Here is a 119406-nt window from a genome sequence, read left to right as displayed (position 1 = left end):
ACTGAGCAAGGGCAGGGACCGAACCCGCAACCTCATGGTTCCTAGTCTGATTCGTTAACCACTGCGCCACGACGGAAACTCCGGCATTGTTTTTCAATTTCAATTTCAGGTTTTTCACTGCTAGTACCTAGACGTGGAATTGATTTTTACATATTGATATTGAATCTTCATACTTTGCTATATCCACTTACTCTTTTTTTTGGTCTTTTTGTCTTTTTAGGGCTACACCCGTGGCATATGGATGTTCCCAGGCTAGGGGTCTAATCTGAGCTACAGCTGTAGGTTTACACCACAGCCACAGCAACGCCAGATCTGAGCTGCATCTGTGACCCACACCACAGCTCATGGCAACACCAGATCCCCAACCCACTGAGCGAGGCCAGGGATCTAACCCGCAACCTCATGGTTCCTAGTAGGATTCGTTTCCACTGTGTCACAACAGGAACTCCTTTATCCACCTATTCTTATAGCTTTTTCTGTAGATTCCAACAGATTTTATACATAGATGATCACATGTAAGAATAAAAACTGTGGAGTTCCCGTCGTGGCGCAGTGATTAACAAAACTGACTAGGAACCATGAGGTTGCGCGTTTGATCCCTGGCCTTGCTCAGTGGGTTAAGGATCCGGCGTTGCTGTGAGCTGTGGTATAGGTTGCAGACGCAGCTCGGATCCTGCATTGCTGTTGCTCTGGCGTAGGTCGGTGGCTACAGCTCCAATTAGACCCCTAGCCTGGGAACCTCTATAGGCCAGGGGAAGCAGCCCTATAAAAAGGCAAAAAAGGAGAAAAAAAAAGAAAAAGGAATAAAAACCACTTTACTTTCTACTCCTGATGCTTTTATTTTTTTCTTGCCTAACTGCATGAGCCAGAACCTCCAGTAACGTGTTGAATAGGACTTTGAGAGCAGCCCTCCCTAACTTGTTCCTGTTCTTATGGGGATGGCCCTACCACACTCATCCTTGCACATGACATCAGCTGTAGGCTTTTTTAGATGCTCTTTGCCACACTGAGGAAGTTCTTTTCTGCTATTTGCTGAGAATTTTTATTGGAAAACGACGTTGGATTTTGACAAATGCGATCATCTGAAGATGATCATCTGTTTTTTTGTTTGTTTATATAGTAATTTCCTCAAGCATGAAGGGATCAGTATTCACCTGAGCACCCGAGTGGTCCCTCTGCACAGCTCTGGGTTCCTGTCTGTGCAGCCCCCTCCTGGGTGGCACTCTGTTCCAAAGCTCTAGCTGCCTGGTCTCTCCCACCTCTCAGCTCTGTTTCCTCAAGTAGGAACCTACTAGGCTATTCTCGGTCCCCTCTCTTCTGCCACAGTCCGGACACTTTCTCAAGGCAGGAACCTGTGGCAATAGTGCAGCTCACATGTTTCCTGTCTCTCAAGATCACTGTTTTTTGTTGCCTGAGTTCCAGGTTCCAGTTTCTTAAATATTGTCACTGCTAATTGTGGTGGTTGTGTGTTTGGAAATTCTGGCACCAGGATCAAATCTGAGCCACAGCAGTGGGCTGAGCCACAGCAGTGACAATGTGGGATCCTTAACCTACAGAGTCCCCAGGAAATTCCCAGAATTTTATATTAGTTAAAAAATAATCTTGTACATAAATTGTAAATTTCAATATATGAATTTTGGGAGAACACACTTAGTCCATAAGACACTTTAAGATTCCCTTCCCTTCCTATTCCTCTTCCCTTCCCTGGCTTTTTAGGGCTGCACTTGCAACATATAGAAGTTCCCAGGCTAGGAGTTGAATTGGAGCTGAAACTGGCAGCCTATGCCACAGCCACAGCAATGCCAGATCTGTGTCTTGGACCGACACCACAGCTCATGGCCATGCCAGAGTCTTAACCTACTGAGCGAGGCCAGGGAATGAACTCGCATCCTCATGGATACTAGTCAGGTTCTTAATCTGCTGAGCCACAATGGGAACTCCAATATTGTCTTTTTTAAACAATGATCTTTTTTATTTTAAAGAATAGTTTTACCTTAAAACAAAAGTTTCAAAAATAACAGAATTTTTATATATTCCTGACTCAGTTTTCCTACTGCTAAAATTCCATTTCACCATGGTATATCTGTTACAACTAAGAAAACAACATTGGCACATTGCTCTTAACTGAACTTGACACTTTACTTGGATTTCACCGCTTTTCCCTCCAATGTCCTTATTCCGATTCAGAATCTAATCCTGGATATCAGTCATCCTGTCTCCTTAGCCTTTCCTGGCTGTGAGGGTTTCTCAGATCTCCCCAGTCCTTGATTAACTTGGTAGTTTGGAGAACTTCCCAGGCTGTTGAATGAATGTTCCACACTTTGGGTTTGTCTGATGGTTTTCTCATGGGGAGGAAGCACAAGTCTTTCTCCTCCCATTGTATCATGAATGAATGCTATATATCATGAATGCTACATATATCATGTTTCATGAATGAATGCTTTTCTCCTCCCGTCGTATCATGAATGAATGCTACATATCATGAATGCTAGGTGTCATATCATACGTATCATGAATGAATGCCTCTCCTTCCATCGTATCATGAATGAATGCTACAACATGACTCACCACTAATGATCCTGACCTTGATTCCCTGGCCAAGATGTTGGCCAGCGTTCCCCACTATAAACTTACCAATCTCCCGGTGCCCTTTTTCATGTTACACTTTCTGGAAGCAGCTTACTGAGTGCATCCCACATTTTGGTGGGGAAGAGGAGAGTACCTACCTAAATTATCTGGAATCCTTCTGTATAGATTTGCCTCATCTCTACCACTTATTTATTGCTCACTCACTTATATAAATATGGACTCAGGGAATATTTTATGCTTTTTGTACGGCTCATGCATTGTACAAAAACCAGTGGTGGGCTAGATCTGAGCTGCCCCAAGTCTAGGAGACACCTCAGGAAGGGCGCATGTAAACAATATTCTCTGAGATATGTTCAGATGAATGTGATAGAGAGGTTGCATTGTCTGGAAATATTCTTTTCCTCCCATTCCTTAAACACAAAAAGACTGCTAGAATTACAATGAATTTGTAGCTGTTTAGATAATACTGACATCTTAACAAGACACTTGTGTGAGTATCATTGTCTTCTGGCATGGTGTTACTTTTGTAAAGTCTGATGATGTCAGTCTGATTTTACTTCTCTATAGAAGATTGGTCATTCTGTCTGATTTTTCCAAAGGGGTTTTTCTTTTTCTTTAAAAACCCAACAATTTTACTAGAATAGGAGTCATTGTTGGCCAGTCTGGGTTGATTTTCCTGTGCAAATGGAGTGAATTTTTATTGTATACTTTTTTTTTGTTTGTTTTTTTTTGTATTTTCGCAGGCTAGGGGTCGAATCAGAGCTGTAGGTGCCAGCACACACCACAGCCACAGCAACGCCAGATCTGAGTCGCGTCTGTGACCTACATCACAGCTCACAGCAATGCAGGATCCTTAACCCACTGAGCAAGGGCAGGGATCAAACCTGCGTTCTCATGGATACTAGTCAGATTCTCTTCCATTGAGCCACAATGGGAACTTCTTTTTTTTTTTTTTTTTTTTTAATTTTTACTCTCTTGCCTACTTCTTTTTTTTTTTTTGTCTTTTGTCTTTTTTGCTGCTGCTGTTGTTGTTGCTATTTCTTGGGCCGCTCCCGCGGCATATGGAGGTTCCCAGGCTAGGGGTTGAATCGGAGCTGTAGCCACCGGCCTACGCCAGAGCCACAGCAACACGGGATCCGAGCCGCGTCTGCAACCTACACCACAGCTCACGGCAACGCCGGATCGTTAACCCACTGAGCAAGGCACAGGGACTGAACCCGCAACCTCATGGTTCCTAGTCGGATTCGTTAACCACTGCGCCACGACGGGAACTCCACAATGGGAACTTCTAGTGTATACTTTTAAAACTTTTACAGAGCAATTTTTTTAATTAGTTTTTTTTCCTATTAGTTTGGTTTTCTTTTTTTGGATATTCCTATTACACTTACACTGAATCTTGTCTTTTTTATCTATCAATTTTTCTCAAATCTTTTTAAGTTTATTTCATAAATTTGGTTTGTCTTCCTCCTTCCCACTTTTCTTTCTTTCGGATTTATTTGCTCTTGTGTTCCACCTAGTTTAATCTTCAGTTTCTCCAAGTTTTCCTTGTTATTTCTAATTCTTTCTTGAGTTACCTGCTTTTCCCCCAATCTTCTTTGCATTATTTCATATTCTATTTTGCTGTTCTGTCATAGCTTCTATAATCTTAATTTCTAAAGCTCATTTTGAAATAGCAGGTACATATTTTGCAAGTATATATTTCTGGTATACTTTATTTACAGCAATGTTCTTTGCACTTAACCCATTAAGCTTTTTTATTCTTTTACTCATTTTATACAGGATTAAACAATGGTCCTCAACTGTTGCTCATACCATGTGAGATGGGGGCAGAATTGCTTTCCTAGCTTTGTGGTTCTAGGGCTTCTTTCTGTGGTTTTTGAAAAACGATGAAAAAAAAAAAATCTCACTTTCTGTTCCTCTCCCAATTTTTTTTTTTTTTTTTTTTTTTTTTGGTCTTTTTGCTATTTCTTGGGCCGCTCCCGCGGCATATGGAGGTTCCCAGGCTAGGGGTCCAATCGGAGCTGTAGCCACCAGCCTACGCCAGAGCCACAGCAACGCGGGATCCAAGCCGCGTCTGCAACCTACACCACAGCTCACGGCAACGCCAGATCGTTAACCCACTGAGCAAGGGCAGGGACCGAACCCGAAACCTTATGGTTCCTAGTCGGATTCGTTAACCACTGCGCCATGACAGGAACTCCCTCTCCCAATTTTTAACTAGACTTCTCTTTTCTTTGCCCTCAATTTCTCCCTCCTTGTCAAACTGAATTCTACTTCCAGCAGCCTCTCCTTAGTGGGAGGCTTCCTTGGAAAGGAGCTTTGGATGGTTGGTTTCAAGCTGATAGAGGCCATACAGTATCAAGTATACCTTTAGGGGAACCAAGACTCTTTCAGGGTGTCTGCCAACTTCAAGCTTTTTCACTATAATACTAAGGTGTTATGTGCATTTCTCACTCTCATGAATATACAATGGAGTTTTACAGGGGTTACAAGGTGTGTGATAGTCTAACAGACTGAATGCAGGAGCAGATATGAGAACCTAGCTGTCTTCTGTAAGTCAGACTTCAAAGAGATTTGCAAAAATTTATTTTACTTTTTAATATTTGAGGGCCACAACCATGGCATGTGGAAGTTACCAGACTAGGGGCTGAATCAGAGCTACAGCTGCTGGCCTATGCCACAACCACAGCAACATCAGATCCTGAGCTGAGTTTGTGACCTATATCACAACTCACGGCAACGCTGTTGCTGGGCCCTTAACCTACTGAGTGAGGCCAGGGATTGAACCCACATCCTCATGGTTCCTAGTCGGGTTCATTAACCACTGAGCCACGAAGGGAACTCCCAAATTTGCAAAAATTTAAAACAATGCCAATCTTTTCACTGGTTTTTTGGATATATAGTCTTTTTTTTTTTTTTTTTGGTCATTTCTTGGGCCACTCGCGTGGCACATGGAGGTTCCCAGGCTAGGGGTCGAATCGGAGGCGTAGCCACCAACCTACGCCACAGCCACAGCAATGCGGGATCCGAGCCGCATCTGCAACCTACACCACAGCTCACGGCAACGCCGGATCGCTAACCCACTGAGCAAGGCCAGAGATCGAACCCGCAACCTCATGGTTCCTAGTCGGATTCGTTAACCACCGAGCCACAACGGGAACTCCCTATAGTCATTTTTTCACTAAGATACTTATGGTAAGAAGTACTGGATGGGTTTAGGTTTCATTTGAAATGAATTATTTTAGAGATTTGTCAATTACATACATCAAAATCATTAAGTATAACAACAACCAAATGCTCTTTGAGGAACTTAATGATTCTTAAGAGAGCAAAGTGGTCCTGAGATAAACCAGTCAGAGCTGCTGCACAGGAGCCAGTGTTTGGTGTGTGTGTTGTGTGTGTGAATGCACAAGTGTGTGCATGCTCCAGTGCTTCTGCAGCTTTGCTTTCTCTCAAGTAGTCTCTCAGTTGCTACGAGTAGGATGCTGAAGGTTCAACCCTAATCGTGAATTTATCTACTTCTCCTTTCAGCTCTATCAGTTTTTGCTTTATATATCTGGAAGCTCTTGGTGTTGGTGTGTACTTATTTAGGATTGTGTGTCTGTGGGAGACCTATCCTTTTATCATTGTACAGTGTTTCAACTAATTTTCTTTGCTCTGAAGTCTACTTTATCTGATAATGTTAACTATTCTGTTTTAAAAAGTATGTGATACAAACTATAAAATTGTACTTTAATACTTCTGGTACACAGGATTTATTAATCATTTCTTTAATCCACTCTGCCAATCTATATTTTATTTTCCTTTGTCTTTTTAGGGCCACACCCGTGGCATATGAGGTTCCCAGGCTAGGGGTCAAATCAGAACTATAGCTGCCGGCCTACACCATAGCCACAGCAACACAGGTTCCGAGCTGCGTCTGTGACCTATACCTGAGCAACACCAGATCCTTAACCCACTGAGCGAGGCCAGGGGTCAAAACTTCATCCTCATGGATACTAGTCAGATTTGTGTCCCCTGAGCCATGACAGGAACTCCCCAATCTGTATTTTAATTGGTACATTTAGTCCATCTGAATTTAGGTAATTGTTAGACCTTAAGTCAACCATTTTATTATTTGTGTTCTAGTTGCTCTGTTTCTCATTCTTTTCTTACTTTCCTGTTATAGTTATTTAAAATTTAAAAATTCCATCTTAATTATAGTTTGTGAGTATGTCATTCTGCATACTTTTCCTAGTGCTTACTTTAGGCATTACATATGTACATGGCACAGTCTAGTGGCAAGGGTGTTTTGCTACTTTGAATGAAGTGGAAAAACATTACTTCCATGATGCGCCACACACTTCACTTCCTTATTTTTAAATATAACTGCCCAGGAGTTCCCATCATGGCATATCAGAAACAAATCCGACTAGTATCCATGAGGACGCAGGTTTGATCCCTGGCCTCGCTCAGTGAGTTATGGATGTGGTGTTGCTGTGAGCTGTGCTGTAGGTTGCAGACGCGGCTCAGATCCCATGTTGTTGTAGCTCTGGTGTAGGCCCGCAGCTACAGCTCTGATTCGACCCCTAGCCTGGGAACTTCCATATACTGCAGGTGTGGCCCTAAAGAGATAATTTTTTTTAAATTTATTTTTTGTTTTTTTGTCTTTTTAGGGCTGCACCCACAGCACATGGAGGTTCCCAGGCTAGGGGTCGAATCGGAGCTATAGCTGTGGGCCACAGCAATGCCAGATCCGAGCCACGTCTGCGACCTACACCACAGCTCACGGCAATGCCGCATCTGTAACCCAGAGAGGCCAGGGATCAAACCTTCGTCCTCATGGTTCCTAGTCGGATTTATTTCTGCTGTGCCATGACAGGAACTCCAAGAGACAATTTTATATATATAGCTCTCATTGATATGAGAGCTCTCCCCTCCCTTCCTCCATCCCCTCTCCTTTCTTTTACCCACATTTTTTGAGTCCTTTCTATATGCCCTGCATTAAAATAGGAGTGGCAGGTCCAAGGATGAAAAGAAAACCAACCAATGCAGCATCCTGTCTCTCCTATGAGAGACAGACATGCATGTGAACAAGCACTTGAGAGAAGAGGAAACACAAATAGCCCTGAACATACAATAACACACTGAAACACAATCTCACACCAGCTGGATTTGGCAAAAATCAAGAACTCAGTACCAAGTGTTGGGAAGGATGTAGGGCCATGGGAACTCTTTCTCAACTACGAGGGGTATAAACCAGTACAATCACTTTTAGAAATGCTTTGTCCCTTGGAGTTCCTGTTGTAGCGCAGTGATTAATGAATCTGACTAGGAACCATGAGGTTGCAGGTTCGATCCCTGGCCTTGCTCAGCGGGTTAAGGATCCGGCGTTGCCGTAAGCTGTGGTGTAGGTTGCAGACTCGGCTTGGATCCTGTGTTGCTGTGGCTCTGGCGTAGGCTGGTGGCTATGGCTCCGATTAGATCCCTAGCCTGGGAATCTCCATATGCTGCGGAAGAGGCCCTAGAAAAGGCAAAAAGACAAAAAAAAAAAAAAAAAAAAAAAAAGAAAGAAAAAAGAAAAAAATGAAAAAGAAATGCTTTGTCCCTGCATAGGAAACTGGACATGTACTTACTTAAAGCCCATTAATTCCACTGGGAGCTACACAGACTAGCGGAATTTGTATATGTGCACCCATGTATTTCTTTATTTTATTTGGTGGGGGGGTCACTCCTGTGGCACACAGAAGTTTCTGGGCCAGAGATCTAACTTGTGCCACAGCAGTGACAACAACAGGCCCCTAACCTGCTGAACAACTAGGAAACTCTGCACCCATGTGTTTATGCATCTGTACAAATATAAACCACCAAGGGTCTGCCGCAAGCCAAGGGAGAAAATGGTGGTGCATCCACACAAAGGACCACCATGCAGCAGCGACTACATAGGAAGTACAGCATTGCACATCGACATGCAAACATGTGAGGAGTATGTTGAGCAAAAAAGGCAAGTCAGAGGGAAATGCATACTGCATTGTTCATTTTACATAAAGTTTAAAAACAGGCAAAACCAAGCAATGTGGTATTTGAAGTAAAATTGTAAACACACACGAGGTATGGTGTAAGCATTGAGGAGCAGCAGAGATTTTTGTCTCCTCCTGTATCCCTCAGCTCTGGTTGCCATAACAAAGTACCACAGGTGGGTGACTTAAACAACACACACATTATCTTCCCACAATTCTGGAGGCCAGGCATCTGAGATTAAGTTTTCAGCAGTGTGGCTTCTCCTGTGGCTTCTCCTTGGCTTGCAGACGACGATCTCTGTGTCCTCGCATCTGTGCACACCTATGCGCCACTCTCTTCTTCTGAGGACAGCAGTCAGATTGGATAAGGGACCACACAGATGGGCCTCCTTTGAACTTAATAGCTTCTTAAAAGGCCCTATCTCCAAATGCAGTCACATTCTGAGGTAGTGGGGGTTAGGACTTCAACATGCATTTTTGGAGGTCATAATTCAGCACATAACAACTCCCCATTTCCTTGGGCCACAAGGTAGTCAGGTAGTTGAATTTAATTACATGTAATAAAAAGTTATTAGCACATATTCTGTCCAAAGGAATCATAGCTGAGTTTCAGAATTAAACACATTCAGGAGTTCTCATCATGGCTCAGTGGTTAACGAACCTGACTAGAATCTATGAGGACATGGGTTCAATCCCTGGCCTTGGTCAGTGCGCTAAGGATCTGGCGTTGCCATGAGCTGTGGTGTGAGTCCCAGACTTGGCTCGGATCCTGTGTTGCGGTGGCTGTGGCACAGGCTGGCAGCTACAGCTCCAGCTGGACTCCTAGCATGGGTACCTCCATATGCTGTGGTTGCGGCCCTAAAAAGACAAAAGACAAAAAAAAAAAAAAAAAAAAAAAATGAGAATTAAACACATTCAGAATTAGAGCGTTGAGAGTTAGTCTTCCAGCACTGTATAGAAAGAATGCAAGTGTGGACCAAAGGGGCAGATAATGTAGAACTCAATTATCTCCAGCTCAGTTATGGAGGAAGAAGGCAGCACAGACAAGTGACCCAGCAGATATGGAAAAGCAGGTAGACTGGCTCTTAAAGGAGGGAGGAATGACTGAATGAACGATTCCTGGGTGTCCCCAGCATCAGCAGAGTGCAAACAGAATAGCACAGTCTTATTGCTAAAAGAGTAAGAGTTTCATATTAGTCTCTTCCACTTGTATTAAAACTCTAATGTGAGCATACAGGATATTCTTAGAGAATAATTGATCATATAAACTTTGCTAAAAATAATTCTTAAAATGTCACGTACTGGTGCTAAGAACATTATTATCTTTCTGCTTTTTTAGGGCCACACCTGAAGCATATGGAGGTTCCTAGGCTAGGGGTCGAAGCAGAGCTGTAGCCACCAGCCTACACCACAGCCACAGCAACACGGGATCTAAGCTGCATCTTCGACCTACACCACAGCTCATGGCAACGCTGGATCCTTAACCCACTGAGTGAGGCCAGGGAGCAAACCTGCAACCTCATGGTTCCTAGTCGGGTTCATTTCCTTTGTGCCACAATGGGAACTGCAAGAACAGTAATTTTTTAAAAAATAGCTACACCTGCAGCAAAGGGAAGTTCCTGGGCCAAGGACTGAATCCTAGCCGCAGCCCAGGATTTTGTGGCGATGCTGGATCCTTTAGCATACTGCGCCAGGCTGGGGATCAAACCTGTACCTCCACAGCAACTCAAGCCACTGCAGTTGGATTCTTAACCCACTGTGCCACAGTTGGAACTCCATGGGAACATTGAATAGTATGAGATAGCCAACACTTGATCATTTTTGACCTGAAGAAATGGCCATTCAATTTGGTTCAACCTAATTTAATGTCTGAGCAGTCTGTTTTATTTTTAAAAGGAGAAAGAAAATGATAATAAAGCAATTCACTAAATCAACACCAAAGAGTGTTTGCAGACTGTAATCAAATGGTCACATAAGAAGGAACCTATTCCAAAAACAACTTCTCTCCCAAAGAGGCAATCTTAAAACATCTTTTCATTTTAATCAAGAAGGCCAGAAGGCAAGGGCCTAACAGTCTTCTGTTGTGATATAAACTGCAGTGGATATATGTGACTTTCATTTCCAGTGCAAAAGGTTTTTATGATATTAAAGTCTTATTGGGACATGATTTTTAGTGACTGGATGTTTTTAACTGATGACTTAAAATGAAGGTTTGCCACAGCTCCACTACTGAATGGCTCTATTGTGATTACTTATAAATCAGATTTATTGTCAGCATTGGGCTAAGAAGAGATCAGCTCATGCTTAAAAACATAACTAAAAAATAATGCACCAATGCATAGCAGGATTTGCTGAATTTTTCTCCTGCCATTTCACCTGCAAATAATTTTCAACCACTTAACACTGAAAAGGGTTCCTTTGGTAAGGTGCTAATCTGATTAGGGCCACATTCATAAAAATTAAAAGCACCAAAGGGAAGGTTGTTCTTGACTTACTTGCACTGAAAATATACCAATGCTTGTGAATTCTGAACAAAACCAAAGCTCCTATGGGTAAGCTGTCACTTTTAAATAACCCAAATTATTTTGGGGCTTTCAGATATCAAAATCTTAGGGTATGTGCTTCTACATATACTATGTCTGGACATTTTTTCACATAGATCTCTAGGAATAGCCCGAAATAGCACCCAAATAAACGAGCAATGTTTATTTAAGAGCTCCTCCATTTAAGAGCTTAATAGAGAAACATTTTCTCTATTGAGGTATGATACAGGGTTATTTTTTATGGAATCCAGACAAAACTGGGAAGCCGGTTGAAGCTATCACAAAGTAGATCCACTGAGTTATGCAGAGACAGCAATATCTAAAGTAGCAGTGCCTCATCTCAAAGAGTATCAACAAGTTCTCTAAAACAGGAGAAACCATAGGTAGCAAGAAATCATGCACTTCCTCAGCACAATGTTAGAGATCATATATATAGTAACAACACTGAGCTTAGCCTTTTTCAGAGGATAAAAAATGTGGGATATTTCCACTGACGTTATGGGTAATGGGTCGCTCTATAACGCCCTCACGGAATCTAGTGAGGGAGACAAGCATGGTTCAAAGTCGGTCACAGGGAACTCTTTCATCAGCTATGTATGAAGACTACTTCCTCTCTCGGTCTGGTAAGAGAAGCAAGATGATGCATATGCTTGGCCAGTGATAGTTAAGTTCCAAATGTGGGACTCTCTACTCCATGAGCTGAATTCTGCAGCCCTGTAACTTCCTCCAGTAGGTAATTTCTCTCCTTTGGGCTCCCCACCAATTCAAACTCCCCACCAGTTCAAACACAGGAAGGCAGGGACCACACATTCCTCTTAGAATGCTCCTACCTGCCCCCACCTCCATCCCCTGGCCACTGTGAGCCAGTGAAGTGGGGACTGACTACAGCCTGGCTAGCTGACTATGCAGCCTACAACTCAGGCTGCTCATCAGGTTACTCTAAACACAAAGTCACATCTTTATCATCAGGACCTCAAGAGCGCCAAGCTAAAGGAGTACAAGACAAGGGTTATGGGTTTTTTTTTTTTTTTCACTTTTATTCAAATAAATACAAAATCTGTAAACACCCTTAGTAATTTCTCCTGCCGCCTCTCTTTTTCAGGCTCGTGCACTTAGGTTTTAGACATGTACTGCTGTGGTTACATCACAGCTGTGCAGGATTTATCCTCTAATTTAAATGATCATTTCAGATGCACAGGCCACTTGTCAAATGAGCCATGGTGGCTCATGAGACTGACAGAAATGAGGATAAACATCTTTTTAGGTAAAAAACATAGTTTTATAATATACTTTTGGATAAGTATAATTGTTTTCTCCTCTTTCCCAGATCAGGCACTTGAAAATAATAAATTCCAGGAATGGGCAACCCAGTTAATTAAATTTCACTGGACTTGACTTCCTAAAAAATTCAAATAGTGTGGCATTTGGTAACTGCCAGTAGAGTTAGTAATACAATGACTAAAAAACATATATTTTTTGGCTGCACCTGTGGCACGCAAAAGTTCTCAGGCCAGGGACTGAACCTGAGCCACAGCAGTAACATGAGCCATAGCAGTGACAGAACCAAGTCCTTAATTGCTAGGCCACAGGGGACTGTAATAATGACATACATATATATATATAAACTATATATATTTCTTGTTTTTTGGGGACTATACCAGTGGCATATGGAGGTTCCCAGGCTAGGCCTCAAATTTGAGCTGTAGCCACTGAGCTACATCACAGCCACAGCAACACAGGATCCAAGCCACATCTACGACCTAGTTGTGAGCTTTGCCTACAGCTCATGGCAACGCCAGATCCTTAGCACAATGAGTGAGGCCAGGGATTGAACCTGCATCCTCAGGGATGTGAGTCAGACTTGTTTCCACTGAGCCACGATGCGAACTGGTACAATATTTTTTAATGTGCTAGAACCTGATTCAGAAATACACAAGCTGGAGAAATTTCATTTGTTGTAAATTAATTCTGCTTTCAGATTAAGCAGTTGCTTCAGTTTGAAATTGGTTTAATATAAGTTTTACTGGGAAAGGTTATTGCCCCTTCTGTGTCTCGCCCTCTTGTGCCCCACACATTCCTCTAAATAATATTCATAACTTCAGCTGCTGATTGATAATTTGGTTTACAAGGAACTATATAGTTTAGGCAATCACTTCCTCATCCAAAGCCAGTAGGGTGAATGCAACCTATGTGCGTTAAATTCATTTAAAAGGCTTAATCTCATAATAGAAAAGCAGCCAAAGACAGAGCCCTGAGGCAACTGCGTCTATGTAATGGCAGATTCAGAAGGTGTGGGCTGGCGCTTACACTATTACAACATCAGTAGGAGCAGAACTGCCTCTGGTGAGTGGCTACGGTGCCTGCCCCTGTCTGACAGTTCTTTCTGCCAGAGTCCTATAGCTTCCCACACTGCCTGCCACTGATCCCACTTTCTCTGTAGAGATGTGATTTGGCTCAGTAAGAGCCCAGGGGAGTGGGAATAAGGCTTGATGTGTTGAGAACTGCTCCTTCCTCCTGTGACAGCAGAGGTCAGTGAGGTCATCTGGAAGGCTGACAAAGAACAAGTCTATTTCCCACAATAAGAAAAAAATCCCAAACACTAAACTGTCAACCTTTTAACGTAAAACTAAATCACTCTGAAAAATAATACACTTTGAGACTTTTTACCACATTTATAAAAAAAAAAGAAAATTCTAATGAATTTAAAAAATCCTTTAAAAATGCTGTATCAATAGCCTTCTTATCAACAAATATAAAACAGTTTAAGACACTTGGTGACTTCCTTAGGTCATGTATCAGGGGATGGATACACAGTGAAGTTTTACTACTAACGTTATCTATTTGGTTAAAACTCTAGGACAAGTTCTGTCAATAAAATAACTGTTTTGGAAAGAAGAGTTACATTTTTTCCCCCAAATGTCAAGATGAATAAGGATGTAAACACCACATACTTAAAATATTAATATTAATATTATTGTAATATTAATTCAGTTAAATAACGAAAGAAGCAGTACCAAGCTTGTGGACATTTTTCAACACAAAAATGTAAATCCAGGACATTTTAAAAGAAATAATTGCTCCAAACAGGAACAAGCATTCTTAGCACAATCCAAGAGCATCTGAAATAAAGTGCTATGAGATGAAGCAGTTTTACACTTCATCTTATTCACTAATGAGCAGAAATGCCATCGAGATCTTCAGGTCTGAACTATTCATAACGGGAAAGTCAGCTGCACTAAATACCAGGTTTAGGGCCATCTTTTGTCATTTTTCTTTTCTCTTCCAACATGTTCTTAAATATTTTCTTCAGGGTGCTGTAAACTATTGGTCCATTTTCAGAATCAAAATTAACCTGGTGACAAAGAAAATTTATATTCAGGATACTATAACAAGAATTTTAACCAGTCTCTACTTTGGGATAAAAGAAAAGGGGTAGAGAAAAAAAAAAAGACTTATAAACATAATTACATATAATTAAAAAGCACCCACAACACATTACACACACTAGTTTTATTAAAAGACTATATTAGGAGTTCCCGTCACGGCACAGTGGTTAACAAATCCGACTAGGAACCATGAGGTTGCGGGTTTGATCCCTGGCCTTGCTGAGTGTTAAGGATCCGGCGTTGCCGTGAGCTGTGGTGTAGGTCGCAGACGTGGCTCGGACCCTGTGTCACAGATGAGGCTCAGATCCTGCGTTGCTATGGCTCTGGCTGGCAGCTACAGCTCCGATTAGACCCCTATCCTGGGAACCTGCACATGCTGCGGGAGCAGCCCAAGAAATGGCAAAAAGACAAAAAAAAAAAAAAAAAAAAAAAAAGGACTATATTAGAACTGCCAATCATGTCAACAGCAAATTTATGAATGAAAACTAAAAAAAATTAAAACTAGTGCTTGGGGAGTTCCCGCCGTGGTGCAGCGGAAATGAATCTGACTAGGAACCATGAGGTTGGGGGTTCCATCCCTGGCCTCACTCAGTGGGTCAAGGATCTGGCATTACCATGAGCTGTGGTGTAGGTCGCAGACGCAGCTCAGATCCTGCATTGCTGTGGCTCTGGCATAGGCCGGCAGCTGTAGCTCTGATTAGACCCCTAGCCTGGGAACCTCAACATGCCACAGGTACAGCTGTTTAAAAAAGGCAAAAAACCCCCAAAAACAAACAAAAACCTAGTGCTTGGATATGTACTATCGAAAGCAAGTCAGACTGTCATGAATTTATTGAGTGTGACAGATAGGAATTTTGACTCCAGAGACTAATTGTGGATGGTGCAAAGGTGTCTTATTAAGACAATGCACATGTTAAACTGAGCTCTTCACCCGTCAGCTACTATAGCCTCAGGTGATATATAATTTTTCTACAAAATGAAGATCACAACATCCATCTTCTCAGGATTTCTATGAGTACTAACACATGCTTTGCACATCTAACAACCCCCACAAAAGTTAATTCCCTTTCTTGTTGGTACACATATCTGGGCAGGGTTAGGAGTGATGTTAAAACAGAGAACTGTACTTTCTATTTCTTCCTATTCAGTCTTGGAAACTTATATCTTTCTAAGAATTCGTCCATATCTTTTAGGTTGTCTATTTTATTGGCATATCATTGCTTGCAGTAGTCTCCTATGTCCCTTTGCATTTCTGTCTGGTCTGCTGTCACTTCTTTTTCATTTCAAATTTTATTGATTTGAGCCCCCCTTTTTTCTTGATGAGTCTGGCTAAAGGTCTATCAGTTTTGTTTATCTTTTCAAAGAACCAGCTTTTAGTTTCATTGATTTTTTCTATTGTTTTCTTCTTCTCTATTTCATTTATTTCTGCTCTGATCTCTCTGATTTCTTCCCTTCTACTAACTTTGGGTTTTGTTTGTCCTTCTTCCTCTAGTTGCTTTAGGTGTAAGGTTAGGTTGTTCATTTGAGATTTTTCTTGTTTCCTGAGGTAAGACTGTATTGCTATAAACTTCCCTCTTAGAACTGCTTTTGCTGAATCCCATAGGTTTTGGATCATTGTGTTTTCATCGTCATTTCTCTCTAGTTTTTTTTTTTTTTTTAATTCTCTTTGATGTCTTCAGTGACCCATTGGTTGTTTAATAACACATTGCTTAGCCTTCATGTGTTTGCGTTTTTTAGTTTTTTCCATATGGTTAATTTCTTTTTTCCCCTTAGGTTTTTTTTTTATTGTTATTTCCGCAACACAATTTTTTCCCCCACTGTACAGTATAGGGACCCAGTTACACATACATGTATACATACTTTTTCCTCCCATTATCATGATCCATCATAAGTAACTAGACATAGTTCTCAGTGCTTCACAGCACAAACTCATTGTTAATCCATTCCAAAAGCAATAGTTTGCACCCATTAACCCCAAGCTCCCAATCCATACCACTCCCTCCACCTCCCCCCAGGCAACCACAAGTCTTTTCTACAAGTCCATGATTTTCTTTTCTGTGGAAAGTTTCTTTTGTGCTGTATATTAGATACCAGATATAAGTGATATCACCATATAGTTAATTTCTAATCTCAGAGCATTGTGGTCAGAAATGATGCATGATTTGATTTTAATTTTCTTAAATATAAGAAAATTTGCTTTGTGGCCCAGGATGTGATCTATCCTGGAGAATGTTTCATGTGCACTTGAGGAGAAAGTGTAGTCTTCTGCTTTTGGATGGAATGTGCTGTAAATATAAATTAAGTCCCCCTGGCTAATGTGTCATTTAAGGCCTGTGTTTCCTTACTGATTTTCTGTCCAGTGATGTAAGTGGGGTGCTAAACTACCCCATTATTATTGTGTTACTGTTGACTTCTCCTTTTATGGCTGTTAGCATTTGCCTTATAAATTGAGTGCTCCTATGCTGGGTGCATATATATATATATTTAGAATTGTTATATTTTCTTCTTGGATTTATCCTGTGAGTGGCATGATATACTTAATGTGATGAAAGGAAAAAAACCTCCAACCAAGATTACTTTACCCAGCCAGGCTCTCACTCAGATTTGAAGGAGAAATCAAAAGCTTCACAGATTAGCAAAAGCTGAGAGAATTCAGCAACACTAAACCAGCCTTACAACAAATACTAAAAAAGAAACTACTCAAGGCAGAAAAGAAAAGACAGCAACAGGAAACAAAATTACCACAAATGACAAGGCTCACCAGTAAAGGTATATTATATATAGCAAAGATACGAAATCATCCATGCACAATTATGCCACCAGAATCAGAAATCATGAGAAGAGGAGGGTACAAATGCAGGACACTGGCGATACACTTGCACTTAAGAGACCAACAAATTAAAACAGTCTCGCATATGTACAGACTCTTACATCAAAACTTCAGAAGAACTGCAAACCAAAAATCTACAATGGATACACAAACAAATAAGAACAATCAACTCAAATACAACACTAAAGATAGTCATCAGAGAGAACAAGAGAAGGAGGGAAGAAAAAAGAGCAACAAAAACAAATCCAAAGCAATTAATAAAATGGCAATAAGAACATACATAGCCATAATTACCTTAAATGTTAATGGACCAAACGCCCCAACCAAAAGACAGAGACTGGCTGAATGGATACAAAAACAAGACCCATATATATATGCTGTCTTCAAGAGACCCACTTCACTTCTAGGGACACATACAAATTGAAAGTGAGAGGATGGAAGAAAATACTCCATGCAAACGGGAGTCAAAAGAAAGCTGGAGTAGCAGTACTCATATCCGACAAAACAGACCTTAAAATGAAGAATATTTTAAGAGACAAGGAAGCTCACTACATAATGATCAATGGATCAATCCAAGAAGAAGATATAACAATTTTAAATATCTACACACCCAACATAGGTTCACCACAATATATAAGGTGACTGCTAACAACCTTAAAAGGACAAATCGACAATAACACAATCATAGTGGGGGACTTTAACACCCCACTTACAGCAATGGACAGATCATCCGGACAGAAAATCAATAAGGAAACACAGGCCCTGAATGATGCATTAGACCAGATGGACTTAATAGATATGTATAGGACATTCCATCCAAAAGCAACAGAATACACATTCTTCTCAAGTGCACACGGAACACTCTCTAAGATTGATCACATCTTGGGCTACAAATCCAGCCTCGCTAACTTTAAGAAAACTGAAATCATATCAAGCATCTTCTCCAACCACAACGCTATACAACTGGACATCAACAACAAGAAAAAAACGGGGAGTTCCCGTGGTGGCACAGTGGTTAACGAATCTGACTGGGAACCATGAGGTTGCAGGTTCGATCCCTGGCCTTGCTCAGTGGGTTAAGGATCCGGCCTTGCTGTAAGCTGTGGTGTAGGTCACAGACACGGCTCGGATCTGGCGTTGCTGTGGCTGTGGTGTAAGCCAGTGGCTATAGCTGTGATTTGACCCCTAGCCTGGGAACCTCCATATGCCACAGGAACGGCCCAAGAAATGGCAAAAAGACAAAAAAAAAAGACAAAAAAAAAAAAAAACAAAAAACGGCCACAAACACATGGAGACTAAACAATGTCCTACCTAACAACCAATGGATCACTGAAGAAATCAAAAAGGAAATTAAAAAATACCTGGAAGCAAATGACAGCAAAGATACAACACTCCAAAACCTATGGGATGCAGCAAAAGCCGTTCTAAGAGGAAAGCTTATAGCAAGACAAGCCCACCTCAGGAAACAAGGAAAAGCTCAAATAAACAACTAACTTTATATCTAAAGCAGCTCAAGAGAGAAGAACAGACAAGACCTAAGGTTAGTAGAAGGAAAGAAATCATAAAGATCAGAGCAGACATCGATGGAATAGAAAAGAAGAAAACCACAGAAAAGATCAATGAAATGAAAAGCTGGTTCTTTGGAAAGATCAACAAAATTGATAAATCCTTAGCCAGACTTATCATGAAAAAAAGAGAGAGGACGCAAATCAATAAAATTAGAAATGAAAAAGGTGAAGTAGCAACAGACATCACAGAAATACAAAGGATCATAAGATGGAAATCCTGTGAAATCAGATTGTTATGATCGTTATACAACTACAGATGTGATAAATTCATTTGAGTAATAAAAAAAGAGTAAAAAAAAAGGATCATAAGAGACTACTATATGCAACTATACACCAATAAAATGGAAAACCTAGAAGAAATGGACAAATTCTTAGAAAAGACAATCTTCCAAGACTAAATCAAGATGAAATAGAAAAAATGAACAGACCAATCACAAGTAATGAAATTGAAACTATGGTTAAAAAGCTTTGAACAAACAAAGGTCCAGGACCAGATGGCTTCACAGGCGAATTCTATCAAACATTTAGAGACGGAGCTAACACCTATCCTTCTGAAACTATTCCAAAAAACTGCGGAACAAAATAATGGCATTTTTAGCAACATGGATGGACCTAGAAATTATCATGCTAAGTGAAGTCAGTCAGACAATGAGACACCAACATCAAATGCTATCACTGACATGAGGAATCTGCAAAAAAGGACAGACTGAACTTCTTTGCAGAACAGATACTGACTCACAGACTTTGCAAAACTTATGGTTTCCAAAGGAGAAAGGGTGGCGGTGGGGGCATGTGCTGGGGGTGTGGGAAGGAAATCCTATAAAACTGGATTATGATGATAATTGTACAACTATAAATGTAATAAATTCATTGAGTAATAAAAAAAGAAATTCATTTGGAATTCCCGATGTAGCTTAGCGGGTTATGAACCCAATTAGTATCCATGAGGATGTGGGTTTGATCCCTGGCCTCACTCTGTGGGTTAAGGATCTGGCGTGCTGTGAGCTGCGGTGTAGATCTCGGGACACAGCTTGGATCCTGCATTGCTATGGCTGTGGCTGGCAGCTGAAGCTCGGATTCGACCCCTAGCTTGGGAACTTCCATATGCTGCAGCTGCAGCCCTACAAGAAAACGAAAAGAAAAAAAAAAAAAAAAAATCATTCAACCAACATTTACTAAGTTCCCACTGTTAGGCCCCAGACCACTAAGGGAACTGCCAGAGTTCAGACTGGCAAACATGCAGGAAGCAGAAATGGGGTAGAAGTTCAAAGCATAGGCTCTGGTGTCAGACCTGAGTTCAAATCTCAGTTCCAAGATATTCGGACAAGTTAATCTCTTTGTGCCTTGGTTTCCTCATCTATCAATACTTGCTTTGAGTATACATGAAAAAAAAAAAAGTAAAACACTTTGCTTAGTGCCTGTGTGTGAGCAGATGTCACCCACCAATACTTCTTTCATGTTTAATTTGTTTTTGTTTATTTGTTTTGCCTTTTCTAGGGCCGCTCTTGCAGCATATGGAGGTTCCCAGGCTAGGGGTCGAATCGGAGCTGTAGCCACCAGCCTACTCCAGAGCCACAGCAATGCGGGATCGAGCCGCGTCTGCAACCTATAGCACAGCTCATGGCAACACCCGATCCTTAACCCACTGAGCAAGGCCAGGGATCGAACCCTCAACCTCATGGTTCCTAGTCGGATTTGTTAACCACTGAGCCATGACGGGAACTCCCCTCATGTTGTTAATTTGGTATAAATGAGTACATATTATTTGTATGGATGTATAAAACAATAAACTTTTTGCAGCCACACACACACAAAAGCAGAGAATCAGAGCAATCACCACACCGCTATCCCACTTCCATGGTCAACGAAATTTCTCCTTAAGAAAGGATCGGGATCCCTTGGTGAGGGATCCCCTCCCTCCTGGAGGGAGAGAAGGAAGGCCACACCCTGATGAAGGGCTGAGAAGGGTCTGAGATTTCACCCTGCTCACACACTTTGTGGATACTGGCAGGAGACACGAGATTGCCAGGCTAGAGACAAACACCTTTATGACTCAAGGCAGCACATGCTCCATAACAACATGGGTTTCCATGCCCACCAAGCCCCACGGGGATGGTGCAGAGGGGCACATGTGGAGGTTGCACAAGCAAGAGTCTGCATTATAGCTGAGGAAATCCATAATTAGGCACTTCCCTATGTTTGATGAGGGAACTGTGGCAAGCCTGCTAATCTTGGGCCTGAAGAAAACATGATCTTTGTTAATTACACTGGAAGCAGATGCTGCACAGATTTCACTGAAGAGCTAGCCTGGAACAAAAACTATCAAGGCCTCTGCTCCTAAGATTGTACACAAGGGGAGAGACCCAAGAAAGATCTAACATTGTTATAGACAGATTTTTGAATAGCCAGTATATTTAACTTTTCATTAGTATTCCCCTAAAAGGCCTACAGAAGTTGTAAAGAATTACTACTGCTTTAAGAGAGATTACTATTAAGAATTGTTTCAGTTAAATTCAGAAATTTAACTTTATCTTTATCATTATTTTGTCAATCCTATCTGCAAAAACTCCTTATTAAGGATCCCGAGTTGCTGTGGCTGTGGTGTAGGCTAGAAGCGGTAGCTCTGATTCAACCTCAAGCCTGAGAACTTCCATATGCCACAGGTGAGGCCCTAAAAAGAAAAAAAAACAACATAAAAAAGTCTGAACTGTACACTTTGTTAAACACCAAATCACAACCCTCCCCACACAGCAGGTAGCCCCTGAAACTATGAAAACATATATTCAGATGTAAAGGATCACGTGATTTGGTTTTGAGGTGCTGACTCTGGAAACTGTCAAGAAGAGACTGAGAGGATGCAGAGTGGTTAGTGTCACAACACTGCAGACGAGGAACAAAGAAGCCTCTAAGAAGGACATCACTTGGAAAGAGTGGATGGGGAAAGACACTGGTGAATGAGTACAAATAATAATTGCTATTACCATTAAGGTGTACCACAGATGCTGTCATCAAAAAAACTGGGTTGTTTAATGACATTTGTATATCATATATGAGAGATAGCAAACAAATCAGCAGAAGGGGTGAAGGGGACCTTTTCTCTTGGCCTGAGCCCCTTTCTTCAGCCAGGAAAGACTGCTGCAGGCCAAAAGGATGTTATGGAAAGAAAACAATTTTTTTACTTTTTGCTTAGGATCTGCCAACCAGAAATGGAACAGAACTGCCAGCACTGGATATTAAATTCTCAGTAGATGGTTTCCTGTTCAGACCCAAGGTAGAACTGATTCAACAAGAAACGATTCTCTGAGTTCTATTATGCACATGATTTAAAAACATTTTCTCAATACCCACTGTTTCTCTCTATAGAAAAGTTCTTTGTTTCAGAGTTTTCCTTCAAAACCCCTTTTCTAATAACACTGCTAGGAAAATGACATTTTTTTAGCCAAAAGTCTGCAACTACTTTCAAGAAATGTCAAACATATTTCTATTAAGAGGAAACGTGGGAGTTCCCGTCATGGCGCAGTGGTTAATGAATCCGACTAGGAACCATGGGGTTGTGGGTTCAGTCCCTGCCCTTGCTCAGTGGGTTAGCGATCCGGCGTTGCCGTGAGCTGTGGTGTAGGTTGCAGATGCGGCTCGGATCCCGCATTGCTGTGGCTGTGGCGTAGGTTGGTGGCTACGCCTCCGATTAGACCCCTAGCCTGGGAACCTCCATGTGCCCTGGAAGCGGCCCAAAGAAATAGCAAAAAGACAAAAAAAAAAAAAAAAAAAAAAAGAGGAAATGTGGCTAAAGGTTTTATTTTAGAGGAGGCTGGTGACCTCTGGATTCTGACTTACAAAGATCATGCTGACTGTGGTCTGAAGGGGAAAGAGTGCAACTCACCTTTGTGAAAGCTTTAATGGCACGGGCAAGAACAGCCTCCTCCACATCTGCGGGGATTGTCTGTAGGCCTACTATGCAATGCAACACACAAAGAACAGTCTGCTGCTGGCCCTGTTTTTGCAGAAATCAAAATCAAACAAATTGTTTGAAAAAAATGCCTCAAGAAATAAACTCAAAACAACAGCTGAACAAAGAACTTGTTTGCAACCAAGTATGCAGTACCTCAAATACTAAACCATCTACCAAGGGTCCTACCATATGTTTACTGTTATGTGTTAATCTGAAAAGCTTTCAGAAGATAAAGTCAAGGGTGGTTCATTACAACACAACGTACAGTTGAATATGAAGACAAGTGCAATTTTAAATCAAGTATCTTCTGTGCAGTTATTTTTCTTGTTTCTAAACATAGTCATTTCAGTTTGGCAAATAGATGCTGACATACCACAGCACTGGCTGAATAGTCGGCCGGGTATTCAGTGCTCAGCACCTCAGCTGCAGACACTACTGAGGGAGGAAAGGCAGAAGAAGAAAGTCACAGCCCCCTAGGAGCATGCCACTGCTTAAGGGGGAAGGCCCCTGAAGAATGTGTCCCCAACTTGACCCCTGTGGGCTGTTTTCTTCGGAGAAGCAAAGGAGAAACCACATCATTGGAGCAACTTGCATCCAATACTTGTTGCACCCCAAGAGCCACTAATTTCACTTCTAAAAATCTACTCTTAACGGCATAATCTGAAATGAAGAAAAAAATGCAAGCACAAATGATCATTACAGTGATGCCTATAAAAGTAAAAAAACTCTAAATAATGTAAATGCCCTGCATATTAGGGTTGGAGTGAATGATGAGGAAATAGTACAATATGGCAGAAAGTAAATGACCTTCATGCCAGAGCCACCCAAATCTGAATCCTGCTCTAACACATGCTGTACAGTGTGGGCAGACTGCTTCACATTCCCTTTTCTGAAAAGTTAGGCCTCTAGTTCTCTGAGCTATGGAGATAAATAAAGGTAAAAACACAAATTATGACCTAGCAAGGGCCTGGCCCACTGCCACCAGCAAGGCTAACCACCTTCCACATCCCTCCTGTTTCATCTCTGTGACTTAAATGCTCAGAAAATAGTCTGAGAAAAGGAATGTAGATACAGGGAACACCTGATCTTTAAAGATGTGTACCACACATCTGTATGCAAGTGCTTGTGCATGTGTCTGTGTGTCTATACGTAGTAACAGAAGAAGATTTGGAAATGAGGTGATGTTTATACCACCACATATTAGGCAACTCAAGGTAACATTGTTTCCTAAAGCAAAACAAAGCCTATTTATAAATGAAAATTTAATTATCTCTAGACGGTTAATCATATTAAATTGCACAGGAGAATCTACAATGAAAATAAGTCTGGGAGTTCCCGTCGTGGCTCCCCGGTTAGCAAACCCGACTGGGATCCATGAGGATGCAGGTTTGATCCCTGGCCTCACTCAGTGGGTTAAGGATCCGGCGTTGCTGTGAGCTGTGGTGTAGGTCACAGATGCAGCTCAGATCCTGCGTTGTGGCTAAGGTGTAGGCCAGCAGCTGTAGCTCCAACCGGACCGCTAGCCTGGGAACCTCAGCATGCTGTGGGTGCAGCCCTAAAAAGACAAAAGACAAAAAAAAAAAAAAATTAAGTCTCTCTGGCTTCTAGATCCATTGCCTCCTATAACTATTCTCTAAAGGCAACCACCATTATCGGTTTTTTATTTTTCCTTCTATATTCATTTGTATTTTATACCTATACATATTACATACATAAATGCACATAAGTGAGATACATCATTTTTTAGGAAACACAAATGAGTGCATATTCTAACCTAGCTCAAAGTAAATGAGCAGAAACAAGTACTTGAAAGTGAAAAAGTGGTTAGTTACAACAGATCCCTATGTTAGAGCACTACCTACCCATTAAAGTGAACGTTTATGAAAAACTTAAAACACTGGAGTTCCTATTGTGGCTCAGTGGTTAACAAATCCGACTAGGAACCATGAGCTTGAGGGTTCGATCCCTGTCCTCACTCAGGGATCCCACGTTGCCGTGGCTGTGGTGTAGGCCAGCACCAACAGTTCCAATTAGACCCCTAGCTTGGGAACCTCCATATGCCTTGAGTGCGGCCCTAGAAAAGACCCAAAAAAAGAAAAAAAAAAACCAAACATGGAAAAACACCTACATTTTGAGCAAACATGAAGTATATAAAGTTGTATGTGGGAATTCCTGTCATGGCGCAGTGGAAATGAATCCAACTAGGAACCATGAGGTTGTGGGTTCAATCCCTGGCCTCACTCAGTGCGTTAATGATCCGGCATTGCTATGGCTGTGTGTAGGCCAGCAGCTGTAGCTCCAATTGGACCCCTAGCCTGGGAACCTCCATATGCCACAGGTGTGGCCCTAAAAAGCAAAATAAAATAAAATAAAGTTGTATGTGAAATAATTTTTATTAAGTTAACATACGCCTTGGTAAGACTGAAAGAAAAGACTTGAAAATGTTTAAATAAAAATGTTTAAAGTGGCCCTCCTTTATGGGTTATGTTCCCTTTTTACTTTTCTATCTTCTAAATGTTTATGCTGGGTATGCATTTCTTCTCTTACCTTGGAAAAATTTAATTTAGACACCAATATGATGAGATTCTGCATGAATTCTTTTTTTAATAAGGGTTTTTTTTTCAGTGTGTGAAACTTGCATTGAGGGCTATAGTTAACTTCACCAACTGTCCACCAACTACTTTACCTTCTCTAATAAAAACAGTGCTTCTGCAGCATCCGCACATCTGTCAACCAGCATGTCCACGTCCTCCTTGGTTATCACAGGCTCCTTCAGCTGCTCCATCCAAGACCACATCAAACTGCACAGGATGAAAGGATCTCTTTCGCCACATATTCTTTCCCAAGCTCCATCTCGGGAATTTAGTTCTTTCTAAAAAGGAAGGAAGAAAGACAGGGAAAAGGGAAAGGAGAGGAGAGGACAGGACGAGACAAGAGAGGAGGGAGAGACACAAAGTGAGGGAGAGAGGAGGAAGGGAGGCAGGCCCTGTTGGACATCTGATGACCCTTAGGCGTCCAGGAGAATAAGGTCTCAGGCACTGAGTGTGGATTGGCTCCGCTTCCAGAGCTCCCACTTCCAGGCAGCACCTTCAACTAAGGCGTTTAGTTTCTCTAAGCCTCAGTTTTCCTTTGTGAAATTTGTTCCTGCCCTACAGGTGGCCTGACTAACCTAGAGGGCTGTTAAAGCGCCTGGTTCAGAGAAGGGCTTAGTTAACTGGAGTTTTCCACTTCATTCACCAACTACAGAAACAGTTCAAGAGGGTCATTTCCTTTCAAGGCTCCTTGGAACAAAACAAAAATGCTCACTGCGGTGAAGGAGAATGACGACGGAAAGGTGTAAATAAGAGAACATCTGCAGATTAACCCGAGGTAAGAAACGCTTCTGATGCAAACTTCAAAGTGCTACACAAAAAAGTTGGTAGATGTGGTATATGTATTTCTTTCAAATTCCTTTTTAGAATCCTACATGGAATTCAATAAACAAACCCTGCATTTTGAAATTTAATGGGGTAAAATAACTAGGAAGTCTTGCCAATACTCCAAATGCGTAGATAATTTAAATAGATTTTAAAACTACCTCACAGAGAGCAGGAGAGATGAGAATTTTAATTTCTGACAGGGCTCCGATTTATGTTTTCGTAAATAAAATATGTTTACAATAGGAATAAGCAGAAAAATTAACACCACCATTCATTCATTCACCCTTACAGTATGTACAGAACTTACAGTACGCCAGGAGCAGACTTATCCATGATTCTTATGGCAACCCACCAAGGAGGCCCCTTGACAGATGAAGGTCCTGGGGGCTCAGGGAGGATGAAGTAACTCGCCCAGGAGAAAGAGGAAAAGGAGGTATTCCCAATTCAACGTCTGCTCAACCCCAGTCTGTAATGTTTATGTCATGCAACCAGGGCCCTCCGGCACTGGGTTTCTCCTTATTACTTCATAAATAAGCCAAAACTTTCAGTTGCAGCTAGTCCTCTGTATCTCACAGATCATGTATACATAAAAGCAGAGTGACTTTTATTCGATTTTATGTTGGGCAGAAATGACATGACTCAAAGACCCTTTTTGTAAAATGACCATTACGTCACTTATTTTCTGAAATCTTCCATTGGGGTAAGGAAAAACATCACGGATGACAAAGTATTAAACGCAGGAACTGTACCCTGGCTCTGCTGCATCTAGACCACATGACCTCAAGTGTATCACATGACCCTTATGGCCTTTAGCGTCCCCATCTGTGATACTTAATTCATAAGAATTAACAAAATCTGTAAATAATGTCATCTGTCTCACAGGATTACTGTGAAAATCACATAAAATAATAGATGTGAAAGGGTCTAGTAGAAGCGCAGGTGGCATGATGCTATTCAAATCATATATTCTTTTTACTTTTTCCAGAATTCAATTAATTTATTACTGAAAGAACCACAATAAAATCTAGAAAGGAAAAAAACACCAAACCTATCCAAACCATAGGGCTGTATCAACCTCTATAGATGCTTTTGTACATATTATGTGTTCAAGTAGTCTGGTCCATGGGGGTACTGACCCATGAGGGGACGGTAAGCTGAAAACCAGAGGTCCTACAGCTAGCCACTGTGGCTCAGAGCGATGCAGAGACTTGCCCGCTGAGTGGAAGATGTGTTCAGTTTGGTGTAGGAAATAAAGAAAATACTTCATGTTGGAAGAAAGCAAGACATTTAACTACTCCTTAAGCAAAACACAATTCTGAAGAAGAAAGCGTAAGTGTCACACAGTTACAAGTGAGGGTGAGGCTCCACGCCTACTCCTCCTGCCTCAGCCTCTGGAAGGTCTGACCTTTTAGAAAGTGTACACGCTTTGCTTTAATGGCAGAATGTGGAAAAAGAGCTGCACAAATAATTCATAGCAGATGATGGGTTAACAAGCCAACCCTCAGGTCAGCCTACATTTGGGCAGTTTACCTGTTTCTGAAAGCTTGGTTTATAAGGCCTGCCTTTTCTCTAGACCAGATGCTCATTCTGGGCAGAGAGCATGGCTGATTCAAGACTGTCTTTCTACTGAAGTACAACACAAAAACGGGTTACAATTAAAATCTTCACCTACTATTTTAAATAAAAGCCAAGAAACAGACCCCACAATCTTGGGTAGAACTGGAGGTACTCTGTGGGTATCCTCATTTGCTTTCCAGAATCCAATACCTGCCTTACTGGGGTGGACTGGGAAGTCTGAGGCGGGAATGCTGAGCAGAGTCCCTATCACTCATCTTTTGGACCTTCCTGGACACGGGCTGATGAGTTTTGAAAAAGAATTGTCTCTGATCTTATTTATGTCTCTTGGTGAGTGGTTCCCTGCCAGGCGTTAGGGCAGAGGAGCTTCAGGTCAGTTCCTACAGCTGTCTGCTGCGGTCTGTCCATCTGCCCCTCAGTTTCACAAACCCAGCAAGAAAGAAGGAACTGCTGACATCAATCAACATCGATGACTTGATCAGTCACGCACCCTGCTGAGCATTAAGCACTAACTGCATTCTTTCACAGAGACTGAAATGAACCTACAAAACAGCCCTGTTTTGATGACAGCAAGCTGGGATGACAGCTGAGAAACTTGAAGTTCAAAAGTTAAGTATTATGCAAACATGTCTTCAAATTTCTCTAACAAATGAGTTTGGGAAAATGTATTATTTTTGCTCTGACATAAATTATTTCCCATCCATACATAATTAATGAAATACAAATACCTGCCACATTTCTACCTTCTTTTTCACTTCCTCCTTTTCTGCAAACTCATTCAAATCTGCCAGGGCTTTGGCTGCCAGCATTCTCCTTGCTTCAACACTCAACTCAGACTGTAAAGACGTGTGTGGAGTGACTTCAGACAGATCTTTGCTGTCCTGTGCTTTGGGACTGGAGCCACAGTCCACAGGGTGGTGGCAAGTCTCACCGTCCTTCACAACAGAGCTTGAGCCACAACCACTGTGAGTTTCACACCCACAGTGGGATACCTGCTGGTGAGAAGAGTTTGGTTCCTTAGGGATATTTGCAAAGCTGGGTGTAACTGGTTCCCCAGGGTTATATGAACCTGAAACACCTGAAGAAAAAGTTCTACTTCGCTGTACCTCCTTTGGAATATCTGTCCTATGAAAAATTGATGACCTGTCATCTTTGAGTCCTTCCAGGCCTCCAAATTTAGCCTGATTCCAGAGAGAAAATGCATTGTGGAGCAGTGTTTCCTTATCTAAGTCTAGCTGTGGAGACTGTGGGGAGTAACAACGGGTTATGGGCTTCTGCTGCCTGGAGTTACAGCAAGGCAAGACCTGGGCAGGCCCTGTCCACGGAGGCCTCCCTTGCTCTAGAAGTGACTCGGCCCTTTTCAAATCCGAGTCACTGTAGCTGAGCCGTCTTTTCAGACGAGTCAGGGGCTGAAGGCACTCGACATTCCGTCTCTTCCAGAGAGGGTCAAACTCTTGCTCACCAGAAAGAACCACACCCTGATTTGAAAATTCTGCCACCACTGCATTAGGCGTGAAAGAGTCCGATGCGTCACTGCCATGTCTCAGTAACTCTTTATCCAGCTGCCTTGTGACCATCTCAGAGACAGTCTTTTCAATTTCAGCAGAGAGGCCAGGTACTTCCACCACATCTTCTGTTACCACTGGCCTGTCCTCAGCTAAGTCCAGCAACAATTTGCAAATGAGGTGGATAATTTTTGGTACGTGTTTTAGAAGTCGTGCCTCATATCCATGAAGCAGATGCCGCTGGCGAATCAGATACTGTCCTAAGGTGACAGCATGTGCCTTGGGGTCACAGCAAGAGAATACATTACGAAGAGGTATCAGAAACTGAGTAAACTCCCTTACACATAGTAGCTGTCCTCGAGTTTGTATGGAATTGGGTCGCTTTGCTCGAACAAATATAATTGCTTGGTCAGCAGTCATTCTTGTTGCAAAAACTAAGTAACATGCTATTAAGACACCTAAACAGTGAAGAGAAGACTGATATGAGAAAAGCTTCTATTTTTATTTATACTCTTTGACGACTTAAAATTTAAATATATGTTAAGAAACCATATAAATATAATGATAACTTTTAAACTTTTTGTATAAGAGTTTACCTATTTACCTGTCCACATGGCAACCCTCCTTATGACTCTGCTAGTCACTTCTGCACCCCAGGGCAAGCACAAGAACTGTCACAGTGAAGTTGAGTAGGTGCGGAGTCAGGGGGATGATGGAGTAAATGGGTGGTGGGTGGATGATGGAGTGTGGAGTCAGGGGATGACAGAGTTAGTGTGGAGTGAGGGGGATGATGGAGTAAGTGTGGAGTGAGGGGGATGACGAAGTGTGAAGGGGGCATGACATAATGAACTGATGACCTGGCCCATTTATCCTTATTATGCTGAACTCTAACATGGAAGAAAGACAACTCTGCTTTCCTCTTTGAAAGCTTTTAAAAATTTCTATCCAGTCAATCCTTACACTCTGATTGGAACTTCCAACCCCTGTTATCTTTGTCATCAACTGGTGGCACCTTCCAGAGTGGCATTTTCCCTACTTGGGCATTTTTATCTTTGGGGATTATTCACTTTCACAATCTATTTTTTTTCCTTATAATTCTAAGACTAAAACTAATGCCTAAACTAATATGCATTTTCCTCTAGACCATGATATAACTGTATTTTTCTATAAGCACTTAATATTAAGGAAAACAGCCTTAACAGCATAAACATTATGTATTCTTATTAATACAAAGTTAAAATGAATAATAAAAAGTGATAATCTATTCATTCAATGTAATAGTTAATTAATATCAAGTAAAAGGCAAATCAAAAGACATCTGTACGATTCACTTATGACTCTTGTTACTCATGAAAATCAGAACTCCTGAAAAATGCATGTTTTCCTGGTACGTGGTAAGGTCCAACATATCTTTCTCACTAGGACATGGCAGCTCTTTACTGTTAACTATGAAATATCTGCAGAGCTATCACATGGACTCCCAAGTGAGATTCTGGCTCAACCACGAGTGCTGACAATTTGGAGCAGGACTGAGTTTCCACATTGAAGGTGCTCCTGAGTAGGTGTGACACCCAGTGGCAGGGACATGGGTATACTGTGGACAAAGTCAAACTCAGATGACAATGAAGGGTCCAACTCTTCTTTTTTTTTGCCCCAATATCAGCACTGCATTGATATTCTGCTGAATTTTTAAGTAAAATCACTGATTTTTTATATAGAATTGTACACATAGATAAGACTCTCCTTTACAAACAAAATCCCTACGGCTATAGATTTTAATCACAGCCCTGCTACTTACTTGATGTAGCAGATTAACTTCCTTCAAAACTTACATTGTTGCTAAAGATTTAAAAAGATAATAGGTGAAGCACTGCTTGCTATTTTCACTATATTTTGGTTAAGGAAAATTACATTTAAAAAAATTATGTTTTAAAAACAAAATGATGATTTATTTCCTTCAAAGAATAATATCAGAAAGGTCATTTAGCTAACTGTGGAAATCCACCTATTTATTACTCAATATGATGAGGTTTTAACCCTAAGTCACTCAAAAATACTCTCATGGGAGTTCCCACTGTGGTTCGGCATTAAGAACCCAACCAGTATCCACAAGGCTGCAGATTCGATCTCTGGCCATGAACTGTGGTGTTGCCATGAGCTGTGGTGTTGCCATGAGCTGTGGTGTAGGTCCAAACATGGCTCAGACCCCGAGTTGCTGTGGCTGTGTGTAGGCCGTCAGCTGCAGCTCTTATTTGTCCCCTAGCCTGGGAACTTCTGTATGCCACAGATGAGCCCTGAAAATGTAAAAAAACAAAACAAAAAAAACTCCCAAAACAATTCTCATGAATATATGGTTACAGAAACTAACATATTTCAGGTATCTTTTTTTTTTTTTTTTGGTCTTTTTGACTTTTCTAGGGCCACTCCTGCGGCATATAGAGGTTCCCAGGCTAGGGGTCTAATCGGAGCTGTAGCCACCGGCCTATGCCAGAGCCACAGCAACACAGGACCGAACTGCGTCTGTGACCTACACCACAGCTCACGGCAATGCCAGATCGTTAACCCACTGAGCGAGGCCAGGAATCGAACCTGCAACCTCATGGTTCCTAGTCGGATTTGTTAACCACTGCGCCATGATGGGAACTCCTCAAGTATCTTTTATTGACTTGTACCATTTGACTCCAAAGCTTAGAATTTTATATATATATATACGCCAAAAGATAATAAAACCACTACCTCCGAGCATTTACCTGTTCGACCAAGTCCTGCATGACAATGGACAGCTACTTTTCCTTCTTGTAAAGCAAATGTCATCACTTTTACCATATCTAAGATGGTGGTAAGGGATGCTACACCATAATCCTTCCATCCGAAATTGTAGAAATAAACTTGACAATGAGAAAGAGAAGAAGAAGAAAAATCAACATACAGGAAAAATATCTGCAAAAATATTTGAAGACAGTGAGTGAATTCATGAGAAGTATAAAACATCTCACTGGATATGTAGGCCTGAAATAATAGGACTTTTACATTTCTACTAAGATTACTACTAACATTTCTTACAAAGTACATTCTATACTATTTATATTTCTTGCTGAAACTCAGCCAGAAAGCATTAAGGAAAAACAGGATTGCAAATTAAAGTCAATGATCTATGCCCAAATTATTCAACCACAGAGGAAAAGCACACAGCCCTGTTTAAGCATAGAAATATGTCCAGGAGACTGATAAATGGCATAAGGCAGTATGTACATATTTCTATAACATAAAAAAGCTAGATACTGGAGTTCCCGTCATGGCGCAGCAAAAAGGAATCTGACTAGGATTCATGAGGATGCGGGTTCGATGGGTTAACGATCTGGTGTTGCCGTGAGCTGTGATGTAGCTTGCAGACGCAGCTCAGATCCCACCGTTGCTCCATTGCTGTGGCTGTGGCTGTGGTGTAGGCTGGCAGCTGTAGCTCCGACTGGATCCCTACATGGGAACTTCCATATGTCTCGGGTGCAGCCCTGAAAAGCAAAAAAAAAAAAAAAAAAGAAAAAAAGAAAAAGAAATAAAATACACACACACACAAAACAATAACAACAAACCCTAGATATAAACGTTTTATAAACATGTTCTAAGAGTGGAATAATCTGGCAGTTCTGTGGTGGCTCAGTGGGTTAGGGATCTGGCATTGTCACTGCTATGGCTTGGGTTGCTGCTGTGGCATGGGTTTGCTCTCTGGCCCAGGAACTTCCACATGCCATGGGAGCGCCCCCCATCCCCCCAAAAAGAGTGAAACACATTGATCCTTTCAGTCTGGTGTGAATGACACCTATTCAATGGATTCTACTCTAACACTCCTGTGACTGAGGGGCTTCTGGGATTATCACATTCAGAATCTCTGCATCCTACCCAGGGGCACAGCTGCACAGTAGGTAAAAGCATGAGAGTCCTGGGTTCCCATCCTTCGGCCATGTTTACTCCATGTGATCTTGGGTAAGTCAGAACTTGCTCAGCTTGTGTGGCCTCATATGTGAAGCAGAACAACTATATTACACGACTGCCTTAAGGATTAAATGAGATGACATTCTGGCATACTATTTATGTTAATTACATAAGCATTATTTCTACAAGGTCTCCTCTCAAGTTCCCCCTCACAGGAAAAAAGAAATCCTGTACTTTCAATAGCTATACCAGTAAAGAATGGTAGCGTTACTTAAAGTCAAAGTTTGCTCATCTTCACTTTTTTTTTTTTTTTGTCTTTTTGCCATTTTTCTTGGGCCGCTCCTGCGGCATATAGAGGTTCCCAGGCTAGGGGTCGAATCGGAGCTGTAGCTGCCAGCCTATGCCAGAGCCACAGCAATGCAGGATCCGAGCCGTGTCTGCGACCTACACCACAGCTCACAGCAACGCCGGAACCTTGACCCACTGAGCAAGGGCAGGGATCGAACCCACAACCTCATGGTTCCTAGTCGGATTCATTAACCACTGCGCCACGACAGGAACTCCTCATCTTCACTTTTTAGAAGCCCTACTACAGTGCAGTAACTGTTTATTTCCATCACTTTTTCTTTTTAGGGCCACACCCTTGGCAAATAGAAGTTCCCAGGCTAGGGGTCAAATCGGAGCTATAGCTGCCGGCCTACACCACAGCCATAGCAACAGGGCATCCCAGCCATGTCTGCTCACAGCTCACGGCAACGCTGGATCCTCAACCCACCGAGTGAGGCGAGGGATGGAACCTGTATCCTCATGGATACTAGTTGGATTCATTTCTGTTGCACCACAATGGTATCACTTTTTTTAACCTAAGAGCTGAGCAGACAAAAAGTTTCTGAGTTCTGTCCTTGGTAACTCATGAAGAGGCAGATCGAAGGACTTACTGCCAGCCTCCATGAAAGCTTCAGGAAGGTATGTGAAGCCACTTTTTTGTTCCAGAGGATTCCCACAGCTGGCATGCTCACCAGGACGCTGCAGGTTGATGATACTTTTTATACCATGGCTTAAAGGAAAAGAAAAAAAAAAATGAATCACATTGGGAGGGAGTACTAAAAAAAATTAATCATTTTTGGCATTAATAATCATTATTAGGTACTCTTAAAACCTGAATTATCTTATCTGAAATAAGGCCTTCACACTCCTATTGGTAAAATGAAAGCATGTTTTCATGCGAAGTCAAAAGCAATGGAAGAGAAAACACGGGCTGGCTTATCAAGGTGTGTGCACGGTTCAAAGCTTACCTTTGGAACTGCTCAATGATGCAATACTTCTCAAGGAGCTCAGTGGATGGGCGCGCCATGGCTAGGATATTATCAGTGACCCTACAGGCGGAAGGAGGCATTGGTGAGATGCACAAAATCAAGAGTGCTCCAGCTCTAAGGATGGGGAATGCAAGATTTCAAGTCCTTACTTTTTCTATGACTTCAACAACTCTGTAAGAATCTCCTTATACAAATCTGGCTTCAAGTTTACATTATGATTAGGGATCTAAGAAACCCTAACATCTTAAATTCCTGGACATAATGTATTTATGGGTTCTTGTAAAGTATTTTCAAGGACATTTCTGATACTCTAGTGGCCGTGATAGAGAAACCTAAGCTGGCAGCAAAGGTAACATCCTGGAAGAGTTATTCAAAGATTACTGACTAAATGCAGAGTGCCAGTGAGGAAGTATTTTTAGTTACTCAGCTACCTGTACCTCAGTTACCTAATCCATTGAGTGGTGATAATAATAACGTCTGCCTCACAGGGTTGGTGTGAGAATTCCACATGATGTGAATGTAAAGTCTTCGGCACAAATCCTGGCATGTGGTTATGAATAAATGCTGAGTTACTGTAATTTAGCAATGGGCTTTGGAGTCAGTCAGGCCTGGTTTCAAATGCTGGCTTTTCTATTTCCCAGCTGTGTAGCAAATTACTTGGTCTCTCTGAACCTCAATTCTTTCATCAACAAAATGACATTAACAATGCCTATTTAAAGAGTCTTATGAAGGTAATAATTTGAAAATGTCTAACACCATGCCTGGCCTATAGCCAAATGGATTCACTGAGTGTACAAATGCATAAAGGCCCAATAAATGACTGTCACTCTCATTAGGGCTCTGGCTTCATTCTGTTCTAATCAAATTTCTCATCAGTGGCCTGGTAAAAGACACGCAAAGTGGACTATTAGAAGTTGTGGGTCGCAAGAACTTGAGAGGAGTAACAGATACATTAGATAAGCAGGTCAGAAAGATACTGCTCCTCCTGCTTGGGGCAATGTCTAAAATTTAACAGAATCCCTAAAGGTTTGGGATCCCTCAAATATAACAGCACCTAGTATAAGAAGAGATACTATATGAAAGCAGCAGAGGTGAAAAAAATTCAGATGGTGTAGTCAACAATAAGACAAAACTTAAGCTGCATTACTAGGAATTTACTTGTCTGACCACTCTCAGGAAGAGTGTTTGCTTTTCCATAACATTCTTTTTTTTTTTAGGACACACCTGCAGCACATGGAGGTTCCCAGTCTAGGGGTCTAATCGGAGCTGTAGCCACCGGCCTACAACAGAGCCATAGCAATGACGGATCCGAGCCGCGTCCACGACCTACACCACAGCTCGAGGTAACACTGGATCCTTAACCCACTGAGCAAGGCCAGGGATCGAACCCACAACCTCATGGTTCCTAGTCAGATTTGTCAACCACTGAGCCACGACAGGAACTCCTCCACAACATTCTTTAAGAAAGACAGTGACACACTCGGAGACAGTGACAGTGGACCTCAGACTGTATCTTTATATAAATACCAAGCAAATCCAATATAAAAAAATACAGGGTTGCAAGTTAGATAAGCTGGTTGACAAATACCTAATTTGTAAATAGATTCTTGCTGTATAAAATGATTCACCAGCAGAATTCTCTAAACAGTGAATTCCCCTTAGTGCATTTCAAATGTGACTTGGTTTGAACATAAGAATTTTTCAGAGATATTACTACATCAAAAAGGTATACTTGATTTACTATTAATAATAAAAGCAGTATGACTCAACAATGAATGAATTACATGCCATAAACAATGTAAGCATCTAATATCATCTACTAAACTGACAATTTGTACTGTCTTCTCTTGAGGCACACTGGAAGTATATGTATTTGTATGAATATGTGTCCTTCAATAGAGAATACAAGAACAAAATAAAAATGAGGCTAAAGCTTACCTGTATGAAACTGAAAACCTACATATGCACCTCACGTTTTCTCAAATTTATAGCTGAACATTTTATTTATTGCTAGAAATTTCTGAAATTTAAGAGCTGGTTTCCATTTCTTTAAGATACTTTACATACATATAGCTTTTCACTTAATTGAAAAAAACCCCTGTAAGTGTGGTTGTATTATTCCCATTTTATAGATGAGGAACCTGTTGTTTAGAGTGCCTGTGTGAGGAGGCCAGGATCACACAGCTTGTCAAGTGGCAAAGCCAGGGAGGTGAGGCCTCTGACTTGAAAACCCTGTATTTCTTCTTCTACAGCCTGCCACCTCCTGGCATCATCTACATGCCCATGACCTTTTGCTGCTTAGAAGTAAGTGGGAACTACCAAAGGCTGATAAAAATCACTTACCAGGATGAGTAAACCCCCTTAATAGCTTGCTCCTGCTCACTCCAGCGGGCTGCATTTTCATACTTGCAAGCTTTGCCACCACATGCCATGGAACAGGCCATATGTCCAGGAATGACATGCCGTAAACGCTCTCCAACTTTTGTATACTTTGGTGTTGGACGTCCTGAATTTCCTAGAACATACAAAGGGAAGACTCAAAATTCTAATCTCCAAATGGCATAGTAACATGAGAAAGAGCTTCTGTTTTCTCTTAAGACTGCAGATGACAAGCTGGTGCTAAATCCCCTTCATTTTGTCAGGAATAAAACTGTTTCTCTTTCATATAAGTGCACCGTTCCTTACTATAGAAAAGGCTTTCTGCACACAATAATCTCCACGTGTCATACTGGTAATGAAAAGGAACTTCTTCAAGAGAAACAGTTTTGTGCAAAAACTACATTTTAAACAAAAAAACACAAAACAATTTTTATCTCAAATTACATGTCCACTGAAACTCTTAGCATAACAGATAATAAAAAGTATAACGCAAAATTAACTGTCAAAATCTTAAAAAACACAAACACAACATAGTTCCTTAATAGTTCTTATATTTAAACTTGAAGGTGCAGCAATCTTTAAGAAGAGAAGGAGCTTTACTTTTTCCAGGGTAAGTTGGGTTTCTCTCAGCACAGCTGACAGAGGACACCGCCACCATCACCTGGAGAGAGGACGAGGACAGCATCTTGCCAGCAGAACTGTGCCGCCCCTGTTGCAGCCGCACTATTGGGTCGGAGGCAGAGTGTCGTCGGCCCTGGAAAAAGGAGCTGAGGAACGGCACAGCAGAGAGCCTCCGGGGTGGATCCTGCATGGCACTGGGCTTCCAGGAGGGAAGAGCTGGAGGCGAGGAGATGTCAGCGCCAGCCTGCTCCATGATGAAGTTACACTGAGACGTGAGCATCACTCTGCGTGATCTAACCGACATTTGGGATAGGCTGACTTGTTTCCATAGTGACAAACAAAGAAACTACTGATTCCCACTCAGATCTGCACAAGCAAAATCTCCTATGAATGGATTGTGTTTTTAACACATTGTTCAAATATAAACAAGAATAACATGTATTTTAAATAGAGTATACCGAAAATGTGACTACTCTATTTCACTTCTCAAACACATTTAAAAGCTCTGACTGCTCAAAGAATTACATCTAAAATATTGCAATGAATTTAGAAAAATGTCTTTTTTGATGTAAATATACATATATTAAAAGGTTTAAATTTTGTTAGCCCTTTCATATTAATTCTCTGAATGTTTTGAAAAAAATTCTCTTTCTATTCCTCTCTGGAACAGGGCAGATAAAAAGTTAATTGTAATACTGGGATATACTAGATACCTTTAACATTATTAAAGCACCATTTAATTTTTCAAAACCAAAAAAAATCCCTGTATTTTCTTTATAGAACTATTAAAGGAATACCTGGATGGAACAAAAGACATGTGTAGGGCTGATATATTAATCAAAAGACATTTATTTTCATATTTTTGTTTTCAGAATGTGAAAACCCGATTCTTGGTTATGCCTTTATTGGATATAGCAGTCATAACCACAGCTCTCAAAAACTCAAAAGACACAATTCTGTGCCTTTTGTTGCTGACTATGGGGAAAAGAAAAGCTTCAGTAAAGTCTTGGCAGAGGCAAAGGAAGAAAATTTACTAAGTATCACATTTTTTAAAGGCTGTGGATGAGGGGGAGGTTGCAACTTGAGGACAAAAAATATACAGAACACAGAAACTACAACAACCACCAATTGTCCGCCTCCTCCCTTGTTAATGTCAATCATTCGCCCTAACCCCACCCCCATGTCTCTCCAAACTGTATTTCAGCCATGTGCAGATGGAAATTTACTGTCACAGAAAGGTTTGTCTTTGTTTTGTTCTGTTTTAACAATCAATGCTTTAAAGCATGCTCCTTTTAAAACACATCCATCTCCCCAATTGGAAGTACTCTGTCAAATAAGACAGAGCAGCTCAATTTGGTGCACCAAATCCTATGAATGTAGCATTCTGCTCCTGTTACTTTGTATATAGCAATGGAAATAATTTCTTGTAATGCATTCAATCCAGAAGACACAGCTTCCATGGAGTTTCACAGGAGAGGAAACAGTAGATGTGCTATGGAAGGCAAGTTGGAACCTGATGGCAGGAGGCCCTAACTGTTCCAACTGAAGGGTGCAAGTCTTCTACCTTGGGAACAGGAAGTCTCTGTTAATACCCCCTTCAAAGACAAGCCCAGAGGTCAAGGACTGGAGGCCTGCAGACAGTGAATGCATGAGTAGAGCCCAGGGTGCTGAGACTTTGAGCCTAAGTAAGCAGCAGTGAGATAACTGAAGCTGATTAACATGGGCATCTATGAGAAGATGCGTGAGCAAACTCCATTCTGGCAAGCTCCGTTCAAGATGAATGGCATGTAAGGTGGCAACTAAGAGGTCTCAACCAGCGAGTGGGCAATGCCTGATCTATGCAGCTCTAAGGACATCCAGAGAGGAGAGTCCAAGTGACTCTGCTATTGATGGTTCTAAAAATAAGAATGAACGTGATGACGACAGGACCTGCCTGGACCAAACTGAGGAAGGGAAGGAAGGACCAGGCAGTATCATCTCAAGAATAATTTCTGCTGTTAAATCTTAAGAACTGGGCTGGCCTCAAATAAATATGCAACCACCGAGCAGACTCAGTTACTAGACAGTCAGGAATGCTGAATCCGGGTCGTTAGGAAAGTGGAGCCCAAGGCAAACAGAAGTCCAAAAGGTGACAGCAGCCCCTCTCAGCAAATTGCTTGCTTGGGACACCCAGTGGTGCTGGTACACACCTGGTGTTGGTCTGGTGCTGATTTGGAGCTGAAGGGCACAACAGACTTGCGCAGAGGCCTCCATTCCCCACAGACAAATTAGAAATGTCAACCTCACTGTCTCATGTGCCTTCTAGTCCTTGGCAAAATGCCCAATGCATAGCCAAATCCATTTTTTAAAAATTAGTTTTTATTTATGCCAAATGGCTTTATACTTGGAAAGAGGACCTTCCGTCCCAGCCCTAAACTCAATTTCCTTCCAATATCTGTCCACAGCAAGTAGATGTCCTACATATTTTTAGTCATATTGTAAATGAGTTTCCTGCTTTTTTCTAAGCAGCACAGCTAACATCTTCCCTTTTTACTTTGGACTTCTCATAATTTTCTTTTTTTTTTTTTATTGTTATGTCCCCAATACAATTTTTTCCTACTGTACATCATGGGGACCAAGTTACACATACATGTATATAATCTTTTTTCTCACATTATCATGCTCTGTCCTAAGTGACTAGATATAGTTTCCAGTGCTACACAGCAGGATCTCATTGCTAATCTATTCCAAAAGCAATAGTTTGCATCTATTAACTCCAAGCTCCCAATCCACTTCCCTCCCTCCCTCTCCCCCTCGGCTACTTTCCAATTCCATGATTTTCTTTTCTGTGGAAAAGTTCATTTGTGCTGCATATTAGATTCCAGATATAAGCGATATCATATGGTATTTGTCTAAAGATAAGGCATCGTTTTTTTTTTCCTATTCCTTGCTGATCTCAGAAAAAACCCTTGCTGAGTTGCTAAAAAATATTCCTTTCAGCTTCTTTATAATTGGTTGTCCAAACATGTAAAGACTCAAGTAAATAAAAATACGAGCTTTGAAAATTAATTTTGCTCACTAGTCACATTATCCCTAGGAGTTTACTGAAGGAAAAGATAGCAGTAAAAAGGTTCTGGTCCTGAAGATACATGATGTCTTATTTTTAAATAAAATAACTGATCGTAGACTAAATATCCAACAACCAAGGAATTAGACCCACATTACTGTACGTTCTGTCTCTATGAACTTCACTATTCTAGGTACCTCATATAAGTGAAACCATATAATTATTTTTATCTTTTTGTGACTAGTTTATTCCACTTAGCATAATGTCTTCAAAGTTCATTGATCTTGTAGCATGTGTCAGAATTTATTTCCTAAGTCTGAATATCTCTTTGCATATACATACCACATTTTATCCATCAATCTACTCATGGACATTCAGGTTGTTTCCAACTTTTGGTTATTGTAAATGCTGCTATAAATATGGGTATATACAAAGCAATCTACATACATAATGCAATCCCCATCAAATCACCCCTGACATTTTTCACAGAACTAGAACAAACAATTCAAAATTTTATATGGAACCACAAAAGACCCAGAATTGCCAAGGCAATCCTGAGAGGGGAAAAAAGCAAAGCAGGAGGCATAACTCTTCCAGACTTCAAACAATACTGTAAAGCTACAGTAATTAAGACAGTGTGGTACCAGTACAAAAACCATCATATGGACCAATGGAACAGAATAGAGAACCCAGAAAGAAACTCAGACACTTATGGTCAATTAATCTTTGACAAAAGAGGCAAGGATATAAAATGGGAAAAAGTCTCTCAGGCAAGTGGTGTTGGGAAAGCTAGATAGCTGCATGTAAATCAATGAAACCAGAATATGCTCTCACACCATGCACAAAAATAAACACAAAATGGCTTAAAGACTTAAATATAAGATACCATAAAACTCCTAGAAGAGAACACAGGCAAAACATTCTTTGACATCAACTGTACACATGTTTTCTTAAGTCAGTCACCTGAGGCAATGCAAATAGAAACAAAAATAAACCAGTGGGACCTAATCAAACTTACAAACTTTTACATAGCAAAGGAAACCAAAAAAAAACCTGAAAAGACATCCTACAGAATGGGAGAAAATAGCTGCAAATGATGCAACTGACAAGCACTTAATCTCCAAAATATACAAACAACTCAACAGCAAAAAAACAAACAACCCAATTGAAAAGTGGGCAGAAGACCTAAACAGACGTTTCTTCAGAGAAGACATATGGATGGCCAACAGGCACATGAAAAAATGATCAACATCACTAATCATTAGAGATATGCAAATCAAAACTACAAGGAGGTACCACCTCACACTGGTCAGAATGGCTATCATTAATAAGATTACAAATAGCAAATGCTGGAGGGAGTGTGGAGAAAGGGGAACCCTCCTGCACTCTTGGTGGGGATGTAAATTGGTACAATCACTTTGGAAAACAGTATGGAGGTTCCTCAGGAAACTAAATATAGAACTACCATATGATCCAGCAATTCCCACTCCTGGGCATATATCCAAGCATATATCATTCAAAAAGATACATGTGGAGTTCCCGTTGTGGCTCAGTGGTAACAAATCTGATTAGTATCCATGAGACATGGCTTCAATCCCTGGCCTTGCTCAGAGCATTAAGGATCCACTGTTGCCATGAGCTGTGGTGTAGGTCACAGAGGTGGCTTGGATCCCAGTGTTGCTGTGGCTGTGGCATAGGCCAGCAGCTGCAGTTATTTGACGCCTAGCCTGGGAACCTCTATGTGCCACAGGTGCGGGCCTAAAAAGCAAAAAAAAAAAAAAGGCACACACAAAAAGATTACATGCACCCTATGCACCCTGAAGCACTGTTCACAACAGCCAAGACATGGAAACAACCTAAATGTCCACTGAGAGATGAATGGATTAAGAAGATGTAGAGATGTAGTATAGGAGTTCCTGTCGTGGCTCAGTGGTTAACAAATCCGACTAGGAACCATGAGATTGCAGGTTCGATCACTGGCCTCACTGAGTTAAGGAACCAGCACTGCTGTGAGCTGTAGCGTAGGTCGCAGACGTGGCTCAGATCTTGTGCTGCTGTGGCTGTGGTGTAGGCCAGCAACTTCAGCTCTGATTGGACCCTAGCCTGGGAATCTCCATTTGCTGTGGGTGCAGCCCTCAAAAAAAGACAAAAGCCAAAAAAAAAAAGATGTGGTACCTATATACAATGGAATACTACTCAAGCATAAAAAAGAGCAAAATAATGCCATTTGCAGCAACATGGATGAAACTAGAGATTCTCATACTAAGTGAAGTCAGAAAGAGAAAGATACCATATGTAACTGCTACATTTACATAAGTAATGAGGTCCTGCTATACAGCACAGGGAACTATGTCCAATCATTTGTGATGGGACATGATGAAAGATAATATGAGAGTGTGTATAGATGTATATACTTTGCTGTACAGCAGAAATTGACAGGACAATGTAAATCAACGATAATAAAAAAATTAAAAAACATATGGGTATAGAAACATCTGCTCAAGTCTCTGCTTTCACTTCTTTTGGTATACACCCAGAAGTGAACCTACTGGATCACATGGTAATTCTACTTTTAATTGTTTGAGAAACCACTATACTGTTTTCAATTGTAGCTGTACCACTTACACCACCAGCAATACACTAGGGTTCCAATATCTCCACATCCCTGCCAATACTCATAATTTCTTTCTGATGACACCCATCCTAATGGATATGCAGTTGTATCTCACTTTGGTTTTGGTTTGCATTTTCCTAATAGTTAATATTGTTGAACATCATTTCATTGGTTATTTCATATCTGTATCTTTTTGAGAGAATTAGAATAGAAAGACTTCTATTCAAGTCTTTTGTCCATTTCTGAATAGGGTTATTTGGTTTTGGTTGTTCAGTTTTAGGACTTCTATATAATTCTGGATACTAGTCCCTTATTAGATACATGATTTGCAAGTAGTTTCTCCTATTCTATAGGATGACTTTTCATTCTGTCTTTTGATGCACAAAAGTTTTAAATATTGAAGTCCAATTTATCTATTTTTTCTTTTGTTCCTGCACTTTGGAGTCATAACCAAGAAGTCATTATCAAATCCAATGTCATGAAGATTTCCCCCTATATTTTGTTCTAAGGGTTTTATACCTTGAGCTCTTATGTTTAGGTTTTTGATTTTTTACAAAACTTAACTGAAATATAGTTAATTTACAATGTTATGTTAGTTTCAAGTATACACCAAAGTGACTAAGATATATCCACACATATATACACATACATATATATACTTTTTCAGATTCTTTTCCCATATAGTTTATCATTACAAGTTATTAAGTATAGTTCCCTGTGCTATACAGTAGGTGCATGTTGTCTATCTATTACATATACAGTAGTGTATCTATTTATCCTAAACTCTTAATTAATTTATATCTCCCCCTACTTTCCCATGTGGTAACCATAAGTTTGTTAAGTTTGCGAAGTTTGTTTTCTATGTCTGTGAGTCTGTTTTGGTTTTGTGAATAAGTTCAGTTTTTTAAATTCCACAAATAAATTCTACATGATATTTGCCTTTCATTGACTTAACTTCTTAGATTATGATAATCTCTAGGTCCAATCATGTTGCTGCAAATGGCATTATTCCATTCTTTTTTATGGCTGAGTAATATTCCACTGTATAGTATACATTTACCACATCTTTTATCATTCCTCTGTCAATGGACATTTAGGTTGCTTCCATGTCTTGGCTATTTTAAGTAGTGCTGCCATGAACATCGGGGTGCAGTATCTTTTCAAATTAGAATTGTCATCTTTTCCTGATACATGTTCAGGGGTGGGATTGCTGGATCATGCAGCAATTCTAGTTTTACTTTTTAAAGGACCTCTATACTGTTTTCCACAGTGGCTGCACCAATTTACATTCGCATCAACAGTGTAAGAGGGCTCCCTTTTGTCCACAGCCTTTCCAGCATTTATTATTACTTTTATTATAATTGATTTACAATGTTCTGTCAACTTCTGCTGTAAAGCGACCCAGTTATACATATATGTATATATATTTTTTGGGTCACATTATCCTCCACCATGTTCCATCACAAGTGGTTAGATACAGTTCTCTGCACTATACAAAAGGATCTCACAGCTTATCCCAGCATTTACTATTTGCCGGCTTTTAGATGGAGGCCATTCTGACCAGTATGAGGTGATAACACACCGCAGTTTTGATTTGCATTTCTCTACTAATTAGCAATATGGAGCATCTTTTCATGTGCCAGTTGCCGATCTATATATCTTCTTTGCAGAAACGTCTGTTTAGGTCTTCTGCTCACTTATTGGATTAGGTTTGTTTTCCTGATATTGAGCTGTATGAGCTGTCCGTGTATTTTGGAAACTAATCCTGTGTTGGTCACATTGCTTGTAAATATTTTCTCCCCTTCTGTACACTGCATTTTTTATTTTGTTAATGGTTTCATTTGCTGTCCAAACACCATTACGTTTAGGAACTCTCCTGTGGTGCAGTGGGTTTAAGATCTGGTAGTATCACAGTAGTGGCTTGGGTCGCTGCTGTGGTGAGAGGCTGATCCCTGGCATGGGCCAAAAAAAAGTCAGTAAGTTAGATTTGATTCCATTTGTTTACTTTTTTCTTTTAATTCTTTTGCTTTGGAAGGCTGATCTAAGAAAACAGTTACAATTTACATCCAAGAATGTTTTGTCTATGTTCTCTTCTAGTTTTACACTGTCATATCTTGTTTTTAAGTCACCACGCCATTTTGTCATTTTTGTGAGTGTGTATGGTGTGGAGTGTTCCAAATTCACTGATTTACATGCAGCTGTCCAGCTTTCCTAGTACCACTTGCTGAAAAGAATGTCTTCTCTCCATTATATATGTCTCCTTTGTTGAGGATTAATTGACTGGTCTCTCTATTCTGTTTCATTGAACATTGTATCTGTTGTTTATGCCAATAACATGCTGTTTTGATTACTGTAGTTTTGTAGTATTGTCCTAAGTCTGGGAGAGTTGGGAGATGGGATTAAGATAGCAGAATAGAAGGACTGGAGCTCAACTTCTCTCATAAAAACAACAAAATTTACAACTAAAGGCTGAGCAAGCTTCAACCAAATGGACCAGAAACCTTCAAAAAGACATCCTACTCCAGAAGACAAAGAGGAGGCCACATCAAGAGGTAGGAGGGGCAATTACATGATATAACCAACCCCATACCTCCCAGGTGGGAAGCCCCACAGACTGGAAACTAACTGGTTCGCAAAGACTCACCTACAGAAGTGAGAGTTCTCAGCCACACATCACACCCTCACCAATGGGGATCTGGCACTCAGAGAAAGAGCCCCTGGAACATCTGGCATTGAAAGCCAGTGGGGCCTGGGTGCTGGAGCTCCATGGGACTGGGGGAATCGGAGACCTGATTCTTAAAAGGTGCACACAGACTTTCATGTGCACTGGCTCCCAGGGCAAAGCAAATCTCCATAGGAATCTGGGTCAAACCTGACTGCAGTTCTTGGAGAACCTCCAGAGAAAACAGGGGTGAATGTGGATTGTTGTGGGGGAAGGGCACTGGAAGCAAAGCTCTTGGGAATATTCAGCAGCATGCCTTTCTCTGGAGGCAGCCATTTTGGGAAAATCTGGCCCCACCCATCAGCCCTGAGAAGCCCAAGGCCAAACAACAATCTAAGTGGGATCACAGCCCCACCCCTCAGTAAACAGGTGGACTAAAGACCCCCCCAGGCATATAGCCACCTCTAACCACATCCAGAGACAAAGCGCCACCCATCACAAGGATAGGAATCAGCTCACCTACCAGTGGGCAGGCATCAGTCCCTCCTATCAGGAAGCACACAGGAAGCCCCCCATACTAAAACCACCCACAAGGGGACCAGACACCAGAAGTAAGAGAGGCTACAACTCTATTATCTGGAAGAAGGTCACCACACCAAAAACCTACAAAAATGAAAAGACAGAGAACTATAACTCAAATGAGGGAGAAAGGAAAACCCCCAGAAAATCAGCTAAGTGATCAGGAGATTCTCAGCCTCCAGGAAAAAGACTTTAGACTGTTTGTGCTGAAGATGATGCAAGACATTGGAAATAAACTGGAGGCAAAGATGGATAACTTACAGGAAACACTGACCAAAGAGATACAAGATATAAAACTTAAGAAGAGATGCAAAATACAATAACTGAAATAAAAAATTCATTAGAAGCAGCTAACAGCAGAATACAGGAGGCAGAAGAATAAATAATCAAGGCTGAAGACAGATAAGTGGAAATTACGGATGAGGAACAGAATAGAAAAAACATTGAAAACAAATGAAGAGATTCTCAGAGACTCTGGAACAACATTAAATGCACCAACATCCGTATTATAGGAGTGCCAGAAGGCGATGAGAGAGAAGGGGACAGAAAAAATATTCCAAGAGATAATAAGTGAAAACATCCCTAACCACTCAAACCCAGGAAGCACAACAAGTACCATATAAAATAAACCCAAGGAGGATCACCCCAAGACACATATCAATCAAACTGACCAAAACTAAAGACAAAGTGAAAATACTGAAAGCAGCTACGGAAAAGAAACAAATAACATACAAAGAAACCTCATAAGGTTATCAGCAGATTTTTCAGCAGAAACTCTGCAGGCCAGAAGGGAGTGGCATGATATACTTAATGTGATGAAAGGAAAAAAACCTCCAACCAAGATTACTTTACCCAGCCAGGCTCTCACTCAGATTTGAAGGAGAAATCAAAAGCTTCACAGATTAGCAAAAGCTGAGAGAATTCAGCAACACTAAACCAGCCTTACAACAAATACTAAAAAAGAAACTACTCAAGGCAGAAAAGAAAAGACAGCAACAGGAAACAAAATTACCACAAATGACAAGGCTCACCAGTAAAGGTATATTATATATAGCAAAGATACGAAATCATCCATGCACAATTATGCCACCAGAATCAGAAATCATGAGAAGAGGAGGGTACAAATGCAGGACACTGGCGATACACTTGCACTTAAGAGACCAACAAATTAAAACAGTCTCGCATATGTACAGACTCTTACATCAAAACTTCAGAAGAACTGCAAACCAAAAATCTACAATGGATACACAAACAAATAAGAACAATCAACTCAAATACAACACTAAAGATAGTCATCAGAGAGAACAAGAGAAGGAGGGAAGAAAAAAGAGCAACAAAAACAAATCCAAAGCAATTAATAAAATGGCAATAAGAACATACATAGCCATAATTACCTTAAATGTTAATGGACCAAACGCCCCAACCAAAAGACAGAGACTGGCTGAATGGATACAAAAACAAGACCCATATATATATGCTGTCTTCAAGAGACCCACTTCACTTCTAGGGACACATACAAATTGAAAGTGAGAGGATGGAAGAAAATACTCCATGCAAACGGGAGTCAAAAGAAAGCTGGAGTAGCAGTACTCATATCCGACAAAACAGACCTTAAAATGAAGAATATTTTAAGAGACAAGGAAGCTCACTACATAATGATCAATGGATCAATCCAAGAAGAAGATATAACAATTTTAAATATCTACACACCCAACATAGGTTCACCACAATATATAAGGTGACTGCTAACAACCTTAAAAGGACAAATCGACAATAACACAATCATAGTGGGGGACTTTAACACCCCACTTACAGCAATGGACAGATCATCCGGACAGAAAATCAATAAGGAAACACAGGCCCTGAATGATGCATTAGACCAGATGGACTTAATAGATATGTATAGGACATTCCATCCAAAAGCAACAGAATACACATTCTTCTCAAGTGCACACGGAACACTCTCTAAGACTGATCACATCTTGGGCTACAAATCCAGCCTCGCTAACTTTAAGAAAACTGAAATCATATCAAGCATCTTCTCCAACCACAACGCTATACAACTGGACATCAACAACAAGAAAAAAACGGGGAGTTCCCGTGGTGGCACAGTGGTTAACGAATCTGACTGGGAACCATGAGGTTGCAGGTTCGATCCCTGGCCTTGCTCAGTGGGTTAAGGATCCGGCCTTGCTGTAAGCTGTGGTGTAGGTCACAGACACGGCTCGGATCTGGCGTTGCTGTGGCTGTGGTGTAAGCCAGTGGCTATAGCTGTGATTTGACCCCTAGCCTGGGAACCTCCATATACCGCAGGAACGGCCCAAGAAATGGCAAAAAGACAAAAAAAAAGACAAAAAAAAAAAAAACCAAAAAACGGCAAAAAATACAAACACATGGAGACTAAACAACGTGCTACCTAACAACCAATGGATCACTGAAGAAATCAAAAAGGAAATTAAAAAATACCTGGAAGCAAATGACAGCAAAGATACAACACTCCAAAACCTATGGGATGCAGCAAAAGCCGTTCTAAGAGGAAAGCTTATAGCAAGACAAGCCCACCTCAGGAAACAAGGAAAAGCTCAAATAAACAACTAACTTTATATCTAAAGCAGCTCAAGAGAGAAGAACAGACAAGACCTAAGGTTAGTAGAAGGAAAGAAATCATAAAGATCAGAGCAGACATCGATGGAATAGAAAAGAAGAAAACCACAGAAAAGATCAATGAAACGAAAAGCTGGTTCTTTGGAAAGATCAACAAAATTGATAAATCCTTAGCCAGACTTTCCATGAAAAAAAGAGAGAGGACGCAAATCAATAAAATTAGAAATGAAAAAGGTGAAGTAGCAACAGACATCACAGAAATACAAAGGTTTATAAGAGACTACTATATGCAACTATACACCAATAAAACGGAAAACCTAGAAGCAATGGACAAATTCTTAGAATGGTACAATATTCCAAGACTAAACCAAGATGAAATAGAAAAGATGAACGGCCCAATCACAAGTAATGAAATGGAAACTGTGATTAAGAAACTTCCAACAAACAAAAGTCCAGGGCCAGATGGCTTCACAGGCAAATTCCATCAAACATTTAGAGAAGAGCTAATACCTATCCTTCTAAAATTATTTCAAAAAATTTCACAAGAAAGGATACTCCCAAACTCATTCTATGAGGCCACCATCACCCTGATACCAAAACCACACAAAGACTCCACAAAAAAAGAAAACTACAGGCCAATTTCACTGATGAACATCTATGCAAATATCCTCAACAAAATATTAGCAAACTGCATCCAACAATACATTACAAGGATTGTACATCAGGATCAAGTGGGATTTATCCCAGGGATGCAAGGTTCTTCAATATCCACAAATCAATCAGTGTGATACACCATATTAACAAACTGAAGAATAAAAACCACATGATCCTCTCAATAGATGCAGTAAAAGCCATTGACAAAATCCAACACCCATTTCTGATAAAGAAAAAAAAAATAGCTTCAGAAACTGGGCAAAGAGGGAACCTACTTCAACATAATAAAGGTCATATAAGACAAACCCATAGCTAACATCATTCCCAATGGTGAAAAGCTGAAAGAATTCCCACTGAGATCAGGAGCAAGACAAGGATGTCTGCTCCCGCCACTACTCTTCAACACAGCTTAGGCAGTCCTAGCTACAGCAATTAGAGAAGTGAAAGAGATAAAAGGAATCCAAATTGGAAAGGTAAAAGTAAAACTATCACTATCTGCAAATGACATGATACTATACCTAGAGAATCCTAAAGACTCTACCAGAAAACTGTTAGAGATCATCCAGGAATTTGGCAAAGTTGGCGGATACAAAATTAATACATAGAAATCGACGGCATTTCTATACACTAACAATGAAAGGTCAGAAAGAGTAATTAGGGAAGCAATCCCGTTTACCATTGCATCCAAAAGAATGAAATACCTAGGAGTAAACCTACCTAAAGAGACAAAAGACCTGTATTCTGAAAACGTTATAAGCCACTGATAAAAGAAATCAAAGATGACACAAATAGATGGAAAGATATACCATGCTCATGGATTGGAAGAGTTAATATTATCAAAATGACTATACTACCTAAAGCAATCTACAGATTCAATGCAATCCCTATCAAATTACCAAGGACATTCTTCACAGAACTCGAACAAAATATTTTAAAGTTTGTTTGGAAGCACCAAAGACCCAGAAGAGCCAAAAATATCTTGAAAAAGAAAAATGGAGGAATCAGGCTCCCTGACATCAGACTATACTAGAAAGCAACAATCATCAAAACCATATGGTACTGGCATAAAGACAGAAATACAGATCAGTGGAACAGGATAGAAAGCCCAGAAATAAACCCACACACCTACAGCCAACTCATCTATGACAAAGGAGGCAAGGATATACAGTGGAGAAAGGACAGCTTGTTCAATAAGGGGTGCTGGGAAAACTGGACAGCCACATGCAAAAGAATGAAATTAGAACACTCCCTCACACCATACACAAAAATAAACTCAAAATGGATGAAAGACCTAGATATAAGACCAGACACTATCAAACTCTTAGAGGAAAACATAGGCCAAACACTCTCTGACATATACCACAGCAACATCTTCTCAGATCCACCTCTTAGAGCATTGACAATAAAAACAAAAATAAACAAATGGGACCTAATCAAACTTAAGAGTTTCTGCACAGCAAAGGAAACCCTAAACAACACAAAAAGACAACCCACAGAATGGGAGAAAATCTTTGCAAGTGAATTGACTGACAAGGGATTAATCTCCAAAATTTATAAACACCTTCTGCAGCTCCATACCAAAAAAACAAACAACCCCATCCAAAAATGGGCAGAAGATCTAAACAGACAGTTCTCCAAAGAAGACATACAGATGGCCAAGAAACACATGAAAAGATGTTCAACATCACTCATTCTCAGAGAAAAGCAAATCAAAACCACTCTGAGGTACCACCTTACACCAGCCAGAATGGCCATCATCCAAAAGTCTACAAACAATCAGTGCTGGAGAGGGTGTGGAGAAAAAGGAACCCTAGTACACTGTTGGTGGGATTGGAAATTGGTGCAACCACTGTGGAAAGCAGTATGGAGATTCCTCAGAAAACTAAACATAGAACTACCATTTGATCCAGTAATCCCACTCCTGGGCATCTATCCAGAGATAATCATGACTCGGAAAGACACATGTACTCCAATGTTCACTGCAGCACTATTTTCAATAGCCAAGACATGGAAACAACCTCAATGTCCATCGACAGAGGAATGGATGAAGATGCGGTATATATACAAAACAGAATATTACTTAGCCACAAAAAGGAACAAAATACTGGCATTTTTAGCAACATGGATGGACCTAGAAATTATCATGCTAAGTGAAGTCAGTCAGACAATGAGACACCAACCCCAAATGCTTTCACTGACATGTGGAATCTGAAAAAAGGACAGAATGAACTTCTTTGCAGAATAGATACTGACTCAGAGACTTTGCAAAACTTATGGTTTCCAACAGAGACAGGTTGGGGGTGGTGGGATGCACTGGGGTTGTGGGATGGAAATCCTATAAAATTGGGCTGTGATAGGAGTTCCCGTCATGGCTCAGTGGTTAACAACTCCGACTAGGAACCATGAGGTTGCGGGTTTGATCCCTGGCCTTGCTCAGTGGATTAAGGATCCGGCGTTGCCATGAGCTGTGGTGTAAGTTGCAGACGCAGCTCGGATCCCACATTGCTGTGGCACCGGCACAGGCTGGCATCTATAGCTCCGATTAGACCCCTAGCTTGGGAACCTCCATATGCTGCAGGAGCAGCCCAAGAAATGGCAAAAAGATTAAAAAAAAATTGGATTGTGATAATCATTTTACAACTATAAATATAATAAATTCATTGAGTATTAAACATATATTAAAATAAAATAAAACTAAAAGGCAATGAGATCAATACTTTAAAAAAAAAATCGTCTGGGAGGGTTATGCCTCCAGCTTTGTTTTTTTTCCTTAAGATTTCTTTGGCAACTTTGGTTTTTTCATGGTTTCATCTAAATCTTAGGATTATTTGTTCTAGTTGTGTGAAAAATGATGGTTTTTTCATGGTTTCATCTAAATCTTAGGATTATTTGTTCTAGCTGTATGAAAAATGACATGGGTAATTTGATAAGGATCACACTAAATTTGTAGAATGCTTTGGGTAGTATGGCCATTTTAAAAATATTCATTTTTCTAATTATGTTTCCATTTCTTTGAATCATCTTTAATTTCCTTTATCAGTGTTTCATAGTCCTCAGCCTTTAACTCATTCACCTCTTGGTCAGGTTTACTCCTAAGTATTTTATTTTACTTTTTTGACACAATTTTAAAAGAGTTATTTTTTAGCTTTATTTTTCTCATATTTCACTGTTAGTATAAAGAAATGAAACATATTTCTTTATGCTAACCTTGTATCCTACTACCTTGATGAATCATTTTACCAGTTCTAGTTGTTTTTGAGTGTAGGCTTTAGGGTTTTCTATCATGTCATCTACTTATAATGACAATTTTACCTCTTCCTATCCAATAAAAATACCTCATTTCTTTTTCTTGTCTGATTGCTGTGGCTAGAACTTCCAATTCTATATGGAATAAGAAGTGATAAGAGTCAGCATCCCTGTCTTGTTCCAGAATTAGCAAAAAGGCTTTCACCACTGAGTACTATGCTGATTGTGGGTTTGTCATAAATAGCTTTTATTATGGTGAAATATGTTCCCTCTACATCCACTTTGGTGAGAATTTTTATCATTAATGGATGTTGAATTTTATTAAATGCTTTTTATGCATCTACTGAGATGATCATGTAGTTTTCATCTTTTTTCTTGATGTGGTGTATCACATTGATTTGCATTATGCTGTAGCATTCTTGTTACCTTAGGATGAATCTAACCTGATCATAGTGTATGATTCTTTTTATATGTAATTGGATTCGGCCTGCTAATATTCTGTTGAGGATTTTCACATCTATATTCATCAAAGATATTGGCCTATAATTTTCCTTTTTGGGTAGTGTCTTCATAGAATGACTTTAGGAGTGTTCTCTCCTCTGTAATCTTTTGGAACAGTTTGAGAAAGGCGTAAGTTCTTTGTACGTCTGACAGAATTCCCCAGTGAAGACATCCGGTCCTGGACTTTTTTTTTGCAGGGAGTTTTTTAATTTTTTACTACATATTCTATTTCACATCTGGTGATTGGTCTGTGCAAATCATCTATTCTTCTTGATTCAGTTCTGGTGGGCTGTACTTATCTAGAAACTTGTCCATTTCTTCTAGGTTGTCCAGTTTGTTGGCATTTAACTGTTCATGGTATTCACTTACAGTTTTTTTGTATTTCTTTACTATTGATTATTATTTTTCCTCTTTCATTTCTTATTTCATTTGGATCCTCTCTTTTATTTTTGGTGAGCCTCGCCAGAGGTTTGTCAATTTTGTTTATCCTTTTAAAAAAAAAGAGCTCTTCAAAGTTCCCGTCATGGCTCAGTGGCTAACGAATCCGACTAGGAACCATGAGGTTGTGGGTTCAATTCCTGGCCTTACTCAGTGGGTTAAGGATCCGGTGTTGCCGTGAGCTGTGGTGTAGGTCACAGACGCAGCTCAGATCCTGCACTACTGTGGCTGTGGTGTAGGCCAGCAGCTACAGCTCTGATTAGATCCCTAGCCTGGCAACCTCCATATGCTGTGGGAGCAGCCCAAGAAATGGCAAAAAAGACAAATAATAATAATAATAAATAAATAAAGAGCTCTTGGTTTTACTGATTTTTTTCTATTATTTTTATATATACAAGATTATTTTTAAGTTGCTGGTCTCTTAATTGCAAATGCATCTACAGTATCTTGCATTTGTAACCTCCTCATCTCAGTATGGCTGGTTCTGATAACATATTTGTTTGTGGATGATTTCCTACCTTTACTATATGATTTTTCTATTGTTTTTTTAAATCTCTATTTTACTTATTTCCTCTTTGATCTTTCCTTCCTTTTGCTGACCTAAGTTTTGTTTGTTCTTCTTTTCTTAATTCTTTTAGGCAGCAGGTTAGGTTGTTGGAGATTTTTCTTTCTTTCTTTCTTTTTTTTTTTTTGAGGAAAGCTTGTTTTGCTATGAACTTCCCTTCTAGGACTGCTTTCGCTGCCACCCACAGACATTTGTACCATTGTGTTTCCACTGTCACTTGTCTTGAGGTATTTTTTAATTTCCTCGTTGCTTTCATCTTTGACCCATTGGGTTTTTACTAGCATGTTCATTCTCCATGTAATCATTTCCCCCTCACGCCCCTTATTTCTCTTTCAGTGATTGATTTCTAGTTTCATGCTGTTGTTGTCAGAAAAAACGCTTGAAAGGTTTCCTGGAGACCTAATAGCTCTGGTCCGATCCCTGGCCTGCGAACTTCCAAATGCCACAGGTGTAACCAAAAAAAAAAAAAAAAAAAAAAAACCCAAAAAACAGCTTGAAATAATTCCTATCCTCTTAAATCTGTTGAGAAAAGAGTATATATTCTGAGGGTTTTATTGGATGTAGTGTCCTGAAGATATCAATTAAATCTAACTCTTCCATTATGTCAGTTAGGATCTCTGTTGCCTTATTGATTTTACTGTGAAAGATCTGTCCCTTGAGGATGTTAGCTGGTTGTTAAAAATCTCCTACTATTATTGCATTCCTAACATTTCTCCCTTTTTTCTGTTAATGTTTGCTTTATGTATTTACATTTTACTATATTTGATGCATATATGTTAAATGAATGTAATATCTTCTTGTACTGAACCTTTTATCAGTAAGTAGTGTCCGTCCTTACCTTTCTATATGGCCTTTGTTTTAAAGTCTATTTTATCTGCTATAAGTATTGCTACCCCTTCTTGCTTGTCATTTCCATTTGCATGAAATTTCTTTTTCCATCCCCTCACTTTATTATTATTATTATTATTATTTTTGTCTTTTTGCCTTTTCTAGGGCCGCTTCCCATGGCATATGGGGGTTCCCAAATCAGAGCTGTAGCCACTGGCCTTTGCCTGAGCCACAGCAACTAGGGATCTGAGCTGCATCTGCGACCTACACCACAGCTCACAGCAACGCAAATCCTTAACCCACTGAGCAAGACCAGGGATTGAACCCACAACCTCATGGTTCCTAGTTGGATTCGTTTAACCACTGCACCACGGTGGGAACTCCTTCCATCCCCTCACTTTAAATCTATGTGTCCTTCACATGAAAGTGGGTCTCTAAGTCTCTTATAGGGAGCTTAACATAGGTTCTTATTTGATTATTCAGTCTGCCATTCTATGTCATTTAAAGTTAATGTTGCTTGGTATTTGTTTGTTTGCCATTTTAAAATGTGTTTTCCAGGTGACTTTATATTTCTTTGTTCCTTTATCCTTTTCCTTTTGTGGTTTAACAGTGTTCTTTTGTATTATGCTCAAGTTCTTTTACTTTTGGTTTTTGTGATTATATTTTTGATTGTAGTTATTCCGGTTTTCAAGTATGTTAAGCCATTACCATATTTTCCTTTAGCCTGATAGTCATACTAGCTCAAACACATGCTTAAAAAAATCTATATTTTCTGGGAGTTCCTGTTGTGGCACAGCAAAAATGAATCCAACTGGTATCCATGAGGATTTGGGCTCGATCTCTGGCCTTGCTCAGTGGGTTAAGGAGCGGTGTTGCCATGAGCTGTGCTGTAGGTCGAAGACGTGGCTTGGATCCCATGCTGCTGTGGCTGTGGTGTAGGCTATCAACTGCAGCTCTAATTTGACCCCTAGCCTGGGAACTTCCATATGCAGTGGGTATGGCCCTAAACAGCAAAAATAAATAAATAAACAAATAATCTACATTTTCTTACTCTCCTACATTTTATGATTCTGACTTTCTATTTTACACCTTCAAGTTTATGCTTTTGCTGTTCATTGTACTTATCACTGCTTTTACAATTTCTTTTCTTTTCTTTTTTTTTGGCCTTTTCTTCAGCCGCTCCTGCAGCATATGGAGGTTCCCAGGCTAAGGGTCAAATCGGAGCTGTAGCCACTGGCCTACTCCAGAGCCACAGCAACACAAGATCCAAGCCGTGTCTGAGACCCAAACCACAGCTCATGGCAACGCCGGATCCTTAACCAACTGAGCAAGGCCAGGGATCGAACCCTCAACCTCATGGTTCCTTGTCAGATTCGTTAACCACTGCACCACGACAGGAACTCCTCTTTTTTTTTAAATCTTTATACTGGCTTAAGTGATCTTCAATCCTTCTGTATATTTGCCTTTCCTTTTGTGACTTTCCCTTTCCTCTAGATTCTTGCTTCTTTTCTATTTAGAGAAGACCTCTTCATATTTCTTTTAGGGTAAGTGTAGTATTGCTGTATTCTTTAGTTTTTGACTGAGAAATTCTTTTTCTCTTTCTATCCTAAATGATAATCTTACTGAGTAGAGTATCTTATGTTGCAAGCTTTTCCCTTTAAGGACTTTAAATCAATCTTGCCACTCCTTGCAAAGTTTCTGTAGAGAAATTAGCTGTCAGCCTTATGGGCATTCACTTACAACTGACTGCTTTTCTCTTGTTCTCTTTAGAATCCTCTCTTTAACTACTGCCATTTTAATTATGCTGTGTCTTGGTGTAGGTCTGCTTGGGTTCAGTTTGTTTAGGACCCTCTGCTTTCTGTACCTGGATATTTGTTGTCCTTCTTTAGATTTGGGAAGTTTTTAGCCATAATTTCTTCCAATTCATTTTCAATCCCCTTTTCTCTTTCCCTTTTTGGGACCCCTATTACATGTAGATTGGGAAACTTTGTATTATCCCATAGGTCTCCTATGTCGCTTTCAATTTTTTATCTGTCTTTCTGTCTGCTGTTTCTATTGTTTGGTTGATTGGTTGGGTTTTGGTATTTTTGTTTGTCTGTTTTTTGGTCTTTGTAGGGCTACAGCCATGGCATATGGAAGTCTGCAGGCTCCAAGTCAAATCTGAGCTGCAGCTGCTGGCCTATGCCACAGCCACAGCAACGCCAGAACCAAACCACATCTGCGACCTACACCACAGCTAATGGCAATGATGGATCCTTAACCCACTAATCAAGGATAATAGTCAAACTTGTTACTGCTGAGCCACAATGTAAACTTCTCTGTCTGCTCTTCCAATTGGATGATTTTATTATTTTGTCTTCCAAATCACTAATTCCTTCCTCTGCATTATTTAGTTGCTTTTAGTTTGATTTTCAACTCAGCAATTGTCTAATTTTGATTGGTTACACTTTATAGTTCCTTGTTACAGATCTTCATTTCTATCAACAGTCTTTCTTAACTCGTTCAGCATTTTTTCACCTTCTTTTTGTATTCAGGGGCCTGGTAGATTGGAAATATCTGTTTCACTGTTCAGGGGATTTCTCTTGTTCTTTTAATTGGGATTTGCTCCTCTGCTTTTTCATATTGCTTATATTTCTCTGACTCTATGAATTTAGGAGAAACAGTGGTGCTGACAGGCTGATTTTACGTGGGAGCATCCCTGGATCCTGGCCATTATCCTCTTGATAGGAGGTGTGATTGGTGCTGTGGTGACCAGAGCTTGCACTGGATGTTGGACAGGCCTCCTCTTTGTTCTGTGATAATCAGAGCCCCACTGAGGGTAGGGTCTGCTCCTCAGTTGTTGGAACAGAAGCCTCCAGATCTGTTCCTAAGCTGCAGTATGAGGCAGGCAAGACTTGAGCCCTTCTGCTGGGAAATGAGCTGCTGTGTATTCCTCCTTAGGCACTGTCCACTGAGACACATGTTCTGTGACACCAACTGCCACCTGCTGTGTGTGTCCATTGTCCTCGGCCCCACCTCCACTGTGGGATCCACTGTGGGACTGCCAATAATTGACTCAGATTTTAGCCCCACTCCACGTGTGTACCCACAAACTATGATGCTAATAGTGCAAGACCCACCTTAGTTGTGGGAATACCAGTCATCAGCTCTAATGTTTCTCTGATGCTGCACTGACAAAGTCACTGGTGTAAACCTGCTGAAAGCCATGCATCTGATCCAGGAGCACCAGTAACTGCTTCCAGTTTCAGCCCACCTCTGAAAAAAAGATTATCTTTTCCCCACTTGGCACTCTTGTCAAAAATAATCTGACCACACATGCAAGGCTTTTCCCCCCTGGGATTGCTATTCTGTTCCGTTTGTTTACATGTCCGTGTTTATGCCAGTACCATACTGTTTTGATTACTGGACCTTTGTAGTAAGTTTGGAAATCAAGAAACAAGTCCTCCAAGTTTTCCTTTTCAAGATTACTTTGGTTATTTGGGGTTCCCCTGAGATTATATGAGAATTTTGGGGTGAATTTTTCTATTTCTGCAAAAAATGTCATTGGGACTTTGATAGGGATTGCACTGTATCTGCAGATCCTTTTTGGTTGTACTGACATCTCAGCAATTCTTCCAATCCATGAACAGAGCATGTCCTTTTGTTTATTTAGATCTTTAATTTCTTTCAGCAATGTTTTGTACTTTTCAACTATGCAAGCTCACCCCACCTCCACTGTAGCTAGAGATTCCAGGCAGAGAAAGGCAAGCCGTCAAAGGGTAAGAACAAACCTCAAAGGCTTACCACTGCTAGAACTTAACTGGATCAAACTGTAGAGCAATACATGCTCCAGAGCTTTATCAGAAACAACACAGTGACAGAGTTCCCGTTGTGGATCAGTGGAAACAAATCTGAGTAGCATCCATGAGGATGCAGGTTCAATCCCTGGTCTTTCTCAGTGGGTTAAGGATCTGGCATTGCCGTGAGCTGTGGTGTAGTCACAGATGCAGCTCAGACCCAGCACTGCCATGAGCTGTGTTGTAGTTGCAGATGCAGCTCAGATCCCGCATTGCCGTGGCTGTGGTGTAGGCCAGCAGCTGTAGGTCTGATCAATCCTTAGCTTGGGAGGCTCATATGCTGTGGATGTGACCCTAGAAAGAAAAAAGAAAAAAAAAAAAAAAAAAAAACCCGAAAAACAAAAACCAAAAAAACCAAAACAACAGAGTGACCAGAAGGCAATTAGTGGAAACTAACAGCTGGGTGTTATAACAAGGGAGACAGATAGCTTAACAGAAAGCTTAGTTAAAGTGAGAGAAAGAGAGCCCTTCCACAACCACTGTCATCCCAGGGTGACTGTGCTTGCCTGCCTAAAGCTGTGCCCTCTGAGGATTCAGACTTTGAAGAAAAGAGACTTCACTAAAATGGTATAGTGAAGTCTCTAAACAAAAGACAAGCAAAAACAACAAAACAAGCCTAGAGAAGGGAGAGGGAAATCAGAATTTAGAAGTGTCATTAGAAACTACCTGTTGGAGGATGCAGATATCAGATTTTCAAAGCCTTTGAAGTAGCCATTGTAAATATGGTTAAAGAAATAAAGGAAAGCATGCTTAAAGAAGTTTAGGAAGGTATGATGATAATGTCTCATCAAATAGAAATTTCAAAAAAGAAACAGAAATTCAGAAGCCAAAAAGTACAATAATAAAAAATTCACTAGAGGAACTCACCAGCAGATGTGAAGCGGCAGAAGGAAGAATTAGATTACTGGAAGAAAGACAGAGATTATGCACTCTGAAGATGAGAGAGAATAAAGAATGAAGAAAAATGAACAAGATATTCTAAGAAATATGACACAACTAAGTCTATCAATATACACATAATGGATGTACCAGGAGGAGAGATGATAAAAGAGCAAAAAAAATATCAGAAGAAATAACAGTTTAAAACTCTCCATATGTGGTGAAAAATATCAACCTATAAATCCAAGAAGTTCAGCAAATTCCAGGCAGGATACATATAAGGAGACTCAACACCAAGAAACGTCATAGTAAAAATACCAAAAGGCAAACACGAAGAGAAAAATGATTCAAGTACAAGGGAACCTCAGTAGATGCTAACTTCTCAATCAGAAACAAGAGAGACCAAAAAGCAAAGGGATGATGTATTCCAAGTACTAAAAATGAAAAACTACCAACCAAAAAATATACTGAGCAAGATTATCTTTCAAAACTGAAAGGGAAACAAAGATATTCCCAGATAAATAAAAAACAGAATTTCTTGCTGGCAGACCCAGTTAACAAGAAATAATAAAGTTCTCCAGGTTAAAGCAAGGGACCCCAGATATTAATGTCAATCCATATTACAGAAAGAAAGGATACAGGTACATTAAAGACAGAAAACATAAGACTATAATTATATAAAACAATAAAATTTTTTTCCTTTTCTTCTATTAAGTAACTTAGAAAGGACTGCACAAAATAATATGTATCTAATTGTATTGTCGGGCCTATAAATATAGAAATGTAATACATATGATGATAACAGCACAAAAGAGTAGGTGGGAGGAGAGTTTTATTAAAGTAAGGAGAAAACATAAGATACCAATTAAAATCCATAAGAACAAATAAAGTCAAGAAGAGCAAACTACAAGGCTACTATACCAAACTAGTATCCAAAGTACATAAAGAACTCTGACAACTCAACAATAAAAAGATAACCCAATTTAAAAATGGGCAAAGGATTTGAATAGATATTTATTTCAAGGAGATACACTAACTGCAAGTAAGCATGAAAAGAGATACACTAACTGCAAGTAAGCATGAAAAGATGCTCAGAAGAAATTAGAAGAAAAATGCAATCAAAACAACAATTTGTCAGTTTCTCAAGCTGTTAAACATGGATCCACCACGTGACCTAGCAATTCTACTTCTAGGTATATACTCAAAAAGAATTAAAAATATGTCCACCAAAAAATATGCACACAAAAGTTCATAAATGTATAGTTTAAAGTAGCCAAAGGCAAAAACAACCCTGATATACATCAAGCCAAATGGATAAACAAAATGTATATTCATACAATGGAACATTATCCAGCAATAAAACAGATGAATTTACTGATACATGCTGCAACATGGATGAAACTTGAAGTCATGTAAGTGAAAGAAGGAAGACAAAAAAATTACGTTGTATTATTCCATTTATATGAAATGTCATGAAGAAGTAAATCCATAGCATCAGAAAGAAGATTAGTGGCTGTCAAGAACTAGTGAGAAGGTGATTGATTGGAGGGAGGCAAAAATTGGAGGGAGACAAAACTGATGAATCTCTGGTGAGACTCAAGAAGAGAGAGAACCCACACAAACAAAATAAATGAAAAAGAAAAAATCTCAATGGATACTTCAGAAATACAAAAAAACATAAAGAATACTAGGAACAATTATACACCAACAAATCTGACAACATGGAAGAAATGGACAACTTTATAGACACACAGCCCTCCAAAACTGAACCAAGAAGAAATACATCATTTAAACAGCCCAATTACTATAAATGAAATTGAATATGTAATAAAAGCACTCCCTACAAACAAAAGTCCAGGACCAGATGGCTTCACAGGCAAATTATACCAAACGTACAAAGAACTCATACCCACCCTTCTTAAACTTTTCCAAAAGATTGAAGAAATAACACTTCCACAGACTTTCTAAGAAGCTGACATCACCCTAACACCAAAACCAGACAAAGATACTACCAAAAAAGAAAATTATATAGGCTATTATTACCTTTGAATAAATAGAGATGCAAAAATTCTCAACAAAATTTTAGCCAACCAAACCTAACAGCACATAAAAAAGATCATACACCACAACCAAATGGGATTCAGCCCAAGTTCACAAGGATGGTTCAACATACACAAATCAATCAATGTCACACACCACATTAACAAAAGAAACGTCAAAACCACATAATCATTTCAACAGATGCAGAAAAATATTTGACAAAATGCAATATCTATTCATAATAAAAACTCTTACCAAAGTGGATATAGAGGGAACATATCTATATGTTCCATTTATGACAATCTCACAACCAATGTAATATTCAACAGAGAAAAGCTGAAAGCCTTCCTGCAAACATATGGAATAAGACAAAGATGCCCACTCTCACCACTTTTATTCAACATAGTATTAGAAATCCTAGCCACAGCAATCAGACAAACAGAAGAAATAAAAGGTATCCAAACTGGAAGAGAAGAGATAAAATCGTCACCCTATGCAGATGACATGATAATATATATAGAAAACCCTAAGGACACCACACAAAACTATTCAAACTGATCAACGAATTCAGCAAAGTAGCAGTTTACAAGATTAACATTCAGAAATTGTTCTTCTTTACACTAACAATGAAATATTAGAAAAGGAATATAAAAAAATACTTCTAAAAATTGCACACTCCCAAAAATTAAATACCTAGGAATAAACCTGACCAAGGAGGTAAAAGACTTATATGCTGAGAACTATAAAATATTAATCAAGGAAATTAAAGAGGATTTAAAGAAATGGAAAGATATCCCATGATCCTGGATTGGAAGAATTAATATTGTTAAAATGGCCATACTGCACAAAGCAATATACAATTTTTTTTTTTTTCCCCCTAGGGCTGCTCCCTCGGCATATGGAGGTTCCCAGGCTAGGGGTTGAATCGGAGCTGTAGCTGCTGGCCTACACCACAGCCATAGCAATGCTGCATCAGAGCCGTGTCTGCAACCTACACCACAGCTCACAGAAACACCAGATCCTTAACCCACTCAGCAAGGCCAGGGATTGAACCCGTAACCTCATGGTTCCTAGTCGGATTCATTAACCACTGTGCCACGACGGCAACTCCGCCCAATCTACAAATTTAATACAATCCCTATCAAATTACCTGTGACATTTTTCACAGTAAAAAAAAAAAATCCAAAAATTTACATGGTATCATAAAAGACCCAGAATTGCCAAAAAAATACTGAGGAAAAAACAAAAACAAAAACAAAGCAGGAGGCATAAGTCTCCTAGACTGCAGAAATATTACAAAGCTACCATAGTCAAGACAGTGTGGGTATTGGTATAAAAACAGATATGTATCCATGAAACAAAATAGAGAGCTCAGAAACAAACCAGACACCTACTGTCAATTAATCTTTGACGAAGGAGGCAAGAATATAAAGTGGGAAAAAGAGTCTCTTCAGCAAGTGGTGTTGGGAAAACTGGACAGCCACATGTAAATCAATGAAACTAGAACATACCCTCACACCATGCACAAAAACAAATTCAAAACGGCTTAAAGATTTAAAAATAAGACACCAGAAAACTCCTAAAAGAGAACATAGGCAAAACATTCTTTGACATAAACCATACAGATGTTTTCTTAGGTCAGTCTCCCAAAGAAACAGAAATAAAAACAAAAATAAACCAATGGGACCTAATCAAACTTACAAGCTTTTGCACAGCAGAGGAAACCATAAAAGAAACAAAAAGACAACCTATGGAATGGGAGAAAATAGTTGCAAATGATGCAACTGACAAGGGCCTAACCTCCAAAATATACAAACAACGCATACAACTCAACAACAACAACAACAAAAAACCAAACACCCAATCAAACAATGGGCACAAGACCTATAAATAGATGTTTTTCCAAGGAAGACATGAAGCTGGCCTACAGGCACATTATCAGAGAAATACAAATTAAAACTACAATGAGGTACCACTTCACACCAGTCAAAATGGCTATCATCAAAAAGTCCACAAATAACAAATACTGGAGAGGGTGTGGAGAAAAGGGAACCCTCCTACACTGTTGGTGGGAATGTAAATTGGTACAACTGCTATGGAAAACAGTATGGAGGTTCCTCAGAAAACTAAATATAGAACTACCATATGACCCAGCAATCCCACTCTTGGGCATATATCTAGACAAAACTTTAATTAGAAAAGATACATGCATCCTATATTCACTGTAGCAAGATTCACAATAGCCAAGAAATGGAAACAACTTAAATGTCCATCAACAGATCAATGGACTGAGCAGATGTGGTACATATACACAATGGAATACTACTCAGCCATAAAAAGGAAAGAAATGACATTTGTAGCAATATGGATGCAACTAGAAATTATCATATTAAGTGAAGTAAGTAAGAGAAAGACATGGTATCACTTATATGTGGGATCTAAAATGTGGCACAAATGAACTTATCTACAGAAGAGAAACAGACTCACAAACATGGAGAACAGACTTGTGGTTGCTAAGTGGGAGGGGGAAGGAGTGGAATGGACTGCAAGTTTGGGGTTAACAGATGCAAACTATTACATTTGGAATGATTAAGCAATGAGGTCCTACTGTATAGCACAGGAAATGATACACAGTCTCTTGGGATAGACCATGATAACATAAGAAAGGAATGTTTATATATGTATGATTGGGTCACTTTGCTGTACAAAAGAAATTGACAACATTGTAAATCAACTATATTCCAATAAAAATTTTTTAAAAAAGAAATTGGGACTGCTAATTTCTGCTTGATATGATGAAAATGTTCTGGATTTAGATAGTGATGATAATTGCAAAGCCTTATATATATACTAAAAACCTCTGAATAGGAAGTTCCCATTGCGGCTCAGTGGTAACATGCCTGACTAGTATCTACGAGGATGCAAGTTTGATCCCTGGCCTCGCTCAGTGCGTTAAGGAGCCAGTGTTGCTGTAAGCTGTGGTGTAGGTTGCAGACGCAGCTCGGATCCTGGCGTAGGCTGGTAGCTAGAGCTCTGATTGGACCCCTAGCCTGGGAACCTCCATATGCTGCGGGTACAGTCCCAAAAAAGAAGGAAAAAAGAAAAAAAAAAAAAAAAAGCATGACTTTTATGGTGTGTGAATGGGCATTTTTCCAAAAAGAAATAGAAATGGCCAATAAGCACATGAGATTCTCAACTTCACTAAGCATCAGTGAAATGCAAATCAAAACCACAATGAGATATCACTTCATATTCACTAGGTGGACTAGGACCATTAAGTCAGATAATAACAAGTGCTGTGGGAATGGGACGACTTGAGAGGCCCCATAAAGTGCTGATGGGAATATAAAAGGGCACAACCACTTTGGAAAATAATCTGGCAGATCCTCAAATGAAAAAATAAAGAGCATCCAACTCAGAAAGTCTACTTTAAGGTATAGACTCGGGAAAAATAAAAACATGTGTCCACACAAAAACTTGTACACAAGTGTTCAAAGCTGTATAATAGCCAAAAAGTGGAAACAACACAAATGCCCATCAACTGATGAATGTGTTTTTAAAAATGTGCTGAAGCAGGCTAGCTGGCACTCCTGTCTTCCCCTACACTGTTCCCAGTATCAGTGGGGCCCACTGGGGAGCTGAGCCTCCCACAACACCAGGTATCCCTGCGGAAGAAAGCAGTGGTGGGAGGTGGGATAGCTGGCACTATGCTTCCCACATGTCCACATGGCCCAAAAGGGAAATGAGCTTCAACTGCATCCTACAGCAACAAAGTGGCATGAATCACCCTTAATTGCCCTCTTCCTAGTGGGCAGCTGATCTTTTCCCCAGGGAACTAGTTTTATAACCCCCCGTTCAAAGGGAACATGACAGAGAAGGGCAGTGGCCCACAAAGGTGTCAACAGAGTTGATGGGGGTGCTGAAGTTCCACGTCAGTCACCTGCAAGAAGACAGTGTAAGTGCTCCACTTTTGTTGGGGTGGTATCAATATGGCTGAATGGGAAGCAGGGTGTACATACCCACCTGGTTCTCGAGTTACACTTCAAGAGGGAGATGCCTATAAGAAGAAATAGGACTTTAAAGGTCTACAACACACTTAAAGAAAATTATTTGTCATACCAACAACCAAGAAAATTACAACTTGAATAAGAGACAATCAACAGAGAAATGGAGATAAACATTACATTGAAGTCACCCAATCAGGATTTTAAAGAAGCTGTCCTAAAAATAATTCAGCAATTACGAAAGCAAATAAATAAACAGAAATTCTCAGCGAAGAAATAGAGGTTATAAAAAGAGAAACAAATAGGAACTACAGAACTGAAAAATATATAACCAACATTTAAAAACTCTCTGGCTGGGCTCAAGAGTATAATGACAGAGAATATGATTAGTGACCTTGAGGACAGATCAACAGAAATTATACAATCTAAACCGACAGTAAAATAGACTTACAGAAATGAATAGATTCTCAGGGGCCTACAGGACTTAACAAAGGAGCTAGGAATTCCCACTGTGGTGCAATGGGATCAGTGATATGTTGGTAGCACTGTGCCAGGCAAGTTTGATCCCTTGCCTGGCAGAGTGGATTAAGGAACCAGCATTGCCGCAGCTGTGGCTTAGGTCACAACTGTGGCTTGGATCTGATTCCTGACCAGGGAACTCCTTATGTCACAGGATAGCCAAAAAAAGAAAAAGAAAAAACAAAACAAAACAAAAAAACCAAAACAAAACCAATCAAAAACACCACAACCACAAAGAAGCTAACATGTCCGTATCACTGAATCCCAAAGGAGGAAGAGAGTGAGACTAAAAAAATATTTGAAGAAATAATGGTTGGAAACTTCCCAACTTTGAAGAAAGACATAAACTTACATGTTCAAGAAGCTATATTATGCTTAAATAGGACACACCCAAGAAATCCAAGCCAAGTAGGTTTAGCTATCAAAGGGCAACAAGAGGGATCCCTGTAGTGATGGAACTGTCTTGACCATAACAATGTCAATATCCTGGCTATGACACTGTACTATAGTTTTGTAAGATGTTACCACTGGCGGAAACTAAGTAAAGGGTCAATGGGATCTTTTTGTACTATTTCTTACAATAGCCGGTGACTGTACAATTATCACCATATTTCAAATAAAATGTATATATAACCAAGAAGAAAAAACCATAGGCCAGGCCTAAGTGAGGGTCATTTAGCAGAGGTCAGTGCCAACAGAGAAGGCAACAGAAGAGGGTGCATGGCACGTAGCCTGGCAGGATGTGGGCCTCATGTGGAGAAAGAGCTAAGGTGCTGATGGCTGGGCAGGGCTGGTAGACTGGTTATGAAAAGGAGGGCTGAATAAATAAGCAAACATATCGGGGCTAGTAAGACACTGGTTTCTGGAGTTCCCATTGTGGACTATCATGTTAAGAACTGGACACTCCTGCGCAGGGACCTATATCTAATCATTTGTGACAGAACATGATGGAAGATAATATGAGAAAAAGAATGTATAAATATGTATGGCTGGGTCACTCTGCTGTTCAGCAGAAACTGACAGAACACTGTAAATCAACTATAACAAAATTAAAAAAACAACAACAACAACAACAGAAATACAGCAAGACATCAATCATTTTCCCAAGGAGCCCTGGTTTCTCTGTGGATGCATCTCTCTGAGGATGTAGGTTCGATCCCTGGCCCTACTCAGTGGGTTGAGGATCTGGCACTGCTATAAGCTGTAGCTCCAATTTGACCGCTACCCTGGGAATCTCCATGTGCCGCAGGTGTGGCTATAAAAAGAAAAAAATAGAGCCAGACTTCTCATTCTTGGAGATGGGAATTATAAACATAATTGAAAAAGCTAGAATAATGGTATTGAGTTGGATTAGAATAGGAAGTACCAAATGAAGTCATGGTTTTCAACATGTACAGATAGAAACAAAAATAAATACGCATGTAAAAACGGACAGGTGTATGTGTGTGTGTATGTATATTAATGCATATTTCCTAGCATTCTCTCCTAGGGAGCTTGGGAACTCTAACATTCCAGCAGTTAGCACATCCAGTAGTTAAATACATCTTGGTTTCTAAATACCGCCCCACCCCCCACCACTAACCCCAGCCCCAGCTAAAAGAAACCAGGGCCCCTTGGGAAAAAATGACTGATTTCAGGGGTGAGACAGGGAAAGCACAATATGAGACTAGAAGCTCTTGCTGTCCTAGAAAGTAAGGAATGTCAAAATGATAGAGCTAAAGGGTTCTTACCGGCCAAATATGACAGTACCATATTTGAGCATCAAAATGAATGATAGTAAAAGACGGTATTGCATTGAACAAAATAGCAACCTAAACTGAAATAAAGAAATGAGTGAACAAATAAATGGAAAGGGAAATTTCTTCCTCATAGTAAAGTGCCAACTAAGAAATGCAGAGGGAGTGATGGAATTAAAAAACCTCCACTTAGGAGTTCCCTTCGTGGCTCAGTGGTTAACGAATCCGACTAGGAACCATGAGGTTGCGGGTTCGATCCCTGGCCTTGCTCAGTGGGTTAAGGATCTGGCGTTGCCGTGAGCTGTGGTGTAGGTCACAGACACGGCTGGGATCCCACATTGCTGATTGGACCCCTAGCCTGGGAACCCCCATATGCCACAGGAGCGGCCCTAGAAAAGGGAAAAAAGACCAAAAAACAAAAAACAAAACAAAACAAAAATGCTCCACTTAGTTATCTATCATAGTAATAATTAAAAGCTGAAACTACTGCGTAAAAGCTGGATGAGGACCAGGATATATACATGGTCTCAAAACATCTCTCATGAAATATTAATTATGAACAGAGAAAGAACAATTTGTAATAGGTAATTCTTGGCAGATACCGCTTTACTGATGCAATCAAACTTAACATTTCCAGTTTTAAAGTAAAATGATATCTGTGTCACTCGATAGGATACACTATAAGAAAAGCATAGACTCACTTTTGTGATGTTTCTGTCAAAAATGCATAACCTCAATCTTATGATGAAATAGCAGACAAACCTAAATTGAGGAACATACTGCAAAAGAACTGGCCTGTACTCTTCACAAAGGTCAAAGAGGACTACAGTCATCAAAAGAAACTGAAAAAAAAATTGATAAGAATCCTTCTGCTATTAAAGGATATCATTGAGACAGCTGATAAAACCTGAATGGGGGTCTCTGGGTAAAAAATACACAGGAATTTTTTTGTAGTTTTCTGTATAAGTTTGGAATTATTTTAAAATAGAAGAACTAATATCACAAAAAAAGAGACAACAAGACATCATGGGCATCCTGATAGAAGAATATAGCACCATCCATGTAATATTATGCCAATAAAAAAAAAATCTGATTAGACTCTACATCCCTCTATCAATTCTATTTACAGGAAATACCACAAGGATATAACCAGCAAAATACAGATTGTGGCAAACTCTATAGGGCCAAAAAAAAAAAAAAAAAAAAAAAAAAAAGTGGTTTCTCCAACAAACTATAAGGAACAAGAGACAGGGAAAGCCAAATTTAAAAGATATTAGACACACATCAACCAATTACAGTATATTAAACAATGTGGTTTTTTGGATCTTGATTCAAATAAACATACATATATGTATGAGACGATCAGAAATTTGAGCAATGTTCAGATGCCTAAGCAATTAGTGTTAAATTTATTTTTAGTTAATGCAATGATGATATGGTTAACAAATGAAATAATCTGGAAGTAGAGGAAGGGAGTAGAGGGAGTGAGTGAGCTGAGACTGTTAAAGCTGATTTATATAGGGGATAGTACTTCCATGGGGTACAGGGGTGTGATAATCACATGTGAATCTTTAGTGGATTCTGTATACTTCCATGAATGTTGAAAATTTCCAAAATAAGACTTTTCTTTTTTCCCCAAAAAATGTAGAATCATGATTTAAATTAAGGTCTATTTCCAAAGCTAATTATTGCTGAGTTTTCTATTTTCCTTTAAAAGTAATTTTTTTTAATGGCCACACCCATGGCATACGTTAGTTCCCAGGCCAGGGGTCTAATCCGAGCTACAGCTGCCGGCCTCCATCACAGCTACAGCAACTTGGGATCTGAGCTATGTCTGCAACCTACACCACAGCTCACCTCAACACCAGATCCTTAACCCACTGAGTAAGGCCAGGGATCAAACCTGCATCCTCATGGATCCTAGTCGGGTTCGCTTACTGCTGAGACACAACGGGAACTCCTCTTTTAAAAGTAATTTAAGTACTTTAGTTGTATATCTCCTAAAATTTCCCATGATCCATTAGCCAAAATTAAGAAAAAAATACTAGAAGTTTAATTGACCATCGTCATAAATGAGATGCATTTTAAGAAGATATAAAGTAAGCTTTTTATTTTTCTAGATTTTTTTCCTAGTTCAAAATTAGCTACATTTATACACTGAGGAATATTTTATTTTTTTAAAAAAGTGTCTTGGAAAAGGTAAAAATCAGCTTCTCTAGTGGGTGACAATAGAGGTTACAACCTTCCTAGGGGCATTTGGAAATGGATATGCTTTGGTTGTCACTGTAATTAATCACTGTAACCTGGGGGGTGGGCAGGGTTACCAAATGTCTTCAATGCTCAGAGCTCTCCTGTACCATGAGGAGTTGTCCCACCTCAAAAGCCAACAGAACCCCAGGCGAGAAACACCAACTTAGACGGTAACATTCCAGTAGAAGAAGGGCTAGGGAAAAAGACTCATCCAACTCCTACATTCTTAGCTGCAAAGTTACTTAGGGGGAAAAAAACACCCCATTATTCTACAAGAGAAGCAGTAAGTAGATACCATCATTGCATTTGTTTTAGAGAGCACCTCTTTCTAAAACCAAGGAAATGAACATGCAGTAAGCCTGGCACACAAAAGCTTTCCATAGATGGTAGCTATCAGATGTATTAGTCCCTCTAGAGCCAGACACAGAAGGGACAGGGGAAGGAGAATCTACAAGGATCTGGAATCCAGAAAAGGTCAGAAGTGGGAAAAGAGAGCTCCCTCTGGTGGAGTGGTTAGATTCCAACATGAGGCACAATCAGCTGAGAACCAATTATTCCCAGCAAGTGCTTAACTCTTAATACTTTTAGACCCTTACTCCTTTACTTTTCCTTATATTATCTAATCCATACTCAGGAAAAGCAAACACTTCAAAGTTTCCTATAGAGGAGCACCAAAGCGAACATGGGCAAAACCCAAAGTAGGCAGTAAGAAAACCACATGCAAGGGTACTGCCAAGGAAAATTATTCATGGAGTTCCCATCGTGGCGCAGTGGTTAACAAATGAGGTTGCGGGTTCGATCCCTGGCCTTGCTCAGTGGGTTAAGGATCTGGCATTGCCATGAGCTGTGGTGTGGGTTGCAGACGAGGCTCGGATCTCACGTTGCTGTGGCTCTGGTGTAGGCTGGTGGCTTCAGCTCCAATTCGACCCCTAGCCTGGGAACCTCCATATGCCGCGGGAGCAGCCCTAGAAAAGGCAAAAAGACAAAAAGACACACACACACACAAAAAAAAAAAAAAGAAAGAAAATTATTCAGCATTTCTCTTGCCAACTGTTGGTGGTAGTAACCAGAACAGCGGTGCCAAAGTCACAGGGAATCAAGGTGTACTTCCAGCTTAGAACTTGCAACAGTGAGAGTAAGGATGAGTGTGGCAGTAAGACTCTGAGTCACAGAGCACCCTTCCTTCCCAGGCACCTTGTAAAAATCAGTACAGTAGGACAGTGACAAAGGAGAGGAAAAAAAAAACCAAAACGAAACAGAGGAGGAGAGCTTCTCAATGTGTTTTCTAAGTGACACTTGCGAATAACAAAAGAAGAAACTAGTAAAAGGCTGAATCACAAGTAGGCATTTGATGAGAGCAACAGCTGGATAATTTCAGTTTAAGAGGAGAACGCAGGCGACAAACACTGTTTTAAATATTCCTTCTTAAAAGAGTAAGGAGAGAACAACCAAGACGGTGGAACAGAAACCTCCTCTTATGTAAGCACGTCCAAATTACAACTATCTGCGGAAAAACCATGGATGAAAGAGACTGGAACCTACCAGAAAAGATCTCCTACAACTAAAGACAAAAAAGGAACCACAACAAGATGGGTAGGAGGGGTGGACTTGTGATATAATCAAATCCCATATGCCCGGGTGGACAGCCCACAAACTGGAGAATAACATACTCTGGAGAATAATGGTGAGAATTCTGAGCCCCGCGTAGGAATCCTAGCCTGGAGGTCCTGCACTGGGAGGATGATTCAGCTTTGAAGGCCAGTGGGGCTTGAATTTTGGGAGCCCCACAGAAATGGGGAAACAGAGCCTTCACTCGTAAAGGACACACACAAAATCTCACATGCCAGAAGCAAGGGCAAAAGCAGTAATTTGACAGGAGCCTAAACCTACCTGCTGGTCTTGGCAAGTCTCCTGGAAAAGTGGGACAACTGAGGCTCACCCGGGGAACAAAGACACTGGGGACGGCCTTATTTGGGAACATTCCGCTGGGTGAATACTGCGGCTGGTGGCTGCCAAGTCGGCTGTTTAGTAACAAAACCCAGCCCCACCCAATAGCCTATAACACCAGACCTGGAACACCTCAGGCCAAACAACTAACTGAGCAGGGACACAGCCCCACCCATCATCAGACAGGCTACCTGAAGAATTCTTGAGCTCCCAGTGGCTGCCCACTAGGGTTAGAACCCAGCTCTACCTGCCAGCGGGCAGACACTGGCCCTTCCCTCCAGGAAGCTTGCACTAGCCTCCTGAACAGCCTCACTCACCAAGAGGACAGATATCAAATAGAAGAAAACTACAATCTCGCAGCCTGTGGAACTAGGCAGCCCACTGCAGGCCAGACCCTACCAGCTGGGCTTTGGCCCTGTCCACAGGAGGCCAATACAAGCTTCAGGATACCCCAGACCACATACACAACTGTGTCAGGAACTACCCCACTACCCTTACCATCAATAACGTGAAACAAGCTCTAGGATCCCTGAGCCCTGCAGCCACACCCCAGGAACTGGCTCTGCCTACCAGTAGGTCAGTACTAACCCCAGGACCTGGCTTCACCAACCAGTGGGCAGGCAACAGCCCCAGAGTCTTTGGGACCCTGACTCTGCCCACCAGGGGCACTAGTCCCAGGGCCCCTAGGGTTCTGCAGCCAGCCACCTTATGACTAGGCCCTGCTAAACAGCAGCCAGCAGCATCCACACAAGGCAGGGCCTGGCAACCAACTGGGCTAGGGGCCAACCAAACCTACATGACTACCCACAGAGTCAGCCCCTACAAAAGAAGAACTCACACAGCTCCCTTAGGGGGACCCCTAATGCATACAGCTTGGATGATGAGAGGGACACACAGAATGTCTCCCACAGAAAGCTACTTCTCCAAGGTTGAGAAACATAACTAACCTACCACATACATAGAAATACAAATAGCAACTAAGACAAATTAGGCAGCAGAGGAACATGTTCCAAAGGAATAAGATAAAACCCCAGAACTAGGTGAAGTGGAAATAGGCAATCTACCTGAGAAAGAGTTCAGAGTAATGATCCTAAAGACGATGAAAGAACTTAGGAGAAGAATGGATGAACAGAGCAAGAAGTTAGAAGTTTTTAACAAAGAGAAAATATAAAGAACCAGAGATGAAAAATATAAGTGAAATGAAAACTACACTAGAAGGAATCAGTGGCAGACTAAATGACACAGAGAAATGGACTGGTGAGCTAGAAGACAGTGCTGAAATCACTGATTCTGAATAGTGATTTGAAAAGAGAATGAAAAAAAAGAATGAAAAGAAATGAGGACACTTTAAGAGATCTCTGGGACAACATCAAGTGTACTAATACAGGCATCAGAGAGGTCTGTGAAGTAGAAGAGAAAGACAAAAAAGGTCTGAGAAGATATTTGAAGACATAAGAGCTAAAAGCTTCTAAGTTATTGGAAAAGGAAAGAGTCATTCAAGTCCAGAAAGCAGAGTCTCACACAATATTAACCCAAACAGGAACACTCCAAGACTCACTGTAATTAAAGTGGCAAAAATTAAAGAAAGAATATGAAAAGCAGCAAGGGAAAAGCAAGAAATAACATACAAGGGAACTCCCATAAGGCTATCAGCTGATTTTTCAGCAGAAACTCTACAGGCCAGAAGGGAGTAGCACAATATATTTCAAGTGATGAAAAAGAAAAACTTACAACCAAAAATACTCTACCCAGCAAGGCTCTTGTTTATATTTGATAGAGATCAATAGCTTTACAGACAAGCAAAACCTACGATTCAGCACCACCAAATGAGCTTTACAACAAGTGTTAAAAGAATTTCTCTAGGTGAAAAAGAAAGTCCACAACTAGAAACAAGAAAATTACAAAATGAAAAAGCTCACTGGCAAAGGTGATCATACAGTAAAGGCAGGAAATAATCCATACACAAAGCTAGTAGAGAAGTTAAAGGACAGAAGTATAAAAACATCTATATGCACAATAAGCAGTTAAGTGATACATAAAACTATTAGATGTAAAATACGATACCAAAAAGAGTAATCAAACAATATTGTAAATCAGCTATACTTTAATAAAAAAGAAAACAAAGAAAAAAAGGGGAAAACCCCAATAATCATGAGGGAAGAAGAGTACAAATGCAAAGCTTTTAAAATTCATTTAGGAGTTCCCGTTGTGCCTCAGTGGGTAACGAATCCAACTAGGAACCATGGAGTTGCGGGCTCGATCCCTTGCCATGCTCAGAGGGTTGAGGATCCGGTGTTGCCATGAGCTGTGGTGTGGGTCACAGATGCGGCTTGGATCCCGTGTTCCTGTGACTCTGGCATAGGCCAGTGGCTACAGCTCCAACTGGACCCCTAGCCTGGGAACCTCCATATGCCGTATGCCTAAAAAAAAGACATAAAGACAAATAGATAAATAAATTTTAAAAAAACAAAATAAACAAATAAATAAATAAAACGCATTTAAAATTAAGGGATTAGAAATTCCCATTGTAGCTCAGCGGTAACAAGCCTGATGGTCCATGAGGATGCAGGTTCAATCCCCGGCCTTGCTCAGGGGGTGAAGGATCCAGTGTTGCTGTGGCTGTGGTGTAGGCCAGCAGCTACAGCTCTAATTCAACCCTTAGCCTGGGAACCTCCATATGCCTCAGATGTGGCCCTGAAAAAGACAAAGTTACTAAATAACCAATGGATCACTGAAGATGTCAAAGAGGAAATAAAAAAATACTTAAGAGACAAATACACCACGTTCTAAAACCTATGGAACAGAACAAAAGCAGTTCTAAGAGGGAAGTTTACAGTGATACAAGCTTACCTCAGGAAACAAGAAAAATCACAAATAAATGAGCTAATCTTACACCTCACACCTGTCAAAACCACTATCAATAAAAAGAATACAAACAACAAATGTTGGCAAGGATATAGAGAAATGAGAACACTGTACAGTGCTGGTAGGACTACAAATTGGTGCAGCCACTGTGGAAAACAACACAGAGTTTTCTCAAAAAAACTAAAACTAGAACTACCACATGATTCAGCAATTCCACTCTTGGGTATATACCTGAAAGAAACAAAAACACTAATTCAAAAAGATACATGGACCCCGTTTATAGGAATCATTATTTACAATTACCAAGATATGGAAGCAATCTAAGTGTCCATCAATAGATGAATGGATAAAGAAGATATGGTGTATACATATACATTAACATTACTCAGCCATAAAAAGAATGAAATTTTGCCATTTTCAACAACATGGATGGACTCAGAGGGCATTATTCTAAGTGAAGTCAGTCGGAGAAAAACAAATATTACATGATATCTCTTATATGTGGAAACTATAAAACAACAAATTAGTGAAAGAAGCAGACTCAGATAGAAAGAACTGGTGGATACCAGTGGGGTGGGGTGGTATGCAACACAAAGGCAGGGGAGTAGGAGGTACAAAACTACTGGGTGTAAGATAGGTTCAAGGATATATTGCACCACATGAGGAATACAGACAATATTTTCTAATAACTGTAAATAAAAAATAACCTTCAAAAGTTGTGTAAGAGGACTTCCCTTGTGGCCTACAGCATTAACTACATGGCGTTGTCACGGCTATGGCTCTGGTTCAATCCCTAGCCCTGGAACTTCCACATGCCATGGGTAAAATTTAAAAAAAGAAAAAGAAAAAGCCTCAAAAGTTAATATAAAAAATTTAAGGGAGTTCCCATCATGGCGCAGTGGTTAACAAATCCAACTAGGAACCATGAGGTTGTGGGTTCAATCCCTGGCCTTGCTCAGTGGGTTAAGGATCCGGCGTTGCCGTGAGCTGTGGTGTAGGTTGCAGACGCGGCTTGGATCTCACGTTGCTGTGGCTCTGGCGTAGGCCAGCAGCTACAGCTCCGATTCGACCCCTAGCCTGGGAACCTCCATATGCCGTAGGAGCGGCCCAAGAAATGCCAAAAAAGACCAAAAAAAAAAAAAAAAATTTAAGGAAAAATAAAGAGCTAAGGTCATTAATCAGAACTTTTTTTGGCCATGCCCATGACATGTGGAAGTTCCTGGGCTAGGGATCAAACTTGTGCCACAGCAGGGACTCGAGCCATTAGAGTGACAATGCTAGATCCTCAACCTGCTATACCAAAAGGGAACTCCATTACTCAGAATTTTGAAAAGGAATTTTAAGAGACCAAAATGTTAAGGCAGAAATAAACAAAAGGCCTTAACTAGTACCTGCAATTTGGGATTCCAATATGAAAAACCAATCCTTTTCTTTCATGTCCATTTATAGAGCTTTATTAAATTCTAGTTCGCACAGAGACAAATGGTATATTAAAGAACTATTACCTTTCATGTTTACAGCATACCCACTGTTATTCGCCAAAGCAGAATATGGTTGTTCATTTTGAGGCAAGACTCCTGCAGCCATGGTAGTCTGTTGGGAGAAAAAAAGATTGTTTCTTAAAAGTCGTCCTATGCAATATTCATTTGCTAATCACCTATAATTTGTTAGACTTTACTGTCTAATACAACATTCATTAGCTAAATGGTTACTGAGTACTTAAAATGTGGCTAGTGTAGATTTGAGATATGCTGTAGACATAATATATAAGATTTTGGAGACCTGTACAAAAAAGAATGTAAAATATCTAGTTTTTTATATTAATTTGACATTGAAATAGTTTTGATATACTGGGTTAAATACATCGTTACAATTATTTTTCTGATTTTTTTAACAGCTGCACCTGCAGCTTATGCAAGTTCCCAGACTAGGGGTCGAATTGGAGCTGCAGCTGCTGGCCTACACCATGGTCACACCAATGCTGGATCCTAGCCACATCCATGACCTACACTAAAGCGTGTGGCAAAGCTGAGTCCTTAACTCACTGAGCAAGGCCAGGGATCAAACCCACATCCTTATGGGCACTATGTTGGATTCTTAACCCACTGAGCCACAGAGGAACTCCTGATTTTTTTTATCTTTAATGTTGCTACTATAAAACCTAAATTTGAGTATGTGGCTCATATGATATTCTACTGGACAGTGCTGTGCTAGGCAGTAAGGACATTATAGAGAAAAATAAGACACATTCTCCTTTATGCATGTAAGACAGTTGGGAAGATAAGATACTGACACAAATTAATATGTGCTAAGCATCACAAGGTAAGCTTGGACAAGCAGGAGGGCTGTCCCAACTGGAGGCAGATACAAAGCTTGAAGGAGTCTATACTAGAACTGGGCTCAAGGAGTAAAATTGAGGACATGAAAGTATACTAGGAAAGTGAACAGAACCCTCAATATTTACTCATTCCATCAAGTGAGGGTTTACTGAATTTATGACTTTAATCTATAGGTAACAGTCTTTAGCGCATGGTAATATGATTCTAAGTGATCCAAGTGATCACTGTGTTGCTATAGTTTCCAAAAGCAAGTTGTCACTTTTGTTAAGCTCTTATTATGTGTTGGATTGCGAAATAAGAAAAACACATACTTGTCTCTTCTCCCTGGTTCCTGACACAGGGCAACTAGACCATTGTAAATTCCTAAGTGATAAGAGCCCTGGGAGTCTCTTTTGTTTTAGTTCCTTTTTTTTTCTTTGTAGGGCTGCACTTGCAGGATATGGAAGCTCCTAGGCTAGGGGTCAAATCAAGAGCTACAGCTGCTGGCTTACGCCACAGCTACAATGCTTATGCTGCATCTTGCAGCATCACTAGATCCTTAACCCACCGAACGAGGCCAGGGATCAAACCCTCAGCCTCATAGCTGCTAGTCAGGTTCTTAACCTGCTGAGCCACCACAGGAACTCCACCTTTTGTTTTAGTTCTAATGAGGCAACTCTCACTCTAGGTGGGCTACTGCATGGCTCCTAGATGGGGGCTAGTCACCAAAAAAACCAAGCCATTTTAGAAGTTTGGAATTGTCTAGAGGGAGAGACTTGACTGACACAACAGAAAATCATACACAATATTAAAGTTTTTTCTAAATAATGATTTTAATATTTTTCTCTGAAAAAGTATGTTTACAGTTTAGATATTCAACAACGGGGAGTTTAACACTATTATTTTTATTATATTAAAGTGCTATGTATTTTTTAAAAAATGCTCTAAAAATCTGTTGAAATTTTTTGTACCAATAAATTAACAGCAGTAATTAAATACAGTCTTAATTAATGTTTCCTTGGAATATCTGCTTTGGGAAGAAAGTCACTTCACAAATTTCAGTGATCCTTCAAGATTTCAAATTTACGGAGTTCCTGTCATGGCTCAGTGGTTAACGAATCTGACTAGGAACCATGAGGTTGAGGGTTCGATCCCTGGCCTTGCTCAGTGGGTTAAGGATCTGGCATTGCCGTGAGCTATGGTGTAGGTCGAAGACAAGGCTCGGATCTGGCATTGCTGTGGCTGTGGTATAGGCTGGTGGCTACAGCTCTGATTCGACCCCTAGCCTGGGAACCTCCATACGCCATGGGAGCAGCCCTAGAAAAGGCAAAAAGACAAAAAGACAAAAAAAAAAAAAAAAAAGAATTTCAAATTTACTAAAATTGTACAAAATTTACTAAAATTTCTACAATCAAGTTTTATATTCTCAATAGTTATAACATTTTAATCTAAAGACCTATTTGATGAAACTGTCTCCCTTCAAAAGAAATACAAGAATTAAAATCATAGGGGTATTCTAACAAGAAAGAAAAAAGAAATTCCTTCGATATTAATACAACAAAATCTGATATGATAGTAACACAAAATTTTATAGCATTGCATAATATTTCAAGCGAATGTTACATAAAAACAATAAGTCAATGGACTAATGGAACACATTGTCCCAGGAAACTAACAAAAGCTTAACCTGAAAGAATATCCATCAATATTCTGTGATAACCTATATGGGAAAAGAATCTGAAAAAAATGGATATATGTATAACTGAATCACTCTGCTGTACACCTGAAACTAACACAACATTATAAATCAAGTATATGTAACAGAGCAGGGCCCAATAGGGCTCCTGGGAACAAAAGCCTTTCTGTGGCCCCCATTTCTTTTTAGGAAACAGGCCTCATTCAGGCTACTTGACCTTCCTGAGTTCCAGTGGGGAGGTTCAAACAGCTGCTAATCAAGGAATGGAGGGGATGTAGCCTTGGGGCAGAGTCCTGGTTCCTTCTCAAGGAATACAGACAACAATATCTGAGCTCTTCTGCAGAACTAAAATCCCCAACAAATGGAAGAAGGATCACCAGCTTTGAAAAACAATGAAAGTTTGCATCTACGCTGATCCTAATCTGTGGCCCTGTTTTTCACTTCCAAACTATAAAACCACCTCCCAATCTCTCCCAAGGGGGGTACAGTCTTTAGGGCATTAGCCTGCTGTGACCTTCCTTTGCCTGGCAAAGCAATAAAGCTATTTTTTTCTGCCTTCACCCAAAACTCTGTCTCCAAGTTTCTATTCAGCAGCAATAGACAGAGGCCAAGTTCTGGTGACATATACTCCAAAATAAAAATTAAATGAAAAAATTAAAAATCATTTATGCAAAAGAATATCCATTTAGATTCACAGTAAACATTTTTATCATATTACTTTTCATAAATTTGTATCTTTAAAACATATTTTGACAAAAAACATTTTAGAACGATGGAATTTTACATCAGAGTTCTAGCCCTAGCTGTTTTGTAGATAAAGAGTTATGAATCATGTCCCAGGTGATCCAGCATGTGGTGACAAGATGGAATCAGTAGTCACTTTCTCTGTGAAGCCTTCTCTGATGCCACCCTAAGCTCTTCAGCTGTAATGTAATGAAATGCTACCACCACACTGGCTCCCTGAACATCATGGGGTCTTGAGAGACGCCATGATGTGCTCATTTGTCTTTAGAGAAGGGGAGAGTTTGGTTTAAGGGAAGCATTCACTGCGCATCTATTAAGCTGAAATGGGCATTCCAGATTAAGTTTCATGGATCTATTTGTATCTTGTTTATCTCTGAATTGCCAACGCCTCATGCCCAGTGAAAATACGGCGTTAAAGTGTTGAATTCATTTTACCCTTTTGGGTAATAAAAGAGTACAAATATGATTGTGGACTTTCTTAAGATTTTCTTCTTAACTAGCCCCTCAGAAACTCAAAGTTATAGGGAACATCAGAAGTCCTCTAGTAGAATTCTAACCCACAAGAACATGCTCTCCACAGTCTCTCTGAACAGTAACAGTGACATCACCATGCAGCTTCTGTACTTGGAAAGCTCTTTATAATGTGGCCACTCTAATTTTTTCCCACTGGTCTCATTTCTGCCCTTGGAGACCACACAGAACAATAAAACCTCTCTTCCACATTCTAAAGCCTGCTGGTGATCATTCATGTTCCTCCTAACCCTGAATTATACTTTCCCAGACTCCCACCAGCAGTTCCCCTCGCCTTTCTCATGCAATAGTTCTAGACCTCACAGACCTGGATGCCCTTTTATATTTACACTCTACAATTACTCATAATCTAGTACCGAGAGCTGAAATCTACCATTTAGGTGAGGTGTAATCATCAAAAATTAGAACAAAAACAAGTCATCTCCCCTGTCGCACAGTGTATGCAGCTTACCACCCACATGAGTGTTTTCAGCAGTCTCAAGACACATCAGGATAGAATATTTAAAAAAAAAACTTGGCTAAAGATGATTTGTAGTATATTTTTAGGTTAAAAAACAGACACTTGGTACAGATAATTAAACACACATAAAAGTTTACAATGAAATAAATGGTACAGAATGAGAAGTAAAGTCTCCTTACTCCTATCTCCCAGCCCAAGTTTTACTCCCAGAGGTAAACAATGTAAACATTGGTTTTAGTTTTTCCTGGGGGGCAGTTAATATATTTATACCTCTGTTTATTATTTTATCATTTTTAAACCATTTTATTGAATTCCTGGAGTAAATAATGAGGAAATTGGCTCATTTTCTCTATCTACCTCCTACTATGCCAAACCTTTCCTCATTTAATACATCATACTTTAAAATCTTCTGATTATCTTTGTAATTTTAAATAACATCATTTAACCATCTCTTACTCTATCAACTTTAAACAGTATCTTGATTCCCTACCTTGTAAAATAAGAAAATTACTTTACCTGTACTATTCCACTCCACTTCCAACTTCTGCCAATTATATCTTTTCTTTAAAGATTTTTAATTTTTAAGCTTTAGTTTTACCTATAATTAAGTTTCCCAGGCTTTGTCCATAGGCTTATTCTAATATGTGAGACAAAAGACAATATATTATGTTAGATATTATATATCTGTATACACATATGTATAATTTGTATATACATACCCTATAAATTTTTTTTTACCAAGTACTATGCTTGGACTCATATAAAAAGAAGTACAATCCTGAGTTCTCACTGTGGTACAATGGTATCAGCAATGTCTCTGCAGCACTAGGCCACAGGTTCGATCCCTGGCCCAGCACAGTGGGTTAAAGGATCCAGTGTTGCCAACAGATGTGGAATAAGTCTCAACTGAAGCTTGGATCTGATCCCTGGCCCAGGAAATCTATATGCTGCAGGGCAGCCAAAAAGAAAAAAAAAAGAAAACATTTTTCTGAAAAAAAAAAAAAATATATACTATCTTATGTTGCAAAACCTGTGCTGCTCAAAGTAAAACATTCGAAGTATCAGTGTCAAATGGATTATCTTTCATTAACTGCTTTCAACAAGGGTGCATTTTATTTTGCTGCCAATTTAAGATACTGTATCCCTTCCTTCCTTCCTTCCTTAATGGCCAAACCTGTGGCATATGGAAGTTCCTGGGCCAGGGACTGAATCTGAGCCATGGATGCAACCTATACCACAGCTGTGACAACAGAGGATCCTTTAACTCACTGTGCCAGCCAAGGATCGTACCTGGGTCTCTGCAGTGACCTGAACCACTGAAGCTGGATTCTTAACCCACTGTGCCTCAGCAGGAACTCCCAAGATGCTGTATTTCTTATACAGACTTTCACCTGGCTTTTAATTGCCTTTTTCTTGCTGATAAAAGTAACATGAATCTTGGAGTTCCTGTTGTGGCACAGCGGAAACAAATCTGACTAGGAAACATGAGGTTGCAGGTTCTATCCCTGGCCTTACTCAGTGGGTTAAGGATCTGACATTGCCGTGAGCTGTGGCGTGGGTCACAGACAGGGCTTGGACCCTGTGTTGCTGTAGCGAAGGCCAGCAGCATAGCTCTGATTTGACCCCTTGCCTGGGAACCTCCATATGACACAGGTGCAGCCCTGAAAAAAAAAAAGTATCATAAATCTTTATCATATCTCTAAAATCTTTCAAAATCTTAATCATATCATATGCTTGCTTTTTGAAAATATTTTTTTCCAAGCCCTCTGGGTTCCTATTTTAATGTGGATGGAGTGGAGAAGGTTCATAGGCCCAATATACAGTTATCAACCTGGGATTTCTTCCAACTGCACCCCTCAGCTGAGGCCACTGTTCCTCAGATTCTGTTTTGGCTTTAATCTATCCTCAAGTAACTTTTTAATGAAAAGTAAACTTTCTAAGTTCTTTCATTCTGAAAATATAATTTTATCCTTGTACTCAGTTGATAATTTGGCTGCTTACGGAATTCTGGATTGAAAGCCAAGCCATGTCAGAATTTGAAGGTACTGTTCTACTGTGTTTTAACAAACAATATTGCTGATGAGAAGTCTGGATGCCGACCTGTGTACTGGAAGCAGGTCCTTTTTGTTCACCTGGATTGCTGGGCCCTTTGAATATGTAAATGATGTCTCCTCCAGAAGCTAAAACTGTGCACCAGATATCATAATTTATATTAAGTGCTTTATTTTACAAAATTCATGTCATTCTTACAGAATCACTCTATGAAGTATATACTATTATTATCTCCATCTTCTCAGGTGGGAAACCTTGTCTGAGATCACAGATTTTAGTGACAGAGTTGGGACATGAATCCAGCCTGCATGCTCCTAATACCAATCCACCAGCCCTACAGAAAGATCCGACCAAGTTACACAATGTATTAAAGGGTGACTTTTCTCTCTTCCTCATCAATGCAGGAATTTTTCACCTTTTTAACAGAATCACCTCATTATTGTTTTACTTCAAATTGCTGTAGTGAGGCAAAGTAGTTTTCCAGAGGCTTTTTTTAGAAGAGTGAATTTCCTATATCTTTTAAAAAATAGTTTACCATGTACTGGCACAAAGACAGACATATAGATCAGTGGAACAGGATAGAAAGCCCAGAATTAAACCCATGCACTTACAGCCAACTAATCAATGACAAAGGAAGCAAGAATATACAATGGAGAAAGGACAGCTTGTTCAATAAGTGGTGCTGGGAAAACTGGACAGCCACATGCAAAAGAATGAAATTAGAACACTCCCTCACACCATACACAAAAATAAACTCAAAATGGATGAAAGACCTAGATATAAGACCAGACACTATCAAACTCTTAGAGGAAAACATAGGCCAAACACTCTCTGACATAAACCACAGCAACATCTTCTCATACCCACCTATCAGAGTATTGAAAATAAAAAGAAAAATAAACAAATGGGACCTACTCAAACTTCAAAGTTTCTGCACAGCAAAGGAAACCCTAAACAACACAAAAAGACAACACACAGAATGGGAGAAAATCTTTGCAAGTGAACTGACAAGGGATTAATCTCCAAAATTTATAAACACCTTCTGTAGCTCCATACCAAAAAAACAAACAACCCCATAAAAAAATGGGCAGAAGATCTAAACAGACAGTTCTCCAAAGAAGACATACAGATGGCCAAGAAACACATGAAAAGATGTTCAGCGTGACTCATTATTAGAGAAATGCAAATCAAAACCACTCTGAGGTACCACCTTACACCAGCCAGAATGGCCATCATCAAAAAGTCTACAAACAATCAGTGCTGGAGAGGGTGTGGAGAAAAAGGAACCCTAGTACACTGTTGGTGGGATTGTAAATGGGTGCAACCACTGTGGAAAGCAGCATGGAGATTCCTCAGAAAACTAAACATAGAACTACCATTTGATCCAGCAATCCCACTCCTGGGCATGTATCCAGAGAAAACCATGACTCGAAAAGACACATGTACTCCAATGTTCATTGCAGCACTATTTACAATAGCCAAGACATGGAAACAACCTAAATGTCCATCGACAGAGGAGTGGATCCAGAAGATGTGGTACATATACACAATGGAGTATTACTCAGCCATCAAAAAGAACGAAATACCAGCATTTTCAGCAACAAGGATGGACCTAGAAACTATCATGCTAAGTGAAGTCAGCTATACAATGAGACACCAACCTCAAATGCTTTCACTGACATGTGGAATCTGAGAAAAGGACAGACTGAACTTCTTTGCAGAACAGATGCTGACTCACAGACATTGAAAAACTTATGGTCTCCGGAGGAGACAGTTTGGGGGGTGGGGGGATGTGCTTGGGCTGTGGGATGGAAATCCTGTGAAATCAGATTGTTATGATCATTATACAACTACAGATGTGATAAATTCATTTGAGTAATTTAAAAAAATGAAAAAAAAAATTTAAAAAATCATACCCCCCCCCAAAAAAACAAAATAAAAATAGTTTACCATGTCTTAAATATGTTAATGGTGTGTTTTGCCTAGCAGTCCTACTCTGTCTTGTAGTCCAACCTGTAAGATTTTTCCTTCGGCTTTTCTGGCTCTAATGCCACAATAAGGAAAGCTTTCCCCAATATAAGATGTAAATCCCAATTTAATGTCTCCCATTTTGGGGTGATAAATGCTCCTAGTTTGCAGATTGACAGTACAATTGCTAAAGTATAAGTTAATCTACAGAATTAAAGATGGTCCATCTTCAAACAATATGGTATGTACAGTAAAGAGACTTCATGTATAGTAAAAGTCTCCTTTAATAGTAGTAAAAAAAATTATCCTTTTCTGTTAATTACCTACATTTGTAAAGCTTAAATATACATTTTTACCAACAACATGACTACATGCTTTATATGGAAAAGTAATTCTTCTAACCTAGGAAAACAGTGGAAGAATGGAAAGTTTTCTTTAAAGATGTTAGTAACCCAAGAGTTACCAAAGATGCTTTGAGCTAAATTACCAATTTTCGAAGAACTGAAATATATAATAAAATTATTAGTTTGAGGAACAGAGTATTTCAAGACCTTTCAAAGTCTGAAGGTTTGAAGTTAACTCTAATAAAATTAAAACAAAAACAAAACAAAATCCCCCAACCAAAAAACAACCCAATCAAAAAAAACAGGGAGGAGAAGACCTAAAACACCCCTGAAGGTTAAAAGAGAAAATCAGTTCTATTTGTATCCGTAGGGCCATCAAAAGCATCCAGTGCTGATTCCTTTTCATTTTTGCAGTTGCTGATGACTTGCTATAATTTATACTTTAGTACTGGGATTCCAAGTGGCTCAGTGGGTTAAATATCTAGTGCTGTCACTGCAGTGGCTCAGGTCACTGTTATGGCATGGGTGTGATCTCTGGTCCAGGAACTTCCACATGCCACAGGTATGGCCAAAAAAAAAAAAAAAAAAGTCTAGTAGCCTCTGTTCCACTATTTTACAAATTAAACAGCTTTCCTGTTTGCCTGAACATCGGTCATATATTTTTTCCTGTTTTATCTTACTTAATCCTTCTATCCTTCTCAAGGAAATCTCTATTACTTTACAGCAGTTCCAGAGGCACGTCATTTCAGGCTTATTTAGCCCATTGCTTAAGGCCACATCTTTCTGAGGCTTCCACCCACTGCTCTGGGTATCATGAGGCCTTTCTTCCCTGGCTGGTGGGAACATGAACTATTTCCAGCCCCCTCTGAGAGCCCTGGAAACTACTGGGTCTATGCCTTCCTGTATTTTCCCTAGTCTTGGGTTGTCTGCACAAATGAGCACTCAGCCAAACACCTTAGGCCAGCAAAGATGTGAGGGGTCCTCTGCACCTCTCTAGAGCCTCTCTCCATGCTGCTGCCTTCTCTCCAGCACCCAGCACTGCAAATTCTCACCACCCTGGCTCTCCACACATCTCTGAGAAGGCTCTGTTTAGCACTCCTGCACTGCGGGGAAGGCAGCTGGCACCCTCTTAGGCCCACCACATTAGTTTCTTCTCTCACAAAACACAATCCTAAGCTGCCTGCTTTCCAATGTCCAAAACTCATTTTTAAATATATTTTGTCTATCATTAGTTACTTCAGGCAGGAGGGTGATTCTGGTCTCCGTTTTTTCATCTTGGTTGGAAGCGGAAACACCCTTGGCCCTCTTCGAATAACTCAAATCCAAGGGACCTCTGAAATAGTGCTCACTGTGCACTGGTTTTGCAAAAAAAACATTAATTTGCAGTGCAATTGTATATAGTTGCTAATCAATTATAAACAGCTCAACTAGGTTAAACTATACCATACACTCAAAAGTTGTGTTTAGGGAGCTCCCATCATGGCTCAGTGGTTTACAAATCCAACTAGGAACCATGAGGTTGCGAGTTCAATCCCTGGCCTTGCTCAGTGGGTTAAGGATCCAGTGTTGCCATAAGCTGTGGTGTAGGTCGCAAATGTGGCTCGGATCCTGCATTGCTGTGGCTCTGGCGTAGGTCAGAGGCTGCAGCTCCGATTAGACCCCTAGCCTGGGCACCTCCATATGCCACAGGTGCAGCCCTTGAAAAGACAAAAAGACAAAAAGACAAAAAAAAAAAAAAAGTTGTGTTTAAATTCTGACTTTGTTCATTGCCTACTGTATGAGCCATTTCGAGTTTCAATTTTATTTTCCATAAAATAAGGATTACTATATCTTTCTTAAGATGCTGTGAATATGAAGAGAGATTGTGTGTGTATGCCTAGCACAATCTTGGGTATACAGGTATTAAATAAATGCTTGTTTTTTTCATTTGCAAACCAATACTTGCAATCTTTTTGTTTCTTTCCCTTCTAAATCTGTATTCACTTCATTTTTCCATTATTTTTTAAAAAGTATTTGTAAAGTAATCCCTTCTTTATCAGCAGAACAGTCCTGCCAGTAGTTAGTAATGACTGAGCTTCTCAAGAAGACTTATGAAACATTATCTCCATCCACAACTGAATTTATTTCATGTGCCTGGCTGTAGGGTCAGGAGAAAAAGGGTTTGAATAGTAATCCTATCATTTCACTGCACAATCATTTATTACTTCATTTAATTACCTGTTGCTAATGATAGCTGTTTTTCTATTCTAGAGTTTGCTTTTATCCCCAAAAGTCCCTCAAAATGACTCAACCGTTTAGGATCAATCATATACTCACTACTTAAAAGTTAGAACAGCAATGGCCTATTACACTTTAGGAAGAATCACCACAAAGAGTCTGACATAAAGACTATTCTCCTTCATTTAAAAAAGAAGTCATTTCACACAAGAGACTGGGTTCTGAGGTGGACCGAGGAGTTTTAGGGTCACTACTTTCCTTCTAGCTTCCAGATATACAGTGATCTGTTAAAATCTACATGCATTTTTGGGGGAGAGAATTTGTGAAGACTGCATTAAGTGCCTGGGAGATTAGAAGTGTGATATAATCCTTCCCACACTCTCAAAGAACCAGCACTCCAACTTGCATCAGAATAGTCTTGGATGCTTATGAAAAGGCAAATTCCTTGGTCCACCCTCAAAATGTCTGAGTTGGTAAATTCCATGAGAAGGGTAACAAATCTGTATACTTCTGTAACAATCTGTACAATCTGTATTATCAGTTTACCCTCCAGCTCATTCTAAGAGGCCCTGTGCCCACACTTAAAGAAGTACATACAGTCAATATGATTAGATTCTACATGTTAATCAGGATAGAGGAATTTGAGACTGAAAAAGTAAAATTTACATGGGGAAAAACAGAGATGGAACCAACCCCAAGTCTATGAGTGAACCTACGAAATCTACGTAAATATTTTTATGTTCATGAATAATATAACTAAATCAGATAAGCTTAATCCATACCATTTGCACTGTTCCAAATACTCTACAACTCATACAATCCCCATAACAACACTAATAGGTGAATGCTACCATTCCTGTTTTATTTATTTATTTATTTAGCCTTTTTAGGGCCACACCTGCGGAGGTTCCCAGGCTAGGGGTCCAATGGGAGCTGTAGCCACTGGCCTACACCACAGGCACAACAATGTCAGATCCAAGCTGTGTCTGTGACCTACACCACAGCTCTCGGAAACACTGGATCCTAAACCCACTGAGCGAAGCCAGGGATCGAACTGTGTCCTCGTGTTTATCAGTCAGAATCATTTCCACTGAGCCACGACTGGAACTCCTATTCCCGTTTTTAAAAATAGCTTATTTTTAAGGGTAGCTTTAGGTCCATAGTTCATGGCAAAACTGAGTGGAAGGTACAAATATTTCCCATATACCCCCACATGTATAGCTGCTCCTATTATCAATATCCCTACCAAAGTGATACATTTGTTACAACAAATGAACCTACACTGACATATCATAATTACCCAGAGTCCACAGCTTATTTCTGGGTTCATTCTTGGTACCTAAGATAAGCTATGGTACCAAGTTTATCTTGGACACTCTCTGGATCTGGACAAATGTATGACATATACCTATCATTACAGTATCATACAGAGTATTTTCACTGTCCTAAAAATCCTCTGTGCTCTGCTGAGTTATGTTCCCACCCACCCACTCATCTTTTTATTTTCTCTTTTCTAGAATGTCACATAGTTGGAATCGTACATTATGTAGCCCTTTCAGATTGGCTACTTTCACTTAGTAATGTGCAGTTAAAGTCCTCCATGTCTGTTCATGGTTTGATAGATCATTTCTTTTTAGTGCTGAGTAATATTCCATTCTCTGGATGCACCACAGTTTATTCTCTCACCTACTGAAGGGCAACTTGGTTGCCTCTAAGCTGTTTTGTGTTTTTTTTTTTTGTTTTGTTTTTTGTTTTTTGTCTTTTTGTCTTTTTAGGGCTGCAATCACAGCATATGGAGATTCCCAGGCTAGGGGCTGAATTGGAGCTACAGTGCTAGCGTATACCACAGGCACAGCAACGCCAGATCTGAGCTGTGTATGAGAACTACACCACAGCTCATGGCAACGCCAGATCCTTAACACACTGAGCAAGGCCAGAGATCGAAACCACAACCTCATGGTTCCTAGTCGGATTCATTTCCACTGTGCCACGATAGGAACTCCCTGCTTCTAAATTTTGATCATTACAAATAAAGCTGCTATAAATATCTGTGTGCATAAGTTTTTCAGCTCCTGCAGGTAAACATGGAGGAGCATGATTGCTGGATGGTGTGGTAAGAACATGTTTCATTTGTACCTTATACCTATTTTACAGATTAGGAAACTAAAGCTAAGAAAAGTCAAGTAATTTGCCTAAAGTCACAGCTATTACTTGAACTGGGATTTGAGCTGGGATTTGAATTTACACAGTTCAACTCTAGAGTTTGTACTCTCAACTATTATACATACAGCTTAACAATGAAGACCTCACACTAAGTAAACAGAACATCATCATTACTCATCAACATTATGCATCATAACTCCGTTAGTTACACTGGATTCTGTACCATTTATAATTAATTCTTTCATTTTCAAGAAACTTTTCAGATTCTCTTTCCACAGCAAGATTTTCCAAATTTGTTTGCTTCTGTGCAATTTGCTGATCCTTCATCCAAATCTTCATTCACTGCTGCCCCAAAGACAAATATCAAGAACACAGCCCTTTTATACATTTTTGGCTCCTCCTCCCAACAGAAACAGAAATGTGGCTGGTCTAAACATAAGGTTATAAAATCCAAACATATTTTCAAAAGAGTTGTTAGCACTTACTAGCTTTGTGATCTTAAGCACACTGAGACTCATTTTCTGCTCTGCAGTAGTTATTAAAGACTGCCTGACAGTGAGTACACAGACCTAATTCCATGCCTGATCCATAATTCAATCTGTTTGCAATACAGTAGCCAGAGTGATCTGGTTAACTTCAGATGGCTCATATCACCCTTCTCTTCAAAACCCTTCTAGCCACCCTGTTTACAATTTAAACCAGCCCCCCCCCCATTTCACTTTTCTCCTCAGGACTTACGGAAAAAAATACATCTAGCACATTTCATAATTTACTTATTTATCAGCTGCCTTTCCCTACTGAAATGTAAGCTTCAGGAAGGCATATATTTTTGTCTGCTTTGTCAACTAACTGCTGTGTCTCCAAAGCCCAGAACAGGGCCTGACATGCAGTAGGTGCTCAAAGATCTGCTGAAGAAATACATGAATATATGTCAATAAGAAGCAGCTGCCGCCAAACCACCATCATTTAATCTCTCTAAACCTCAGCCTTTTCATCTGTAAAGGAGGAATGGTACTTATCTCAATGTTACTGCTAAGAGCCTATCAATTATATGACAGTACCACTACACAAAAGCTAGGAACGGCATTCTCCTTACCTTAGTTTTCCTGATCACAATTATATCTTCAACTTCTTGCTGCTCTTTAACCTGACAGATCTGTGTTCCTTTTAATTCCCTGAGGGTGTAGGTGTTTTTCCTTCAGCCAAATATGCATGATGACAATAAATTCAACCCTCAATCCACATTTTCTCTCCTTTGGGAGCCTTCCCTAATACCAATAACACATTTTATCCATATCCCTCATCATGAATGGCTGACTGAAGATTTATCTATTGGCTCAAATGCTATAAAACATAGTTTCCTAATACAATGGTAGTATATTGTCCTTAAAAGATTTAAAGCATTCTTTATGACTTCTTATGTAGTAAAACAAAACAAAGACAGATGTCTTTGAAGGTGTTAAGCCCTCACTTCTGAATCTGCAACCTCAAAAAAATTAAAAAAACCCACAGAACTATATAAAATCCGTTTTCTCCTCAAATCACCTCCAAAGCGCAGGTGACATTTAAAAACTTTTTTTTTTTTTTTTTTTTTTTTTTAAATTTCAAACACCTACAGCCTTTCTAGCTAGGTAAGTCCTCAGGGAAAGAAAGAGCTAAGAACTGACTGCTTTGAAAATACGTTATGTCTGGCAGATTGCTATGAACTTCCCTGGCTTCTGTGATCTCGGGCCTTAAATACACCTTAGGGAGGGTCCTGGCTCTCAGGAGACTCATCACAGATCAAGGAAAAACAACACTACAGCAGGATTCTTACTATTTCATCATTTAAAGAAACATGCTATTTGGTTCAGACTCTTCAGAAAATATATTATGATAAAGCAGATGGGTAAAGTATTAGCAATAGGTGAAGCTAGTCTTCACAAGCAAAGTTTCCAAACTCCCTAGCCTTTTCTCACAAACAACCATGCCTGTCTGGTTACTTCTACAAGTTTGAACCAACCCTCACATGAACATCACTACCACAGACACTTCTAAACTCATAAAGAGGTCAACAATTCCCAATTCAATGTTCATCAGAATCACTTTCAGGGCTTTCTTAAAAACCCAGACCGCTGGGTCCCACCCCAAGAATTCCACCCAGTAGGTCTAGGTGGAGCTGAGAATCTGCATTTTTAACTATTTTCTATGATGCTGAATGCTTTGAGAACCACTACATTAGGTAAGCAATTTGTATTTACCTAACAGCAGGTATTCTACACATTACTGTGACGGTATATCTCCTACGTTCTGCTTAGCTGTGAGCCAATAAAGCTTGCGTTTTATAGCACCTGAGACAATCTTCACCATGTCTTGAAATACTTTAAGAAGTCCTATTGGAATTTCCGTCCTGGCTCAGCAGAAACTAATCTGACTAGTATCCATGAGGATGTGGGTTTGATCCCTGGCCTGGCTCAGTGGGTTAAGGATCCAGCATTACCGTGAGCTGTGGTGTAGGTGGCAGATATGGTTCAGATCCCACGTTGCTGTGGCTGTGCTGTAGGCCAGCAGCTGTAGCTCCGATTTGACCCCTAGGCTAGGAACCTCCATATGCTGCAGGTGTGGCCCTAAAAAGACAAAAAGACAGAAAAAACAAAAAGTCCTATATCATAAACCAGATCTAGGAATAGCCTCATATTCCTGAGTGAGACCTGGATACAAGTGTTCCTACCAAAATTCTATTTTAAACCAAACACATCATCTAGAATCTGAGCATAAGTGGTATCAGCAAGAAGACTGCTATCTCCATAGCAGCCTCTTTTTAGTCAAGCACCCCATACCATATCATTTTGGACACCATAATTTAGATTCCTAACTAAGAGAAGTTTATTATCTGAATATCCTTTATAGTAAGTATATAACTGTGGATATATATATATATATATATATATACACACACACACACACACACATATAATTACATTCACCTTTAAATACATAGTGATATATTGGAGTTCCCGTCGTGGCGCAGTGGTTAACGAATCCGACTAGGAACCATGAGGTTGCGGGTTCGGTCCCTGCCCTTGCTCAGTGGGTTAACGATCCGGCGTTGCCGTGAGCTGTGGTGTAGGTTGCAGACACGGCTCGGATCCCGCGTTGCTGTGGCTCTGGCGTAGGCCGGTGGCTACAGCTCCAATTAGACCCCTAGCCTGGGAACCTCCATATGCCGCGGGAGCGGCCCAAGAAATAGCAACAACAACAACAACAACAAAAGACAAAAAGACAAAAAAAAAAAAAAAAAAAAAAAAATACATAGTGATATATTGCTTAGAATTTTTAAAATAAATTACAACTAGTTCAACATGAAAAGCTTAGACTACTAGGTGAAACAGAGTTTATTTATTTTACTATCTCCATTTATTTACAGACTACAAAGGATAACAAGATTTTACGCCTCAATTCCTAAACTACTTTGCAAAGAAAAAACTATTCTGTGAAACTTATTTCAAATACTTGGGTGATAAACTTGAATGACTTAAAACACAGGCAGGTGTGTAGCTCCTGGAACACCACAGACTTAGCTTACCTTCTATAGCAAGATACAGATAATGCCTGATTTAAGTAGTGGATTGAATTAATAAACCAGCTTCCCCTTCCACCTAAGGTGCTGGTAAGAAGAAATTTTAAAAAAGAATTAAGCCCACAGAGCAAGGGACAAGAGAAGATTTAAATGGGTATGGGAAGATAGAAAGCAGATGGAAGTACAGAGGCAACTAAAACTGAGTGGGAGAAGTTGTAGCCCAAAACATGACCACGAAGAGGGTAACATAACAGATGGCCGTGTCTCATTGGAAAAGATGGAAGACAATGAGACGACCACCTTCAAAATGTTGAATGAAATACATGACCAACCAACAATTCTATATCCAGCTAAACTCTCCTTGAAAAATGAAGGAGAAATTAAGACATCTCCATATTTAAAACCAATCAAAAACTCCAAAAAATGACATGGGAGGATTTGTTGCTAACAGACCTGCCTTACAAGAAATACTAAAGGGAATCCCTCAGGCTGAAATAAAGTACATTACATGATAACTTGAATCCACACAAGGAAGTAAAAAGCACCCCCAAAATTGAACTAAATATGAATTATGAAAAACACATAAATGCAATTCTTTAAATATAACTCTTTCCTTGATCTGTTTAAAAGACACTTGTATGACACAATAATTATAAAAATGAGTTGATAAGCATGTAGTGAATAAAAGTATACCTTGGTTACAATAATAGTACATAAAAGAGAGATGGAAATGGAGATATACTGGAGAAAAGTTTTTGTATACTACTGATATTAAACTACAATTAATCTAAATGGGACTGTTTTAAGATGCTAGTTGTAATGCTAGGCTAAGTGCTAAGAAAGTAACTAAAAATAGAAGAAGAAAAAAGGAAATTGGAAGAGCATAATAAAAAATATCTAAACAAAGGAAGGCAAGAATCAAAGAATAAAGGAATGCAAAAGATGTAGGACATATAAAAATAAGAAAAAGAGAAGTTACTGTTGTGGATCGGTGGGTTAAGAACCCCACATATCATCCATGAGGATGTGGTTTGATCCCTGGCCTTGGCGCTCGGTGGATTAAGGATCTGCTGCTGCCACAAGATGCAGTGATCACAGGTGTGGCTCAGATCCAGTGTTGTCATGGCTGTGGTATAGACCACAGCTGCAGGTCTGATTTACCCCTAGCTCAGGAACTTCCATATGTCAGGTTTGGGGAAGGAAGGAAGGAAGGAAGGAAGGAGGGAGGGAAGGTATAAATCTTAATTTTTATCAGTAATTTTATTACATGTAAATGGATTACATACCCCAATCAAAAGTCAAGAGATTGGCAGAATGGACTTAAAAATTATCCATCTAAATACACACACACACACACACACACACACACACACACACACACACACACATATGAGCTGCATGAGGAAAACTACAAAACTCTAACAAACAAAATCAAAGGAGAACTGAATAAATGGAAAAATATTTCATGTTCACTGATAGAAAGATTCAATATTGTCAAGATGTCAGTTCTTTCCAAATTAATCTATATATTCAAGGCAATCTCAACCAAAATATCCTAGAGAGTTATTTTATGAGCATCAATAAGCTGATTCTAAAGTTAACAGGGGGTGGGTAAAGACCTAGAATAGCCAACACAGGACTGGAAGAGAAGAACAAGCTGGAGAACTGACACTACCTGACCTTAAGATTTACTGCGAGGATACTAATTAGGACAATGGGGTACTGGCAAAAGCATAGGCATACAGATCAATGGACCAAATAGAGAACTCAGAAATAGACCCACATAAATACAGTGAACTGGTCTTTGACAAAGAAGTAGAAGTTATACAATGGAGTAAAACATTCTCTTCAACAAATGGTGCTTGAACAGGACATCCACATGCCAAAAAAAAAAAAAAAAAAAGACTCTAAGATGCAGACCTTAGACTCATCACAAAAATTAACTCAAAATTGACACTAAGTCCAAATATAAAATGCAAAACTATAAAACTTCTAGAATATAGAAGAAAAACTTGGGTATGATAATGCCTTTTGAGATACAACACCAAAAGCACAACCATGAAAAAAAAAAAAAAAACCTAGTAAGCTGGACTTAATGAAAATTAAAAACTTATACTCTGTGAACGATAATGTCAAAAGAAAAAGAAGACAAACCACAGACTGAGAAAAAAACATTTGCACAAGAGACATCTGGTAATGGACAGCTACTGAAGACATAAAAACAACACTTAAGATTCAACAATAAGAGAAAAAAACAACCTAAAAAATGGGCGAAAAAACTTAACAGAGACTTCACCAAAGAAAACATACAGCACCTAAGCATATGAAAAAGGGGATCCTCATCATATGTCATCAGGGAAATGCAAATTAAAACAACAAGGAGATGTCATTAGACACCTGATAGGAAAGCCAAAATCTGGAACACTATAACACCAAATGCTGGCAGCAATGTGGAGCAACAGGAACTCTTGCACATTGCCAGTAGGAATGCAAAATAATACAGTTGCTTTGGAAGAGTTTTGTGATTTCTTATAAAACTAAATATAGCAAAAAGACAAAAAAAAAAAAAAAAAACTAAATATGCTGTTACTACACAATACAGCAATTGTGCTTAGTTTTTTTCCAAAGGAGTTAAAACCTATGTCCACACAAAAACCTGCACACAGATTTTATAGCTGCTTTATTTATTAAACTTGTAAGCCACAGGATGCCCTTTAATAAGTGAATGAATAAATAAACTGCAGTACATCCAGATAATGGAATACTATTCAGCACTAAAAAGGTATGAGCCATCAAGCCATGAAAAGACCTTAAGGAATCTTAAATGCATATCACTAAGTGAAAGAAGTCAGTCTGAAAGGGCTACATATTGTATGATTCTAACCATATGACATTCTGGAAAAAGCAAAACTATGAAGACAATAAAAAGATCAGTGGTTGCTGGGGATGGGTCGGCAAGGAGGTTAGGAGGAATGTATAGGCTGAGCAAGAGGATTTTTAGGGCAGTGAAAATACTCTGTGGTATTATAACTATGTTATTATACATTCGTCCAAATCCATAAAGTATACAACATCAAGAATGAACCCTAGAATTCCTTGTGGCACAGTGGGTTAAGAATCTGGTGTTGTCACTGCAGCAGCCCAGGTCCCTGCTGTGATGCAGGTCAATCCCTGGCCCAGGAACTTCCATATGCCATGGGGCACAGCCAAAATTAATGCTGACTATGATGTATCAATGTAGATTTACCGATTATAACAAATGTACCACTGTGGTGTATAATGTTGCTAATGGGTGATGCATGTGTGGGGGCAGCGAATCCATGGGAATCTCTGTACTTTCTTCCAATTTTGTTGTAAACTTAAACCTGATCTAAAAAAAGCAGTCTTAAAAAATATGAATCCAGAAAATATAGAACAAAAAAGTATGAACTGGATTCCATCCAAAAGAAAAAAAAAAAAAATCCAACTATATGCTATCTGCAAAACACTTTAGATTCCACGACACAAACAGGCTGAAAACAAAAGGATGGAAGTAGTAGCCAAAATAGAACTGAGATGGCTATATTAACATCACACAAAATTCTGTAAGGCAAAAACTGTTCCTAGAGATAAAAGAAAGATATTAATAGGAGAACTGATTCATCAAGACTATAGAGTAACTCTAAGTATACTTGCACTTAAAAAGAGCCCCAAAATACATGAAGTAAAACCGAAAACCTGAAGGGAGAAACAGACAATTTAACAAAAATATTTGGAGACTTCAATACTTCACTTATAAAAATAGATGGAAAGCAGAATTTCCTAGTGGCCTAGCCAGTTAAGGATCTGACATTGTCACTGCTATGGCCTGGGTCACTGCTATGGCATGGGATCAGTCCCTTGGCAGGGAACTTCCACATGCTGCAGGCACCGCCAAAAAATAAAAATAAAAAAGACTGAAAGCAAGGCAGAAGGTCAACAAAACACAGAAGACTTGAAGAATACCATAAACCACCTTGTTCTACCAGGTATTTACAGAACACTCTAGGTCCAAAAAAAACAGAATGCATGTTCTTCTCAAATGCACATGAAACATTTTCCATGATAGACCATGTGTTAGGTGATAAAGCAAACCTCTTGGGATTTCCTGTTGTGGCTCAGTGGAAACAAATCTGACTGGCATCCATGAGGATGTAGGTTCAACCCCTGGCCTCGCTCAGTGGGTTAAGAATACCGTGATGTCGTGAGCTCTAGTGTAGGTCACGGACATGGCTCAGATCCCAGGTTGCTGTGGCTGCAGTGTAGGCCAGTGGTTACAACTCTGATTCGACCCCTAGCCTGTGGACCTCCATATGCCATGGGTGCGGCCCTAACAAAACAAAACAAAAGACCTCAATAAATTAAAAAAATAATTAACTCATGTAAAGTATGTTCTTTGACCACAATGAAATTAAATCTGAAATCAATAACAGAAAAACATGTGGAAAAATTACAAATACAAAAAAGTTAAGCAACATTGCTTAAATAACCAATGGGTCAAGGAAGAAAACACAATGGAAAACATAAAGTACTTTGGGATGAAATGAAAAAGACACTAAAAAATATCAAAACTTATGTTACACAGTTATCACTTAAAGAGAAATTTACAGCTGCAAACGCATATATTAAAAAAAGGAGAAAGAACTCAAATCAACAATCTTCCACCTTAAGTTACTGGAAAAAGATGAGAAGGATAAACCCAAAGCAAGCAGAAGGTAGGAAATGAGAAAGATTAGAGCAGAAAAAATGAAATAAAAGAAAAATCACAGAGAGAATCAATGAGCCCAAAAGTTGGTTCTTTAAAAAAAAAAATCAACAAAATAGACAAACTTTGTACCCCCAAAAAAAGAGAAGACTCAAATTACTAAATTAGTAATAAAAGATGGAATATTATATATCACATACTACATATTACATGTACTATATGGTATGTATTATATATAAGAAACTTCATAAAAATAAAAAAAGTTATAAGAGACTATTAGAGGAGTTCCATCGGGGCGCAGCAGAAATGAATCTGACTAGAACCATGAGGTTGCAGGTTTGATCCCCAGCCTTGCTCAGTGGGTTAAGGATCTGGAGTTGCCGTGAGCTATGGCGTAGGTCGCAGACGCGGCTTGGATTCAGCATTGCTGTGGCTGTGGTGTAGGCTGACAGCTACAGGTCCAACTGGACCCCTAGCCTGGGAACCTCCATATGCCCGGGAGTATAGCCCCCCCAAAAAAAATCTCTTCAAGAAAATATTAGAAAGAAAAGTACGCCAACAAATAAGTAAGAAAGGTGAAAAAATTGCTATAAAGACACAAACTACCAAGAATATCTTTGAAAAGAAACAGAAAATCTGGGGAAATGACACCAGCAGCACAGTAAAATGAGACACTCCTTTTGTTATCTCCACTTCTATCTACATCCACTAAAACATCCATAACTTAACAAGTGCCCTTCTGCCCAACTCAGTGGGATGCTAGAGAATACCACACACCCATAAACCAAAAGGTGGGTAGACTGTAATACACAGAGGAGGCAGAACTGAGGGAACACTGACGGAAGTGCCTATGGCTGCAGCAGCTAAGCCCACAGCCCCAGCAAACCCGGTAGCAGCAAAGAAGGTGGTACACACAACTCTGGCCTCTGAGCAATAGTGGCACCCATGGCAGCAGTGCTACTGGGACCCAGAACCCCATCCTCTCAGTCACTGAGGTGCCCACAACTCTGGCCCACTGCCACCATACCTACAGCAAGAGAGCCTGCAATCCTTATAACACCAGACACAGCAGAGGTGTCCACATGACCCTGACTCCTCACCCTACCCCTGGTGATGGAGCATTTGACTCTGGGAATTCTGGATGCAGCAGAGAAGCCCACCATCCCAGTGCCCCAGAAGCGGATGCTACTGATCCTGAAGACACAAGAAGGGATAATGAAGGCATGGGGCAACACCTGACAGAGGCATGGGGTAGAAAAGTGCCAACCCTTAAATATAACCAGTGGCAGCTCAGGTAACAGAAAGCAAAAACCCAGGCTATAGTGCCACCTACCGGAAAACAAAAGAATATCCTCTTAATTTCTTATCTGTTGAGATATTAGAACCAAGTAGAAAAAGTAGTGGCTACTTCCAATGCACTGGCAAAGGAACAACTCACAGAGCACCATAAAGAACCACAGTAACACCGTATTACAAAAAGAAAATGACAACTCCCCCCAAACCAAACTCAAAATCATGGACTACTGTCATCTAAATAATAGAGGATTCAAAATAGCTGTCATGAAGAAACTGAAGAAATTACCAAAAAACTCAGAAATACCGTTCAAGTAGCTCAGGAATAAAATTAATGAACAGAAAGAATACTTTACCAAAGAGATTAAAACTCTCAAAAAGAACCAAATTCTTGAGCTGAAGATACATGAGACAAAGTATGTATTAATTAAAGCACTGGAAAGAGAGCAGACCACATACCACAGAAATACAAAGGGTTATGGGAGAACATTATAAACAGCTGTATGAAAACAAAATGGACAACCCAGAAGAAACAGACAAGTTCTTAGATTTATATAACTTTCCAAAACTGAATCATGAAGGGTAATTTTATTTTATTTTTGTCTTTTTGCCTTTTCTAGGGCTGCTCCCGCGGCACATGGAGGTTCCCAGGCTAGGGGTCTAATCAAAGCTGTAGCTGCCGGCCTATGCCAGAGCCACAGCAACCCTGGGATCCGAGCCACATCTGCAACCTACACCACAGCTCACGGCAACACCAGATCCTTAACCCACTGATCAACCCAGGGATCCTTAACCCACTGATCCTTAACCCACCGGATCCTTAACCCACTGATCAACCCAGGGATCCTTAACCCACCGGATCCTTAACCCACTGATCAACCCAGGGATCAAACCCACAACTTCATGGTTCCCAGTCGGATTCGCTAACCACTGAGCCACTACAGGAACTCCTGAAACAGTAATTTAAAAACCGCCCCCAAATCAAAAGTCCAGGACCAGACAGCTTGACATGTGAATTCTATCAAACATTCAAAGATTCAATACCTATCCTTACCAAACTCTTCCAAAAAACTGAAGAAGGAATACTTTCCAACTCATTTCATGAGGCCAATATCATCCTGATACCCAAACCAGACAAAGACAACACACAAAAAAAGAAAATTCAGGAGTTCCTGTTGTGGCGCAGTGGTTAACAAATCCGACTAGGGACCATGAGGTTGCGGGTTCAGTCCCTGCCCTTGCTCAGTGGGTTAGCGATCTGGCGTTGCCGTGAACTGTGGTGTAGGTTGCAGACGCGGCTCGGATCCCGTGTTGCTGTGGCTCTGGCATAGGCTGGTGGCTACAGCTCCAATTAGACCCCTAGCCTGGGAACCTCCATGTGCCACGAGAGCAGCCCAAGAAATAGCAAAAAAACAAAAAAACAAAAAACAAAAAAAAGAAAGAAAGAAAATTCAGCCAATACTTCTGATAAACAAAGATGCAAACATCCTCAACAAAATATTAGCAAACTGAATACAGCAATATGTTTAAAGGATAACACACCATGATTAAGTGGTTCCACATCCTCAAATCAATCACCATGATATATCACATTAACAAAATGGATAAAAGAAAACATGATCAGTTCCCATCATGTTTCAGTGAAAACAAATCTGACTAGCATCCATGAGGACGTGGGTCTGATCCTTAGCCTCGTTTAGTGGGTTAAGGATTTGGCACTGCTGTAAGCTGTGGTGTAGGTCACAGATACAGTTCAAATATGGAGTTGCAATGGCTGTGGCATAGGCCAGAGGCTACAGCTCTGACTCAACACCTAGCCTGGTCTCCATATGCCACGGGTGCAGCCCTAAAAAAAAAAAAAAAAAAAGACAAATAAAACAAAACAACAACAAAAAAAGCTCTATGGTCTCTGAAAAAGTGTATAGTCAAGCACTGGCTTGTTCTAGAGTGGTGCATTTAAAAAAAAGGAGAGAAAATACAACCACATCTCAGTAGATGCAGAAAAAGCACCGATAAGATTCTAACACCTATCTGTGACAAAAACTCAACAAAGTATGTATAGAAGGATCATACCGCAACATAATAAAAACCATATATGACAAATCCACAGCTAACATCACACTCAATGGTGAAAAACTGAAAGCTATCCCATTAAAACTGGGACCAGGACAAAGATGCCCAGTCTTGCCACTCTTCTTCATCATAATATTGAAAGCCCTAGGCAGAGCAATTAGATAAGAAAAAGAAATAAAATGTATCCAAGTTGGAAAACAATTAGTAAAGTTATTATTTGCAAATGACAGGATTTTATATATTAAAAACCCTAAAGACACCACCAAAAAACAGAAATAATTAACACAGAAAAGTTACAAAATACAAAAATCAACAATCTGTGGCGTTTTTAATATACTAACAATAAGTAGCAGAAAGAGAAATCAAGAAAACACCCCCCTTTATAATCACAACAAAAAGAATAAAAAACCTAGGAATAAATTTAACCAAGCAGGTGAAAGACCTGTACACTGGAAACTATAACATACTGTTGAAAGTGAAGAAAAGACAAATAAACGGAAAAATAGTCTGTGTCATGAATTGGAAAAATTAACATTGGTCAAATGCCCCTATTACTTACAGCAATCTCCAGGGTTAATGCAATCCCTAGCAAAAATCCCAAGGACATTTTTCACAGAAACAGAACAAAAACTTCTAACTAAAACATATATGGAAACACAAAAGACCTATGAATAGCCAAAAGAAGCCTAAGAAAAAAAGAACAAAGCTGGATATACCCCTGATTTCAAATATTACAAAGTCAAAATAACAAAAGAACATATTATTGGCAGAAAAAGTTAACACAGGTCCGTGGAAGAGAACTGAGAGCAAGAAATAAACCCATACATATATAGACAACTAATTTATAACAAAGGAGCAAAGGACATGTAGTGGAGAAAGGGCCTAATATTATTTATTTTTTAAAATTTTTTTAAATTACGCAAATGAATTTATCACATCTGTAGTTATATAATGATCATAACAATCCAATTTTACAGGATTTCCATCCAATAACCCAAGCACAGCCCCCCACCCCCAAACTGTCTCCTCTGGAGACCGTAAGTTTTTCAATATCTGTGAGTCAGCATCTGTTCTGCAAAGAAGTTCAGTCTGTCCTTTTTTCAAATTCCACATGTCAGTGAAAGCATTCGATGTTGGTGTCTCATTGTATGGCTGACTTCACTTAGTATGATAATTTCTAGGTCCATTCATGTTGCTACAAATGCTGGTATTTCATTCATTTTAATGGCTGAGTAATATTCCATGGTGTACAACATCTTCTTGATCCACTCCTCTGTCGACGGACACTTAGGCTGTTTCCATGTCTTGGCTATTGCAGATAGTGCTGCAATGAACACTGGAGTACGTGTGGCTTTTCGAGTTATGGTTTTCTCTGGATAGATGCCCAGGAGTGGGGGGGGGGCTAATATTTTTAATAGATGGTGATGGAAAACTGGTCACATGCAAAAAAAAAAAAAAGAAAGAAAGAAAAGAAAAAAAACTGTACCACTATTTCACATCACAGACAAAAATCAACTCAAGCAGATTAAAAATTTGAATGCTAAGACCTGAAACCATAAAACTCCTAGAAGAAAACACAGGCAATATGCTCTTTGATATTGGTCTTAGTATCTTTCTAGGTATGTATCCAGCAAGGGAAACAAAAGCAAAAATAAACAGGACTCCATCAAACTAAAAAGCTCCTGCACAGCAAAGGAAAATGGTAACAAAACAAAATGACAACTTTCCAAATGGGAGAAGATTTGTAAGAGAAGGAAGAAGGGAGGGAGAAGGAAGGAAGGGAGAAGAAGAAGGGAGAAGATGTAAGTCATACATCCAATAAGGGATTAATATCCAAAATATATAAAGAACTGATACAACTCAACAACAAAAAACCAAATGACCCTATTTATTCATTTATTTATCTTCATTATTATTCATTTTATTCATTATTATTATTATTATTCATTATTCACTTTATTCATTATTCATTTATTTATCTTCATTTTTGGTTGCCCCATGGCATATGGAGCTCCCGGGTCAGGGATCAGATCTGAGCCACAGTCGCAACTTAAGCCGCAGCTGCGGCAACACTGGAGCCTTTAACCCACTGTGCCGGGCTGGGGATCGAACCTGTGTCCCAGCACTCCCAAGATGCTGCTGATCCTGTTGCACCACAGTGGGAGCTCCAAATGACCCTATTTTAAAATGAGCAAACAAGCTTCCAAAAGAAGACAGACAGACAGCCAACAGGCACATGGAAAGACATTAACAGCAGTAATTATTAGGGAAATGCAAATCAAAACCACAGTGACTTGGAGTTCCCATCGTGGCTCAGCGGTTAACAAATCCGACAAGGAAACATGAGGTTGAGGGTTCAGTCCCTGGCCTTGCTCAGTGGGTTTAGGATCTGGCATGCATTGCGGTGAGCTGTGGTGTACGTCACAGACATGGCTCGGATCTGGCGTTGCAGTGGTGTAGGCCAGCGGCTACAGCTCTAATTAGACCCCTAGCCTGGGAACCTCCATATGCCATGGGAGCGGCCTTAGAAAAGGCAAATAGACAATAAATAAACAAACAAACAAAATAAACCACAGTGACTTATTAACTCACACTTGTCAGACATAAGTTATTATCAAAAAGGCAAGAAATAAATTTTAACAAAGATATGGAGAAAAGGGAACCCTCATACACTACTGGTGTGGATGTAACTTGGTGTAGCCACTAGGGAAAACAGTAAGGAGATTCCTTGAAACAATTAAGAATAGAACTACCATATGATCCAGCTATCCTTCTTCTGGGTAATTATCCAAAGAATACAAAACACTCACTCTAAGAGATATAGGCACCCCTGTGGCATTATTTACAATAGTCATGATATGAATGTAATCTCATGGCCAATCACCTGATGAATGGCTATATATATACACACACACATATATACACGTGTGTTTGTATACACACACACATTAGAATATTATTCAGCCATAAAGAAAAAAAAAAATTTGCATTTCCTACAAGGATGGGCCCTGAAAGTATGATTCTAAATGAAATAAAACAGATGAAGAAAGACAAATTCCATATAATTTCACTCGTGTAGAATATAAACAACAAATTAAAAAATATACATGAATAACGGAGTTCCCACTGTGGCACAATGGGATTGGCAGTGTCTTTGCAGCACCAGGATGAAGGTTCAATCCCTGGCCCAGCACAGTGGGTTAAAGGCTCGGATCTGATCCCAAGCCTGGGAACTCCATATGCTGTGGGGCGGCCAAACCAAACAAAAACAAGCACACAGATACAGAGAACAGACCAGTGGTTACCAGAAGGGAAGAGGCAGAAAAAGGCAGGAGGGTAAGAGGGGATCAACTACACGGTGACGAATGGAAACTCTCAAAAAACAAGAGTTCATTCTATAAGTATAGTATTACACTGACAATAAACTGAGAAAAACATCACAGGAAGTTTAAAGGTCAGAATCTTATGAATATGGAGGGGAAAAAAAATTCTCAAAAAATATTAGCAAACCAAATTCAACAACACATAGAAAAATATATACACCATTATCAAGTTGAATTTATCTGAGGAATGTGAGTTTTGTGTGACATTCAAAATCAATGAAATACCTCATGTGGGTGTAATAAAATAAAAAAACCCACATTATCTCAACAGAACATAAAAAGCACTTGACCAAAACCAACATCCTCTCAAGATTAAAAACACTTAATAAACTAGCATTACAAGGGATTTCCTCATACTGACAAAGGGCATCTATGAAAAACCCACAACTAACACCATAAGCAATAATGAAAGACCGAGGGCTTTCTCCTAAGATCAGGAACAAGATGAGTGGTACTCTCACCACTTCTGTTCAACAATGTAATGGGGGTTCCAGTCAGTGCAATAAGGAAGGAAAAAAAAAAAAAAAAAGACTTCCAAATTGGAAAGGAGGAAATAAAAGAATTTCTATTTGCAGATGTGATGTCGTATTTAGAAAATTTTAAGGAATCCACACCTATCAGAATAAACAAGTTTGGCAAGTTCACAGGATACAAGATTAGTATACAAAAAATGTCTTTTTCGGGTGCTTCCACTGTGGCTCAGAGGGTTAAGAACCTGACTAGTATCCATGAAGATGTGAGTTCAATCCCTGGTCTTTCTCAGTGGGTTTGCAGATCCAGTGTTGCTGCAAGCTTGGATCCTGCATTGCTGTGGTTATATCGTATAGCCTGGCAGCTGCAGCTCCAATTTGACCCCTAGCTTGGGAACTTCCATATGCCTCAAATGTGGCCCATAAAAAGACAAAAAACAAATGAACAAAAACATGTATTTCTCTATGCTTAAACTAAATGTAAAACTTAATTCTATGAGGTCTATAAGAAAAAAAAAAATAGGAGTTCCTATTGTGGTGCAGTGGAAACAAATCCAACTAGTATCCATGAGGATGTGGATTCGATCCCTGGCCTCACTCAGTAGGTTAAGGATCCCGCATTGCTGTGAGCTGTGGTCTAGGTTGCAGACGTGGCTTGGATCCTGTGTTGCTGTGGCTGTGGTGTAGGCAGGCAGCTGCAGCTCTGATTCAGAACTTCCATATGCCGCAGGTGCGCCCCTGAAAAAAAAAAAAGTTAAAATAAAATAGGATACAATAGAAACTAGAGCAAAAATAAACCCATGGGACCTCATCAAACTGAAAAGCTTTTGCACAGCAAAGGAAACCAAAAAGAAAACAAAAAGACAACTTTCAGAATGGGAGAAAATAGTTTCAAATGATGCAACTGACAAGGGCTTAATCTCTAGAATATACAAGCAACCTATACAACTCAACAGCAAAAAAACCAATCAATCAATGGAAAAATGGGCAAAAGACCTGAATAGACATTTCTCCAAGGAAGATATACAGATGGCCAACAAACACATGAAAAAATGCTCAACATCGCTGATTATAAGAGAAATGCAAATCAAAACTACCATGAGATACCACCTCACACCAGTCAGAATGGCCATCATTAATAAATCCACAAGTAACAAGTGCTGGAGGGGCTGTGGAGAAAAGGGAACCCTCCTGCACTGCTGGTGGGAATGTAAACTGGTACAGCCACTATGGAGAACAGTTTGGAGATACCTTAGAAATCTATACATAGAACTTCCATATGACCCTGCAATCCCACTCTTGGGCATCTATCCGGACAAAGCTCTACTTAAAAGAGACACATGCACCCGCATGTTCATTGCAGCACTATTCACAATAGCCAGGACATGGAAACAATCCAAATGTCCATCGACAGAGGATTGGATTCGGAAGATGTGGTATATATACACGATGGAATACTACTCAGCCATAAAAAAGGATGACATCATGCCATTTGCAGCAACATGGATGGAACTAGAGAATCTCATACTGAGTGAAATGAGCCAGAAAGACAAAGACAAATACCATATGACATCACTTATAACTGGAATCTAATATCCAGCACAAATGAACATCTCCTCAGAAAAGAAAATCAATCATGGACTTGGAGAAGAGACTTGTGGTTGCCTGATGGGAGGGGGAGGGAGTGGGAGGGATCGGGAGCTTGGGCTTATCAGTCACAACGTAGAATAGATTTACAAGGAGATCCCGCTGAATAGCATTGAGAACTATGTCTAGATACTCATGTTGCAACAGAAGAAATGGTGGGGGAAAAACTGTAATTGTAATGTATACATGTAAGGATAACCTGACCCCCTTGCTGTACAGTGGGAAAATAAAATTAAAAAAAAAAAAAAAAAAAAAAAATAAAATAGGATAGAACAGAATAGAATAAAATAAATAAGAAAAAAAATATTCTTTTCAAGTTGAGGCAGTTCCCCCTCTATTTGTAACTTTCTTAGAGTTTTTAAAATAATGAGTCAGTGTTGAATTGTGTCCAATACTTTCTCTGCATCAACTGATACAACCGTGTGACTTTTGTCTCATAAACCTGTTAATTTGGTGAGTTACATTAACTAATTTTCAAATATTAAACCAGCCTTGCATCCTCTTTCAGCACTGCTTTAGGTGGCCTACAAGTTTTTGATATGTTGAAAGTTCATTCAATTCAAGGTATTTCCCCCACTGAGACAAGTATGTCTAGTCTCACCACTTTTACTCAATACAGTATGGAGACAAGATTATCTTTATACGGAGGTGACATATCCTCTATGTAGAACATCTGATGCAATTTATTTAAAAAAATCTACTAGGAGTAAGTTAAGGTTACAGTGTATATAATTAACACTCAAAAACTAATATTTTATACAATAACCATAAATTATAAAACTAAAATTAGAAAACACATTTATAACAGTATCAAAAAGTATTAAATATTTAGGGCTACATCTGACAAAAGATGTGAAAAGGCTGTATACTGAAAACTGCAGAACACTACCGAGAAAAAAAAAAAAAGAGAACTTAAAAAAATGGCAATGGAGTTCCTGTTGTGGTGCAGTGGTTAACGAGTCCGACTGGGAACCATGAGGTTGCAGGTTCCATCCCTGCCCTTGCTCAGTGGGTTAAGGATCTGGCGTTGCCCTAAGCTGTGGTGTAGGTTGCAGACGCTGCTCCCATCCCGTGTTGCTGTGGCTCTGGCGTAGGCTGGTGGCTACAGCTCTGATTCGACCCCTAGCTTGGGAACCTCCTTATGCCGCGGGATCGGCCCCATAAAAGCCAAAAAGACAAAAAAAAAAAAAAAAAAAAAAAAAAAAAAGAAAAGAAAAGAATAAAAGGCAAGATCTTGGAGTTCCCGTTCTGGCACGGCAGAAACGAATCCGACTAGGAACCACGAGGTTGCGGGTTTGATCCCTGGTTTGTAGCCACAGAGACTTGAGTTTAAATTCCAGGTCTTCAATTTAATAGCTCTGACTGCAGGAAGACCCTCGATTTTCTCATTATATAAAGTGGAATGCCAGTTTGTTTTAGAGACCAAGTAAAATTACGAGTGTATCTGTGTGATGTCACAAAACTTTTCTAATAGTTAGATGGCCTCTGACATTCTTCCAACTCAGTCTATGAACGCCAGTTTGTTTTAATCTTTTAATACATACAACTATCACGGAAATGTTTCTCTTCCCTTAAAGCAGTGTTTCTCATCTTTTTTCCCCGTTTTCCCTAGGAGCCCTTTAGACATTTTCTCAGCTTCCATTAACATTTTAACGCCACAGATAGTGGGTGCATCTGCTCATGTTCTGTGGCCCTTTGGAAAGAACAAACCTTTTGCCGCGCCCCCCCCCCCCCCCAAATATGAGCACTATTACTCATGTTGAAAACGTCCATCCTACGGAGAGGTGACTTGGTCAAGAGCACTGCACAAATTAGGAGCAGAATTAGGTCCACGTCAGAGTCACAAAGTGATGGTCTGGCTCCCACTGTGTTTACTTATTTACTTCGAATTAGTTCCTAACACTTAGAAAACTGGAGCTTCTACAGGAGAATGCCCACATTCAGCTTCTAGAGATCAGGTCGGGTCCTGGGCGGGGGCCGGCGGAAGCCGAGGGCGGTCTCTCGCGCCCCTGCGCTGCAGCTCCAAAACCCAGGCCAATCCCGCTCATGGAGGTATCCTCCAACACTCACCACGTGAGGAACCGGACGTTAAGGACGCAGCTGGAGTCTCTGGCGCAGCTGTGTTAACCGCAGGTCGCGCGCCTCCAGCCCTGCTCGGCATCGGCATCCGGAGCCCTCGCAGCCGGAGAGCGGGTCAGTTTTGCAGCCTCCCCGCCGGCCCCGCCCCACTCGCCCCGGGCTGCTGGCCTGGCTGATCCCAGCCTCAACCGAACGCCAGGGCGTTCCGGAGGCTCCGCCGCCCCCACGGCAACCGCAACGCCGCAATCCCCCAGCCCGCCCGCCACTCACCGCAGCCAGGCGCTCGGAGATGAAGCGACGCTCCTCCGCTGTGCCGGCGCCCCCCGACGCCTCGCGCCGCACCAATCGCCGCTGCGCGCTTCCGCATGTGACGCGAGCTGGCCAATGGAAGCTCGAGACGGTCCGTGACGCGACTGGCTGCTCCCGGCGCTTTCAGAGCCGGCTGCGGGCGGCGGGGTGAGCTGGCTACTGCGGCGCGGGCGGACTGCTGGGCCGCTAGAGGGGGCGGGGGTCTGAGCGTGTTGGGTGGGCCCTGCCTTGGTTCTGCGTGGCTGCTTGTAACTGAAGTCCGGCTCTGACTCCAGGTGCTCTCTGCGGGCCACGCCGCAGTTCGGTAGGAGAAGGATCTCAAGACGCCCGTTAGCGATGATCCAGGCATGGAAAGCCAGTGGGTGCTGTTGCTGCAGTTGCTGTAATAACCTCTAGTCCCCCAGGATGGAGAAGGAATACTGGCGAACTGTGTAGAAAAACCTTAACATATCCACGACTCCGCTTCCTGGTAGAAAGAGCTGACGGGGAAGGTAGAAAACCCGTGCCTCACTTCCAGCTCCACGTCTCAAAATCCTCACTCACACAAGAACATAACTTAAAGGGAATATGGGAAGTGTAGTTGCCACATCCCCAGCCAAAAGGTAGATGGAATGGAACTGGTGAATACCAATTCACATTATCCACCATGTAGAGATGCCACTAAATGGCCTGGTGAAGGAGAGATAATCAGGTCTCGCTTTGATCCTCCGTCCTCCCCAGGAATAGTATGCAGAAGCTAAGGCTGCACTTGGTGCACTTCACTTTTGATCTGTTTAAATCAAAGGTGCATTATTTTAAAAAATGAATACTACATATAATACTACATATAAACCCTAATTTTAAGTAGTTTTACATCTCTTGCCAAATAATTCTGGCTTTCTAATCAAAATATTGAAGAAGGAAGGACAAAATGAAAATTAGGTATCAAATTTATTCCTGTGAGTCTGAGTAATTTTTTCTTTTTCTTTCTTTTTTTTTTTTTTTTTTTTTTTTGTCTTTAGGGCCTCACCCGCAGCATATGGAGGTTCCCAGGCTAGGGGTGGAATCGGAGCTGTTGCTGCGGACCTATGCCAGAGTCACGGCAATGCCAGATCCGAGCCACGCAGGTCTGCAATCTACACCGCAGGTGACCGCAACGCAGGATCCTTAACCAACTGAGCGAGGCTGGGTATCGAACCCTCAGCCTCATGGTTCCTAGTCAGATTTGTTTTGCTGCACTAAGACGGGAATTCCCTGAGTCATTCTTAAAGAATAAAATGGGGAGTTTTAGAGTAGAAGGTTTTGTGATGGTGAAAGTAAAATAGACTTCACATGCTAACATAATTTCTCTCATTTTACAGCCACCATAGGAGTAAAAGTTTCATTGTGTTCATGATAAGGAACAATATTGTTGATACAATTTTGTGGGTGATATGGACTAAAAACAGAGCTTTGTTCTTAAATTCTTGTAGGACCACTAAGAGAGCCACTTGCAAGAGAACTTTATTTTCACTAACTGATATTTCTGGCAACACTTTCAAAATGATGTTTTTTCTTAAGGAATAAAAAGGTTACAAGTTAGGTTACATTAAAATGATAGTTATTTAAGCATTTTTGTTTTTTAATACTCAGTCTTTTTTTTTACACCCCCCCCCATTTATTTGCTTCCCAGATTTGAATCTCTGAAAACTGATGTGTGATTAGACCTAGCTCAGTAGATCACTTTATGGCTCAGAGCACTAAAAAGAAAATTCTGGGAGTTCCTGCTTTGCTGCAGTGGGATCAGCAGAGTCTTTGCAGCTTCAGGACAAAGCTTCGATCCAGAGCCCAGCACAGTGGGTTAAAGGATCTGGGTGCAGTGTAGGTAGCAACTGCGACTCAGATCTAATCCCTGGCCAGGAACTCCATGTGTCACCAAAAAAGAAAGAATGAAGGAAGGAAGGGTGAAAATTTTTGATAAAAATATGAATGTTTAAGCCATATGTCTAACTTTTCACCAAATGCTTTCTTTAGTTAATACTGAAACAATTTATTCCATGGCACCATCTCCAGTTGTGTTCTCCTCAGTAATACATCTTAGCCTCTGTTTGACTGTCTCTCTGAATCCATCTACTGTAAGGGAGATAAACTGACAATTACTCTTGAACAGTAAGTGCTGCTCTTATTGAAGAACTTGTCCTGTTAGTCTAACTCAAGTATTCTGTTACTGGGTAGAATGAATGTTCTGGCATAGCAGTTATTCAAGTTGTGATTTTGTTTCCTTATAATCACTAGCAGTGTGTTTGAAATAAGCCATAATGCAAGTGTCTAAATTTAATATGAGCTATTTTTAGTAGTGCAAAAGCTCTGATTGCAGTTTTTTTTCATTTTATCCCTTAGTCTAAGACAGGCATGTTTACGCATATCTACAGATTACCTTAGTGAAAAAAATTGTTAATTATCTTTAAATAAATGAATTTCAATAATGTTCCAAGTTTCCCCCAAAAATGTTGCATCATTATGACACAAGAATGACACCACTGGAGTTCCCATTGTGGTTCAGCAGGTTAAGAATCTGACTGGTATTAGTGAGGATTTGGGTTTGATCCCTGGCCTTGCTCAGTGGGTTAAAGGATCCAGCTTTGCCACAAGCTGCGGTGTAGGTTGCAGTACCAGCTCTGGTGCTGCTGTGGCTGTGGTGTAGGCTGGCAGCTGCAGCTCTGATTTGACCCCAAGCCTGGAAACATCCCTATGCCACAGGTGCGGCCCTAAAAAGAAAAGGAGTTTCCATTGTGGCACAGAGGAAATGAATCCGATTAGTAACCATGAGGTTGCGGGTTCAATCCCTGGCCTTGCTCAGTGGTTTAAGGACCCAGCATTGCCGTGAACTGCAGTGTAGTTCAGAGACTCGGCTTGGATCCTGTGGCTGTGGCTGTGGTTGTGGCCAGCAGCTGTACCGTTTGGATCCCTAGCCTGGGAACCTCCATATGCCATGGGTGCAGCCCTAAAAAGCAAAATAAAGAAAAGAAAAAGAAAAAAAAATGACACCATCACAGATGCACTCTTCTCCCAAGGTTTTGATTTTTTTTCTTTGAAAATGGGAATACATTTATCTTTAATTATAAGATATATGTTTATCAAAAAAAAATTCAGGGATTTCCTGTTCTAGGGCAGTGTAAACGAATCCAACTAGGAACCATGAGGTTGTAGGTTCGATCCCTGGCCTCTCTAAGTGGGTTAAGGTTCAGGCATTGCCATGAGTTGTGGCGTAGGTCACAGATGTGGCTTGGAGCTCACATTGCTGTGGCTGTGGTGTAGGCCGGCAGCTGTAGCTCCGATTCGACCTCTAGCCTGGGAACTTCCATATGGCACTGGTGCAGCCCTAAAAAGCCAAAAAAAAAAAAAAAAAAAAAAAAAAAAGATTTCAAGAAAGGCAGAAAAGTATGAAGAATACTTTCTATAATATATAAAAGTGGTTTATATTGTCCAAGACATTTATCTACAAATATTTATTCAAACCTGTTTAATTTTTAAAAAGATCATATTATATACTGTTTCATAACCTATGTTTTTACTAAATATAACATAGACAGCTTTGAATAACAAAATACCACAAACTTAGTGACTTGAAAATAACACACAGTTACTATCTCACCATTTTTGTTGCCATGCTGCAATCAGGTATTGGCCAGGGTTGCAGTCTCATCAGAAGCTCGACCAGGGAAGGATCTGCTTCCAAGCTCCCTCGGGTTACTGGTAGGATTCATCTCCCTGCAGCTCTAGACTGAGGTTCCCATTTTCTTGCGGACTGCCAGCAATGGGTTGCTCTCAGCTCCTAGAGGCCACTCTCAGTTCCTTACCCATGGTTCTTTCCATTGACCCACTGACAACCTGGCAACTTCTTCAAAGCCAGCAAAGGAGAGAGAATCATTATCATTTTATTGGTATCATTTTAATGTATCCGTACAGCATAATATTCCACTGTACAGATGTCACATAATTTAACTGCCCTCTATAGATATAAGGTTGTTTAAAATTTTTCTGTATTATAAACAATGCTACAAAACACCTTATGACTTCTTCAGTTATTTTCTAAGGATAATTCTCAGGAGTGGAGGAGAGTTTCCCATCGTGGTGTAGTGGAAATGAATCTGACTAGGAACCATGAGGGTTTGGGTTCGATCCCTGGCCTCGCTCAGTGGGTTAAGGATCTGGCATTGCCATGAGCTGTGGTGTAGGCTGAAGATGTGGCTCAGATCTGGCGTTGCTGTGGCTCTGGCGTAGGGCAGCAGCAACAGCTCCGATTCCACCCCTAGCCTGGGAACCTCCATATGCCGTGGGTGCGGCCCTAAAAAGACAAAAAAAAAAACAAAAAAACTTCTCAGGAGTGGAATTGCTAAGTCAAATGGTATGCATTTTTAAAATTATTGACATGTTGCAAAAGAGTCATCCAGAAAAATAATCCCACCACACTTCCAGTAAGAATGTGTGAGAGTTCTGGTCTATGCACATACTTGCCAACACTGGCCTTATCTATAAATTTAAGTTTTGCCAATATAATGGTGAAAAATTATATTTCATTGTTTTAATTTGTATTTCTTTGGTGAGGTCAAACATGCTTATATGTTTACTGGACATTGTACTTTGTGAAATGTCTTTTCATGACTTTTGACCATTTTGCAGTTGTGAAACTGTATGTTAAGTGCTCTTGGTGAATTGCAAATATTTTTCCTAATTTATGTTTGTTAATATTTTGGGGAATTGTTTGCCATGTAAAAGTTTTAAAGCCTTTTCAGAAACTAATTCACTTTTTTAATGCTTTTTGCCTTTGATGTCATGCTTAGAAATACCATTCCCACTTCAGAAGTGTAAACATTTTCACATATTTATAGTTCTAAAATACTTATAGGTTTTTTTTGTTTTGTTTTTTTAGGGCCGCACCTGCAGCACATGGAGGGTCCCAGGCTAGGGGTTGAATCAGAGCTGTAGCTGCCTGCCTGTGCCACAGACATAGCAATGCCAGATCCAAGTTGCATCTGTGACCTATACCACCACTCATGGTAATGCTGGATCCTTAACCCACTGAGCGAGGCCAGGGATCAAACCTGCAATCTCATGGATGCTAGTCAGATTCATTTACACTGAGCCACAATGGGAACTTTTTTCTTTTTTTGAGGTATAGTTTTATATCTCATTTAAATTTTAATTGTTCTGGAGTTACTATGTTGAAGATTGATTAATTGGTTGTTAGTAAACTAACAACCATGATAAGTGTGTGATTTTTTTTTTCCTTTGAGTTATTCTAGGCAGGCAACTCTAGAGCTATTTTTAAAATGACTGACTTGTTTCTGTAGATTTATGGAAAATAGAGAACAAATTAGCCCTGTGGAATCTTTTCTTCATCATGTGGTTCTCTCAGTATTTTTATTTCCAGGGTTTTTTTTCCCCCGAAATTTTATGGTGCTATGTCACTTGTGCTGTAATAACATTATATAAGAGGACATACTTAGTGGTGAAATTGACAACAGGAAATAAATTAAGAGGACCTGGGACAAGGACCAAACCGCAAAAGCCCTTAATTAAGAGTGCAGGGTGATCTTGCCACAACACAATTACTTTCAAGAGCAATAATGTTGAGGCCAAGGGCATTGAGGCTTCTGTTGAAAAAGAGGAGTTATTCATCACTACAACTGTCCTGCCCTGGTGAAATTCAGAGAAGACTGATGCAAAAAGAAATTGTGGTGCCCTGGAGGTCCCATTGTGGCTCAGTGGTAATGAACTCAACTGGTATCCATGAGGATACTGGTTCAATACCTGGCCCCACTCAGTGGGTTAAGGATCCAGTGTCGCTGTGAGCTGTGTTGTAGGTCGCAGACACAGCTCGGATCTAGCTATAGCAGCTACAGCTCTGATTCCACTCCTAGCCTGGGAACTTCCATGTGCCGAGGGTGTGGCCCTAAAAAAGAAATTTTGGTGACCAGAAAGCCTTAGCAGCTTCTGTGAGCTTTGATGTCTCTTAAATGAACTTGTGAAATGAAGAAACAAAAGCAGGTATGAGATTCAAATGCTGCAACTGTTTGCCTGTGAGTCCCAACAAAGGGCTAAGTCTGGTTCCACGTAGGTTCTCGATCCACATTAATTTCCTCTGCCTTTCCCCTGAGCCATCCTCTTTCTCGATTCCACTGCTATCACCTGGCACGGTGACTGGCATATTATTAAGCACTTAGAGTTGTTTATGGAATAAGTGATGGCATAGTTTGGAGAAGTTCACAGGAATTCAAGAGGGAGTTTAGTTACACACCAACAAATCATAGTAGCCAATTTATGAAGTGCCTATTTCTCTACTGAGTGCTTTGCACACTTAGTTCATTTAATCTTCATGATAGTCCCATGATATAAATATTATAATTCCAATTTTGCAGGTGAAGAAACAGAAGCTCGGAGAGGAGCCAAAGTTATCCTACTCAGTGGAGGGGTCAAGGTTTAAAACCCAGAGCAGGAGTTCCCATCGTGGTGCAGCAGAAACAAATCCGACTAGGAACCATGAGGTTTCGGGTTCAATCCCTGGCCTTGCTCAGTGGCTTGGGCATCTGGCATTGCTGTGGCTGTGGTGTAAGCTGGCAGCTGTAGCTCTGATTAGACCCCTAGCCTGGGAACCTCCATGTGCTGCGGGCAGGTGCGGCCCTAAAAAACCAAAAGACAAAACAAAACCAAAAAAACAACCAACCAAACAAACAAACAAAACAAAACAAAAAACCCCAGAGCATTCTGATTAGAAAGCTCAAGTGATTTTCTAGTGTTCCTTTATAGCTCTAAAAAGTTCACACATCACCATGGCAAGAAAACTCTATTCACTGTAGATGCATGTGCTCACCCCAGGCATTTCATGTGGGTGTTTTTCCTCCAAAATAGACAACACCCATACACCTAAAGATTATGCAAGACCACACTAGCCAGAGAGAGCTCATTAACATTCCAGATCCCTTCAGCTCAGCTCCCAGAAGAAAGACAACAGAGAGTCGATGTGCTGTTCACTTCCTCAGCTGCGTGGCTGTTTCTACAGACATTTAACTTGACAAGCTGGTTAGAATTCCTAGTGGCTGTGGGAGCTGACATATCCAGGTTTAGCCTGAGCCTTAACACTTGCTTATTAAATTTATTAAAGGCAGCCACGAGGCCAATAGAGTGGAAAACAGTTTACTAGAAAGTGATGTGTGGGAAATAGATCTGGGTCTAGCTCACTGTTTATTATTATTACTATTGTTCATTTGTTCATCCAGCAAATGCTATTTGAAATGTCTGTGATGCACAAGACTCTGCTCTTTTCTCTGTATTCCGCAAGAAAGGATTGCAGAGGACCATTACATGATGATTTCTTCTGCTGAAGGGGAAAACATTAATATTTGTCGTCATCATTCTTAAGCAAGTTACATCCAGGTCTGTGTGCTGCTTTCTCAGAAAATAAGCCACCCTGAAGGAAGAGAAAATTAGGTTCTGACAGAGGTGTGTGCTGACTACTTTCAGTGTTTCTTTCAGATAATAGAGAACCTTGCCCCTTGGTGCTCTCAGCTAAGAGAGTTATGATTAGATGTTGTCATAACTCAGTTTCTGTGCTAAGAAATGTTTGAGAGTGGGGAGGGATAGCTAAGCTGTCTTTGCTGCAAAAACACTGCCCTGAAGCCACCTCTGCTGTGTCTCCCTCCTTCTGAGTTAAACCCCGACTTGACCAGATGAACCATGTCAACTTGGGGATCCAGGACTGTTTGGTTATTTGAAGAAATCCTAGCTGTAGCCAAAGGCTAGAGTGGCCCAGATACATCCAAATACAGTTTAGCAGAGTTCCCATTGTGGCTCAGTAGTAACAAACCTGACATATATCCACAAGGATTTGGGTTTGATCCCTGGCCTCGAAGGATCCGGTGTTGCTGCGAGCTGCAGTGTAGGTCAAAGATGCAGCTTGAAGTCCACATTGCCATGGCTATGGTGCAGGCCAGCAGCTGCAGCTACGATTTGACCTCTAGCCTGGGAACTTCCACATGCCGTGGGTGCACCTCCCCAAAAAAAATTTAAAAAAAAATTACGGTGTAGAAATTTGTCCTGGGTGGGAAGAAAAGGCTGTTTGAAATCCTGTAATTCCTGTCAGTTTCTTGACACCCTCAACTTCCATGTCCTTGTGGCTAAGAGTAAGGCTCACACTGCAGAGGAGGAAGCCCTGTTTTTGGCAGGTCTGAAGAGACACATGTTTTCCTCTGTTAGGAATTTCCAGTCTAGTGATGCCACACATTTGTACATATTACTTTGACTAGACCCTGCTAGGTTATGCGTTGAAGCCACTTTCATATCCATATTCTCATTAACCCTTACAAAAACATTGTGGACTATTTATTATTTTCATCCTACCAATGAAGAAACATTGGCTCAATCAAATGTAATATGTCCAACCACAGAGATGGGAGATTTTAGACTTAGACCTAACTTCTTGCATTTACTGAGAATTGTGCCACCTTGTGGTATATAATTATCAATGCACATGCTATGTGTCATGTTTTCTTGGAGTGATGAGCCTGGTATTAAAGCCATGCCTATGATTCCCATACTTCTGTGTGTAGATGGGATTCTAACTTGTTTCCCAAGGGTTCCTGCACACCTTCCGTATACACCTCCTGATTAATCCTTGGGAATGAATCTGATGGGTTTTCCTGCCATAATTAAGCTATATTACCTGGAATAGTTGATGTAAAGAAAGAGAAGATCATGGTAGACCTAATATAATTGCATGAAACCTTTAAAAGCTGAGGATTTTCTGTAGCTGGTAGTATCAGTGAAGTCAGAGACATGAAGTATGGGAAGGATTTGAGGCACTACTGTTGACTTGATGATGGAGACCAAGTGGAAAGGATTTGAGAGGCTTCTAGGAGCTGAGAGTCAATGGACAACAAGGAAGCTGGGCTGTCAATCCTGCAACTGAGGGCCGCTGAGTCCTGCCAATAAGGATGAGCTTGAGGGAATTCCCTGGTGGCTCAATGGGTTAAGGTTAAGGATCCAGCTCTGTCAATGCTGTGGCATGGGTTTGATCCTTGGCCTGGGAATTTCTGTGGATGTACCCACTCCTAAAAAAAAAAAAAAAGGGTGAGCTTGGAGTGGGTCCTTCCCCAAAGCCTCCATATGGGAACTCAGTCCACTGATGCCTTAATTTCAACCTCATGAGAATGCTGTACATGCAGAAGGCAAGTGTCAAATTTTAGACTTGGACCAAACTTCTTGCTTTTACTGAAAATTGTGCCACCTTGTGGCATATAAGTATCAATGCACATAATGTGAGTCGTTTTCTTGGAATCCAAGTATTTTGAGCTGGAAGGTCCTTGCTTTAGAAAACAACTATTCCATAGGTTCCTAACATTATGGAGAAGGAGACACATGATTATCTGCCTCTCCCTTTGGGTCATGTTTTGAATGGTTTTTTTCAAACAAAAATACACTTTTTCCTTTTTTCCTCCCTCTGTTAACTGAAAAAACCTCATTACATTATTAGGTTGATATAATTCCATTTAGTAGCAAAGAATCTTGGGGTTTTTTTGTTTGTTTGTTTAGCCCTGAAAACCCCAGTTCTGCCCTGGGAAAGTTATCTCCCTCTCTGTGGACTGTTTTCTCATCTGAAAATGGAAATGGTAAAATAGATATAATAACACCTGGTTCATTACATAACTCCAAGGAAACATGAGCCTATCACATGGGTACTTAGTAAATGTTTATTCCTTTGTAGCCTTTTTGTGGGCAAACATTCCATTTTATTAGCTTACTGATCCCTGTTCACATCACTGAAGGCCCCCTGGGAATCCAGGGGTCCCATTCTTGGTGCCCAACTGAGTTCAACATTTTTATTTTACAAATGAAGCAACTATGACACAAGAGAAAGGCAGTGACCCTCATTCTGCTCTTGATTTTAAACTGCATGTCAATTTATTTGCAGTCATAAAGATGCAGTTAGTGAAAATAA

At 40.1% G+C, this 119406-nt stretch overlaps 1 protein-coding gene across 8 annotated transcripts; it reads right to left on the bottom strand.

Annotated features, from left to right (window-relative positions):
• PTPDC1 (protein tyrosine phosphatase domain containing 1) lies at nucleotides 12144–109541 on the bottom strand. 8 transcript variants are annotated; one of them, XR_002342485.1, is made up of 10 exons: nucleotides 109413–109541; nucleotides 76928–77015; nucleotides 36953–37124; nucleotides 34589–34669; nucleotides 34232–34350; nucleotides 32114–32251; nucleotides 28587–29821; nucleotides 25551–25665; nucleotides 22796–22906; nucleotides 12144–14483 (listed from the first exon to the last, which is right to left on the bottom strand). XR_002342485.1 is itself a non-coding variant. In XM_003124787.4 (10 exons), exons 2-10 carry the CDS (start codon nucleotides 77007–77009, stop codon nucleotides 14367–14369), a joined length of 2241 nt encoding a protein of 746 aa, XP_003124835.1. In that variant the 5' UTR covers nucleotides 77010–77015; nucleotides 109413–109541; the 3' UTR covers nucleotides 12163–14366. The 8 variants fall into 8 exon arrangements, 6 of the variants coding, with proteins under 6 accessions (XP_003124836.2, XP_003124835.1, XP_005662322.1 ...); XM_003124787.4 differs by having other exon boundaries at nucleotides 12163–14483; nucleotides 25551–25736; XM_005662265.3 differs by having other exon boundaries at nucleotides 12163–14483; nucleotides 25551–25736; nucleotides 109134–109428.

The sequence above is a fragment of the Sus scrofa genome, chromosome 3 (assembly GCF_000003025.6).
Source record: "Sus scrofa isolate TJ Tabasco breed Duroc chromosome 3, Sscrofa11.1, whole genome shotgun sequence".
Lineage (NCBI taxonomy): Eukaryota > Metazoa > Chordata > Mammalia > Artiodactyla > Suidae > Sus > Sus scrofa.
The sequence above is the reverse complement of the archived record's forward strand: the minus strand, read 5'-3'. Positions and strand labels throughout refer to the sequence as shown.

Excerpts from the sequence above, each read along its gene's own strand:
- PTPDC1 (XM_003124788.4), bottom strand. The coding sequence starts at position 37,913 with ATGTCGGTTAGATCACGCAGAGTGATGCTCACGTCTCAGTGTAACTTC. Across the intron at positions 34,670-36,952 it reads AAGGGGGTTTACTCATCCTG|GGTCACTGATAATATCCTAG; the intron begins GTAAGTGATTTT and ends TTCCGCCTGTAG. Across the intron at positions 34,351-34,588 it reads ATCATTGAGCAGTTCCAAAG|CCATGGTATAAAAAGTATCA; the intron begins GTAAGCTTTGAA and ends TTTTCCTTTAAG.